At 48.1% G+C, this 141,715-nt stretch overlaps 1 protein-coding gene and 1 long non-coding RNA gene across 2 annotated transcripts; both read right to left on the bottom strand.

Moving 5' to 3' along the window:
• Nucleotides 1-6,076: 6,076 nt before the first annotated feature.
• On the bottom strand, nucleotides 6,077-16,628 carry LOC131481409 (uncharacterized). The gene is made up of 2 exons (XR_009246308.1): nucleotides 16,572-16,628; nucleotides 6,077-6,203 (listed from the first exon to the last, which is right to left on the bottom strand). It is a non-coding gene; the product is annotated as an uncharacterized LOC131481409 (long non-coding RNA).
• Nucleotides 16,629-28,096: 11,468 nt separating this feature from the next.
• SEL1L3 (SEL1L family member 3) lies at nucleotides 28,097-128,102 on the bottom strand. The gene is made up of 24 exons (XM_004579168.4): nucleotides 127,818-128,102; nucleotides 112,708-113,287; nucleotides 101,565-101,691; nucleotides 99,645-99,766; nucleotides 98,884-98,999; nucleotides 94,729-94,787; nucleotides 86,532-86,664; nucleotides 84,251-84,383; nucleotides 81,849-81,989; nucleotides 71,367-71,578; nucleotides 69,246-69,425; nucleotides 62,616-62,735; nucleotides 60,659-60,799; nucleotides 56,699-56,761; nucleotides 53,604-53,780; nucleotides 51,288-51,415; nucleotides 48,609-48,692; nucleotides 43,692-43,782; nucleotides 43,501-43,585; nucleotides 42,735-42,844; nucleotides 38,250-38,377; nucleotides 37,529-37,631; nucleotides 37,376-37,448; nucleotides 28,097-28,359 (listed from the first exon to the last, which is right to left on the bottom strand). The coding sequence occupies exons 1-24, from the start codon at nucleotides 127,980-127,982 to the stop codon at nucleotides 28,220-28,222; spliced, it is 3,411 nt and encodes a 1,136-aa protein (XP_004579225.2). The 5' UTR covers nucleotides 127,983-128,102; the 3' UTR covers nucleotides 28,097-28,219.
• Between the last annotated feature and the right edge of the window lie 13,613 nt (nucleotides 128,103-141,715).

The following is a 141,715-nucleotide window of genomic DNA, read 5'->3' as shown; positions in this document are numbered from 1 at the left end:
TTTCTAACGGAAAGTTCCCTTATAGCTACCAGAACAATAAACCTTTCTTTCCCTCCCTGGGGTCTCTCCTAAACTGTCATGATGACTTGCTATGGATTACTGGTCTAAGTAGAACATTTAAGATTCAAATTATTGGACCCAGCACTGTACCTAATGGCTAAAGTCTTTGCCTTGAATGCCCTGGGATCCGGTATTTTGTTCCAAAATTATCCTGAGACCAGAATGACTTTTTATCCATGCATCCAGAGCCCTGGTTTTTGGCAGATGGAATTTAGCCTTTCCTACCTTGTTTTTATCACATACTCATTCTCCAATCCAGGCAGTCAACATTTACATTTTTATTGCTAGGGAAATACGATAAATCACAAAACCAGCATTCTACACTGCTGTTATTTTCCTAAATCTTTGTGAGTGCTTTTGTACACACAATGATCTAATGGCTCCGAAGTGTTTTCCAACCTTTTGGATCCCTCCCCTCCCCTCCTCTCCCTTCCCTTCCCCTCCCCTCCCCTTCCCCCCTCCCCTCTCCTCCCCTCCCCTTCCTTTCCCTTGCTCTGCACCTGTCTCTTTCTCTGCACCAGTATCCACTGGTGGTTTTCTTAGCTTTTCAAGCAAATGTCATCTTGGGTTTTGCCACTCTTCTAAGCTTGATCAGCTGCTTTCTCAATTTCATATTGCTGGGTTTTAAAAACTTTCTGTATTCTCTAGTTTATCTTGACTATCCAAGAAAAGGTGCAAAGGAAATAAATTTTTGAGGATAGGTATATGAGGATATGTAATTTATCCTCAAACTTTTGATCATCACCTTGAAAACCACTACTTTGGTGTATGGCAGGTGTTACCATCTGTCTTCTGTAATCTTAGGAAGGTAAGATTTTGATGGGAAGAAGGCCCAGGGGACGAAATGATGACCAGACATGTGACTGAATCTGAATTCATTCAGCTCCTTTCTGCTGAGACCAGTGGAGCAGCATAGAACCTCCCATCCCGAGTGGCTAATCACAGAGCAAATAACAATGTGGTGATTATTGTTGAGCGCTAAGTTCTGGGGTCATTTGTTGCATAGCATGAGATAACTCATATAGAACTTGACTCTGCTAAGTGCATACTTTGGTTTAAGTCTGATATATTTCCATTACCTCTGTCCTTCTGAGGCTCTGTTGGCTTAATTTATTCAGACAATCAGCCTGCTAGCTCTGGCCTGGAGTGGCAGAGCAGATCCACAGATGCGCCAGGTTATATCATGTAATCATTAGCTTCAGCCTTAACGTCATTGATGTGTCATACTCGCTAAATAAATCACCCTCTGTTGGCATGGCTAATATTCAGACTATCAGTACAGCATATATTAGGCTGCCATAAAATAAAATTACGCCTTCTCGTTTGGCTCTGGGTAATTACAGAAGATCCAGAGGGGTTCCAACACCTGCCTGTTGGGGCTGAGGTTGTCATTTTGCATTCTCTAGCAGCGCCTCTGAAAGTCGGTCCAAAATGTTCCTTTTTTACTCTACACAACTTGGCATCAACAAAGAAGTAAGATATGGCAGAAGATGGGTGGTTGTAAGGAGCAGCTTTTAGATTTGTGCAAGGAGTGACAGGATGGTTTCTAATATTTTGCCCTTGGGTTTAACCATTTTTCTCACTGAAAACAAAGCTACAGGCTTCTTTCATGGGAGTGGAGTGTGCCCTGGCAGTTACACAAATGCCCTGCATAAATTATGTCCATGCATAAGCTGATTCCAAAGTTGAGTATACTCTTCTCTCAGTTGCAATCAGAGCCCAGGGAGGGCCAGCCTGAGGTCCCCTGTGGCATTCTACTTGGCATCGCCTCGGATTCCCCTAGCACGCAGCACAGCATTGACTTATCCTGCTGGGCAAGGCAAGGGTTATCACCACGGAACAGATAAAGCAATACCAGGTTCTGAAAATTGAGCTGACAGTTCTGGGGTAATGGAATTAGACTCCAGAACCCAATGATCTGATCACTGGATGTTGCTGCCTTGAGACTCATGGGCCTTGAGGCTTCCAAGGTTAGAGAGCAGGACAGAGGTCTGGGAGCTGCAGTGCTATGGCACCTGGACAGGAGGTAGCATGGGGAGAAGAGGCAGTGTAGTCCAATAGAGGCAAGAAGGGGCATGAGCCCCAGGTCTTACCCATCACAAACAATGCTTGCCAAACACCCCAACTCTTTGCAGCAGCTCCCAAGGCCAGCTTCCCAGACCCTGTGAGCAGGACCTGTGCTCTTCATTAGGTAGAATGCATCATGGGTGCGTGCAGGTGAGTCACTTGCCAAGTAGCTCAGCAGAGGGAACCAAGTGAGAACCAGGAGACTGGCTGTTGTAGAGGGAGCCATGGGAAGCCCAGGTGGCTAACTGGGCTTTGGTGGCACTATTTCAAACGTCCTTCTGTGAGGGCCTGGCATGGTAACCTAATGGCTAAATCCTTGCCTTGCATGCACCGGGGATCCTGTATAGGTGCTAGTTTGTATCCTGGTTGCTCCATTCCATTCCAGCTCCTGCTTGTGGCCTAGGAAAATAGTCAAGGGTTGTCCAAAGCGTTGATACCCTGCATCCGTGTAGGAGACCGCAAGAAGCTTCTGGCTCCTGACTTCAGATCAGCTTGGCTCTGGCCGTTGCGGCCGCTTTGGGAGTGAATCAGTGGACAGAAGATCTTTCTGTCTGTCTCTCCTCTTTGTATATCTGCCTTTCCATAAAAACTAAGCAAATCTTTAAAAATATATATTTATAAAACTTCCTCCTAAATAAGGCAGTTAGTCAGACTTAAATCCAACAATCTCTCTATATTCCACCCTACAGAAGTTCCCCTCATGCCCCTCTGGCAGAGCCCTGAGCCACTTCCGATTTGACAATGGCTAATTCATGAATTGTTGTTTGCCAAAATAATCTAATCCTTCTTTGATCTTTCTATTATGCTCCTCCTGCTCCCCAAGAAAGTAGGAAATATATTAAGAAATCTGGATGCAGGGGAGGGGAGGCGTTATTACCGGATGTTTTAGACAAAGCAGGATGATGGTAGGACAGAGCAGGCCTAGCTGCTGGTGGGGCAGGTGCCTCCACCTTCTCCCAAATCCAATGAGGCAGCTGCAGTGGCATCCTTGGAAAGCCAGGTAGGAGGTCTCTGTAGCTGGGAATTTACACCAGAGACACAGGTTGTGTCTGAGAAGTGCCCCAAGCCCCCTCTGACAGCCAAGGAATGCCAAGATGGCACCTTCACACTCATGGGATACTTGACTGGGACCTCCACTGGGGCATCAACCAGAGGACCTTTGTTCTCTGCTGCACGATCTACAGGTGGCTGGGACTTCACACCACATGGCCATTGGGTTCAAACAGCAGACGCTCCAAGAGCACAAAAGAAGTTTATGTGGCTCCTTAAAATCTAGATTTGGGAGTTCTACAGCAGTGCTGTTGCCGCATTCTACTGGGCAAAGCAAGGCCAGGCCCAACTGGAGAGGAAGAGAAATTGACTGCTCTCCTCCCCAGAGAGGATGGTGAAGAATTGCTGGCCACCTGTACTCCAACACACAGGGTGTCTGACTCTCAGTGGATCAAAATGCTTTTTAATCTAAGAGTAATCAGAAGAAAAGGTTTTCCACTGAAAAAATTTTAGGCTCTATGAATAGATGCAAGACTGTGTTGCTCAGGGAATAAGGACAAGAAAAGTTGTCGGCACATATTTAGCACAGAGGCACTGTTTTCTAGTATTTTCTACCTGCAGTTGGTTGGAATTATGAATGCAAAAACAACAGAGACAACATGCTGACTGCATTAAATTTTTTCGGCTCTGTTAAAAATTATAATGACAAAAAAGCCAAAATATTAAAAGCATGTAAAGCAAAATATAGGGTAAATCTGACAGAAAGCAATTCATATATGAAAAAAATCAATTTAATTTTCATTTTCACTTTTTATCTTTTGACTATGAAAAATTTCCAGCATATTTGAAAGTGAACAGAGCAGTATAATGAATTCCCACGAACTCTTCACTGAGTTTTTATTTATTTATTTTTTATTGGAAAGTCAGGATTAAACAGGAGAGACAGACAGAAAGATCTTCCATCCATTGATTCACTCCCCAAGTGGCCGCAACAGCCAGAGCTGAGCTGATCAGGAGCCAGGAGCTTGTTCTGGGTCTCCCACACAGGAGCAGGGTTCCAAGGCTTTGGACCATCCTCACTGCTTTCCCAGGTGCCAAGCAGGGAGCTGGAAGGGAAGTGGAGCAACCGGGACACGAGCCAGCACCCATATGGGATCTCTGTGCATACAAGGCAAGGACTTCGGCCACTAGGCTATTGTGCTGGGCCCTTGCTAAGTTTTACAAATTACTAATTCAGAGCCTGTGGGGTTTTAAAAAATTTCTGAATTTGTTTGAGGGATAGAGATTGAGAGAAAGAGCTCTGCCACCTGTTCCTGCATATCCTAAAGCCCTTGGTAGTCAGGGTCCGGCCAGGCCCAAACCAGGAGCCAAGAACTCAATTTCAAGCTCCTCAGTGCGTGGCAGGAACCCAATCACTTGTGCAATCTTTGTCTCCTGGGATCTACATTAACAGGAGGCTGGAGTCTGGAGCCGGGGTTGGGCATTCTGATCTGAGACCCAGGCAACTGAGCTGGAATCTTTACCACCGGGTTAATTGAGAGGCAGTGTCTTTTCAGCGATTTTTTCACTTTCTCCCTCCATCTCATGTTGTTTGGAAATCAATCTCAAAAATCAGAGAATTTCAGTGAAAAATACTTTATTCTTGTAAAGGGCAAGAATGCTTCAAAAATACAATATCATGATCACTTCTTCAAAAATGCATTGGTAATTTCTAAAAGCAGTTGAAAGGGGCTAACATGACAGCATAGCAGCATAATCCTCCAACTGTGGTGCTGCTTCATGTCCTGGCTGCTCCACTTCCAATCAGCTTCCTGCTATGGTCTGGGGAAACAGCTCAGAATGGTCTTTGTCCATTGCACCCATGTGGGAGACCAAGTGATAGCTCCTGGCTCCCAGATTCAGACTGACCCGACTCTGGTTGGGGAGTGAACCAGCAGGTGGGTGGCCTCTGTTTCTCCTTGTCTCTCTATAGTTGACTTTGAAGTAAAAGATAAATATACATATATACTTTTTAAGCAGCTGGAAATTTTAATATGTCTCTGTGGAACAAATCTAGAGCACAAGAACAAAGATGCAGAATTTATCTAGCACGTAGCACCCGTGGCTGCTGAGCACCTGAAGTGTGGCCCAAGTGAATGAGAAGTTGAATTTTTAATTTCATTTGCTTCCTGTCCATTTAAACATGATCTTTAAATGATGCTGGATTTGATATTGACACATTTCAAAGAATATTTAATACCACTTACTTTCTCCACTGTCAATTTTATGAAATCTAAATGAACATCAAATATTTCTAGTGACAATTTAGCATCTGAACTGAGATATGGTGCGACAGATGTTGAAGACCTCATGTGCAAAATCGAATGCAATATTTCATCAGTGTATTTTAGATTGGCTATGTGCAGAACAACGAATTTTTTGATATATTTGAATATATAAACTATATTAATTGTAATCAATTTTACCCATTTCCTTTCACTTCTCATTTATTTATTTGACTGGCAGAGTGACAGAGAGCCAGGAGGAGAGACAGTGAGAGAGAGGTCTTCCATCCTCGGGTTCATTGCAAATGGACACTGCAGCAGGAGCTAGTCTAGACTGAAGCTTGGAGTCAGGAACTCCGTGCAGTCCCCATGTGCATTTCAGGGGTCTAAGTTCTTCAGTTGTCATCCACTATTTTCCCAGTTGCATTAGCCGGGAGATGGATTGAAAGTAGAGGACTCAGGACTCAAATTGGTGCCAGCACTGCAGACAGCAGCTCAACCCACTGTCCCACAAAGCCAGTCCCTCCTTTAACTTTTAAAATGTGGTTCCTAGGAAGTTACATATGTGTCTCACAGTGAATTTCTACCATCGCTAATATAGGAGATCTGAATGACTGAATTAATAGGCCAACTTAATAGATATTGGCTGATCTCATCTTCTTTGAACGTAAAATCAGGCTTTTTTTTAAAAAAAGATTTATTTATTTTTATTGGAAAGGCAGATATACAGAGAGGAGAGACAGAGAGGAAGATCTTCCATCCGATGATTCACTCCCCAAGTGAGCGCAATGGCCAGTGCTGCGCTGATCCGAAGCCAGGAACCTGGAACCTCCTCCAGGTCTCCCACACGGGTGCAGGAACCCAATGCTTTGGGCCGTCCTCAACTGCTTTCCCAAAAATCAGGCTTTTCTAACGCAGATCACAACACAATTAATTAGATATGGTTCAACACAGAAATTTTTCTAACTGCTGTTAATATGACTAGCATCAACAAAAAGACCCAACCCTTAAAAATACAGGAATTCTCTCCTAAATAAAATAACTCTTTCATGAAGAATGGGGCCCATGGCAAGAGGTCTCAATAGACTGCGATACTATGAGACCCGAACACAGCTGTAATTGGAGTAAGTTCAAAGTAACCAATGCTTTTATTATCAAACAAGCAGGAATGAAAGAAACAAAGCAAAACATTAAAATTACAGATTTAGAAAATGAAGTAGTTTGAAGTGCTGGGGTCCGTGCGGTGGGTGTGGAGGACACGAAGGTGTGAAAGAAGTGTTCCTTTGCAGGCAGGGCCGCAAGGAATTTCCCACTGCATGGCAAGGCCCAGCAGATGTCGCTGCGTCCACCTGAAGGCAGTTCCACCTTCCTTTGCATGGACAAGAGACAGCCCCGCTGAGATTTCTGCAATCTACTGAGGCATTGTCTGCCACTGCAGAGTTGGTCTTCACTATCAGTGTGAGCTTGGAAGTTGATGCTGCTGATAACGTCTTAGCAAAAGGGCCTTTTACTATTCATGCTGTCCCTGCTGCCCCCATTGACCATATGCTAATCAAGGGTGTTAAGTCCCTAGGTGTGGTGGGAATCTCTTCTTTCCCTCTTTCCTTGATCTTTAGGTCCCTCCTTCTGTGATGCATTTCCTCCCTTCACTGATTAAAGACTAAGTTGTAGAATGAAGATTGTAGTAGGAATGTGTTACTGATTGCTACGTGCCTTCTATAGAGAACTTCCTGACCACAGGATTAGGACGACTGATATCCTGCCTCAAGGTGAAGCAAATGTCAGAGTTATCCTTGGAAACACCCACTTGACCATGATGTAAAAAGTCTGTGCCAGAGCTCGTAACTGCTTCTGTATAAATAAAGGGGACAGCTTTCTTGCATTGTCCATTATGATCATGAAACTGTAGTGGTCCATTTCTTTTCCATGCCTACTCCACGCATCTTTCTCGAGTTCCGATCTCAGCCGGAGCTGGACTCCGGCACTGAAGGAAATCATGAAAAAGAAAATACAAAAAAAATGAATTGGGAAAATAGGTGAAATATATGGTCTTGGATCAAAAACGAGAATCAAATAGCCAACGTTTCACTGTATAATAAAGAATAAAGTAGGGCGGCAGGGGGAGGTGAAATAATCTGTCTTAAATACAGAGAACCAGGCCACATTTAGAATGTCCTGTAGGCCAGGCACTGCGCTAAGCCACCTGCTCTGGTTCACCTCCCAGTGTCCTTAGGCTGCAGCCTGCTAGGGTCTGTGCGCTACCAGTAACTCGGTCCTACCTTTTCTGCAGTGCAGGAAGCAGGCTCCCGGAGAGCAGCTGAACTAAAGCCATGTGGCAGAAGATGCTAACACCACGACTTGGGCCCATATCCTTTGGACTTTAGATTTTGTCATATAAAATCTCTCCACTATATGGAGCCAGGGATAAGACTACAGATAAGGCAATTTTAAACGTCTGTGTGCAACTCAGTGCTAACACATTTGGAAATCCTTATGAAGGTTTTGATGCCCTCGTAAAATGTAAGTGGCCAAGCTTGATTCAAGAAAGGGGTAACCTAAGCAAAGTAACACCATGAAAGAAAGGCTGATTATTACCTCCATAAAAAAAATTCTGGACTCCATTATATATAACTCTTTCTTGTTTTATAAAAGATTTTTTTTTTTTTTTAATGTGAAAGGGTGTGAAACAGAGCTCTTCTATCTGTTGGCTCACTCCAAAATTCCTGAAATAGCCACATCTGGGCCAGACCAAAGTCAGGAGATCTATTCAAGTCTCTGAGGTGGGTGGCGGGAGCCCACGCATTTGGACCATCTGTGTTGCCTTCCCTCACTCATTTGCAGGAAGCAGAATTGGGAGCAAAGCAGCCAGATCTCTTGGTGCTCCACTATGGGATAGTGGCATCACAAGCAGTGACAACTCACTGTGTCACAATATTGGCCCCATGAAAACTTCCAATAAAGCCTTCCAAGAAGCAGAAAATTCCCATGATAAAGGAACTATTCAAAGATGAGGGACATAGGAAATTATGGGGCATATCATGATATATTTCCTGAAGTGCATACAAAATACAGTACAGGGTCCCCAAACAGAGACAGGTATCATGCTGCTGGGTTTCTTTTTTTTTTTTTTTTTAAAGATTTATTCATTTTTTATTACAGCCAGATATACACAGAGGAGGAGAGACAGAGAGGAAGATCTTCCGTCCGATGATTCACTCCCCAAGTGAGCCGCAATGGGCCGGTGCGTGACGATCCGATGCCGGGAACCTGGAACCTCTTCCGGGTCTCCCACGCGGGTGCAGGGCCCCAATGCATTGGGCTGTCCTCGACTGCTTTCCCAGGCCACAAGCAGGGAGCTGGATGGGAAGTGGAGCTGCCGGGACTAGAACCGGGGCCCATATGGGATCCCGGGGCTTTCAAGGTGAGGACTTTAGCCGCTAGGCCACGGCACCGGGCCCGTTGCTGGGTTTCTTTCCTCTGGAATCAGGCATCAGAATCGATCTTCAGGCTCCAGTGTTCTGCTGTGGCTATGCAAAAGGAAGAGTGCAATGTCATGTCATAATGGCAATTCTTTCCACATGCCACAAAAATCACTTCATCAATTTCCTTATCAGTTGCATTACAATGAACTGTCATAAGCTCTTTATGTTCATTTAAAGGCTTTGTGGTGCCTACAAACAGTTATGGTTTTATTGACATTTTCTGAGTGGTTTTGAGAACAGCTATGATACAAAATTGCAACCCTGAAAAAAAGATTGGCAAATATAGGATTCTGATAAATTTGCTGTCAAACTATTATGCTGGATCAAATTTTCCAAAACTCTCATGGAAAACTTATGAAGTCATGAAAGTATCAAGCAAAGCAAAAATGGATTACATGGAACTGAGTTAACTAATGAGAATAATTATAATTTTATGAATTTTTATTGGAGGCTGTGCTGTTTCTTTAATACCTTCTGGATTTCTGGGACCTTTCTTTCTTTTTTCTCTTAGGCTGTATGTAATTTATTGTAATTCGATAAACTGTAATTTCATGAACCCAAATGATTCTTTTCCTTCTCCTTTGTTACTTTAGAACTTGAAAATTCATACCAAGTATTCTTATATGTAAAATGGGTATTTGCATGGGTTCCATAGGATTAATTTTCCTTGCTATAGAATTGTGCAAAGCTTTGGCTCCTTGGCCTGAAGAGGTTTTTAGAAGTCTGATTTGAGGGCCTGTCATGATGGCTCAGTGGCTAAATCCTTGACTTGCAAGCTCCAAGATCCCATATGGGCGCTGCTTCATGTCCCAGCCGCTCCACTTCCCATCCAGCTCCCTGATTGTGGCCAGGGAAAGCAGTGAAATATGGCCCAAAGCTTTGGGATCCTGCACTAATGTGAGAAATCTGAAAAAAAAAACTCTTGGCTTCTGGCCTCTGGATCAACTCAGTTCTGGCCAATGCAGCCATTCTGGGAGTGAGCCAGTGCATGGAAGATCTTTCTGTCTCTCCTTCTCTTTGTAAATCTGCCTTTCCAATAAAAATAAATAAATGTTTTTTTTTTTTTATGTCTGATTTGCAATTTCTCATTATCAGGTAGCTTTGAAAAAGCTAAGTTTGGGCCTGGCGGCGTGGCCTAGTGGCTAAAGTCCTCGCCTTGAACACACCAGGATCCCAGATGGGCGCCAGTTCTAATCCCAGCAGCTCCGCTTCCCATCCAGCTCCCTGCTTGTGGCCTGGGAAAGCAGTTGAAGACGGCCCAGAGCCTTGGGACCCTGCACCCGCGTGGGACACCTGGAAGAGGTTCCTGGTTCCCAGCTTCGGATCGGCACAGCACCGGCCGTTGCGGCTCACTTGGGGAGTGAATCATTGGATGGAAGATCTTCCTCTCTGTCTCTCTTCCTCTCTGTATATCTGACTTTGTAACAAAAATAAATCTTAAAAAAAAGAATGTTTTATATATAATTATATGAAAGATTTACAATTCAAAAGTTATATTAAATATTTTTAAAACCAGGATTTACTTGTGAGTTCTCCTGTGTGTAACTACTATGACCCAGGACAAGTCTTTAAGCTTTATCCTCTATGGCTGGAAGACAAGGATGGTTATATAAGTCATTACCAACGGACAACAGGCCCATGATTTGTTAGGGTTTGAAAACACCCCTCTAGGGCTCATGCGATGGACACTTGCTTCCCCATTGTGGTGATTTTGAGATGCGCTGGGACCCCTCAGTTCACCGTGCTGCCACCCTGGCGAGGCGTTGATGCTGGTCCTGTGGCAGGAGCTAGCTCTCAGGAGAGTGGACTATGATTGGAAGCCATGAGCTTGCTCCTTCTGTTCTCTGAGAGCTCCCCCTCTTTTCCTTCACCCCTTTGTAACACAGCCAAGAGGACCCTCACCAGAAACCAGGTTGGGCAACCTAAATAAACTAAATAAAACTCTTTTTTTCTATTTTCCATCCAATGCCAGCTATTTTGTTATAGCAACAGAAAACGAATGACTACAAATGACTCCAGTTTTATGATGGCATAACAGCTATGCCCATTGAGTACAGCTGCACTTTGAACGTCTATCTTTTCCTGGGTTCTTGATAGGCAGGTGATACCGTCTGGAGGTGCTGGACAGTTGCACCAGTTACAACTCCCAATGGGCCAGGTGCCACGAGTCAGCCACATCACCAAGGTCGACCACTGACAGTCTTGTGTGTACTTAGTTGCCAAGGTGTTCAGTAAGCATACTTGCTTTAATAACTCAACGATGCCAATGGGGAGACAGAGCAAATACCAAAGAACTAAGATCTGAATAATAGGACTCAAAGTGTTTATTAATTACTTCATTGAGTGGTAGTTAATGAGCCAGGAGAATTCTGAAGAGGGGACTTCAAAGAGGGCTGCAGAAGAGCAGCTTTGGCTGTGGTGTGGGGACAAGGAAGTGAAAAACAAAGCCCCTCCCACCTCCCCGGGAGGCGCACACTTCTCACTCCTTGCCACTGACTTAGCCACGTGACTTTGTTACAGCCAATGGGATATTAATGGAAGTGATGTGAACAAAGGCTTCAAATGAGCTTGCCATTGTTGTGCTTTTGAGGCTTTGCCATGAGCTTGGAGTGGGAAGTATGTGTCAACATGCCCTAAATTTAGGGAGCAAAAAGGAGGGCAGAGAACTCTTTGACTGGCGTATTTTGGGGTGTATTTTGACTGGCGTATTTCATTTTTTATTATAGTTTTGATAATCGTTACATAGTTAAAAAGGTTCAAGGGCTACAGGAAAGTGGGTACGACTATCATTTCTACAATGTTTCCTTCATGTATCTGGGATAAAGGGGGATATTAAGGGAGAAGCCCCACCCAGTCTCCCACATTTAGGGGTGGTTTATCTTGATCCCACTCAACATGAGCACATCTTGTTGTCTGTTGATCCCAGAAGGAGAGAAGACATGTGGAGGATGACTGGGCCCACCTGACACACTGCAGCCAGGCCTAAGTCTACCCTAGGTCAGCTGAGCTCCAGGCATCCCCCCAGGTGCCTGAGTGAGAACCAAGCGCCAAGGCTCTGGGCAGCTGGGCTTCTGTGGCTGCTGGCTGCATAGTGTTAGGGTAACACTAGTTTGTTCATCTAGAAAAAGGGGGAAATGTGTATCTGAACTTGCAGTAGCATCATGAGAATCCAGTCAAAGATCCAAATGTCGGATTCAATATAACCAGGGTCACGTCACTGTTGCTCCCTGATTTGCAATAGTTCCTCCACTTACGGGGCAATTCGTTTCCCAAAGCAGGATACGTAGATACCTTAATGTTGCTCCATTATAGTGCCTGCCCCTCCCCATTCCACATTCACCGACCAGCAGCTGCTGATCCTCACAGCCCTGCCAGGCTACCACTCTAAGTCCAGGTTCAGCACCCATTGATGCACTTGGGCAGCTCCTCTGAAGGCACTGACATGGAGAATCATCAACAAACAGCAAACCACTGGAACCTCATGATGCAGGGTGACCTGTCTTATCGATTTCCTTAATGACTTACCCATCAGGTAAGCTGCAAGGGCTGCAGCAGAGCAGCATGCTTCATGTATACCAAGTAGCATTCAAGACTTGAAGTAATTGCTTGGCTAAGGCAGGTAAGGACAGAAAATGTCATCTGACTCATTTCTCTGCCATGGAGAACTCCATATCATGGTTAGACCCAGAGTCAGAAGTGAGTGAAGTGTCCCTGCCCATGGGGAAATGCTTTTGGAATGGCAGGCTTACGAAAGGACTGCTGATGGCCACAGCAGCAAAGTCAGCTCAGCCTTCCCCACTGGCCCAGGTCATCCCCACTGTGGCCCTCCCCACTGGCCCAGGACCAGCTGCTGAACCCAAGTGGCAGCTCCCCAGAGTCTTATTTCCTCCCAGCTGTTGTCCTCCGCTACCAGCGGCCACAGACCTGTCAGGTATGCCTGGGTACTTCCGATGCCAGCCGTTGGCAGCAGCCCTCACCAGCTTCAGAGTTCCCCTGCTTGTACTCCGGGCTGGCCTCTACTATCTATGCTGCTAGGCAACTTTACCAAAACCCTGTTCTTATAAATTTTTATGTACTTATTTATTTGTTTCTGGAAGTATCTCACTTGATGCTCTCAGTAAATGTAGATGTGTGGCCAAAAATAAACAAACAAAACCACCTCAGAAAGTTCTTTTCCAGAGGACAACCCAGTTTCCATGTAAATTCAAGCCAGCCAAGAGCTGGTGAGAGATACAGACCTGGGCTTGCTAGGAAACAAGGTGTGGGAAATCTCTGGCTGAGTGGCTGAGTGGCAGATGGCAGTGAAGAAACAGCTGCTCTTGTCTCTTCCTTGGAGGAGAGGACCCTTGCACCTGGGTTTTGGAGTATTCAGAATCAAAAAGGAAAGGACCTGGAGCCTTAGTGGCCATCTAGATCTTTTACTGTTTTTTGAAAGGATTGATTTATTTGAAAGGTAGAGAGTGAGGGAGAGTGGGCTTAGATATTTTCCATCCACTGGTTCATTCCCCAGATGGTCACAATGGCCAGGATCAAGCCAAGACCTCTACCTAGGTTCCCAGTGAGTAGCAAGGACCTGAGAACATAGGCCATTTTCTGTTGTCTTACAAGGTGTGTTAGCAGGGAGCTAAATCAGAGGCAGAGCAGAAGCACTTGAACAGGTGTTACACGGGACACCGGCCTGGCAGCTGCACCACAATGCTGGGCCCCATCACAACTCTGGAAGAAAGCCCGACTACTGTACTTCAGACCCTGGAAAGGGGCCAGTGAAGTGGGTGGGCTTGGGAGCGATGGCGGCTTGTACAGTGGCATAGTCTTTCCGCTCTGGGGGATTCCAGACTGGGCGTACCAAATGCCCTCTGTAGGAGTGGGCGACATCTAGCCCACGGGCTATAAAGGCCCATAAAATTATCTAGTCTGGCCCTGCCAAGGCAACTACAGTGGTATTCAAAATTCCACACATTTTTAAGTTGATCATTTTGTGTGGCTCATGATTAATATTGTAAATATCCCGATGGCCCTTGGCAGAATAGAGTTCCTTACACCTATGTGTGGTGCAATTATTATATAACTTCCCAGAATTCCTGTAAACATTTCCTAAGTCCTCAAAAACACTATTTTTCTTTCAGGTGTGAGTACATTAGATTGCTGGGCTTGCTATAACAAAGCATCAGTGAATGGGTGGGTGAAATGAGACCTTCACTTTCTCACGACCATGTAGGCTGCAAGTCCAGGATGGGGCTGTTGCCAGGCCTAAGTTCTTCTCTATAGTGTATGGGCAGGCACCTCTGTGCATCTGTCCACAGCCAGCCTTGGATACTTGGTGTCTGGGTCTGTATTTCCTCTGTTCACCAATTTCTCCTCATTAGGGACCACCCTGAGTGGTTTCCCATCTCCAAATTCAGTCATGTTTTGAGGCATCAGGAGGCAAGACTTCAGTATGTGCATCTAAAGGGGACCCAATGCAGCCCATAATGCTCGTCAAGACATTACTCGTTCACAGCGGTGACTCAGCCCCTGTTAGCTTTCTGTTACTTTGGTTTCTCTTTGGAGGTTAACGCAGGACCGTCCATGCTAATGCATTTGCAAACCACTCCACAGAACCCTGACCTTGTTGCCCCGGCCTTGTCTGGCTGACCCTGCTCTTCTAAGCACTGAACCCTATAATACTCAGTTTCTGTTTGTGCAGGGAACAGCAGCGGCGTGGCCTTCGTGATCCAAGGCACACTGTGCAGCCCCTGGTCGGAGGCAGGTAATGGACAAGGGATGCAGTTGGATGGTGGTGGGGCAGGCTGGGTTCAGGCATCAAACCCCCATTTGACCAATGCCCTTCCTTGTTTTGTGGCCTCCCAGCAGCATTTGCTGCACAAGAGGTAACATGACTCAGGCTGGTTCTTGAGGATCAACCCAGGTCATGTTTGTGAAATACACAGAAACTCGAAAAGAAGAGCTCTCCCTGCAGAGAGGCAGGCAACTTTTGTTCTGAGTCTCTGGTTTCCTTGTGTTGACATCCAAGGGCAACCACCATTGCCATGTCTAGTGGCTTACTTGTCATGACAATATAATCTCTGATAATCAGGTTTCTTATCGAAGGGTTGAGGCTCTTGGTACCCTGAGAGCACCAACAGCTACCAGACATCCACTTGCAACTTCCTGAGCCCTGGAGAGACCAGCTGGCCCTGCAGTTTCCAGAAGGCCTGCCACAGTCCCACCGGACTTGTGGAGAGCTGCTCTTCGCTGTTGCAGTCACAGAGTTCCTAGGCCACGTTCATTGTATAGGAAAGTGCTTGCCTTCCACGTCCGCAGAAACACCTGCTCAACCTTCTCCCTGCACCTGCAGAGACAGCCTGTACACATTCTCACCTGTGTTCCTGATGTGGACACAGTGCTGATGTGGGTAAGAAGGTGTTAATTTCACTCAAGGCTTCTGCCATGCAGAGACACACATTCTAGGTGCTGACACAGATTAGGTACACAAGGAGATAAAATGTATGGAAAAGAGAGCGCATGTACACACATGTGAACATGGGTTGCCCCACACGGAGAAGCACTTCCCATGAGTGGACAGTGGGCCAGAGATTGCCCAAAAGGAGGAGGAATGGAGGAAGGAAGATGGGGAGCACCTAGAAGCTTGTCCAGCAGTAGAAAATGAGAGAGTGAGAAAGCTTTTCCCCCAATGTTAGCCCCTTTAATGAAGTGTCAGGACCCCCACCTCTGGCAGTGGGCATCACATAGCAATGTGGAGGATAGGTGTCAGCTCAGGGCTCTTGTTCTTTTATTTATTTATTTATTTAGGATTTATTTATTTTTATTTTTATTTTTATTGGAAAGTCAGATTTACAGAGAGACGGAAAGATCTTCCATCTGCTGGCTTACTTCCCAAATGGCTGCAACGGTCATTGCTGAGCCAACCCGAAGCCAGGAGCCAAGAGCTTCTTCTAGGTCTCTCACACAGATGCAAGGATTTGGGACATCCTTTACTTCTTTCCTAGGCCACAAGTAGGTAGCTGGATGGAAAGTGGAGCAGCTGGGATAGGAACTGGAACCCATATGGGATCCTGGGCACAGGCAAGGCGAGGATTTAGCCACTAGGCTATGGTGCTGGGCCGGGCTCTTGCTCTTCTCACAAAGCTGTCTTAGGGATCCCACCTTCGGGACCTCAAGTAATCTGCGTCACCAAGAACACATGAATCACCCAGTTTCCAACACAGGACCTTTCCGGGTAACATCTGAGCTGAGCCGAACTCTCATAGGCCCTGGTGAGCCGCAGGAGCAGAGAGGCCCACCCAGGGCAGGAGAGTGAGCAAGACTGACAGCTGTCAATGGAAGGGGACTCAAGTCTGTGCCCTGGGGCTCCTCTGTGTTGAAGCAGGTCTCCTTCCCTGGATGGAGGGTGGGGGTGTTGAACACAAGCCAAACAGGGATGCCCTGGCCTCCATGTTCCTCCTCCAATGCTTTTTATTTTTCTTTCCTGCTATCCTTCAGATCGAAGATGTGAATTTTTTTCTGACTTTCCCTGCTTCTCTCTTTTTTAAAAAAAGATTTATGATTATTGTTATTGTTATCATTTTTTTTTAAGATTTATTATTATTGGAAAGCCGGATATACAGAGAGGAGGAGAGACAGAGGAAGATCTTCCATCCCTTGTTTCACTCCCCAAGTGAGCCACAACGGGCCGGTGCGTGCCGATCCGAAGCCGGGAACCTGGAACCTCTTCCAAGTCTCCCACGCGGGTGCAGGGTCCCAAAGCTTTGGGCCGTCCTTGACTGCCTTCCCAAGCCACAAGCAGGGAGCTGGATGGGAAGTGGAGCTGCCGGGATTAGAACTGGCGCCCACATGGGATCCTGGTGCTTTCAAGGCAAGGACCTTAGCCGCTAGGCCACGCTGCCGGGCCCTATTGTTATCATTTTATTTGAAAGGGAGATTTACAGAGAGAAGGAGAGACAGATCTTTCATCTGCTGGTTCACTCCTCAAATGGCCACAACAATCTGAACCAATCCAAATCTGAGAGCCATGAGCTTCTTCTGGGTCTCCATGTAGGATCAGGGTCCCAAGGACTTGGGCCATCCTCCACTGCTTTCCCAGACCATACGCAGGGAACTGGATGAGAAGTAGAATAGCCAAGACATGAATCAGCATCCATATGGGATGCCAGTGCTTGTAAGTGGAGGATTAGTCTGTTGAGCCACCGCACCAGTCTCATGTCCTTCTCTTTTGATCACAGTGCTGGTTGTCTCAACGTCCCAGTGCTGTCACCTTTACACCCGGGCCGAAAAATCTGTGATCTGATCCTCCCAGTTGGTCCCTTGATATACTACACTCTCCCTCCACCAAGCTTAGCTTGCAAATTTTTTTTTACCATGTTACTGATGTCGAATATCTGCTCCCTCCAGCTTTCTTATTATAAATTATAAATTCAGCGCTTTCTCCCAAAAGGATAGCAGGCAAAAGCCCATGAGTCATCAGGGAAATTAAAATACATTGCTCTAATATTTGTACACACTGCCCTCATTTGATCTTGCTTAACATTGGTGCTTTTATTTGACTTTATATATTTGTTGGTCATCACACACTTGGCTTTATTTGTCAGAAAATTTCATAAACTATTATATAGTCAGTGGCCTTATAAGAGAAAATTTGAAAAAATAAAATGTTATAGCTTTGTTGACAGAAAGATGACCTATAATAAACTGCATGTATTTGAAGAACACTCTCTGAGGAGTTTTGATGCTGGGATATGGCAACAAAGCTATCACCACAATCAAGATAAGGAATACACCTGCTGCCCCAGGAGACTGAAAAGCCTGTCGCCCCGCCTTGGCTCTTCCCTTCACACATACCTGGCCCAGAGACTCACTGGGCGCTTTCTGTATCTGTGGATTGGTTTGCCTTTTCCAGAATTGCATCAGAACAGTATCACATGTTCTCCCTTTTTTAGTTGTTTTGTTTTTTTTACTTGGTACAATTTCTTTTTTAAATTTTTTTTAAACTGAATTCTTTTTTTAAAAAAAGATTTATTTATTTTTTTTATTACAAAGTCAGATATACAAAGAGAAGGAGAGAGAGGAAGATCTTCCGTCCAATGATTCATTCCCCAAGTGAGCGCTGCGCCGACCTGATGCCAGGAACCTGGAACTTCCTTCCGGGTCTCCCACATGGGTGCAGGGTCTCAAGGCTTTGGGCCGTCCTCGACTGCTTTCCCAGGTCACAAGCAGGGAGCTGGATGGGAAGTGAAGCTGCCGGGATTAGAACCGACGCCCATATGAGATCCTGGTGCGTTCAAGGCGAGGACTTTAGCTGCTAGGCCACGCCACCGGGCCCACAATTTCTTACATTAGGTGTATATTAACAGTTCATTCTTTTTCATTACTAACTATGAATATGCCATCACTGGTTTTTCTAGTCCTTTGTTCACGAGTAATTTTCAGTGGAGGCCCCTGAAGGTTGGTGCATTTGGCGAGGGCACTGGAGGCTTCACGTCCCCTTCCTCATCCCTTCCCTTAGATCTCTCTCCTTTAAGAGTCTTTTGTAATACTCTTCCTAAGAAGTCAGCGAGTTCTGTGCACAGCCCAAGCCACTCACTGGAACCTGAAGAGAAGGTTGCAAGATCCCCACTTGTGCCTGATCAACCTAACATACATGTGAACACAGACTGGCATTAGGGGATGCAGGTGCAGGGGCTGAACATGTAAAGCTTCAATGTCAGTTCTGAATTAACTTAGAGGACATCCAGCCAATGTCCACCGCAAGGAGCTGTGTGTTGGGCTTGCGGTGGGGAGACGATTCTGCAGTAAGGACGGCATGTGACACTGCGTCTGGGATGCTTTCCTTCTGCGTCCTCAGATCAGCTCTCAAGTTACTTCTGTGGAAAGACTCTCTTTCCCTCAAAGGCATTTAAATGTTTTGCAACTTTGCTGAAAACCAATATATACCATATGTGTGGGTCTATTTCTGGAATTTCTATTCTGCCTCACTTATCTGTAACAACTACTCTATGCAAATTAATACTATGAACAACTGTAGCATTACAGGATATCTTGAGATCAGAGTGGATTCTCCAATTTTGTTGTTTCCCCACCGTTTCTTCAACTAGTCTAAATTCCTTGTATTTCTATATAAATTCTAGAGAAAGATTGGGAATTTCTAAGAACAGAACAAAACACGTGGTACTTTGATTAGGACTGCAGTGATTTCATGCAATCAATTTGGAATTTACATCTTGAAACTACTAATTCTTTCGGTTCATGTACACTGTGTATCTCTTTATTGTTCTTTAATATTTTGCAGTATTACTGTTAGTTTTCAAAATATGTATTTTATAGATATTTTGTTAAATTTATCTCCAAATGTTTTTTTTATTTTGTGATATCTTACCTAGAGTTTTATAATATTTATCTCAGTAGTTTATATTATATCAAAATATAATTGTAAAAATATTTTTATTGGGGAAAACAGAGAATGGGAGACAGAGAGAAAAATCTTTTATATGCTGGTTCACGCCCAAGTGGCCTCAACGGCCGGTGCTGCGCCAATTTGAACCAGGAGTCAGGAGCTTCTTCCAGATCTTCCATGCTGGTGCAGGGTCCCCAAGCTTTGGATCATCCTCAATTGCTTTCCCAGGCCACAAACAGGGAGCTGGATAGGAAGTAGAGCAGCCAGGATTAGAACTGGCATCTATATGGCATCTCATTGCATGCAAGGTGAGGACTTTAGCCACTAGTCTACCGTGCCAGGCCCTACCCCATTTTCTATCCAGTTCTCTGATAACAGCCTGGGAAATCAGCATGATACAAGCCCAAGTGCTTGGGCCCCTGCCACCACATGGGAAACCTAGATGAAGTCCGTGGCCTTTGCTTTGGCCTGGCTTATCACTGGCCATTGCTGCAGTCTGAGGAGTAACAAGTGGATGGAAGCACTCTCTCTCTCTTGCTTGCTCTTGCTGCTCTTCTACCTTTCAAATTAATAAAATAAATCTTTTAAGAATATGTGGAATGGGGGCCTGATGTGGTGGTCTAGCAGCTGAAGTCCTCACCTTAAATGTGTCAGGATCCCATATGAGCGCCAGTTCTAATCCTGGCAGCCCCACTTCCCATCCAGCTCCCTGCTTGTGGCCTGGAAGAGCAGTGGAGGACGTGAGAGATCTGGAAGAAGCTCTGGACTCCTGGCTTCAGATCAGCTCAGCTCTGGCTGTTGCAGTCACTTAGGGAGTGAATCACTGGACAGAAGTTCTTTCTCTCCTCTCTGTATGTCAGACTTTGCAATAAAAATAAATAACTCTTAAAAAAAAGAATATGTGGAATATTTTTAATAGTCCATTGTTAGCCTTGGAGTTCCACCTTTCACAGTTAAGTCTTAAATTCATTTGCAGGGTTTTTCTTACATGAAGGATGTGAGATATAGTTTCAATCTTATTTTTGTATGTAAGATTAGCTGGTTTTCCAACTTTGTGTGTGAAGTAGTCCCTTCTTAGCCTGATTTGTGATGTTCCTTGACTAGATGCAAAATTCTCATAGATCTGGGCTCTCTCTTCTTTTCCATTAAATTATTTGTCTCCTACAAGCTTCTGTTTCTGTGAATACGGCTTTGCACTGTAACAATACATATAAGGTTATTTCATTTATTCTTCTTTCCTCAAACTTTCCTTAGATATATATGGACTTCTAGCCTCCCAGAATTTACGTTTGAAAATTACTTTGTTACAACTCACAAAATCAGGTCTTGATGGCAGATCACTGAATTTATGGATTGGTTCTTAGAAAAATTAATAGGCTTTGCACTTGTTTTCCTAATGTCTGCAAACATGATATGCTTCTTTGTAGCTTCTTCTGTGTACTTTAGCGAGATTTTAAAATTTGTATTGCTACAGGTCAGAACCAAGATGGCAGAATAGGGTAAGGACATGTTTAAATAGTCGGAGAAACATTAGCCAGTGTGAAACAGAGGGGACACATTCCAGGAAATAGAAGAGGACAAAACAATAGCAGAGGGGCACCTGGCGACTGAGAGACACAGGAAAGTAGCAGACACAATGGTGTGGTGTTGCAGTGACTGATACGCCAGTGGCATTCAGTGAGTGGCATCTGAACTCCACCAGCAGCAAGGTGGGAAGGGGCATTCACCAGGAGGTCAGGAGGTGAGCCCAGACAAAGAACTGCTCGTCCTGATTTGATCAGGAGCAGAGACAGAGCAGCAGCTCCCAGGCCGGTAGTTCGGGAACAGGGTGGATTTCATGGCCCAGTCTGTCCCCTAGAACTGAATCGGGTGCTATTTTGTTTAAGGAGGCAAAGACTATGGGACAGAACTGCACCTTCACCGAGCTGTGAGTGGACTCCTTTCTGGCTCAGTGAACTGCAACAATATGGCATCCTACAGGTTCCACCCAAGACAGGTCTGGGTAGCCCTCAAACCTGACAGCCAGCAGATCAAGAACTCTAACAGTGGCACATCAATTGCCATTTTGTACATTGTGGCAAAGGCTTTAATACTGCAGGGACAACAGTGAGCTGCATATGTGCTGAGCTCGGCAAGAACTCACTGAGCTCAGTACATTACACTGGTCCCACAGGGAAAATAATATCAACTTTGGCATCATATGGGTCAAAATAGATCCGTGTGGCCTTCACACCTAACGGCCAACAGATTCCAGCAAAATCACCACCAACAACAACTTAGCTATATAGGACACCTGGTGTCTCCCCAGTTGTGGGACCTGCTCCAACCGGAAGTGGGAGAAAGGTTGTACAGACAACGGTGCAACCTCAGCACAGTATCACAGGATGTGGAGACTGGTGAGTCAGCAGCTGAAGCTACTGGCACCATTGTGGAAATCTAACATAAGAACCCAGACCTAGAATTCACTGGAGAAAGTGGCACAAGTGATTGCAAACAAAGAGCTGTGTACCAACTGCAATAAGCAAAACTGAACTGTATACCTGTGAGTAACACAACTTAGAAACCTGACCCAAGGAGAAGAATTATAACCAAAAGTACAATGACCAAGAGCAAAAGAAGAGACAAAGGCACAATGAGTACTACTGAAGACTGGAGCAAAAGCCTTTGCTAACCTCAGAATTAACTGTGGAAGACATCGAGTAAATGGGGAATACGGAATTCAAAACACTTGTAATAAAGCCTTTATCAACAATGAGAGGCACGTAATACAGGAGTTCAATGAATTTAAGGAATATGGCACATAGGAAATGAAGCAAATGAAAGCTGAATATCAGAAATTAGCAATACAGTGGAGCAAACTAAAAGCACAGTGGAGAGTTTCCAAAATTGAATGAACGAGGCAGAAGAAAGAATCTCAGAATTGGAAGATACTTCCTGTCACCATGGGGAAACAAACAAAAAGCTGGAAGTAGAGCTAGGTCAACCTAAAAAAAAAGTATTCAAGAATTAAAAGCAACTGAAAGGCCAAAAGTAAGAGTTATGGGAGGCCCAGAAGGTGCAGAAACAGTAGCTCTGTTTAAAAATGTATTTAATGAAATAATAAAGGAAAATTTCCTAATCTAGAGAAATAATTGGGAAACAATAGCCAGGAGGGACACAGAACTCCCAACAGGGTAGACCAAAGGCAATCTTCACCAAGACACATGATAATCAAGCTCTCTTCAATTGAACATAAGGAAAAGACCCTTAAACATGCGTGTTAAAAATCAATTGATGTATAAAGGAATGCCAATTAAATTCACAGGAGACCTCTCACAGGAAACTCTACAGGCCAGAAAAAAATGGAGTGACATATTCCAGATTCTTTTTTTTTTTTTTTAAAGATTTATTTTTATTACAAAGTCAGATATACAGAGAGGAGGATCTTCCGTCCGATGATTCACTCCCCAAGTGAGCTGCAACGGGCCAGTGCGCGCCGATCCGAAGCCAGGAGCCAGGAACCTCTTCCAGGTCTCCCACGCGGGTGCAGGGTCCCAAAGCTTTGGACCATCCTCAACTGCTTTCCCAGGCCACAAGCAGGGAGCTGGATGGGAAGTGGAGCTGCTGGGATTAGAACCGGTGCCTATATGGGATCCCGGGGCTTTCAAGGCGAGGACTTTAGCCGCTAGGCTATGCCGCCGGGCCCCCAGATTCTAAAAGAAAAAAATTGTCGACTCAGGATAATGCACCCAGCAAAGCTTTGTCTTTGAAAATGAAACAAATTTTTTCCCCAGTAAAGAGAAGTTAGAAGAATATGGCTCTTCCAAACCTGCCCTACAACAGATACTTCAAGATGTTCTCTTGACAGAGAACAGAAATTGTGCGCACCAAAACCAAAGGGAAATGTGAAGAACATCCCAGTAAAAGAACAACACAAGACTAAATAATGAACGGGCTTGGCGGCGTGGCCTGGTGGCTAAGGTCCTCGCCTTGATCCCATATGGCCGCTGGTTCTAATCCCGGCAGCTCCACTTCCTCTCTATCTCTCCTCCTCTCAGTATGTCTGACTTTGTAATGAAAATAAAATAACTCTTTAAAAAAAAAAAAAAGACTAAATAATGAACAACCCATTGCTAAAATAACAGGACTAAATTACCACCCGTTCATATTAACCCTGAATGTAAATGGCTTAAACTCATCAATCAAACGTCGTAGATAGGTAGACTGGATTAAAAAAAATACCATCTATTTGTTGCCTATGGGAGATATAGCTCACCAACAAAGATCAGTAGAAACTACAACTCATGAATTTTGATGTGTTTTTGTTTTGTTTTTAGTTTCATTTATTCAAAACACTTTCTCATTAAATTCTTCATTGACTCACAAATCACATAGTAGCATCATTTTCTTCAAGAAGTTTCTTGATTTTCATTTCTTGAACGACACATTAGTCATTCAGTAGCATGTTATTTAATTTCATGGTGCTGTTATTTTCTTTTTTTCTTCCTGTTGATTTTATTTTGTGGCTTTTCAATTATGGGGTTGTATAGTAACAGTGTAATGGAGACTATCATATTCAGTAGCATGTTATGCAACAACACGGTGTTGTAAATTTCTATTTTTCTTCTTGTTGATTTTGTATTGTGGCTTTTCAGTTAAGGGGATGTATGGTAGCTGTGTAATGGAGAGTATCATATCCAGATGTGAGGATACAATGCAGTACGCATCTCTACTTCCAGACGAAAAATGGACTCCCAATGAAACTGGTAACTGTATCTTGAGAATAGAATGCTGGATTTTCTGCCATTGCCATGCCCACAATCATGGACACATGATTGTTTATGAAGAACTATACTACGGTAATAATACAGAAGAACTCAGTGGGGGGAGCGGATTTGGGGAAGAGGTAAGGAAAATCCCAGGGCTTAAGGAACTGTATCATAAAATGACAATAAAAAAGAAATTTAAATATTTAAAAGGATTAAAAGACAAAGATTTAAAATTTTATCGGTACAGATTAATGAGTTCATTGTTAGATTAATTACTACACACTTTATTACAATGCTGATATTATAAAGAAAATCTTAGATTAACGCTACTTAATTTTTTAGTTATTGCTGGGGTAGGACAGCTATCAGTTTTTGTCTACAAGCTTGTGAACACTTTATCAATGCGACTGCCAACCACCTACAGCCTGGCTTCTCAGCCAAGAATTACAAAGGAAATCTGCTTTTGCCCCGGTTCCCACAGGCGCGGCAGTTACTGAGCAGTAATTGAATTTGGGGTTCAGTGGTATCTTTGGTACTCTTGACTTGCCACAATGCAGTTAGAGAATGAAGACAGAGGTCACCATGGACAAGCTAACCCTTCACCTGCAGTGCCAACATTCCATACGGGCGCATTCATGTTCTGGCCGCTCCATTTCCCATCCAGCTGTTTATGACCCGGGAAAGCAGTAGAGGATGGCCTAAAGCCTTGGCCCTCTGTAGCCCCAAGGGAAGCCTGGATGCAGCTTCTGGCTCCTGTCTTTAGGCCAGCTCACTCTAGCCATTTTGGCAATTTGGGGAATACACCAGTAGATGGAAAATCTCTCTCTGTAATTCTTTCAAGTAAAAGAAATAAATCTTTAATGGAGAACAAAAAAGAATGCAGACAGGAAAGTCCAAAAGCTCAATTGTAAACTTAAATGTCTCCATTTTAGAATAAGGGAGCTATGTGTAAAAGCATTAGGGAAAAGCATGGACTGGGGGTGTAACAACAACAGGTTTTCTCCAGAGACAGACTTATTCCACCTCAGCTAACTCATGCTACACAGCAATCAAAATCCAGTTCTGCCACATCTACATATTTTAGAAGTCTCAAATGCTTGACTTAAAGATATCAGGAGCCAATACAAATTGCAACAATCTATTTAAATATACAGAATCACAACTATGGATTTAGGTTTGTTTCACAGGCTGGTCTGCAACATCTGGTCTAAGAGAATCCCATATGGAAAAGAAGCAAGGGAGGCAACAGACCATCACCTTCAAAGCCCATCCTCTCCTCCTATGCAGCCTTGACTGTGCAGGGTTCTACTGCAGCCAGCCCAGGCACCACCCTGAGGGAATCAGTTTAGAACTTCAGGAGAGACGTGGGAGGTCAAGGTGTGGGTTGGATCTGGACTGTACAGCTGTGAGGCATCCAGGGAACAAACATCCAAAGGCCATGAAGGGACGGTGGACCTTCTGGGTTCACCTATCCCTCCAGTGTCCCCCAGCCTCATCTGGAGGTGCCTGGTATTTTGGACAATGGTCTCACATCAGGATGCTCCCACACATCCTCCTTGTAGCCCTGTGCCTGGCCTCTGTGTCCTAGGTTGGTGTTAGGATGGGATGGATTCTGTTGTTCCCCCCAAACTCATATTTTGAAGTCAATACCTGGAACCTCAGAGCATCATTGTTTTGGGGAATAGGCCCGTTAAAAAGGCAACAGATCTAAATCTATTGCACTAGCCTGGATGCATGGGTCCTGACCTAGTCTTTCTGATTTCCTTAGCTGAAGGAGAGATTAGGACCCAGGCATGCACAGAAGGAAGATGGGGGAAGGCACTGGAAGTAACCCATGTATAGGCTAAGCAGAGAGGGCTGGAAAGGATCCAGTGCTGCTGACACCTTGGATTTCAATCCTTTGCAGTGGTGAGGAAACCACTTTCTGTTGCGGAACCCGGATTGGGTTTTCTTATAGCAGCCCTAGGAAAAGAACATTCAGCTCTCCAGGGAGCTGTGGAACAGCGTGTCGTAGCACTTATGGGGACAGGTGTTAGGGAGAGGAGAGCCGAGCTGGGCAAAACAGGATGGTAGCACGGTGGAGTCCTGGAGCTGGTAACCCCGGCTGGGCTGCCAGAATCAAGGCAAGGGAGCTTTGTTTTCCCACATCAGTCAGAAAATGTTGCTCCAAGGGAAACATGTGCAATGGCTGGAGATAGTCGAGGACAAGGGAAGGTGTGCACCTCTGGCATCCAGCACGGAAGAGGTCTGGGATGCTGCTTAACACCTGACAGTGGCCAAACCCATGTTGCACAGTGAAGAAACCTGTCCAATCTCAGTAGGGCCGAGCCGGAAGAACTCCACCCCGGACAGCGAGTTGCTGGCTGCGCTGCTCCTGCACAGGCACCACCTTGGGCAGACACGCACAGCTGAGAGCTACTGCCAGGGACAAGTGCAGCTGAAAGCTCTCTGCAGTCTTTGTCCCAAGCAGCTGAGCACATCTGTGCTTGCCACGAACAGAGCATCCAGGCATAGCAGAGTCATCAGCTACCACAGTGGTTCAACTCTAATCCTCTGCCAGTGTTGGGATCCCATACAGGCGCTGGTTCATGTCCCAACTACTCCACTTCCCATGCAACCTCCTGTTTTTAAGCCAGGGAAAGTAGTGAAGGATGGCCCAAAGCCTTGGGACCCTGCACCCACATGAAAGACCTGGAAGAAACTCCTAGCTCCTGGCTAGTGGCTCTGGATTGGCTCAGCTCTGGCCATTGCGGCCATTTAGATGGAAGATCTTTCTCTCTTTTCTTCTCTCTTTCCAATAAAAAATAAAACAAATCTAAAAAAAGAACAACCCTACTAACCAAACATGTTTGGGGCACTAGTCTGCAGTCTTTGCCTATATGATATCGTTTACGCCACATGAGAAATCTGAGACAGATTTTGTCACCCCCCCAGGAACAGGAATCAAGACTCAGGGGTGTGTGGGTGAGGGGGTGTCATCATCCAGGCAAGACAGCTGGGCCAGGAACTTAGAGAGCCAGAATCTGCACCAGCACTTGACAGGACTTCAGAAAGCCTGGCTCTCTGACAAACAGGAACGACAATCTCCAACAACAGACGCTGGAGAAGAGCCTGGGTTCACCTTCATGTTCATGAACACCAATGGGATTTGGCAGGCAACCCCTTTTCTAATAAAGTATCTTTTTGTGCCTCCTGAACTAGTATGCATGGACTCTTTAGGATGTAGCTATGGCAAAGAAAAAAGTCACTTCCCGATAGTCAACTGTATAAAAATAATTTTATTTACTACTGTAAATAAAGTAGTGCAAAGTATAGTTTGGAGCCACCATATTGCATTACTGATTTATTTACTACCTTAACAGCACACAGACATTCTGCTTTTTCTCCCTCTCCATCTTCCTTTTACACATGCACGCGCGCACACACAGACACACTCCCTCTATGGACTCGGGCAAGCATAAGGATGGGGATGAACTTATGAGCTAAAGCCTCATTTGCTGCAAAGTCCATTGCTGCCAGTCTACTCTAAAGGGTAATGCATGGGGAAGACTACACTTAAATTCCAGAATTTTCTAGATGTCATTTTATGGATTGCGACTGAAATGTGAAAGACACCTAACAAGGTCAGTAAATCATTTGGAAGCACTATGATCCTAGAAAAATTCAGAGTGAGAAGTGTAAACCAATTTAGAAAGCCATTGCCTTCCCTGTATTTCCGGCCATCAGCTATTTACCTCAAGGTGCCTTCTAATCTCTGGGTTTAGGAAGCCCAAAGAAATTTGTCACCTGGATTTTGAGCAGGCCATAGCCTACACAGTTACCAAAATATTATCTACCTGGTAAGAAATGTCACAGTTTGCTGTTCTCTGCTAAAGGGAAATGAGCGGGAGGACCAAGTTCTAATGCAGATCTCGGTGTGTAAGAATCTAGCCATGCCACCAGGCAAACGATGACACTCAGTACACACAGTCACCAGGAATGCCCTCAACGTCAAGATGCTCCTCATAGTTGATAACCTTTGGTATAACCACCGATTGTTCTGGGTACTTCCTTATAATTTGATTTAAAAAACAAACCAAAGAAAAAGACGCCAAGTGCAAAATGCGCATCTGGTTGACGAGACATTTAGGAGTTTGTCAGCAGAATGCCCTGGCCCCAGCCTTCCAGCTGCAGCTGTGGGAAGGATGTTCTCAGCGGAAGAGGCCTGCAGTACACAGTTCACCCACGTGGCTCCAGATTGTTAGTGACCGAGGGCTCCTCCTGGTCAGAGGCATCTGCGGCTGGTGTCACAGCTGGGCTCGCAGTGGAGGTGGTGGGCTCTGGGGATGCCTGGACTGGCACCGTCAGGGAGCTGCTGGCTGCAAAGACACACGCACAACAGGGGTTCAACATCCAGTGTGTGAGGGCGCCCACCACTCCCAGACTCCGCTGAGCCAGGGAGGAGTCTGACTGATGAGAAAGGCAACTCCGGCCCCCTTGTCTCACTTCTTTGGATTTCAGTGTCATCTTCTGTCCAACAGATGTGCAATGGTCTCTGCTACTTCCTGACACCCTGGATGTATGTGTGCCGTGACCTCCAGGCCAAGACACCCTCTCTTCTATACTTCTTGCACTGTGCGTGTATCTTTTATTTCCATAGTGTTGGTGCAATGCAAGCCACCAAGTACACCAATCAGTTGGAAACGGGTGTTAGTTTATTCTAATTCCACTTGGGTGATGTGCCACGGTTGATCTAAATTTTATTTAATTATATGTGTTTATGGAGTGGAAAACATCATTTCTAGATTTAATTCTTTATCAACTTGTCTTTGGAAAGGAGATTAGGATCAACAAGATAGTTTTATATTTTATGTTGGCAGTTTCCAGACTGGGGACTTCTGCAGCCCTAGGGACAGCTGGCAAGATCTGAGGACACCTTGTGGTCATCACCATGGGGCTGGGGGGCAGGGGGTACTGCTGGCCCCTTAGTGGGCAGGAACCAGGGGTGCTGCTAAGCATTCTGCAATTGTCAGGACAGACCCTTCTAACAAGTGATCCAGTTCCAAAGGTTAATAGGGCTGCGAGCTGAAAGACCCTGCTATACACACCAGAACCAAGACATGTCCTGGTTAGCACCACGGAGTAAGTTACCCTTTCTCCTCTGCTTCCAACAAAATGGACAAGGTATTTATACCTCATTGAGTTGCTATGAAGGTTGAATTAGTAAATGCTGACAAAGTGTCAAGAATTGTCTCTAGCACTGCTAACGGTCACTACCAATGCCCAAGTTTCTGGTGGGAATGTTCAGTAACTCATTTCAAGGGGCTAGTTTACAAGACTGATGAAAGAGTCGGTGTCTTTGTCGCTGTGGTACCCCTGCTATAAGAAAACAGCGGAAACATCAGCAGTCAAAGAGTTCTGATGGAGGATCTTGAGCAGATTCCTTAATTTTTTTAGAGCCATAGTTTAAAAAAAAAATAAGGGAGGTGGAGTACTCTGCATGATTATGAGATGTGTGGTGGCCTGATTATGTCAGAATAACTGTGAGTCTGCCTTTACGCAGTAAAGGTCATTGTTCAGCAGTTTTTCAGTCTTACAAAGTTTTGTTATTAGAGGAGCCCTCCCCCTCCTTTTTTTCTCAGACTTCAAGTTCTTGCTAATAAATACCCTGGGATGGCTCATGTTCATGGATCCGCCACACTCACAGGGGAAACCTAGATGGACTTCCAAGCCCCTGACCCAGCCTCAGCTGTTGGGGAAATGAACCCACAGATAGAAGTTCTCTCTCCCTCTGCCTTTCATATACACAAACTAATTTTTTTTGAAGTACTGATACATGATATGACATGGATGAATACCAAAAACGTTGACCAAGTGGAAGGAGCCAACCACAAAAGGTTTCATATGGACCTACAACTGTCTGCGTGGTATCTACAGCAGGTGGATGCAGGTGCCAGTTCAGTGAATGGCTAGAGTGTTTGTCCATGAGATATGGGGTTGCATGACACTGGGTATTAAAGCTCATGGAACTGAATACTTCATAACTATTAACTCTATGTTCTATGAATTTCAATTTCATTTTAAAAAACCAATCTCTGTCTCTCCTCTCTGTAGTTCTGCCTTTCAAATAAATAAAAGTAAAATAAATCATTAAAAAAAGAGGTCCTTTTTTTAATTTTAAAGATTTCCAAATGTCCATCCTGAAATGTATGCTGACAACTGACTTCTGGACAGACCCCTTCAAGAGTTGCACCTTAAGCAACCCATGGGAAGATGAAGTTAAACAGTAAGAGATTTTGGTGCAAGAAAAAAAAGTGTGATAATGCATACGTAATATGCATTTTTCCTAGTATGTGCTTCCCACGAATTTAATACTCCATGTATGCATGAACTTGTTTCAAAATTTAGGGGCACAAAAATAAACTTAACTTCTAATTCTACTTTCCATAAACATTTCCTTCCTAAGATTTATTTTGTTTATTTGAAAGACAGTGGCACAGTGAGGGAGGGAGGGAAGATGGGAGGGAGGGAAAAGAGGGAGAATTTGCTGTTCACTCCTCAAATGGCTGCAACAGTTAGGGCTGGTCCAGGCTGAAGCCTAGAGCCAGGAACTTCATGTGAGTCTCCCACATGGGTAGCAGGAATGCAAGCACTGGGCCATCTCTCACTGCTTCCTCAGGCACATGAACAGGGAACTGGGTGGGAAATGAGGCAGCCAGGACTCAAAGCACTGCTCCAAAATGGAATGCAGGCACTGAAGCAATGGCTTAACTGCTGTGCCACATTGGCCCACTCATGAACTTTCCCAAGTGCCCTTATTATCCATGGTCATTTCCCCGGGCCCATCCTAGGAAGGTCAGGGATGGGTCCCGAAGCCATTGTCTGGATGACAGGACTTCTGGCTGCTGCTCCCTTACAAATCCCACAGCAGGTGTGGGACTAGAGACTGCTTACAAAGGATGGGATGGTGTGGGGAACCCAGAATATTGAATGATGTGACATCCCTAGGGTCATCAAAGTCATTGCTCTGGCCAATGATCTGGTCCGAAATCCAGCAATGACGTCCAAAGACCATGCAGCTGCAGCCAGGAGACCCAGGCTAAGTCTCATCTTTCTGCTACTGGCGAACTGTGGCCTTGGAATACTGTCAAACTGCAGCTAGTTGAGCCCTAAAACGTTTGGCTCCTACAGGCCTCCTCTTCCTCACCTGCAGCAGATGATGTCCAAGGGCTGTGCTCTTCCCATGAAGTCTGAGCAAGTTAACGAGGTACTAGGGCACATTTTGTCAAGCCTATGAAATGTTTCAGTCACCATGGAAACAAGATAAATCAGCAATCAGTTTTCCAATTAAACTAAGAGAGTGGGGAGGGGCGAGAGGTGGGGACTTGGGAGGCCAGCGTGCAAGTGCTGAAGAAATGCCTAATTAGTATCGCCACCATTTCAATCTTCCGCTAAGAACATAACAGGGGTCCTGGCTGTTTCTATAGTGGGCTTCTTATTATCCACACAAGAACTCTCCTCTTCTGTGGGGGTTACAATCAGCACACAAGCACCCCACAGCCACTAATTTATAAGTGGGCCCCTTGGTCCTGCTCACGTAGACTGTGTGTTCATTTTATTACTGGGCTAGAATCAAGGTAACCAGGAGAACGAGCATGCTGGTTATAAAATTACAGGGCAAACACCAGCACCAAGTGAAGCGATTTGTGGACGGCTTGCCGCCTGCCTGGGGGATGTTTTCTGCGCATTAGCGGACTCATCAGGGGCTGGCTCCAAGGCCAAGGCCAAAAGCAGCCATAGCCTGTTCTAGTGTAGCTCTGGACCCAAGGCTGGCTTTTGTGTTTTTAAACAGCTGGGCAACAATCAAAGGAAATGTGACATTTCATGGCAAGTGAAAAATGCTGAAATTGAAATCTGGGATGCATAGCAAAGTTCTCCCAGCAAGCCAGCCACAACGGCCAAAATGAGCAGAGTTGGGCCACTGCACTTGCCACAGCCCTGGAGACACAACTCGAACCACCATGGAAAAGCATCTGGGCACCTGATGGACACTAGGATGTGGGGCATTTCATTTCAATCCCGAGAGGCACAATGTTTGCAAAGAGGGGACATGAGGGAACTTTAAAGGCTCATGGGAAAAAGGAATAGGGACCAGCACCGTGGCACAGCTGCTGTCTGTGATGCCAGCATCCCACATGAATGCCAGTTCAAATCCTAGCTGTTGTGCGTCTGATCCAGCTCCCTGCTCATGTGCCTGGGAAAACAGAGGCAGATGGGCCAAGTTCTTGGGCTTCTGCCATTTGTATGGGAGACCTGGAGGGAGTTCTTGGCTCCTGGCTTCTGCCCAGACCTGGCTATCACAGCCATTTGAGGAGCGAGCTAGCAAATCTCTCTCTCTCTCTCTCTTGTTGTTCAACTAAATAAGTAAACTGACTTCTTAAAAATGGAACTGAAAGGAAAGTTTAGTGCAAAAATTGTTTTGAAGTCCATGCAAAGTTGTCCAAATGCTCACTCGAAGATGATCAGCCCCCAGCACGAGGGCCTCTCGGTGTCTCAGTGCCCAGGGCAGACCGCAGATTCCTGTCACTGAAACATCCTGAGAAGCAGAGGCACTGGGCACATGCCAAGGGTAATGAGACCGGATAAGAATACAGCCTCACCATTAAACCTCTCTGACTTTAAGGCTATTGTTCTTTCCTGAGCACCACTTTGTGACATTTTACTGTAATTTTAGCAGAAATCTCATTAACTGGAAAGGCAGAGGACAGAAAAAGAGTAGGAACAGGTTTAATTAATTTTGTTGCCATCATCTCAGTCTGTTAAAAAAAAAAAGAAAAAGAAAAAAAACACTAGACTAACCACTTCAGCAGAAAAGATGAGTTGGCTTAAATGGTGACTGCCTGGGACGGGCTGATGTTGGTTGACCAGTTGTCCCACAGATCTTGCCCTGTTCTCTTACATCTGGACTCAAAGTCTATCCTCACTTAAGGGTGGCAGGATTGTTGGGATTACTCCTTTTTATTTCTTCCCTCCTACAGCTGCCAGGCCCCATGCTCTTGTCTTCGGTTTGCAAGGAGGTTCGTGACAGGGCACATGTGGAGATAGTTTTAGACAGGCTTTCTTCGGTGATTTTTTTGTTTGTTTTGCAAAACCTTGGTTCATTAAGGTAGCTACACTTGGAGCCCTGCACAGGGAAGGGAGAGTGTGATCTGTTTTGTGCAAGGAGCCAGGCAGGGGAGCTTTCTGGAGCCTGCAAAGTGGCTGAGTGTCTGGGGGTGGAGTCCTCACCGTGTCTCTCAGCAATCCAAAACAGGTTTAGGGGAACAAGGCTCCCCTGGTGCCCAGCTCTGGCAAAGGTGTGAGCGGGGAGACTCCCAGACGATCCAGAGCTGCAATGCCACTGGATACATGGGGAGGGGGACCCAGGGCCCAGGGCAGTTCAGGTGGCCCTAGAGCCCAGGGACCTTCCACCGCCTGGGGGGCCTCAAGAAAGACTGAGCTAGCTGGTGGAATGTGATTTGGGAGTCCAAAACCAGTACCTCGGGCTAGCATTGTGGCACAGTGGGTGGCACAGTGGGCTGGCACCCGAGATGGCAGCATCCAGCAGGAACACTGGTTTGAGTTGCAGCTGCTCCATTTCGAGTCCAGCTCCCTGCTAATGTGTCTGGGAGGCAGTGGAGGATGGCCCAAGTGCATGGGCCCTCGGAACCACGTGGGAGACTTGGAGGTTGCTGCAGACTCCTGGCCCAACTCTGGGTGCTGTGGCCATTTGGGGAGTAAACCAGTGGATGGAAGACTTCTCCGTTTCTAACCCCTCTATCTCTGTTGTTCCACTGTTCAATAAAAGAGCTGTGCAATATTTTGTGTGTATCACCTCAGGGTTTTTGATATGGTAGCCTGTTTTAATGCAATTATGTGTTGCCTACTAGGGTAGATCCAGCTATTTCAGTGTTGGTGCTACCAGGTGTCCATGCGCTCTCCTTGCAAGTCAAGTGCCAGGAGGACACTACTGCTGGGCCATCAGCAGCTACTATTTGTAGAGTTCTGGAGTTCTAAGTGTTGTCTCACTTGCTTCTTTCAGCAACAATAGGCAGTAGGCGTTCTACTATACCTGCTGTTTCACAGAGCAAGGCCAGTTAGGAAACCTCCCGTACCCTGGCCACACAGCACTAACACTTGCTCTGTATTGCTGGCCTTCAGAATGCCAGTCACCCAAAGGTGGCTGAACCTGTGATGTGCTGCTAATGCAGGAGGGAAACAAGGGAAACTAATGGACAGTGTCACGGAAGGCTTGGTTCCGAATTATTCGTTTTGAGGAACAACTGACTAAAAAAGTGCCAATCACAAAAGCATCCTCAACTGGCAACAATTAGCCTCACCTAAAGCCCTAGGGGTACCCTTGTCATGGTCAAGTCCACATCCTTTTCCTACACTGCTCATCTGTACCCAGAGCTCCATTACTGGGTTCGCTTGGTAACAACTGGCTGTCTTCCCTCAGGGCCAGGTATGGGACTCTGAACACCAGCTATAGGAAACACCAGTGGTAGAAACTGTTGCCTCTGAGTGCCCTCTGGCTACCTCTCCCCACCTCTTCTATGCCTCTGCCATCCCACCCAGTCATCCCAGAAGGCACCTGTTACTGGTGGGATACATCCTGGGTGTGAGGAGATCTTCTGTTATTTGTAGGTCCTTATGACTCCAGGTAGGCCAAGGAGTTGGCCATGTGGGCACCACCTTGGGCACTTATTGGGAATGCTAACTCTCAGGACAGGTGCTGGGTACAATGGAGAAGTCACTGTCTGGGATGCCTGTATCATATCAGAGTGGCTGGTTCAAATCCCAGCATCCCCACTTCCACTCCAGCTTCCTGCTGATGTGCATGTTGGGAGGTAGCGGGTGATGGATGAAATACCTGGGTTCCTACCACCTATGTGGGAGACCTGGATCAAGTTCTGGGCTCCTGGCTTTGGCCTGGCCCAGTTCTGGCTGCTGGAACATTTGAAGAGTGTTCCAGTGGATAGAAGATCTCTCTCTCTCTCTGTCTCTCTGTTTCTGCTTTTAAAGCAGATGAATTAAAATAAACAAACAAAATCTTAAAAAGCTGAATCTCAGACCCTTTGCCAGACCTTCTGATTCTGCATGATTCTTAAGTGATTCACGTGCACATTAAAATGAAAATACGCCAGGCTCAGCTTTGCCAGTGGATACCACTGTACTGTCATTCGTCTTCTTTGCACAGCTAACAGGGCTGTCTGTTGACTTTGGACGTGTGTATGAAGGTCATTAACAATCCTGAATTTCACAGCAAAGCGTGAACACATGTGCTGGCCCATGTTTGCTGTGTGACGCAGCACTGGGTTGGCCAAGGGGAAGAGCCTGTCTTTGACAGGGCTGTGATGATGGGGCTTGAAGCTGCCCAGTTCTTCCATGTTTATGTTCTCCTCCGGGAAGGCCACATCACCTGTGTGGTCTCTGCTTGCTCCTCTGTAGGATGAAGGGCTTCAAACCAAATTACTTTAAAATTCAATTAGGATGGAGCCTGCTCTGGGTCAAGAAAGAAGGGAGTATGTGCTGGAAGAGGCAAGTAAGAAAGTCTGAAGAAAAAAAAAAAAGCAGAGACAATGTAAGAAAGAGCCAGGAGGACACAGAAGGGAAAAAGACATCGAAGGACAGAAGGGACAGGGAGACAAGAATGTGGAGAGACTGACAATGAAGACAGGAAGGAAAAAGAAAAGAACGGCTTCTGATAACAGCAATTCCACCCGCCCATGAATTTTCATGGCTACCAGCTGGCATAAAATCATAAAGACAATTTTCAGCTCCTCTAATGGAATTGCATTTGTAATAATCATAACAATATTTCTACAGAGTAAAAATGACAAAGATAATTTGAAATGGAAAACACCGACAAGATGCAAAATAAATGCGCTATCCTTGGCAACACATTTAGGGATGGGACGGAATGTGACTGAGGAAATGCATTACCGGGTCACCTGTAAGATCCCCAGGCTGGGAGGGCTTTGGCTCTCCCCGGGGGAACCTGCTCAGGTAAATCAGCGGGAGATGATGTCCCTTGAGCCTCTGTGAGCAAGGACTTCCTCCACCCTACAGAAGAGGGTGGAGATGGCTGTCCTTTTGCTTTTCAGCACCTGCTGAACCAACAACAGTGGCACTGGGAGACTCTGACACCATGTTGGGTCCATCATCTTCGCTTGTGAACACCCCTGTTAGTCTGTGTGAGTTACCCTGCCCCTCCGGAGCTGCCCTAGATGGTGGCAAACAGCAGAGAATGATGGCAGGGCCGGGGGTGGCTCTAGCATCTAATAAGTTATCAATGGCTGTGAAGGCCAGTCCCCAGTGCTTCCTTCAAAGCCAGCCCAGTGTGGAACTGGGCAGCTAAACACAATAGCCAGCACTCGCTGAAAAGGTTTTATGTGCCAGATACATGCCAGCCAGAGGTAACATTTAACTATAGGAGCCATTTTGGTGTCTTTTCTCACCTAACATATTTTCCCCTTTTCTATCCCTAGGAAATTATAGGTCATCTGATTTTATTGATAAGAAATTGGGAGACCAGCAAGGTGAAAAGAACTTGGCCGTGAGTCACAGCTAATATAATCCCCAATAGGAGTGACTAGCATGTTCTTCCTTTAACTGCTACCCAACCCAGCTCAGAAAACCACCAGGGCTAAGTTTGAAGCAGGCTGGACCCAGCGTCACTGCGCATGCCTGCTGGGTGCCCCACAAGTCCACAACATGGATGCTCCGGACTCACCGTGAGGTTTTAAACTGTTCCCTGTTTGAATGCTTGCAGCAAGGAGTGGGATAGCCAGCTTTCCACTAAGGGGCTTCAAAGGCGGGTTTTGAGGTACACGGGAGACTTACAAGACATATTTTCCTAAGCTTATTTTTCTTAAAAAAAAAAAAATCCTTACTTTGAAACATTTAATAATCTGGGGGCGGGGCTGGTGTTGTGCCTAAGACACTGACACATATGTTGGAGTGCAGGATCGAGTCCTGGCTATTTCACTTCTAATCCAGCTCCCTGATGCTGTGTCTGGGAAGGCAGTGGCAGATGCTCCAAGTGCTCTGTTTGGGGCCCGTGTGGGATTCTGTGTGGGCACAGAGCTCCTGGCTTGTGGCTTTGGCTTGGCCCGGCCCAGGATACTGTAGCCATTTGGGTAATGAATCAGAAGATGGAAAGTTCTCTTTCTCTGTCTTTCAAATCAGTAACATAAATGTTTACCAATAATTTTGTAGTTTCTCCTCACCCAACGATTATGACACCTGCCACCCCACAGGCAAGAGGACCTTGTACAAGAGCATCCCAGGACACAGCAAAACCGAGGGCTAAAGGAATCCTCCTTTTGATATTGGCTTTGCAGAGTTCCTTACCTGAGACGGGCTGGAAATATTGCACAGTCCAGGCGATCAATACCGATAGCACAAAGGTTCCCAGAAAATAGATCTGCAAACATCCAAAGTATGCATCAGCCTGCTGACGAAGGGCATGGACCACGCGGCTGGGGCTGGGGGACATGTACCTACCAGGGCAGAGTGCAGAACAGTGCCCCAGAGAAGCCGCAAGTGAAGGTAGAGCCAGGCCAGGGAGCAGGGGCTGAAGGACTCCTCACTACTGTGGTTCCAGCACCTGCAGACAAAGCATGGGACAGCTCGACACGCAGGCTCCCTCGGCCAGCACTACTCACAGCCTCAGAGCCACGTGCACCTGCTTGGGCATAGGCAGGCACACTTGGCTCTCTAACACCAGGGCTATGGGCTCTGGCCCACAGGCCAGAGGGGTCGTGGGGTCCTTACAAAGAGGTGACAGGTCAGGCAGGACTCTACTACTCCAGGTGGGGGGACTGGCATAACACTCTTCCTGTGTGTGTGTGTGGGGGGGGGGGCTGGCCAAAGTCTTGCTCTCTAGAAAAATCTCCCTATCTTCCAGAAAGGCAGAGGTTAATCTCTACATTATTTTTTCCACTTTTATGGAAAAACCTTGGTCAGCATTTGAACTTTAGAACAAGCACACTCTATATTTTCAGCCTCAAGATACTAGCACAGAAACTACATTTGGGTCTGGCTGAGGCTTCTCTAATAACCACAAATTTCAGCTCCCCCCCTTCTTTTTATAACAGCTCACATAAAAAAATACATAAAGACAAGGCCAACTTGAACCAAGAAATGCAAACTTAAGCCGAGAAGCCCTTCAACAGCCAGCTGGGTCTCTCCTGATTACTCAGTATTCAAGGGGCTCTAAGCTCACCTTTCGTACAGTTCCCGGAGAATAGAGATGTTACTGGAATGGAGAGCTGGGTCAATTTCCAAGAAATCCAAAATATGGTGTGGGATGATAGCACCTTCTTCAATTAGCAGGGCCAGGTTAAAAAATCCCTAAAAGTAAACCACCAAACAAACTCATCAACTTCTCATCATAAAACCCAGAACACGCCCTTCAGGAGAATACAAACTTTTATAACCTCTAAATTTTCTTTGCCGTCCCCAGAGCCAGATGGTTTTGTCATCCTCACTGATGAATTGTGTCTCTCCATCTATGCACTTGAGAAATTTATTGGCAGGAGAACCAGGAGGCTTTCTGAGGCTGCTGGGTCCCATCTGCTCCGAAGCCAGCCAACCAGGAGTTCTAGCCTCCCCTGTACACACCCGCAAAACAGAACTTGCTGGAAAATGTGCCCTTGGATCATCCATACACCAGACCACAGAGGTGAAAACAATGCCCATTGCTCGGGGTCTAGGCCCAGGGTGGCCATCTGCCTATCTCAACATCCTGAGGCTAGGGGCCCTGCCTGTGACTGACACCTTCCTGCCACGTGTCTTCCTTGTGGCCATTTGCTTCTCCTAGGCCAGTGTGGAGACCTCCAAGCTTCCCAGGTCTCCCTCTGAGGCCTTGCACTTGACAGGTGGAGGATGACCAATGTGATGATGCTGGGCAGGTGCAATAAAGTAAGAGCTGACAGCACACAGGAGGAGGCCAGCAAGGCACCCAAAGGAGACATATGCACCACTGGACGCTGAGCACATGGCCAGATCACGGAGCAGAAGGAACATGAAGCTCTTCCCACCACTGGGTCTCACACATTGCACTGGGTTATTGCCCTCCCAAGACTGCCTGACTGTGTTCTAATGGCTTCTCTTCTCCCTCCAATCCTGCTCTTCAGTGGCCACAGACAACAGTGGAAATGGAAGTCACCCTCCAAGTTCACACTGGGAATGGTATGCTAATTGCCACTCTATTTTCCATCTATCCACTCAATCCTCATAGCAATAAGCTGCGGTGGGTACTACTACCCTCCCTAGTTTACAAACAGAGTCAGTGAAGCACAGAGAATTTAAGGAAATTGCCCCAAGTTACACAGGCTGGAGGGTGTCAAAGCTGGGTTCCACCTGCGAGCAGACAAGATCCAGAGACTCAGCTATTAACTCCCTCCAGGATGCCCAAAATCCTCTACAGAGATCAAGGTGTTGCTGATCTTCAAGGTGCGCGCACACACACACACACAGCAGAAAATAGAATTCGTCTCTAGTTCTCAACAGGAAGGTGCTATTAAAACGTAAGGAAGTAGAAGAAAAGAGAAAACATTACAAAATTACAAAGTCTCTTATTGATGAAAAGAGAAGGTTAAAAGAAGTAGGGAACAGGGGCCAGTGTAATGTGAAGAAGGGTTGCCTCCCATGACTCCGGCATCCTATGTGGGCGCTGGTTCGAATCTTGGCTCCTCTACTTCAGCTCTAGCTCCCTGCTAAAGGCCTGGAAAAGCAGCAGGGGGTGGCACAGGTGCTTGGGCCCTGCCTCCATGTGGGAGATCAGGAAGAAGATCCTGGCTCCCGGCTCTGGCCTGGCCCACCTGCAGCCACTGAGGCCGTCGGGGGAATAGATGAGATATGGAAGATCTCTCTCTGTCTGTCTTTCCCTCTCTCTATCACTCTGTCTTTCAAATAAACAAAAAGATGCAGAAAATACATTAGGGAAATTGGAATGTAATTGCTTTAAGTCCATTATCTACTACGCAAATATATAAAAGGACTATTTATGATTTGAATAAAAAATATCAAAACTCCATTGGATAAACAGATAAAGGGAGAGAAGAGATACTTCCTATAAACAAGATTTATCAAATGTATGTAAAACTGTACATCCTCATTGCCAATTTAATAAATGTCATTTAAAACATTCACGAAACATCAACTTAGAGTTATTCAATTAGAAAACATGAATCAGGAAAGCGTCCGTGCCAACAAGGTTTCAGCCATCTCTCTGTAGTTAATCCTGGTTCCACGTGGGATATTAACTGGAAAACCCTTCCAGAAAGCAGAGAGGCAACATGTGATCAAGAAGTCATAAAACCGTTTTGACTGCTTGACTCGGTGCACTCTCTCTCCGATTCTAAGGCAGAACAGAAACGACAGAAAGACGGCTCAATGCAGCACCAGCTGCAGGCTCTCCTTGGTGGAGTGTAAATCCCACACACAGCAGAATAATGTTTAGTTTCTTCTTGTTTTTCTTCCCTTCGTAATAGATTTGCTTTATTTTTGAAGGTGTTTACATAGTTGAGAAGGACACATGCCATGTGGACCACCGGTGAGGATGGGAAGGGCCAAGAGATGAGGGAAAGCTTGGTAAGACTGGAGAAATATGAGGTCAGTCAATGGGTACGCTGGTGAACAGAGGCGTCAGCAGCCACCAATCAGACAAAGCTTCAGAGAGGACGGCTCACCAGCCTCTTCCCCACCCCAAAGATGAGGCGGCTGCAGAGCACTGATTAAAGAGGCCACGTAATAACGTGCACAGAGCCGTGCAATTAGTGACCCAAGAGATTCCAACAGTGGCAGGACCCTTACAGGCAACAGGTCAGGGACTGGAGGCAAGTAGGCAGTCCAGTCCCAGAGCCACAGGGGCAGTCTTTGATGTCCACACAGAGACCGAAACAGCCACGCCGCAGAAGAATCGACAGCCTGTGTCAAGGAAGGGCGCTTCTTTCCACAGTCAATCCCTACAGCAGTGACACCTGCTCGCTCTCTCGCAGGAAAAATAACAACAGAGCAGGCACATGATGGGGGCCGAGGGGAGGGGCGTGCTTGGATCTCCTCACCGAAGCCACATGACCAAGGAGGTAGATGCTGCTGTCAGCCCAGCTGGCAGTTGGGAAACGCAGCGCTGGATGTGGCGACATGCCACATGCAGACAGGGGCACTTCAAAAAATTCATGGAGAGGCAGAATGAAAACAGATTTAAGAGCTACATTTTTGAAGACTGTGCATAGTCTTTATTCAAAGAAAATACTACTACACGTTTCCTGTGGGCTTTGTGAAGACTCTGAAATGCGGGGACTCTGAATTTTCTTTTCACATCAAAGTAAGATTATCTTTAAATTCCATCTATCCAAGAACTTTTTGAGCTACGAAATAAGATGTGGACCTTTATCAGGTGTATGTGATGTTCCTTCAATTAAAAGCAAAGAAACACACGGAGTGGGGATAAGTTTCTAACTTCTACTCGGAGTCCACCAGACACCTGCCACTTTCAATGGTCACAACCGCTGCATCTGGACCATGCGATCTTCACAGAGGCGTTTCAAAGAGCACAGAGACCAAGATGGCATTACAGCGCTGTCATTGGGAGTCTGCAGCAGGAACTCCCGCAGGCAAGACTTGCAGAAGCATTATTAAAATTAGTGGGGGAAAAAAGTTTGAGGAGAAACAAGATCTTTGCAGAGTCTCAAACTATCACCCCAAGATATCTATGAATTAGAAATGGAAAATGTTAACTTGACGGTGGAGACATTTTAAGAAGCCGCCCTAGGTAAAGGATGGCACCCGAACTCAGAGCAGCCAAGTGGACGTGACGCACCTGTCAGATGGTACTTTGAGAAGCATATTTCGCCTCCAACCACACCCTCATTCTATTCATGGAAAAACAGAGGGTGGACCCACATTGAGGGATGTCCTATCTAAAGCCCAGCTAATTTGGGTTGTCTTCCACAGTATCAATGTCATCAAGATAGTGAAAACCTCAAGAACGGTGATAGATTGGAGCAGATTGCCAGAAGAAACAGGACAATTGTACATAAAACGGAGTCCTGCGTTGGTTCCCGGAACAGAGTGTGGTATTAACGGTAAAAACCAGTGAAATCTAAACGGAGTCTGAGTATAGTCAACGGCACCATCCCCACGGTAGGGTCTTGGTTTTCACTGTGGTTCTGTAACAAGTGAACGCTGTGGAAGGCTAAGTGACGCATGGACGGGAATTCTAAGATTACTTCAACATTAGGAAGAGAAAAGGAATCTCCACTTTGAGAAGCCCCATCACCGACATGCTGCGGCCACACTTTGATCGCCTGAGCTGCCACATGGCGACGTCGTTGGAGAGAATCCGGTTGGAACATGCTCGGGTTTGGAGCCGGAAATCTAAGGCCAGGCTCTGTTTCTTTGCTTCCTTCATGGCTGCTTGCCCTGGAGAAGTGTGCTCTCTTGCAGAACCAGGTCTCTTCAGCTATAAAATGGGTGGAATGACCTCCACCTGCCTGGGATCGCAGTGGCAACATTGTAGGGAACGCCACAGGTTCTCAAAAATAAGCTTACCTCAGTGATGTTTAGTGCCTTGTGCCCTCAGGACATGTGGCAAGAGGGATGCAGACATGGGTGAAAAGAGAGTGTGATGTATGTGGACAGAGAGAACGCTGGCAAGCCCACACATGCGCACTGCCAAGAGCTGGCTCTGTTGTCTGCTCACCTGGGAGTCTCCGTCTAGAGCTGCTTGGGCGTACATCTGCACAGACAGCTCGAGGTCCTGGGATTGGTTCTGGTGGCCATAGTAGTAAAGATCTCCCATCTTCAAGTACGCTGCAAGACACAAAGTGCAGACCTATTCATCTGTCCCACTCACACCACCCAGGGCTTCTCTTACTAGAATCTGTGCCTACGAGGTTACCGGAGCCCTCTGGGAGCTGGGACCAAAGGCTATGGAGTGGTCAGGCAGGGCCTGGCACCATGGAAAGGCAGTCACTGCCACAGACAAGGCCCAAAGCAGACGGAAGTGGAAAAATCCTGTTTTTTTTTTTTTACAGTCACCACCCTGCAACCTTCTGCTAGCGTTGGCCGAGACTCATGGGAAGGCTGCGCACTGAGAAGTCTGGGAACTGTAGTTTCTGGAACCAGACCCACCCACACAGAGCCCCGCTGAGGGACCTGGGAAGACACAGGAGAGCAAAAAGGCAAATGACTGACCCAGGGACCCCTCTGCCCTCGCCTGCTTTGTTGAGTTCTCACTGACTGAGAAGAGACGGTGAGTATGCGTGTAGCATGGGACAAGTGCCAGGAACTGGGCCCAGCAGGAGGCTGAAAGCTGAGCACAGCCACGGTCGACAGCAGAAATTGGGCCCCTCTTTCCTAATGTTTTAGAAGCATCACACATCACACAGGCTGTTGGCTGATTCCTGTTACCACGATGAACAACAGCCCGCAACGCTTCAATCAAGCACCCATTCCTCTACACATACCAAATGAAGGAGCATCGATTTGAAAAACAGAGAGATTATAGTATCTCCAAACACAATTAATACTCAGGTATCTCCCAGCCAGGTCCTATGAGGGAAAAGAGAGCAAAAGTTAATTCATGCCTCGTTTGGCCCCCTGACTAATCTTGCACGACGCGTAACCTTAGAGCAACTCTGCGGAGGCATCCACTCACCGGCCTCTCCTCACAGATGTGTGCTAAATTTGTCTGTGACACTTCAATTCCAGTTTCTGCTGCTAAAACATAATATAGCAGAGCTTCATGCCTAAAAATAGATGATTAATAATAAATTTCATACAGTGGTTCTAATAGTCACAGAGAGCTTGATATTCAAACAGAAGACGGCACAAAATAAGCAGGTTTTTTTTAAACCACAAAATCATGATTTTTTTAAAATAAGTACTGTTGTTAAAAATATTGCATGCACAGATTTATTTTCCATCTTAAAGGCTGAGCACTTCCAGATAAGGTTGGGAGCTAATTGGTGCAACAGCTACCTCTACTGGTCAGGGAGTGTTTTGCATGCAGGCTGGCAGGCGGCCGTTGGTCCCCGGTCTTTGAATCCTTCCATCCTCTCTTAGAGAAGATGAGTGGTATTAAGCAAAGCCCCATGTGCTTTGCAGTCCTCTGTTCGGTGAAAGGCTTTACAGGGCTTAGGTGTCTAAACAAGCTTAATTAAAGCTGAGCTTGTGTCGTGCAATAGAAGTTTGGCGATGAGAATGCAATTTTCAAGACGCTCATATCAATGGCCAACATGTGTATAGAAAATGCCTCTTGCTACTCAGTAACGGCAACTTACTGGATGGCGACAAAGAAAGAAGTGTCCACTTTTCGCCTACCGAGGACTGACGCTACAGTCCTACCAGAAGGCCTGGCCCAGGCTTGGGGAAGTGAACATCTTCCCACAGTCACTGCTGGGGGGACTGACACAGGGCGTCCGGAGGCCCGTGCTGGGGGGCGTCCTGAGGCTGCCTGGTCTTCCTGCTCTCCCTTGCGTGGGGGGGGGCGGTTACTCTACAGAAACAGTCCAAGGCACGAGCAAAGACTTCAGTGCCACGGAGCTTGCGGCACAGCTGTGTCCAGGAACCAAGCAGAGGGAAGCAACGCTGAGAACCAATCTCACTATCTAAAAATTGTGTGTATTTAAATAAGCCCAGATGTGGCCAAAGAGAGCTGTAGTGCAAGGATATCTGAAAGCATCGCAAAACGTTGCTGCAAAATTTTCATTCAATGAAAAACAAGAAAAGCTGTGCATAAAACAGCAGCTTCTATTTTTGCCAAACAAAAACGAGGTTGAACATGTACCTGCACACACACAAATGCACACATCCTTGTATATGCAGAAGGAAAAAACAGTCTAAAATCATCTACCAAAATGCAAACAGTATTAACTTCCTGGATGGTGAGAATGCAATTTTTTGTTTTCCTTTTTGTGCTTAACCTGACATCTTTCATTTCCTATGTGCTACCCGCTAGATATTTATTTCCACTCAGAGCAGCTGTTTCTAAAGCTGATTTTTCACTTCCAGTGGTGGTTATGAATCATGCCTCCGTGTTCTCTTTACCCAGGAACTGGTGTAGGAGAGGGTGCGGAAGCCCTGGGCCAGGGAGCAAAGGAGAAACAAACTCGGAAGTTGACTTTTCCCGAGCTGCTCCAAGCTGCTCAGGCAGAGCAGCTACGGAGACAGACACTGACAAACTACCGATCAGGTTAGGAATGGTCAGGCCTTCAGTCAGACCCGCTGCAGGCCACCAGCCCTGTGGCTGCAGAATGAGCCATCCCCAGCCTCTGAGAGACCCGGGCAGCAGACCAATGAGCCGTGACTCATGCAAATGGGCCAGCCCGGTAACTGCGGCTGTCAGAAGACGCCTGGGGATTCTCTGCTGCCATCCCTTGAGAGTACTGCTGGGTGCGCAGGGCTGCTCGGCAGAGGCAGAAGCTCCCAGCACTCCTCAGCAAAGAATCCGCCCCCAACGCCTTAGTCTCAGCTTCCTACAGACACTGGGGCTTGTTCTAGTACCTCCGTTTCCACCAGCTCAGAGAGGGTGCCGACCTGCAGCCTGACTCGCACACCCATCAGGCTACCAGAAGGGTCTCCGGCAGGGGGCTCATGTATGATGAGCTGGGGTGGGAGAGGAGGCTCTTGAGTTCCACACTTTCTAGAAAAGCACTCGCTGCAGCAAACTCGGGAGGCAACACCTTATCTCCAAAGCTGTCCTGGTGGTGGGAGAGTGGACTTCTATTGTCCAAATGCTGCACAGACCTGGAGGATCCATGGTGCAGAATTCTGAAGGATTCTGCATACATTTGCAAGTCTTTTATAGCAAGACCTCAGAGGACTCAAGCCTTTGGCTGCTCGCTGTAAACGGAGCACCCGGGCACCCCTGAGCGAGTCCTCAAACAACCATATGATTTTCTCTGTGTGCGCTTTCCTGCCAGTGCCTGGAGGAGCTCAGATGAGAAGGATAAAAAGTCCTGGGCTCTCAGTGGAGCTCGGGACCCCTAACCTAACGTAGAAAGAGGTGAGTCTCTTTCATCCTGAACTTTAGCCTGCCTGCTTGTCTTGCCTCTCGCCTCAAGCTCACTCTAATCTGGCTAACCTCCTGGGCTAAGTATTTGGGACGATGTATTTAAACAAGAAAACACAGAGCTTGCAGATGAAACACACATGGGGTAAGGCCGAGAGAAAGGCAACGTGACAGCTGGCCTCTCCTTTGCTAACTTCTTCCTGTGTCACCAGCAGCCTCAGGCGGGACAAGAGTCTGTTCTATGCCCACATTGCAAAGAACCTTTCTCCATTCCTACTACTGATTCTAAATCTTGGAAAAACACACCAGCGCTCCAGCGCATCAAACTGACACACGTAATTTGATATTAAAACCCAGAATAAATTCGCTCACACAAAAATGAAAAAAAAAAAAAGGTGGGCGATTGGCTCGGGAAATTGATGGATGGTTGAGTTCTATTATAGCAAAATAGATGGTGCCTCAAAAAGTCACACTGCAGGGTAAGGCCTGCACACATCTCTTCCTATTTAATCCCTAGCAAGGGCAAGGAGGCGTGAAGAGCAGGCAGCGATGAGAGTCTTCTGCCCCAAACAGATTCTGACAGAGATCTTCCCCATGTAATAGCTACTACATGCATTTTCCTGTGGACTCTGGGCTGCCTCAAACGTAGCCTGAGACTAATCTTCAGCATCAAGTAGCATCCATACCAACACTGGCGAGGACAGAGATCTAGACCCACATGGACATGTGGGCAGAGAGTCAGTTGGTAAAACCATTTTGGAAAGCAAGCGGCATTATCTTGTCCCGCTGCATGCGTGCCCACTGTGCCACTCAAGAGTAGTGGCATCGAAGTTTACATGGGAGAGCAGCTCTTCCAACGCATGCCAAGGGATACACAGAAAGATTCCACAGGGCCACAATGTTCTTACAAAACAAACAAACCAAAAAGGGAAGCAAGCCAAACAGCATTAACATGAGGACTGGTAAATAAGTTGTGATTGATTATAGTGAGCAGCGTGAGTGCCACAACAGGGACCTGCATCAAAATGCAGGAGCCTTGGAAACACACTGTTCCGTTGCAAAAGCAATGGAATGACCATAAAGAACATTCTTCTACTAACATAAAGGCTGGGAATGAGCCAAATGAGAAGCCATTGTTTATAGATTGACGCATAGCAAAACTATCAAGAAAGCAAGAGGCAGAGACATACACAAGATTTGGGATAAGGGCTGCTTGTGGGGTGGGACTGAAGCTGGCAGCCACCTGCCGGCATCTTCAGCAGGGCATGGGCACGTTCCTAAGTAGGACAGTAGCTTTACAGGTGTGGGTCTTACTGCAACGCTCTGGAACCTACACAGGAAAACCCCACACATAAACATTTTGACATTCGAACACTAATCTTGTCTGAAGAAGCCAGCGAGGAGTACAGAGTGGGAAGTTGGGAGGCAAGAAGTGGAGAACGAACTAAAGTCAGATTTGGCAGTCTGGGAAAGCGTAGTTCCCTTGAAAAACAGGATATAACATCACAAATGTTGGAAGGCTATAACACCATGGGGACAGCAGTTTCATTAAATTCTTTCTCTTTTTGATTTCGTAGAGAGAAGCTCAGGGAATACATGTTCACAGGACACTAAGAAGCATTCATATTCATATTCACTGTGCCCATTTCCCCTGCTCTAACTGAGGTTTCTCACTCCCTGTGTGTGATGCTGTCTGGTAGCTGCTGTGTGGATGTGGGTCAAAAGAGAAAGTGGCATATTTTGGACTTGTATCTTATTGTTAAACTGAGGTCCACATCAGACTGTGGGGGGCATTTGATTTGGTCTGGTGTCTCAGAGGTTGTGAGCGAGGTGAAAGTGCACATTTGCATAGGCTCTGTAGTTACTACCAAAAAGCAGCCAAGAAAGTGCGACCCAAGGGAGAGAGAAGACTGAATTCTAGAAAAGACTGAAGAAAATAAAATAAAAAAGGGGAAGTCTAACTGAGTTTGGGGAGTTTGGAGAGGTGTCCCTTATTTGCAACATCAATGAATGTTAATAACGGGACACTCATGAGACGCCATGGGTTTGTCTCAACCCATCCAGCAGAGGGTGGGAATTGCCAATTGCATCAGACTGTCAACGAGGCCAGGCTCCTGGTCAGCCACTTGCAATAAAAAAAAATACACGGAAGGACACAGTGTGAGCTTTACACACAGTGATCTCTCTTCTTCCCGTGCAAAAAAAAATCCTAGATTTTCCATGGCCTGACACCAAAGTCCACCTGTGCTGCCTCCAGACTCTAAAATTAGTGGGAACCTGCCTGAGGGAAAAAGATGTGAGTGCATCCATTGTCTGTCAACTTGATGACTGTGGACACTCTCTCGAGAACCAATTTCTGTGTATAATTAAACATGGAAATGCTGTGTTTTCCAATCAACAGCCAATCAGTCCATGAGACGCTGAATACCATTACAGGGAGGCTGTGATTTCCCTGCCAATTGCCTTATCAGTTGCCTCTTCCAGACTCCATCTCCTAAGCCCCTGTGACAGCCCGGAAGTTCAGGGCTGAGGAAGACAGCTCTAATGCGGGTGCCAGCTTACCAGGAGCCCTCCAGGTAGGCGTTGAGGCCTCTGCGAATGACATGGCCCAAGTAGCCATTTTTCTCAGCTACGTGTTTTGCCCATCTGAAAAGAGAAGGGAAAAGATGCAAATTGTGGTAAGTTAAATAACCACTTTTTTCTTTGTATGCTCTCAATAAATCCCTTTTGGGGAGTATTTTGCTTGTTAGAATTTTTATAAAGCAACAAACCAGAACTGAATGTTAAAGAGGTAAAGAATATGCATTTGGGGAGTTTTTCTTTTCACTCAGTGCCCTTTTTAATGAATGTTTAGGAGCTGTCTTTTGTGTACACAAGGTATGTAAGGCACGTAATAATACATATCTACCAATATGAGAAAAATGTTATCCTAATCAGGAGTTCTGGTCCTCTCTCCATTGAAACATGTTTATGGATTTATTATACAGTTTTTTCTGTTTTGCTTCTATCCCCTAATACATCCTAGGGGGTTTTCTTTTAATAATGAACTGGTCTAGTTATAATCTATGAGCTTATAGCCACTAAAACAGTAGCATACGAATGCATAACTAATAAGGCAACAGAAGGGAGAACAGGATAATTTTTAAGAGCACTTATTTAATATAGAGGAAAGACAAAGCAGGGGGAAGGTACCAAAAAAATCTCAGGAGAGAGAAATAGGAAATAAATAGTAAAATAGTTGATTTTAAACCAAGTATATTCATGGTTATGTTAAGTGTAAATGGACTAAATATGCCAATTAAAAACTAAATCTGTCAAACTGAATAAAAATTTGTAAAAACACAATTATTTGCTGTGTATAAGAGACAAACATTAAAATTATAGGACAGAAAAAGACAAAAAGAAAAAGAGTAAAAAGAGATATAAAAAATTTTGAAAATAAAATCTTGCATAGCTGCCAAAAAACGCAGACTCTAAAGCAAAGATATCAAAGAGATAAACATGACATTGCACAGTGATAAAGGGGTCAACTAGAAAGGCAAGTCATTCACAAGGCTTTACAACAGAAACCAGACACATCACATACAACTGACAGAAGCGCAGGGATCATCTCCACACGTGGTGGGAGACTTGGATGTACTTTCTTTAATAACTGATAAAATGAGCTAGTAAAAAAGTCAGAAGGATACAGAAGATCTGAACAGTGCAATTAACAAGCCTGATGTAATGACACACATGTAAACACTGTAACCTACCAGTTCAGAAAACACACTCTCCAAGGCCATAATGCAGTTACCAAGGTTGATCACAAACTGGTCAAAACAAAAGGCTCAACAAATATCAAGATACTGAAGCCATTCAGGGTATATCTCTGATCAGAGTGGATTTAAGCTCAATGTCAATAAAGGATAAAAAGGAAATCCATGAAACGTGAATATTCACACCACACCCTGTATGATTATCCTAAATAATGATTTTTTTTACAAAAGGCTCTATGTTAGTCTATGTCAAGTTTTTAATCACTCGGTTCAGCCCTGTTTGGATCTGGCCCCAAATGACTTCGACAAAATAACCTTTGGGGTGGCCAGGCTATGGTGTTAGGCGGCCTGAAGCAGAGGTCAAGGATGTGCTTTGCACCCATGACAAGACAGTAAGGGTTTTAAGCCGTGTCAGTCTCAAATGGTCTCTGTTTTGACAACTCAAATTCTTCCTTGTTTTGACAACTTTTAAAAAATATAAAAAGACATTCTTAGCTCTTGGAACTATGCAAAACAGGCGCCAGGCCACATTTACTCGGTGGGCTATACTTTGTCAACCCCTGTAACACGTTTGTAGATAACACAGGATCACAAACATGCGCCTGTGGCCCATCAGTCTCCAGGGAGCCACTGTAGGGAAGTGTTCTTCCAAGAAAGATCAAGAAAGGGGTCCAGGCAAAAAAGGAAGAGAACCTGACACAGACAGAGCGGGCAGAAAGACAGCCTGCCACCATGATGAGGAGTTAACCTCGGGATGACAGCACTGTCCTCAACAGACTTCAGGAGAGACACCACCAACGAAACACCATGAGCAGACTGCTCGAGGGAGCTGGGGACTTGGAGACGAGAGCTGAGCACCAAGAGGGAATGGGCAGGTCAAGCACTCGGCAAATGGCAAGTACCCAGAGAGCAAGCAAGAGAAAAGGATGACTTGGGAAAGAAGTGGAGAGTAACCACCATATATACATGGCTTTGTGTGGCCAGCACTCAGAGTGGCAGTAACGTAACCCCACAGCTGCTCCAAGAGAGCAGTTCTGACCCAAGAACAGAGTGGGCAGGAAATGTGGATGAGTGAGAGAGGGCAGGGTCCTTCACAGGTGATATAGCTAATATCTGCTATGAAATGGTCTCCCCATGCTACCATCTGGAGAGAGAGGCAATTTACAAAAGCAAAAATTAAAACACTGAAAGTGATTTGTTTTAGGGAGCAGGAAATAAAGAATGGGAGTGGGGAGTAGAGAGGGGTAGGCAGGGTTTTCCTGGTTTACCTTGTCAGATTATTATTTCTATTTTTAATTATGATTCTTTTTAATGTTTGGTCATCAAATTTCTGGTTTTTTAAACTGCATACGTGTGTAACAGATAACATTCAAACCTCAATTTTTAAAAAAGCAAGAAAAAAGAAGCAAGAATTGTGCTTTTCCAGGCAGCGTGAATGTAGAACATGGCTTTTCTTTGACAGGCACAAGTGGCAGATTCTTACACAACGGCTTTCTCGGGGTCTCGGGGGAACGTCTCCAGGTTGCCTGTAATGTAGTAGAGGGAGCACCACAAGGTCCCCTCGATGTGTCCACCTTGTGCGGCCTTGTGGAAATACTCTCCCGCCAATGTCTGTAAGAGATGAACACACATCCTGAGTGTCAGTGACTAGTCCTCCTGGCTGGGTGGGTTTCACCGGGACCATGGTCATGGGTACTTGAAGCTGGATAGTATCACAGCCCTACAACTTCAGCTGGCTCTCAGAGAACCAGGTCAAATCACGGCTCTAGGATGGCATCCCATACCAGAAGCTTGTGTCTGGGATGGAGGACCTAGCCTTGCCTCCTCTGTTGACCCCATACACAGGACACTGTGCAACCAGACAGCACTGTCGCCTCACTGACCTGCAGAGAGGCCCTGTGAGCTGGGTAGATGGCTGGGGGCAGAAGTTACGCCAGCTGCAAATGCAGGCATTTGCTTTCTGACCTTGCTTAATATCTTTCTGCAAACTCATGTACAAAAATAGCATTTCCAGTAGGAAGGTGAGAATTAGAATATGACAATAATAATAAAAAAAAAGCCTCAGATGTGTAGGATGTTCAGCAGACATTGGGAATGCATAAAAATACCCAGCCTTGAGTATAATCAGAGAGGGGGTGGGAGTGGCAGGCTAAAACAAACAAGCTGATTACTACTATTCTTCTAAAGCAGTTCCCTCGTGTTCTTTCAAAAGCATGGCAGGGAGTCAGACAAGCTGAAGTTCAAAGCGCCACTCTGTGCCTGGCTACCTGTGGGGCCTTGGCCATGTCAGTTCATCTCTCCAAACCTCTTCAATGACAAAACAAGGCTTCTGGTAGTTATGGGCTACATGAGATAACATATTCTTGAGGCTTTGCTACATGCTTCCTAAAAGATCATTTTCCAGCCCGCTCCCTCCCCTCAGCTGCTGCTGCCACAGGTCATGCCCATCCCAATAAATGCCACCTGCTTTGTGCTTCCACAAATGCCAAACTCCCTGGAACATGTCTTCTCCCGTCCTCTTGCACCCCGCACCTAAACCTTCAGCAATTCACCTTCAGAATAAACACAGGTGCCAATCCCACCTCAGCCCTTCCATCAATATTGCCCTCATCTAACCTATCTTCTCTCCCACTTGGATTCATCGTTAACCCCCAGCTCCCATCCTTGCCTCATTCCTGTAGAGTCTCCCAGGATCATTGCTGCGCATGCTAGACTCCCCAGGAGTTCCCAACAAACCCAGCAAAGCAGCCATGACTGTGACTTGGGCAGCTGCCTTGTCACCCACCCTTCCTTCTGTAGCTTCCTGCTCCTGCGTTCCCAGTCTCTCTGCTTTTTTTCTAGCACAATAAGCCTGCTTGCTTCTGGAAACCATTGTCCTGGCTGGTGCCTCCTTCTGGAATGTTCTGTTTCCAGATAGCCCCCAGATTCTTTGGGACTCTGTACAGTATCTCTGGTGCCCCAGTGTCTGTTGTCCTTACCCTGTTTGATTTCTCCCCATCATACTGACTTGTTTATGCTCTTTGTCCTCTACTGAAATGTGAGCCACACTAGAGCAGGCATCATGCTGTCTGCTGCTGTCTTCCCAGTGCCCAAAGAGTGTCTGGCAGAGGAGGGTTCAATCGATCGTGTGGGAGGTAACAGCGCCCATTTTTATATTAGCATCCGTATTAGGATTCCCAGAGAGGGTTCTCACGTCACATGGGGCCATTGAAGTGTGTGACTCTGAGTGATTTAGCTTCCCAGCGCCTCCACTGCCAACTCTAGATAATGGCTCTAACCACAGCAGCTATATCAGACGCTACTTAGGTTGCCCTGGGATTGTGCCTGCACTTGGCACAGGAAAGTGCTTGGTAAGCACCAGAGAGGGGCAGGGCGGTTGCCAAGCTTAGTAAACCAGGCAGCCCTGAGCTCACTCCTTCTTGCTCCTGTAGTAATATCAGCCTCTGCATCACCTCCTGGTTCATGTTCACTTTCTATCACCTCCTCACACCCCCAAATCCACATCCAAGCCTCCCTCCTCCGTGACACCTTCCTGACAACTTTGGTCTTCACTGATTCCCCTTTCCAGAATGTCTGGGTCATGCCACTTCTCATACACTTGGCTAAATGCTATCCTTTCCTCTTCATTGCCTGACTTCCCAAATGGGCTTCGGAGCTCTCTGAAGACAGGGTCTTGGTCTTGGATTCTCTCCTTCCCCTCTGCCTCTACATGATGGTGCCTAGTCTGCGTGGGGCCTTCAGCACAACTTCGCCAAACACTTGCCTGAGCAGGTGCCCAGCTCATCTCCAGTCTACGCACCTGATTCCTCCCAGGAACTCCCGGGAAAATTCCATCCAGATACAGGACCCCAAGGTTGTACGAAGCATCCGGGTTCCCCATTTCTTCTGCTCTGAGCCAGTACTTAGCTGCCTTGGCATAGTTTTTCTTGAATTTGTGGTAATACCACCCCAGGCCATTGACTGCTTGGTGCAACCCCTGTATTTCAGAACAAGAATAAAACTGGTTTTTTTTTGTTTTGTTTTCTTAAAAAAAAATGAAAGACAAAGAAATCTAAAGAGATTTGGAAGTAACTGTTGTGGAAGCCTTCCACCTAAGTCAGAGCGCAATCTTCCTTTTTTCTTTTTTTGGGGCAGATGGCATTAAAGAAATGCTAAGTGCTAGCAAACAGGAGGCCGCCTCAGAGTCCTCCCGTGTGGATCCCTTCCACCCCCTGCCCCGGCTGCTGCTGGGATTTCTGTCTGCCAGTGCAGCAGTGCTGCTGGCCCCCAAATCCTTGCTCTGTGCCTGTGGGTTCTTACGCAACACCACACCCTTGTCTACCAAGGGCAGCATTAACAGTGACCTTGAAATTCATGAGTGCTCTGCTGCGGCACCAGGCCAGAACTCTACTTTGGCTGTTGTTTTCTTGGCGATCCACCTGCCCTTCTGTTGTTTCTGCTGCCCTAAATGCTGACAAACCCTCCAAGGGATGTAACCACGACATCTTAGTCACAAGGCACAGGCACTTCATGTCTGCACAGCATCCCTAGTTCTAACAGGGACTACAGAATGGCTGAAGAAGAAAGGGAGGGCAGAGAAGTGGTGCTTCCAGAACTGAGTCTAAATGTGGAGCTGACAGCAGGAGGAGTCCGCTCATGTCCACTTAGCCTCAGCCTCTGTGTTCTCACTGATTGCATTCTAGCAGCTTCTGTTGTCTGCTTTGCCCACATGTTCCCACTGGGTTCCAGACAGCAGCCTCCAGCCGGGTGGCCGACAGCTCAAGGAGCCCTGCAAGGATGGGAGTGTCCCTGAGGCAGCCTCCTGCCCAGCCTGTTTTTACCTGGGCACAGAACACTCTCAACCCTCACTTCTGGCTACAAGCACAAGACCACGAGTACACAGCAGGGAGGGAAAGATTGAGGTGCCAACAGTGCCCGGACAGCAAATGTGTGAAGACCAAGGCTAAGCATGGAACCCCATCTCTCTGTCCTCCCCTGTCACCAGGGAATGGTGGATGATCCCAAAGGTCAAGTGCCAAGATTCCTGCCCACAGTCTCTCAAGCCTGCGCAGGCCCTGTGTCGTCCTGTCATACTCCATGTTCCAGGAAGGCGTGAGAACAGGAAACGGGCAATGCAATGGAAGCTCCTTCAGGGCCGGGACCTTGTGCCTCATTCCCAGCAGCTTGGGCACCCAACAAGCACTTGATGGGTGAGCCTAGGTCACTCTTGCAATGCTGAGACCAAACAAAACAGAACCCAAATCCTACACTTCCTGAGGCCCCTGAGGTATTTGACCTTCAACTTGCAGAACTGTCAGAGCCATGGGAAGGTCAATCTTGATTCAGGGGATGGGAGGCAGGCTTGTGTCTCCCAGGAAGTGCTGAAGAATTCCAGGAAGTGCTAGACTAGGTTGCACTGCAAGGGTCGAGCACCTGCTCCAGCGCAAGTCTGCAGTGAAGTGGCATCTGCAGTCCTCACCCAGGAAGGCCACAGCTCATTCAGATGTCCCTGTCGCACTCCAAGCAGTTTCAGCACTGCTCCTCCAGGAGTTGCCCAGGAAGCCGGTTCAGAGGCCCCACAAGAAAACCTCTCCTACTGCTGCATGCTGGTGTTTTGAACACCAGCCAGCTCAGGCCACAGATCTGCCCCTATTTGACTTTGGGCTGCTTCCAAAATCAAATGAAACACAACTCTCACCACAGTGTCTGACAGAGGATAGGGACTTAATGAATTCTTGCTGAGTGGCCAACTCGTAATACGGTTTAAGGGCATGATGACTGCAGACTGTAGGGGGCTACACTACCCTAATACAGACATAGGCTCTGCTACAAATCCACTCAAAATAAAACACATCAGACATCAGTTCTCACCAGGATGGTTGAAGAGACCTGAATTTCGTGCCTGCCAGCAAAACCTATCTCTACCCCACTGCAGAGGCTCTGGGCCCAACAAATTCTGTGAGCATCGTTAAGCTGCATTTCTACTTCTTCGCTATCCTTTGTGCAGGGCCAGGAACTGGCATGCACATTGGCAGAGTCCCTCTTCTGGGTCATGTAGAACTCTCAGTGCCATGAGAAGGTTAGTGCACCACTCAATGCACGTGCGCGCGCACATACACACACACACGGCAAAGAAGCCTGCTGAGTCTCTTCCTGCATGCTCCATCACCCTCTGCTGGGCAGGGATGCCCTAGGGTAACCTACTGGGTAAGACACCCTAGGGAACAGATGCACACTGGGAGCCAAGATGGTCATAAAGCACCCTGTCAAGGTGGAGAATCACAAATCTATACAGTCTTCAGGCATGCTTGTGTATGCACCAAGCACGTGTGTGTTTGCCCAACAAGAGGGGTGATGTGCATATGGGAGTGTGCCCATTCCCAAGTCACAAGCTTTCCTCCATTCTGTAGCACTTTGTAGAAAATAGCTGCGTGGAAGCACTACCAAAGAATAAAGCAGCACAGAGGCAAAAAAAAAATTATTCCTAAACCTGGTAACACACTTGGTCAACAGCTCCATTAACAGCATCAGCAAAGAAAAGGAAAAGGAACTGGACGTGGCAGGGTTAACTTTGCAAGGAATTAGGCTTTGGGTTTTCCTAACATGACAACATTCATTCCAAGTCAATTCCAGGGAGCCCTGCTGCTTATTATCAGGGCAGCTGTGATTATAATTTCAGCCTTCAAACAAAATCAGCCCCATTCTAGGAAACAGCAAGTGAATTCAGCTTTTGAATTTAGCTGTGTCCATTGTGGCAGGTTTCTGACCAATCACCGTGAAGCTGGGGACACCAGCCCTTCCCTCCCTGTCCCCTTCCACGCCCCCAGCCTTGGCTGTGTGGCCAGCATCCATGGGGGCAGACTCCCACTGTGACATGGGGGTTGGACCCTTCCTTTGGCCATACATGGCAGTTACCTTGGAGGCCGCTTTCTTCATCAGTTCCAAGGCAAGCTGTCGGTTCTTTTTCACTCCTTGCCCCTACGCATTGATAAACAGCAATGATTACGGAGGAGATAAAAACCCAGAGCGCACTCAAACACATCACGCAGACTCTTCGGAGATCAATACAAAATACTTAACCATCCAACCCTGCTTAATTGAAAACCTCATCTTAGACATTTCTCCATGCAGCACTCTCACTTATCATTACCATCACCGCCAGCAGGGTTTTGCTTGGATCCACGGAGCAGGGCACAGCCCTGACCCCCCAGCCTAGCAACCCTAGCAGAGCCCCTGTGTCCTGGTGGGGACTGCATTCCTGTCAATCTGCAGGGTCTGCAGGGAGAAGCCGTGAATCAGGGCAAATGAGTTCCGTCATCCTGGATGTTCTCCTCGGGGGATTCTCTCATTTGCCAGCCAGATAAAGCTCTTTATCTGTGTAGGACGAACAAGAGTTATTAGACTGTGGCTTGCAGTATCCTTGGTGCTGGCGGAAGTCCCCAGGGCAGAGCACCGCAGCCTCAGGATGGGTGGGACAGGCGATGGGATGCCTCTGGGTCACCTGAAAACAACCTGCAAAGTCATGAGAGATGGGCAGTCCTCCAGACATGGAGGACAGTCCTCCAGACACAGAGGACAGTCACAGACTCCGGGGTTCCTGCCACAGGACAGGAGCTTGTGAGCCACCCAGAGGTGTCTGGGTGCATCCCTGGGGGAGGAGTTACCAACACAATCTGACCATGAGGATGCCAGGCCTGGGGAGTCTGAACCCGTGCTGCTGCGTCTACATGCATTTAGAATCGCCGATACCCTCCCCTGCCCACAGGTCACGTGGGAAGCTCCTGGACCCAGAGGCAGTGGCTCACAGTGGTGCAGGCATGGGTGTGCTTACCTTAGCCCAGGGTCTGACGTGTGTGAGACACACAAAGTGATACAAAGTCCACTCAAAGGTGAGCACATGAGCAACCATCTGCGTCTGAACAGGGGTTGTCCCACCCATTTTGAGGGACCAGAGCATTGCCCAAAGGGAGGAGAGTGGGAGAAGGGAGAGTGCACCAGGCTCGGCTCAGCCCACAGCAAATGACAGTTCCCCAAGTGTTAGCTTCTTGTAGGAGGTTGGGGCGTTGCTCCATGGGTGAAGCCACCTGGGAATTTAAGGCACCTCCATGAATTCCACATGAATCATATCCATATTTTCATGGCATCCCCATTTAGGGCCTGGATGAAGGAAGTGCATCTTGGGACAGGTAGAGAGACAGCAGCATCTCAGTAGGAAGCTTGCAGAGATTTTCAGCTCACGTAGACCTATCCAGCTGCCTAGTTACACCCCACCCTCAGGATCGCACATGGCCCTGCTCTGCCAAGAGAGCAGCTATCAATGGTCGTCACGCTTAGCCCTGAAGACAGCACCAGCCAATGTTCGTGCTCTAAGTTACTAAGCACTGCCCACTCCGTTCTCACATTCACAGTGTGAATGAGAAGCAGAGGCAGGACTGGAACCCAGGCAGCTGGATTCCTGAGTCCAAGCTGATAGCCAGTGCAGACTACTTTCCCCCTGGGCGTCTCTAATGCTACATGGAGCAAGTGCAACAGCTCAGAACCTCTTTGCAGGATTCTGCAAACTCACAGGGGATGCCTGACTCCACATTTTTCAGGACCCAAAAATAAAACTGAATTTAACCAGAGGCGCTGAGTTTCGACTTGCCTTAAGCTACCTACTTCATGCAATCGATGAGCTGAGGCCAACGGGAGGATGAAACACTCTTTAGAAGTGCACCCTGACTTCATTTCATGAGAAGGAGAGGGAAGAGGAAAGGGCAAGGGAGGAACTTGCAGCAACCGGATGGGGAACAAGAAGAATCAGTCTGGACTTCTGGAAAAGTGTCAGAAAGACCAGAATCACAGATATTAAACTGAGCCCCACATTAACCTCTGGCTTCTTTCTGGCAGGCTTATTCAAAGCCTTGCAACTCAGACAGTCGGATCCTTAGGGCAGGGATGTCTCCCTGACGCTCGCTATTTAACCAGAAGTGGGATAACTTCTTGCACAAAGAACAGACATAACACAAGGATGTGGGCAGTGCAGGAAGCTGTTGGGAGACAGAAATGTCAGGTCCTGGGAGGTGAAGTGTTCAATAACTACCCTCTAAAGCCATTGGCAGAGGACAGCTGCTACTGTTGATGGTGAAACCTTGTCCTTCTGTGGACATGAGATGGATGCACTTAGCCACCTTGGACAAAGCCCAGCCACCAGCCTGGTGCCATCTTGGCCTACATCATCTAGGTGCCCCCTAATGTAACCAAATGTGCTTCCCTCTCTTTACTCTTGGAAAGTCTGTTTTCTGCATGAGGTTCTTTGACAGGAAATACACTTGAAGTAAATTCCTTGCCAGACATACAATTCTACCGTGAGATGACCAAGGGGTTTCTTTCATCACACCTAGAGACAGCTCAGCTAAAATGCAGGAAAACAAACAACAACAACAAAAAAAACCATACTAACACTTGGAAAGTCCGATGGCAGCCAGCTCCGTCTCCTGCATCGTTTATTTACGCATTTGCCTCTCCCTCTAGCTTATGAGCTCCTGATGGGTGCCACCTGCCTGATCTGTGCCTCCTGCTTCTCCATACTTTGAACAAAGACCAGTCTCAGATGAGCAGCCTGTACCATCTCGGTCCTCCCGCAATCCCTGCAGCATGTGAGTCAGGAACATGACCCACACATTTATATGTCCCTCCATGTAGCAGAGGGGGGCATCCGTCAGTTCTGAATGATGCCTATTGCATAAACACATGAATGCCTTGACAGATGGCAGCGATTCAAATCATTTCAATGTTGATTTGAAGCTGGAAAGTGAAGAGCTGGGCTCTCAATTTGGAAAACATCGCAAGCAGGAGGTTTTTGGGGTTGATAGGGTTTAGGGGGTTAGGAATGTAGCAGAAGTCCTGGTTGGTAACCAGGGAGCAGCCACAGCTGTGGCTCTGGAGGGGGCCTTGTTGTGGAAGTACACGCCCCAGTTCCAAGGCACAGCCTCTAGGAAACAGCTGCATTTGTTGGGCACCAAGAACTGGCTGACCTGAAACAAAGCATTTTACTTCCCTGAGCTTGATGAGTGTGTATTCTGCATTGGAGGCGCAGCCAGACTGCCTGGGTCCCCATCTCAGGTCTGAGAAGCATCAACTGGGAAACCCCGAGCAACTTACAAAACCTTTCTGTGCCTCTGACGCCAAGTCTACAGAGAGATCCCAACACACACTAAGTTCCTATCCTGTAAGCTCGTTGTGAGCATTAAACACATTTCTCCATGCAAAGCAGGAAACAGGCATTCAATCCATCAATGTGAATGATGACTGGTTTGTGTAATACATGCAGCATGCCACAGTTCTCAAAGTCCATTGGTGTTTCATGGCCATTAGGCCTTACAACTCCAAGGACACACAGGACAGTGCCAGGAGTGGTGGCCTCACTCCCTCCTCTGTCTCCTGGGATGTTTCTACTCCTCCTTCCCTCCATTCTGTTGGCTTCAAACCAAGATCTTTGTTTGCATCAACAGGACTGTTGGGATCCAGCCCAAAAGTGCACTTTGTTAAAGCCATAATTCAATGAGTTCTCTGCCTGGTGGCAAATTCGTAGCACCTGTGGGGGCTGGTAGCTGGATACTAACCCATAAAACACAGTGTCTCCGTCAGAAGCCACAGTCTTTGCAAAAGTAGAGAACTCAGACGCCAGACACAGGACAGCTGATCATAAACAAGACCCGGGAACTGTATCTGATTCTGCCTGTTGAGCCAATATCCCTGCCCACGGAAAGCACCAGGAGTCTGCCCTGAGTTTCTGCAATTAGAGTCCTTGTTTGCTTGCACACCCACAGGAAACCGCTCAGGAAGTCTCTTATCAGAATTGCACAATTTCAGCAGGCATCAAGTGATGCGTACCTTGAATAGCACAATGGCATAGTCATATATCAGCGCCGGGTCCTCAGTCTCCAGGGCTCCCTTGGCGTACCACTCGATAGCGGCTTCTGGATTCTTGGCCACACCTTGCTGTCCCCAGAAGAGCATCTGGGCCAGTCGTTGCTTCAAGACAGTAGCAAAGAGTAGTGACTTCCCTGTGCAAAGCTTAATGCAAGACTTTGAAGGTGACAGGGCAAACCTTGTTTAAAATGTTTTGGATGAAGACTCAAGAATGGGCTAGTCATTTTTATCTTCCAGCTAGGTGCTGAGTCCTGAGCTTATAAATATAAACTATTGGGGCTGGTGTTGGGGTATAGCACACTAAGCTGCACTTGCAACTCCAGCATTTCATATCAGAGCTCCAGGTGGAATCCTGGCTGCTCCACTTCCCTGACCGCTGCGTGCCAACATGCCAGGGAAAGCAGCAGGAGATGGCTCAAGCACTTGGGCTCCTGCCACCTACACAAGAGACTCAGATGGAGTTCTGGGCTTCTGACTTCAGCCAGGTCCAGCCAAGATCGGTGCGGCCACTGAGGGAAAGATCCCTTTCCCTCTGTCTCTTCCTCGCTATTACTTTGACTTGCAAATAAATAAATAAAACAACCCACAAGCCTTGAACACAAGCCGGAAATGGTGTGTGTCATGCACGGTGTGCACGCAGTGCCCCCAGGGCCGGAAATGGATGCTATTGGCTGGACTCCGGTCCACAGCTCCCAAGTGTCTCCTTTTGCCAAGTGCCCTACGCCTGGGGAGCGGAGGCCTGGCTTTCTGGCCTTGTGAGTACAGAAAATGCCTCTTCACACTCGCATCACTGTAGGCATCCCTCTACAGTGCTCATCCCTATTATGTCCTTGGTCTACCTGGCTGGCTTTACCATCAGACTTGACCCTGCCCCCGACCCTCATCCTGCAGAGCCCAGCACACATCCATGGAAGCTGCTGTACAGACACTGAGTGCATGAGGGCAGCAGGAGCTGTCATCACTTGGGAGGCTCATGCAAGCTCTGGGGCCTCGACACACAGGCTCTGGAACTGCTCTTCCAGAATGAGGCACCAGAATTCCTTTTGACTGGGAAAGATATTGGCAGAGAACAGGTGCCTAAGAATGGGGAATGGCGTCAACCATTTTTGGCATCCTTGCCCTGTGTGGGACCTCTTTGTCTTTCTTTCTTCCTACTTCTCCTCTCCTCCCAAAAACTTGTACCTCCTTGAATGCTTGGAAGGTTTTTTTTTTTTTTTAATACATTTTATTGGAAGGTCTTTACAGAGGAAAACCTGTTACACAAAAACCCCTCAACTACTGACTTGGTTGGTGCCTTTGATTCCTGTCCTGGTTCCTGCCCTTCCTGGATTTTGGTCTTCTGCCTGCGTAGTGGCCCCAGGGGCCACTTGCTGGGAGCACTAAGCCCACGTTAAATGCAGCCTCTGGGAGAAAGACTTTCCTCCCAAAGCAGTCAGCCTTCGGTTCCCATCAAGGTCTGTGCTTCATAATGAAATCATCTGGAGCCACCAGAGGGGACGTTTGCCCAGTCTTCTGCCTCCCTGTGCTAAGAGGCAAGGCTGATCCCCTTGCCCCAACACATCAGGTCCTGTTGTTCTCCCAGCTGACTTCACGGCCTTCTCAGTACCCGTCTAATTTCTCCTACACTCCAAGGTGTTCCCTGTTTTCCTCTCTGACGCACACAGCACAATGTCTGGCAGGAGGCTTCAGGGCTGCTCACAAATACTGTGGCACCTTGTCCATCTGGGTGAGTGATGGGATTACACCTGCTGCACTTGAAGTCGACAGGGGCTGTGGGAATTGCTTGGTTCAGTGAGACAGCAGAGACTCTGTCAATCCCCGTCACACACGTAACAAGACAAGAAATGGTTTGTTTGGGAGGAGCTGGTTTGGTCTACTGCAGCAGATGGAATTCCCAGGACAGGGGCTGAGTCCTCACCTGCGCGGCTGCGTTGCCACGGGTGGCTTCATGCTTCAGCCACATAAAGACGTCGCCATCCTCCTTGGTCTGCACCTTGAGTATTTCATCATCTTTCAGTCGAATGGTTTCAACATATGCCTGCAAAGAAGGGAAAGAGAGAGTGGGGGGAGAAAAGGTGGCAGGACAGGAAGGGATCAGTCGGATGCCACAGGCATGCAAAAGACACGACATTAGTACGAACCCAGCAACTGCTCGAGCAGACACTAACTGATTGAAATACATGGCAGACCTACAATGTCGCAAGATCAAATTTTTCTTAAATGCCTGCATTGTGTCACATATATCTAAATAAGCACCCCGTTCTTATCACATCATTTGCCTTATGAATAGTCATTTTTCCTACTTCCTAGTGCCTAAGCTTGCTTAGAATTCCACCCAAGCCATTGGTTCCAATTACATACACACACACACACACACACACACACACACACACACACACACACACAGATGCACACGCTGTCCCAAAGTTAAATCAATACGTTCTAACTATTACAGCCTGATTTTTCACCCCCACGTATCGACCATTCACCCGCAAGGCCAACCCATTTTATTTCACAGGTTCAACTTACACTATCTCTTGATTATTTTGAAAGTTGTTTTGTTTGTTCTCTTGTTTTAACATCTATCCTGAAAAGAAGTGGGCCTGTTAACTCTGCAGATGGGAGAGAGAATGTTCTGGAAGCACTCACTCGTGGAAGAACCCAAAGGGAATACTGACAAGAGGTTTGGTGCACACTGTCCTCCTGGGTGGCTGACTCCTTGGAAGAAAATGACACATTTGAAGGCAGACTTTCGGGTTGTTGGTTACAAATCTGGCGCTGCTGCTTCACAGTCTCCCCTTCCGTGGGGTGAAGTCTCCCAGCACTGACAGCGGATCCCGGAAGGACCTTGGAGAGGCTGCTGCCAAACGGGATCTGGGCTGGCTTGGGAAAGACGTCTCGGTGACAAGGAATCAGACTTGATTTCTCTTCAGACTACCTTGGTTACTTAGCTAGCAAAAGGGCTTAAAAGTCACAAGCTCCGGGTTCCAGCGCCACCCCCTGGGACATGGTTCAGCTGCCTTCCATACTATGCCCTGCAGAGGCGGGGGTCCCTCCAATGGAATGTAGGGAGCTGAGACTTAGGTCCCTGCCTGCTGACTGCCTCACCGGCACAGGCCTTCAAGCCGAGTGTGGAAATCAACTCCAGCCGGTGCTGAACAAGAGCTTTCATTTCATCTCGTAACACAATTGCTGAGACATGGGGATCACTGCCCCGATTTACACACCAAGACACAGGCTGCGATGAGGAAAACGGGAATGCGAAGGGGCTTCCCAGTGTCGCCCTCTAGCAAGGAGTCCTGGAATGCAGCCTGCACACAACACGCCTCCTGCCATCCAGTGCACTCCTTGTCCTGGGGTGGGTGCCTGGCGAGCATGCGCTGCAGCTCAAGTCCCAGGACACGGGCAGTCTTCCTGGATCAGCCCAGAATTGGGCTCCGAATGGAATTCTCAGCAGGAGGGTCTCCATTCAGCAGGAAAGTTTGGGCTTCTTGATTCTGCTCATCTTTCTCTTTTCTCAGAGGCTTTGAGTGAAGACATGTCAAGATGACAGGTGTCCCTCAGCAGGGATGCACACTCCAGGCTTCTGTGCCTCCCTGAGAGTGACGCTACATCTCTGTAAGCATCCTGTGTGCCAGGCCCTGGTCCAGCCACTCTACCAGATGGTCACCATCAGGATCCCACGCCACACATAGAGAAGCTGCAGCCCAGGAGCCTGGCACAATGCCTGCAGCATCAATATCATTCAACCCAATGGTGGCGCAAACAAAACAGACCTGGTTTCCAATTTAGACTCCACTAAGCATTACTCTGTGACACTGAACATGTTCTTTGGCTTCTCTGGGTCTGTAGAAATAGAAACAGTCCTTTTGCTGCCCTCTTGGGTTGCATGGGAATTCAGTGAGGTGATTTATGAAAGAGCTGAGCCATAGGCCTGGCACACGGCATGCTCTCAGTCAATGATTTTGTTTTAGAGTGCTAGTTTATTCTATAGTATAAAAAGCTAATAGAAGTTATGGATACTAGCCTTTCTTGGGAGTGGTGCCGTGGTTCAACAAACTAATCCTCCACCTTCAACTGCCAGTATCCGGTATGGGCACTAGTTCTAGTCTTGATTGCTCCACTTTCCTTCCAGCTCCCTGCTTCTGGCCTGGGAAAGCAACAGAGGGTGGTCCAAGCCTTTGGGACTCTGTACCCACATAGAAGACCTGGAAGAGGCTCCTGGTTCTTGGCTTTGGATTGGCTTAGCTCTGACCATTGTGGCCATTTAGGGAGGGAATCAGCTGATGGAAGATATCTCCCCCTCTATGTCTCTCCTTCTCCTTATAAATCTGACTTTCAAATAAAAATAAATAAATCTAAACACACACACACAAACCCACTAACCCTCTTGTTGATATTGTAACTTTGTATGGCCCAAAGTGTTATGGTGTAGGGATGAAGATCTCCTAAGGGTTGTCTGCTTTAGAAAATAGGAGTGATGGTTCTGGGGAGACAGCATGGGGGAGAGAAACATTTCAGAGTTCACACTGTGTGTCTGACTCCATGCAGGGCACTGCTTATAGCACACAGCTTAATACACTCGTGCTGTAACAGAGTGTGAGCTGCACACCGTCACGGTGCCCATTCTACAAGTGAGAAACTGAGGCAGACAGGGGAGCGGGAGTCCTCCAAGCTTTCTCACTCAGTGGACGGCAGGTCTAGACATGACACACATGCCCAGCGAGGCTCCAGAAAGAGGAAAGGGTGTCTGAGAAGCAGTTAAATAGAAAGAATCGAGGCAAACCTGCGTGCGCAAGCAAGGCCCAGGTGACCAGGCAAGGCCAGGAGGGGTGACTAGCGTCTTGTAGACACTGGGGGAGTTGGCAGGCCAAGCTAGGGCCATTTGAAGTAGAGATAGCAGAAAACTGTGTCAAGGACTGTCTCGTATGCCCACTCCCAGATGGAGCTAGTTCACCTGGGCAGCACTGTCAATGCTGGTTGCACAGTACTGGGGAAGGCATCCGCCAAGGCATAGCCCCAGTGACCTCGAGGGGACTGATTCTAAGGCCCCTAGGAACGCTTGAATCATGGACACCCAAGTCTTCATATCAAACAGCACAGCATGTGCATCTCATCTAGCCACTCCTCCCATAGATTTCAGGATCTCTCAAGGCTACCTAGGAGACCTACTACAATAGCAATGTGAAGTCAACAGTTGTGATTCCATATTATTTGGGGAATAACAATAAGAAAAAGTCTGTACATGTTCTGTACAGAGGTCATCTCTGCAAATATTTTTGAGCCACAGCTGGTGGGATCCCTGCCTATATAAAAAATCCTCTGTGCCTCAACTCCAGCTACCTGCCTCTTCTCCTAAAGACATCAGTCCTGTTGGACTGCAGCTCCAAGGGATGAGAGAGGCCAGAGCTTGGCAGTGGCAGGAGGGATGGAATGAGACGGAAGGAGGAAGGACACCAGCTGGTGGGGCCCTGCACGCTGCTGATGAGAGGATGGGGGGGGGACCAAAGATGCCCTCTCAGTTTCCAGCAAGGAAAATGGTGCCAACAGGTGCAGGAAAGGGTGAGATGATCAACTGTGCTTCCGCATGGTGGATGGTATGACAGAGAGGAGAGTGGAAAGGCGAGCCTGGCCCGGGTTAAAGAGCTGATGTGAGCAGCATGGGAGCGCAGGAGAAAATTGGGCCTGTGCGTGATGTCCCATCTCTCTAACCGGAAGTAGAGAGAGGACTTGGAAGGCAGCAATGGGACCGTGAGGACCAGCTCAGGAGGCACTCATTTGCAATTCAACCCCCGGAAGAAACAGACATTCCCTACCCCCTTCTTTCTGATGATCCCAGAGCGAAAGGACCGTCCGCCTTCATGGTAACACATGGCGAGACACGAGCTTGCTAATGAAGAGGATGTAATGATGCCGATGGCGTGCTTCATAAAAGAGAATGAGCGACAAGAACTACACAAGGAGCCATTGACAGATCCTTGCTCCGTTAATTAGGGACTGGCTCTCAGTCTCCTCATTTGCTACATGACGCTGGCGAATTAATAGATGTCGCAACAAAAGGACATTTAAATCAATGTATGACACCTGCTTCGAGTCTCAAGAAGCCATTAATTACCCTTGCATAGGAAAATGAGCAGTGGCACTCCTCTCCTAACTGCGTAATTCCTATCTGTGGTTCTTCATCACCCGACTTTCCAGCTGCAAGATGTGTCTTCGCTATTCATCTCCACTGGTCCTGACCAATTAAACCTTTTCTTTCATAATCACAACACTTCATATGGCAACTCTTCAAAAGCAAAGGAGCCTGAGAACAGCATATGGCTCCTCGCTGCTAATTTATGCTGAATTAGAATTCTTATAAGTATCATATAGACATAGAGGACATGATTAACCCATCAGGGTTAGAGCAGAAACAGAACTGTATTCTGACTTTGTGCCTTGATTTTTGCAGAAATTGTCTATAAAAATACGTATGCATTTTAAATTTTAACAACTGATCAACTAGTTGCTATCAAACTGTGGTCAAATGCTGCACATAGCTGGTGACACTGAGGGAATACTAATGCAGATGATGGCGCGATGATGGTTATTCAGAAAGGAGTATCATTTAGAGGCAGCCAAATTCTCACAGACAGCCGTGTGATGCTTTACACCCTGACTCATGTTTAACACTCACGGGCTGCATTTATCTTGAATCATTTATTTCCTAACGGCAGAGACCACTGTTGAGTTCCTTTCCAGAAACCATCTATTCCCACACATCAGAGCATACGTTTTCCTGCACTGTGGATTTAGGAGCACATGCCAGGAGCTGAGCTGGGGACAGGCTGCACAGCTTACTGCTCAACAACCCTGCCCTGGTCAGGTCTCTCCCTCAGGCCTGCTCACCAGACACAAGAAAATCAAAAGTTTTATGGCACAGAGCAGCTCCAAAGTCAGCCATGCAGATACCCACTGCTTATGGCTGTCTAGAAACTGCAGTCACTCCATTGGTTCTTATAGCCAGGGCTAGGGGATTGTACAGGCATATTCTATCATTTGCTAGCTGACTCTTTCGTGATTAAGCAAAAAAAAAAAAAAAACAAACAAACTACCAACTTCAGGTAGACACCATGTGCGCTTTTCAACTTGACCACTTCCAGGGCTGTGACTGGGGAGGCAGCTGCAACACTGCCCACTCACAGTGGATACAAACTGGTGGCGTCAGTGCGCTGCCAGCTTTAGGCAGGATCTTTTATTCCCATCCAAAAAGAAGTCTGGAAAAAGCCACATGTGCCTTTAATGTAGCAGGACATGATTTTTTTTTTAAAGCAGGCATGAGCCACTGGTTTCTTTGCCTGGCAAGTCACTAACATTTGGGAATCAGCAAAAACTATGGGCTGGGGTCAATGCCCCTCACCCTGTCCCTAATCGTGATTGAATGGAATCCTCAAGCATTGCATGCTGTGGTCGCCTGGGAGCCCTGGGCTAGCAAAGCTCATGTGACAGGAACATTTCTGCAGAGCCCAGCATTCCCAAGCAGGGAATGTAGCTTGCTTCTTCTGTCGTGGCCTGTGCTTTCTGGGTTACATACTGATAGGAGCCTTCCACACCTAGGCCTCCATTCAACTTGCCTCTACTCACACAAGGACAAGATTTGGGGGCAGAGGGTTGGTAAGCGGTTAGGATAGCATGTGTGATGTCCCAACCCCATACTAGAGTGCCTGAGTTTGGTTGCCACTCCCCTCCTGATGGCAGCTTCCTGCTGAGGCACGCTTTGGGAGAGAGTCAGGATGGTTCAAGGACTTGGTCCTTGCCATCCAAGTGGGAGACCCATACTGAGATCCTGGCTCCTAGCTTCAGCCTGGCCCAGCCTTAGCTGTGGCATAAATTTGGAAAGTAAATCAGAGTTCTCCTTTTGTCTCTCAAATATTTATTTTAAACATTTATTTATTTGATTTGCAGAGTTATATATATAGAGAGAGACAGAGATTAGAGAGAGATCTTCCATCTGCTTGTTCCCTCTCCAATGTCCACAATAGCTGAGACTGGATCAAGTTGAAGCCAGGAGCCAGGAGCTTCATCTGAGACTCCTGTGCAGGTAGCAGGAGCCCTATTACTTAGATCAACTTTTGCTGCTTTCCCAAGCACATGAGTAGGGAACTGGATCAAAAGTGGAATAGCTGGGACTTGATTTGGCACCTATATAGAATGCCAGCACTGTAAAGTAGTGGTTTAGCCCGCTGCACCACAATCCTGGCCTGACGAATAATTTTTTAAAAGAGGTACCTGTTCCTGGTAGATGTTTCCTGCAAAATACAGAATGTCTAAGATCCAGCGTACCCTTCTCATACCAGTGCTCCCCCTCGAGGAAACTCCATGCCTGAACACATAGATGTATACACGAGACACAGGACAAGAAAGGCATTCTTTCCATTCAGTTCCATTCATGCTCTGAAGGCAAACAAATATACCAGCCACAAGAGCAGGCAGACACTCCACGCATACCTGCTCTCAAAGCCACCGTCCCAGGGCCACCACCATTCCCAACAGGTTCTCCTGCACGTACCTGATCCCCTTGTAGCGTGTGCTGGTCCAGAGGTGTCTTGGTGGCGATGTTGCTATAATAGGCGTAGGACAGCTCCCAGTCCAAGGGGTACCCATCTACACCCTGGTAGTGTTTGTACCCAAGGTTCATTGACGAAAGTCTTTCACTGCCTTGGCCTCCAACCAAACTATACAGCATGCCCTGTTGAGAAGACACCGGCAACGTGTTCAGAAGGTTCCAAAAGATAAAAGCCACAAAATCCTAAAACTACAAAGTCATCCATCCCAGTTCCTGTGTAATCCTTGCTGTTCCAGAAATATGCTAGCTTGCTTTTAAGCCAGAAATAAGAAGGCCAAGCCAGCTTGTCACTGACTCACAAATTCCCCGCCAGTTATCCTTCCTAATGGCTGCAAACTTCAAATATCCGGACTTCTGCCTTCTCTGGGTGAAATTTCTGATGTGTCTCCCAGCACCCTTTGCTGTGGCACCCAGTGTTCTGAGGATTCCCCCTTGTGCTTCTGCTGCATCGTTGATGGACTTGTGATCTGAAGAGTGGGTCCCAAAACTTGGGACTCTCACAGTGTCGCTGGCCAGTCCTTGGAGATTGGCTGGTCCAGATACTTCATTTCATACTTGGGCAAACTGAGGCCTGGGAAGGAGAAGTCATTTGTTCACGATCAGTTAGTCCTGACAGAGACAGAACTATAATTTTCTTTGCTGCTCCATAGTGGTGGGGAATGCTTTGGGGAGTTAGCCTATCATGCCAGCCACCAGGGCCACCTAAAAACCAGTGACATCACAAACCCTGGAGAGGGACACAGAGTCACTGGGCGGGTCTTGACAATGCTGAGTTTCCCCACAGGAGAAGCAACGCTCAAAGTGATCAGCAACACTGAGCAACCGGGCTAGGCGTGTCATCACGATTGGGCATCAGGTGCCCAGGTTCAACCGAACTTCCGAGTGTGTGTGGGCAGGTGTGTTTGGAAGACGTCAATGTCTGAAATGCAGTGAGAACACCACGCAGCCCTCCCCAAGGTGGACAGGCTGAAGCAGAACACAGTGGCAGAGAAAACAGCAACGTGGCCCTTGATGTCCCCTGCCAACCTGTTTGAGCCAAAACATTGGCCTTTTCCTGCCTGTGGACTGGGACTCACACCATAGGCCTCCCCTGGTTCTCAGGTCTTTGAACTTGGACTAGAGTGAAACCACTGGCTTTCTCCAGTGCACACACGCACAGCATGGTATAGCTGGCAGAGCTTCCCAAACCATTTTCATGGAAAAATGAAAGATAACAGCACCTCCATCAACTTTGGAAACTCCTCCTATAGAATCTTCAGATAGAGGTAGCTACTGCATCTAGATAGGTGGGCAGAGAGTTAGTATTTCTATATGTGTATACAGATAGATTTACATAGACAGGCAGGTATGTCCAGATAGACACTGTATATAAATATTCTATCAACACATACAGGTATTACACTTAGTTGATAAATATTTTAGATAGCTATTGTACTTACAGAGATACTATATTTACATGGATATTAATATAGACAGATATTAGATCTATATAAATAGACAAGATATTTTAGATAGGCAAGATAGATCGATAAATGTTTCCACTGGCTCTGCAGTTGTGCAGAACTCTGCCTAACACACTCAGGAAAATGGGATTCTAAAGGTTAGGCACATTGCCTCATAAAGGTGGATTCCAACTGAAACATCACTTCATAGCCTGGCTTTTAGCTGACAGCAGGAGGCTGGGTGTGACCACCCTCCACTTAGAGTACCAAACGCCTCCTCTAAACTAAGTCACAGGCGGTCCCACAGGCATGACTCCGGCCAGAGGTGCGTGCCCTGGAAGCGTGGGGACCCAGGTAGGTTCCACCCACTCTGTTCCTTAGGGGAGACCCCAGGCAGACGCCCCAGACTATGTCCAGAAGCAAATCAACTGCCCTTCTGCATTCCCTGGAAAATGTATAAGCTAGCCTATACTTAACCCAACTCTGGATCATTTTTCTTGAGGGTAGATTTTTCAAGGGCTCCAAGGAGCTGCAGCACATTCAGGCATGGCAGGTGCAGCGAGTGCTCCTCTGGGAGCAGACCACAAGTGACCGATGGCCCAGGGCTCCATTGAAAACCTACCTGCAGCGGGTCCCGAGGCATGTTTAAGCCGGTTTCATAAAAGACCGTGAGGTAGTAGGAGGCTTTATGATATCCACAGCAGCTGGAATCCATCAGAAGGGGGACGACAGACCTAACATGCTGAAGACCATCGGCGCTGGACAGTCTCTTCACAGCCTTTTCAAATATCCTCCCACCGACTTCTAACACACATCCATCCCGGCTCCTTGGCACTGCAAGCAACACAATTCACAACGCCCTCCATGAATCACCGGCATTGACGTGGCATGTGGGAGGCGTGGGAGAAGCAAAGTAAATCAGCTGAGTTATTGATAACGGTAGGGTCCCTGGTAGATGGAAACATGCCACCTTCCAGGCAGGTCAATGAAAACCTTTTGGGGATGCCACCGTATCATTCTCTAAATAGCTTTTTCTTGGGCACTAAATGACAGTCTGGGCTGCTGGGAAAAGGGATGCGCCTTTTAGAGCTGAGTGTCTGTCTCCAGAGAGTAACTGACTAGGTGTAATTCACTACCGAGTCAGAAGCACGGGGAGGCCGCAGAGATGCCGCTGGCATCTCATGTACTCTAAGGGAGAAAGTTTCAGTCTCATAAAATAGTTCACAGGTGTTGCCCTAAAAAGTTGGACCAGAAACAAAACCAAAACGAAAAACACCCCTTTCCTCGACATGCTTTCTGATTACCCTTAGCCTATAGTGCTTCCCTAAATAGTTACAAAAGAAACAAGCTGACTTCAACCGAGGACCGACCACAGTGTCTCCTGCAAATGGGGCCATTTGATCTGCACCTTCTTCTGACGCGGGTATGTTTATTAATACTCCCAGTTTTCAGACAAGGAAACTGGGGCCAGCAGAAGGCTAAACTGTGTCCAATTACAAAGCCAAGCTACAGACTGAGTGAAGCTTGCAAGTCAGCATTGCAGGTCACCTATCTGACCCCAGAGACTGGGGCATCCATCGGTGTACAAGGAACTCACAAGACTGCTTTAAACTAAGGTGTGCTTCTTGTGACACAAATGCCCATGATCTTAGGAACCCAGCAGCAGTTAGGCCCAGGCCCTGGGGTGTAACTGCCAGCCTTCTGAAGCTCATCGTCCACATTCAACTCTGGCTTATCAGTCAGCGGAGAGGCCCAGCTCTGCTTCTGGCTCATGTCCTGCTAACGAGCGTCTGTGCAGGCATCAGGTTATACATCTCTCTCTCTTTCCTCACCTCTTTGCCTTTCAAAGAAGTGAAAATAAAATTATTTTAAAAAGTGAAGGTTAAAAACTGTTAACAGTTTGGTGTGTCAGCTTTCCAGACTTTTCCTTTGCCCACAGAAATATACTAGCCGCACGGGGTCAGTGTTGCGGTATAGCAACTGAAGCTGCTGCCTGCAACACCGAGTCCCATACAGGTGCCCGTGTTTATCCTAGCTGCTCCACTTCCTACCCAGTTCCCTTCTAATATGCCGGGGAAAACAGCAGAAGATGACCCAAATATGTGGGCCCCTGCCACCCACGTGGAAGACCCGAATGGATTTTCTGGGTCACTCTCTCTCTAACTCTGCCATTCAAATAAAGAGATTTAAAAAAAGATAAATAATAGAAATATTAACTTCGTATATTCGCTGCATTTTCTTTCCCCAAATGGCATAACATGCTACTGCAATTCAGACCATCAATTTTCTTTTGGAAATTCCTTTTATCTTACGAGTACCCTTGGGGGCACAGAGGCTCTGCCTTCCCAGTGCTTCAAGGCCCCTCTGTCGCTTCCAGTCTTCCATGCTAGCATTCGAAGCTCAAAATGAGGCTCCATTGCACCACTGGAAATTTTCTAAACTCTTTAGACTGAGAGACAGGGGCACTCTCAGTAACCCTCCACCAGGGTTCTGTTAGCACCAGGTATTCACATTTTAAGTCTAGCAGGCCAGTAGGCATGGTGAGACTGATCAGCGAAGTAAGAGATTTCTCAGTGTAGTTGGAGAATTCTTTGGTGGATTGAAACGCAGCATTAAAGAGAGAGAGAGGAAGGACAGAGCCCACTCCCCTATGTCCCCACACCAGCTCCGCTATGTCCCCACACCAGCTCCCCTATGTCCCCACACCAGCTCCGCTATGTCCCCACACCAGCTCCCCTATGTCCCCACACCAGCTCCGCTATGTCCCCACACCAGCTCCCCGTGTCCCCACACCAGCTCCGCTATGTCCCCACACCAGCTCCCCTATGTCCCCACACCAGCTCCCCTATGTCCCCACACCAGCTCTGCTATGTCTCCACACCGGCCCCCCGTGTCCCCAGACCAGCTCCCCGTGTCCCCACACCACCTCCAGTCCCTATTTCTAAAACTTGCTTATTTGAGAGGCACATGGGTGCCTAAAGAAAAACACAGAGATAGAGAAGGAGAGCTCCTATCCTCATCACTTCCCAACTGATCAAGGCTGGGCCAGTCTGAAGCTGGGAACCAGAAACACAACACAGATATCCTTCATGAGTAACAGAAATTCACGTCGCTGCCTTCCAGGGTCTGCATTAGCAGAAAGCTGGAGTCAGGAACGGGGTCTGGGACACAGGCACCCGGATGCGGAATACAGGCCTCTCAACAGCCGAACGCCTGTTCCCAGCTCCCTTTTTGTAGACTTGAGCTGTCTTGATTGATTTTGCTCTAACCATCACAGGGCAATGAGCAGCCTGAACACTTCCCCTGCTCAGCTGCTGGGATCTGGCTGAACACTAACCCACTTTCACACGAGGAGCCTGGGGATCTCATTTTGGATTTTCTCTTCACAGAACTGAAAGTGGCCTCCACTCTGTTCAACTATTAGCCACAGCAAGAACCTTGTCCTCTGGATTCCATTCAGACCAAACTGCACAATAAATCTACTGCTACTTATGCATAGGTTCTTTTAAAGATGTGCTCATCTTGTATGACCCTCTTCACACGTTCTCAGCTAAGCAACCTTAGCCTTTGTTAAGGATGCAGCCCAGCCTTCCCTGCTCTGCCAAATACCTGACCAAGATGATGAGCTCTGCTGAGAACCCACATCCCCCAGCTTCGCCTGGCTCAGAGGAGGAAAAAGGCTCCCAGCCGAATGAAGCTCCGGGGGAGACACCTGCCCTGACGACCCCTGGCATGGGACCCAGAAATCATTAGCGGGCAGTGCCCAGGGAGCAGGGCCTGCTGGTGGAGCTGCCATCTGTATCACCAACGCTTCACAGGCTGAAAGGCAGACAAGTGGAGAGGATGCCACTATAGGTGCTATATGTATTTGTAAATGTTTATTTGTAAATGCTCACTTCTTGATGCGAAAGCAGAGCAACATGGAGAAGAAGAGATGGAGACAGAGATAGACATAGAAACACACTTGCCCTCTGCTAGTTCACTCGCCAAGTGCCCACAACAGCCAGGGCGGGGCCTACATGAAGCCAGAGTAATCATCCGGGGCTCTCATACAGCTGTCAGGGACACTTGGGCCATCATCTGACGATGCCCCAGGCACACTGACAGGGGGCTGCATGAGAACACAGGCAGGACTCGAACCAGGCATTCTGGTACATGATCCAGATTTCCCAAGCTGTGGCTTAACTTGCTGTGCCACAATGCCTATGTCTATTTTGTATATCACATAGCTCCAAATATTACCCATTCCTTCATTCTCTGTAAAACAATCTATACAATTTTCTGTACTGGTGGATATAATTAAAAAATAGTAAAGTTTTAAGGTAAAATTGCACATTTGTTCAAATTTGAATTCCAACTGTTGCCTAAAAAGTGATGAAATTGTGGCGATTTAAAATCAGTTTAATGAAACTGTTAATTTCACCCATCTGGTTTAGCATATGCATTTTTTTTCTAGTAGATCTGTAACTAAAAGCATGGCTTGTTTATGGAGATTAATGATGCGACGAAGAAACAAACAAATAAAACAAGAGGGAGCCATTTTTCCCATTTCCTTCCTTCTGAATCGGAAGTCATGGAACAAAAGCTGTGACTTCCCTGTGAGTCCTCCCTCTTCTCCACGCAGTGCCACGTCATTTATTTTGCTCTTTTCTCTTTGTTACAATAATCCTACAAGTCTGGTCGTTAGAAGAGGCAGAGGGCGGAACAGGAGGAGGTTGCCCTTGCCAAGGCCCCGGAGCTGCAGCCGGCGTCTGGAGGAGAATTCCGAAGGAGACAGACAGCTTCCCTCACTCCCTCCGAGAATACGCGACATCGACAGGAAAGACATGTGCAGTGCCAAGCTCCCAGAGGGTGTAGTGCATCCAACGTTTGGAAGGGGGAAGAGAAGGCAAAGGAGAAAATCCATGTTAACTATTAAAAGGAATGATCTTGGTCAAGTTTACTGGTTTAAAAAAAATGCATTTCTCATTTGCATTCTGATCTGGTCAGCCCTACTGGGTCCCAGAGGCTTACTTCTCTCTCAAAAGTAGGCAGTGTACTTTTCCGTACTGTGCGCGTTTTCTGACATCATTCTCTACTCTCTCATTCCCGTCATCCTCTCTCTCTCCCTCTCACCCTCCCTTGCTCTCCCTCTTCTCTCTTCCTCCACCTCTGTTCTTCTCTGGGTAGAAAAATCAGATCCCCCTCTTTTTGCCTTGTCTTCTTTCAGGCTCTTGTGCATCTTCTAAAACTACAAGACACATCCCAAGAGATGATGGTTCTTCAAGGAACCCTGGTGCGAAGCTCCAGAAACCCCAGAGCATCCGCTCTTGTTGGGCAGCGTGCTTGCGTTCCCACCATTTCGCCCTCTGCATTGCCAGGTCTCCAAATAAACACTGCAGTCACTGTCCAAAATAAAATGGCAAATCGCCGATGGCCACTGCAGTCCCGCCAGCAGCGCCACTTCCCTGGCTCTCAGCTCTGCAAAGCCTGGGGCCAGAGGCAGGCAGTGGCCCTGAAAAACAAGGCAGATGGTGCCGGCCCTGGCCTCAACCCAGGCAGCCACTTGCCTGGCAGATCTCTGGACTTGTTCTAGCCACGGATTCCGCCGCCTGTGGGCTCAGAGGAGTATAGTGCAGGATGAAGGAGGGATGTGCGTGAAGAGTTCTGGCCTTGGGGGCCGGATGTCCCAAGCACTGAGCTGGCAGCTCACCTGTCTCACTCACCTGCTGGTACCCGGGCCATGTGTCCTCTCTCCCTGCCATCACAAGCTCTCAGGACTTTAGCTTTGACAAGGAAGGTGTGACAGGAGAGTTAAAGGAACAGCACAGCTCCTAAGGAGTGAAGACAGGTGCGTACGAAAGCATCATGACAGCAAAGGCCAGACACTAACAGGGCAATTTCCAGGCTGTGCCCAGAGCCATTTTTTGAGAGAATTTGAGGTTCCCCAGGAAACCACACAGAGGCTGGTTGATGCCGAGGCCCCCCCAAGGTCCTGAATGTGGTCATGCATGTTGAATGCTATCCCAGAGCCTGCATAGTGAACCTAGAGAGTACAGCAGAAGAAACAATTCCTTGGTCTCTCGGTCACACGTACAGGCACAGCGTCCGGGAACTCAAGGACCACCATAATCTTTACTTCACACTGGGGGGGGGGGGTGAGGGGCAAGTCCTGTTATGGAGCAGACTGGCAGGCGCCAGAGGGCACAGCTGCCCCTGACATCAGCTTGGCGCATCAGCAGTTAACACTTCACAAGCCGTCCTGCTCTGGTGACCCCTGGCACTTGGCAGAGTGCTGTACAAGGGCTCATCCGTGTGCATCACTGCAGCTGTCCTAAGGCCTACCTGGCACCGGGTCCACAAGCCCGGATTTGGGCTTGCAAGGGTAGAACGTCAGGTCTGCAAGGTGATTCCCGGAGATATGCCACCCACAGTTTGAACACTACTGAGCTATACACTTAATGATGGTCAGGACGGGAGTGAGTGGACACTTAGCTCAGCAATTAACAAGTCCACATCTCACATGGCCAGGTCAGGGTTCGACTCCCAGTTCTGGCTTCTGACCCCAGCTTCCTGCTACCTGTTACCCTGGGAGGCAGTGGTGATGGTTCATTCAGCTGAGTTCCTGATTCCCACATGGGAAATCCGGGTTGAGTTCTCAGCTTCTGGTCCAGCCCTGACGTTTGCTGGCATTTGGGGAGTAAATCAAAGGTCTGTGTCTCTCTCTACCCATCTCCTGCTGTCCTCTTTTATCTGTCCTGCCTCTCCAAAAAAATATTTTTTTTGTAGTGATTAAGGTGGCAAATTTATCGTATGTGTATCCTACAACGAGAAATGGAAAATTACAGTCTTTAAAGAGTAAAGGTCAATGTTCTCTTTTTGTATCAGAAAATGGCAGTGCAGCTGTGCGGGAAACAGGTGAGAGGGGTGACCGCTGCCAACCTCACTTGGCGGGGAAGGCAGGAGACACTCCCTTCGGGCTTCCTTCTTGTTGATCATGAGCCTGGGGCTCCCCACCCCCTCGTCTTGCACCCCTACAACGCTCTCACCACCTCTGAGCTGTGTGCCTGGCGCAGCTCGAGATCGCACAATCCAGCTCAAACCACACAGTGCGAGGACAGCAAGGTGGGGTGGGGAGCACGCTCCCATAGGAAATGCGCAGAAGTCAGGCTTGTATAGAATCGGTCACATAAGCAAAGCGATGCCACCAAGGAAGACGATGACTCTCCCAGAAAGAACCAGAATCACAGGCCATTGGCTCACACTACCATAGCTGTTAACAATTCCAGGGGAAAATAATTCCACAAATTAACTCCCTGGGGGAAATTATAGGAGCTCAAACCACAGCCCCATTTCTGTTCCATCCTGGCTTGGTGAGCACACTCAGTCAATGTCTGTTGAAGGAATGAATGAAGGGATGAATGAATGGTAGGTTGGAAGTGACTTAACACACTTAGCTAAATTTGTCACTGCAGCCATTCAGTTCCTACAGCAACTAACTGCAAGCAAGGGCAGGTGGCTGGCTCAGTGCTAGGATGCTGCCTGAGACGCCTGCATCCTCCATCCACCCAGGATGTCCAGGTTCAAGTGTTGGTCTGCTCCTGACTCAAGCTGCCTGCTAATGTGCACACTGGGATGTAACAGGTGATGGTTCAAGCATTTGAGTCCCTTCCACTCACTGGAGAGAACTGGATAGAGTCTCCCAGTCCTATCATCAGTCTGGTTCAACCCCAAGCTGTTGGGGACATTCAGGGAATGAATCTCAGGCAGATCTCTGCTTCTGTCTTTCAAAGCGAACATAAATAAATAAAACTTAAAAGTAAATATAGTTTCCTCTTTACAAACAAATGCCTAGTATCCAACATCTGATATTTGAGTCTTGTCTCAGGAAAAGTTATAATGCAATGAGGCTGTTCTAATAAAAACCCACGAATCCTCACAACAGAGCAGGGCAGGGCAGAGCAGAGAATGCAACATAATTCCTACTAACTGGAGCTGTCCACAGCATGCCAGGGTCACCTGCACACCAAGGGCAGGAGGCTATTAGAGGAACCAGCCATGGAGATCCAGTCCCACCAGTCTAAGTTCCTAATAGGGGACAGAGTAAAGACGTGCACGAATGTAAACTCAGCTTTCACCTTCAATTTACAAAATTAAAATTCTTGCATATGGCATAGCCTTGTGAAGGGGTGATATGTGATGCCAATCTTTCTCTCTCGGGCTGGCTGAACAATGAAATGACCTTTGCCTAGCAAAGACAAGGAGCCAGATGGAGAATGAACTTGAACGCATGCGAGCCCTACCTCTACCAGTGCTCCCAAGACAACCTAGGAAAGTAGTGCAAAGGCAGAATGGGGATTTCATTCTGGAGCTTCACCCGCCCATGCACTCTCCCTCCCATCTCCAGAGAAAGGAAGGCAGGGAGAGGTACAAGGCCAGAGGCCATGTGCCTGAGTGATCTCGGCCTCAGCGGCAGGGGCAAGGGCACAGGTGTACCCCCCGGTGAGGTACTCCTTAGCACCAGAAGTGCCTGAGTGGCAGGTATGCCAAGAACAGTGGGTCTATAAATGATAAATCCTTATTTGGGGGATAGGATCCTGAAAATTCTAAGACAGATTAGCAGAACTTGCTGGAATCCAGCAGTATTGCAGCACCTTCGTTGAAGAGGCTTCAGGAACTCATCATTGGTACTTGTTTCAAACTTTGGTTTATTTCTTTAACACACAGAAAGAAAAATCTTCACTGTCTGGTTCACTCTCCAAAGCCCTCATAGCTGGAGGGATGAGTCAAGCGGAAGCCAGGAACCTGAACTCTATCTACCCTCATCTCCCAGGTGAGTGGTAAGGTCCGAAGCACTGGAGGCACCACCTGTTGCCTCCCCGGAAGACACATGAGCTGAAGCAGAAGCAGAGGCAAGATTTGAAACCCAGCACTCTGAAACGGCAATGCGGTGTCCCAGGCAGTAGCTCGACCCTCTGCACCACAACACCCACCCACGATGAGCAATTTCACTTAAGTTCTGTTTCTAGGTTTTCACGCAGAATAAGACAATCCGCAGACCATCTCGACAAAACTGTACAGACAGCATGGAAACATTCTTATTGACAGTATTGGCTTCAAAAAAGAATGCACTGTGAAAAAAATTCATTCCATTTACAATCAGCAACACCATATTTAAGTATGATCAGAAATCTCATGGAATCAATCCTGATATGGATGAGATCTTAGGCCTTGGAACCCAACCTGTTCCCCAGGCACCTCCCTGCCCCATTTGCCTGTCCTGAGAGGGTCTGGGGTGTAGCTCCACCTGCTCCCAGATGACCTCTGCAGTCACACAGCAGTGGCCAGCTGCAGCCACTGGGCAACGTTTGGGGATGGTTTTGGAGAGGAGAAAGTGGGCATATACATACACTCTTCATGAGTAGAAGCCACAAGCGCAGCTAAGCATCCTGCAATGCCCAAGGCAATCCCAACCAGAAGCCTCCTCCAATCCAACACACCCAAGCCCAAGGCCAAGAACACCTCGTATGCCACAGCTGTCAATCCAGAAACTCCGACGCAAGCAAAGAGAAACGTTATCATCCTCACTTTGCACACTGAAACTCCAAGACATGAAGTCACATGCATAAGATCACGGAACTGTGAATGCCCAGTTCAAGCTGGCACCAGGCCTCCTGACTCCAGAGGCTGCACTGTCACCTGATATGACTTGGCCTCTGGCTCCTGTGCCCCTTGTTCGGGTTCAGGCAGTGACCGAGTCCCGCAGGGCCCTCTCTTATGCCCCTCGGCTCTGTCTGCTTCAACCTACCCGCCCAGGGCCCACAGCCTCCTCAGCCGCTCCACACCCCAGTTCATCCCAATTGCTGTCAAGAGTGATCGCCAGTTGGGCACACCTCTCTCTGCTGCCTGCATGCCCTCCCCTGAATCCCTACCACTCACAAGTTCTAAAAGCTCCCCCCCACAGAGCCACCTCTCTCCAGGGCTTCTCCCTGGCACCTCAGCACACTGTGCTCGCTGTTCCTCCCTGCCAGGTGCCCCTTCCTGCCTCACTTAGCCTGCGATCTCCAACCCAACCTTGCTGGTCCCACAACAACTACAGCCCATCATGGATGAGTGCCCCAGGTCACCCACTCCACAAAGCCTGCCCAGCACATCCCAACCCTCCATGGAGGATTCTCCCTTCTTTGTGCCTCCATCATTTGATCCCACCGCCTTCACCCAAATGTTCTCCAATTTTTCCTTGTTTTCAAGTTCAACTCTCAAGATCACACTCCTCATGCTACATTGTTTATTAAGTCCAGCCAAGTCACTGAGTAGTCGCTTACAAAGCACTGAAAGATGGCGTATCCTGCACAACACAAACTCACTCTTCCTGAACATGACAGGGAATGTATGCCCACTGCATGCCATGCCCAGGGGTCCAAATCCACTTCCTACATTGCCTGCTCCCAAGGGTCTGGTTCTGTTCCCAGGAATTCCATGGGCTGCCCTCTCCATGAGGCAGTTAGCACTGCCCAGGGCTGAACACCTGCAGCTTCTCCTCTTCCTGCCAGGCCTCATAGTCCTATAGGGTGCACTGTGCTATGAAGCAAACTCAGTTGGTGGCAATGGGGTTGGGGAGAGATGCCTTACTTGGGAAGTCAGCATGTTCAAATCAGGGCCAGGCAAATCACACCCATGAATGCAGTGAGCAGGGGGTGAGGCAGACAGAGTGAAGGGTATAGATGCACACAGTGTGACTACCTGGACCTGGGGCCCAGTTGCAGGTCACTGCCTGTAGGTCCTTTGTTGGCTGAGTTTTGCGAATATTCAACCAAAGTTGGAAATCTGCATGTTCATATCCATTTTTAGATATTAACAGGTTTTTCTTCAGTATACCAACTATTTCCCAAACCTACTGCATCTGCAGACAGGCCACTGCTGGCCTTGGTCTCGGACAATTCCTAGATTTTGTGGCTCCATCTTGGGAACATGTGCAGCTATATCAAGTGTTGTGTAGATCCAAGTTGAAATTCAGCTGGAACTTTAGGGTTCAGAATAACTTCAGAGGCCTTAATCATGAAACACACCAACGGGGAGCTTCCCCAGCCAGTGCACAAAGCCAGGAGCAGGAAAGCACTATTACCGGTCAGCAGGTCCATCTCCAGCAAGGCCTGGAACAAGCTGGGATGCTTATCTTTCAGCTCCTTCTCCCACGGGAAGGCTCTGCATGTTGAAAGTCTTCCATACCTGTGCTTGAGGTCGAGGTAGGCATTGCGGGGGTCGCCTGCACAGAAGGGAAAATGCAAGGTGTCAGGAGAGGAAGCCCCATCCCTCTGAGCTCCTCTTCCTAAGAGGAACTAGAAAGAAGAGGCCACCACACTCAGCATTACTGGCTTTTGGCTTGGGTTCTGCAGGAATCTGAAACTGGCTACGATGCCTTCGCCATGAGGTCACAAATCCAGCGCCAAGGCCAAGGGCAAGGTGCCAGTGCTGCTGAAGGCTGCTGAATAATTCTGCAGAATGAGCAGCTGGCCTCTGACTGGTCCCCAGGTGGCCCATATCTAGGCCATTTTGTTGGCATGTGAGTTGAGGAGCACAACCCAGAGATCCCCAGGGAAGCAAGGCAGTCAAAGACGTTAGGAAAATCTGCCTAATGCCACCAAGCCGATCAGCCTGCAAGGCTGGCCTGCCGACGCGGGGAACCTCTCCTGCTATTATGTAAGTTCCCCAAATCAGTTTCTTTCCTATTTGGCTATTCCTATTCCTATCTGTTTTCTCCCTCTTCTGACAGCATCCTATTTTTCTGGATGATTCAGCAGGGAGAGCAGCAGTTAAAGACCAGGACAGCCTAGTTTTAAGTAGAAACTCAGAAGCACTGCCTATCTACACCGGTCTGTTACCATCTCCTGACCCCCACTCAGATCGCTTTATGTAAACCCCATCAGGCCTGGGTACACACAAAATGTGTCCCCTTCCTCTACAGCTCGGAATGAAAAGTTCCATTCAGCAGATGGTGAGCAAGAAGACATCTACAGCTTGACCTAAGATGGAACACTGGGAGATCAAACAGGACCAAATTTTGTGTATGTGCTCTGGCTGAGAGGCCAAAGATGCCTGTGCAAATACCAGTGGGTAGCCCAGCAGTCTGTCTGAAATACATTCCCTCTGCTGAGAACTGCCCATGTCTTCCCAAAAGAGTCAATTTCAGAGATTCAAAAAGAAACGCAAGCCTCAAACAACAAAGTCATTGTTCAACGTTTCTGAAAGCTAATATTCAGATATTAATGGCCCAAGACAAAAGTGCGCTGAGGGGGAAACATTTCTAATAATTAATTTATTTTCCAATTCATTTTTCTTCTCTTAGGCCTTATGGATGAGAACTACAGCACGCAAAGCTCAAACACACACACATACATAAACACATACATGCACACACACACGCTCTCTCATTTGTATTCCCCCTTCAAAATCCTTATTCATGTATTACTTTTATTTATTTGAAAAGCAGGAGACAAGAGATGGAGAGAGGGACCTCCCGTCCCCTGATTCATTCCCCAGATGTACACAACAGCCGGGACTGAGCCAGGACAAAACCAGGAGCAAAGAACTCAATCCAAGTTACCTAGGTGGTAGGGGATGAACTGCTGGAGCCAACACCTGCTGCCTCCCAGGGTGCACTTGAGCAGGATGCTGAGAGCAGAGCCAAGGCCCAAACTCAGGCACTCTGATATGGGATACAGGCACCCCAAGCAGCCTTTTAACTGCTCTGCTGAACACCTGCTCTTCTCATTTGCTGTCTTCAGCTAGCTTAGGTGTGGGGAAGGCTGAGAGATATGTGTTGGATCTTCTTGACATTTTGAAGGCCAGGTGACACTAGTTACACTCTCCATAGCATCCACTTGTGGAGGGTTTGGGGGTCACTCTTCTCCCCATTGGTATCTGAGCTGAATCACACTTGTTCCATCTTAGTTCCATTCAGAAGACACACCTGTGCAGCTACCAACGCTCAGAGCCAGAGCTGGTGTGCTGATGCAGTAGGTTAAGCCACAGCTTGGAGATCTGGCATCTCATTATCAAAGTGTCCATTAAGGGTCCCAGCTGCTCCACTTCCAATGCTACTGCCTGTTAGCATGCCTAGGAAAGCAGAGGATGATGGCCCAAGAATTTAGGTTCCTGTCACTCACGTGGGAATCCCAGTCAGAATTCCTGGCTCCTGGCTTTGGCCTGGTCCAGCCTCACCTGCTGTGGGCACCTGGCGAGTGAGCCAGGAGATGAAGGATCTCTACCTCTCCATCACTCTTTTTTTTTTTTTTAAAGATTTATTTTATTTTTATTACAAAGTCAGATATACTGAGAGGAGGAGAGACAGAGAGGAAGTGGAGCTGCCGGGATTAGAACCAGCAGCCATATGGGATCAAGGTGAGGACCTTAGCCACTAGGCCACGCTGCCAAGCCCATCACTCTGTCTTTTGAATAAATAGATAAATGAGTGTTTTTCTGAATGCACTCAAAGCTTAGCAAGGCTATTGAGTGCCCCATACTTACATGCTTCCTGGTTCTGGCTCCCGAGCTGGACAGTGGACGCGTATGCAGATACTAGGTCCTGGACCTCAGCACAGCGCTCATGGTACAGCGCAATTTGTTCCGCGAGCTGCTTCTCAAGCAGAGGATTGAAGATCTACAGGAGGGTAAGCAAAACCAAGCACGGTCGTCATGCGTCCCATCAGAGGGCTTCAACTTGCTTCACTCACTCATGACCACCACCAGGAGCCTTCTTGGTTGGCGTCTCTGTCGTCACTGGTTGGTAGTGCTAACTCCAGGAGACACCAGCCCCATCTGCTTCCCTCTGGTGCGTGTGTGTGTGTGAACATCATCTTCTTTGCAGAGCTTCCTAAATGTCAGCCTGCCAGACTTTCCTCTCCAACTCCCCCACCACATTCCTCAAAGCCAAGCAGCCACCCTCTTTTCCTTTTCCCTGCTGTGTACACATTCTAGAAAAAAAATCACAACTCTACCCATGGCTCCCATCAAGGGACTTGGTGTGTGCCCTGCAGGGCCTGCTGTCCTGAAGTCCTGCCCATCTCCCAGGGTAGGAGGCCAGGCAGGTGGTTCCCTGTGAATCCACACCTCTCCCGCAGCACTCACCCCCATGGTGGAACATGCTATCACATCTCAACGCTGGAACATCCCACGAGGGGAGCCGTTGAGTGAGGGACTGAACTCAGGTCCACTAGGGGGACACAGAGTGACTGTGACCCTCAGGGGTGACATGGTGTCTATCAGGCAAATGCAAAATAGCAACATTCTTTGCACATTACAAGGTACATGTCCTTGGTAAATCACTGATCCAGTTTTGTGTGTTAACACACTCAGGTTTGCCAAAAACACATGTATTCATATTTTCTCTGTGACTTGTGCTTTTTTTTTAACCTTTCCAATGGTGGCTTCTGTTAATTTTTTATCTTTATTAAGACACAGAAATGATATATATATATATATGAGCAGGTTTCAAAAAAAGTTCATGGACTGTGGCGGGTGTGTGGCCGTAAGACACCCAAGTCCCACAGTGGAAGGCCTGGGTTGGATCCCAGCCTCCATCCAGCTCCCTGGTAACGTGCGCCAGAGAGGTGACAGAGATGAGCCAAGCATTTGGGCTCCTACCATCCGCAGGGGACACCTGGGTTCAGTTCTTGACTCCTGACCTCTTAGAGCCAGTGGTTAGAAGCTACCTCTCCTGCACTTACCAACTCTCACCTTTCTCAGCTACATATTTTTTAAATTTATGGAAAAAACAGATTTTAAAATGTGTTTATTTTGGTGCCACCATCCCCCACCACACACATACATTGAAATCCTGTCCCAGGAGATGTACTTCCTTTTGAAGACTCCATTAAGTACACCTATGTGTTTATACTCATGAGAGTGCATAGATTTCTCACTGTGATCCAACTTCCAAAAACTGATTTTGAGCTACCGTCCTGCTGGCCTCAGCAAGTAACAGGAAGCCTGCACACAGTAGGCCCTCAATAAACATTTGTTGCAAAAATGCATAAAGGCATATCCTTGTTTTTGCTTCTTCCTAGTAGGGGCTGGGGAGAGGGGCACATGACTCCTCATGACAACTTTGTTTTTCCTAAAACAAATCGCACATGTCCAAGGTAAGGAAAAACTGTCTTTCAGGGACCAGATGTGCTTCCAGAACTCCTTACCACCAGTCCCCAAGTCCCATGCTGGGATGGTTCCTCTGGGGGAAGTCCCCAGGCCAGGCAGGGTGGACCCTTCCATTGGTGGGTGGGGCCCAGGGCTGAGCAGCTGTAGGAGACTCAGCCCTGAGTTTGCAGCCCTCCAGGAGCTGTCCAAGCCCAGCCTGCCACCCCAGCAGGAGCCCAGGGCTGTGTCTCTGCAGAGAGCAGCGAACCAAATCAGGACTGCAATTTGCTGGAGAACTCCCCTCTTCTGATACTTTAAATAATCGCATACCCCAGAAGCTTCACCAAATAAGTAAGATTCTCTCCTTTCATTAGCTTAATCACTGGATAGGCAACAGCCTGATAAAAATCTACTCTATAATTAAGCTGGTAGTTATTAAAACAGAGGAAGTAAATGGTTTCCATTTTATGAGTACTAAATGAACCGAGCGGTAACAGAAATCTATTATCGTATTTGCGGGAGGGAGTGGGGAGAAGCGACCATATTCATTATGTGTGATGGCAGAGCCGAGACACCGCCTGGCTTGGGTCAATCTTTGGTTTACTCTGAGCTCCAGGCCCTGCACCACACATGCCTAGCCCCCAGAGCGTAACCAACTGCATCCTCTAGGACTCACCTGTTCTGGGGGCAGACTGCGCAGACGATAGTACTTCAGGGGTCCGAAAAACCCCTCCACGCCAGCCACATACCTGCTCCCTCCGATAATGAAGTACCCAGCTGTGTCATTATAATGGAAATCCTCCCGGAAGCTAGGCAAAAACACAAAGGATTAAGCGTGCTCTGGGATGCAACCAGATTACTGGCTTTTTTTTGTTTGTTTTGTTTTTTTTAAACTCTGCTTAAATCAAATCACCAGTCTTTCTGGGGCATCAGATGGCCTAAGACTAGCATCTGTACTCTGCCACCAAGCAGCTCTGGGCCCTGGGTCCATCATCGGGAAGGCTCCTGGCGCTTTCTCAAGACAGCTGCTCACTCCGGGGATGGTGAAGAGGGTGAGCTAAGACATCCAGCATCTGGCCCAGCCCTCAGTCAATACACAGTGGGTTGCGTATTTGTGATCAGCTTTGGAATCCATGAAACTATCCAGACTGTGTGGGCGATAATTGGAAATGATTTGCTCTGAAAGAGGAAAAACTCTCAAAAGAATAAAAGATGGTTGTTGGGGGAGAGCGGTGGACTAAACAGGTGGACTCTCAGTTAAGGACAGATCAAACTGAGTTGCGATGAGGAGGCCACAGCAAGGTGGAAGGACTTGGCAAGAAGGCAGCAGCTGAAATGCTGACCTTGATGCTCGGGGAAGAAGCAGAGGATGTACAAGCTGGCCTGTCTGAAATGTCCCATCATGCTCCAATAGCCACCCAAGAACGGGAGGCCCCACTAGGCCTTTAGGAGGCAGTGTCTCCAGGACACACACAAGCTCAGGACACAAGCTCTTCCACTATGCTGCTTGAAAGAGGAATACTATTCAGCCAAGAAAAGAGGTAAAACCCATCACTGGTAGCAACATGGATGAACCTGGAGATCATGCTGTGTGAACCAGACTGAGCACAGAAAGACAAACACCATCGGAGATCACTCTTAGGTACAAGCTAAAGGAGTTGAACTCATGAAAGCTGGGAGTGGGGTGGTGGGGAGCAGAGGCTGGAGAGAGTTGCGGAGTAGGGGACGGGAGAGGAGGCGGGTGGCAGTTGCAGCCAGGAGAAACAAGTTCTGGTATTCTTCTAGTACAGTAGGATGCATAAGTTTAACAACATCACATGAAATAGTGGGGCCACCATTGTGGCATTACCAGGTTAAGCCTCCACCTGCGATGCCAGCATCTCACAGGCAATGCTTTGAGTCTGGGCTGCTCCATTTCCAATCCTGCATCTGGGGAAGCAGTGGAGGAACAGCCCAAGTCCTTGGGCCGTTGTACCCGCCTGGGAGACCTGGAAGAAGCTCCTGGTTCAGCCGTGGCTGTTGCAGCATTTTGGAGAGTGAACCAAAAGGTGGAAGATCTTTCACTCTTTCATCCACACCTGCCCCTCTTTAACTCTGCCTTTCAAATAAATAAACGCATTTTTTTTAAAAGATTTTATTATTATTATTGGAAAGCCGGATATACAGAGAGGAGGAGAGACAGAGAGGAAGATCTTCCGTCCGATGTTTCACTCCCCAAGTGAGCCGCAACGGGCCGGTACGCGCCGATCCGAAGCCGGGACCAGGAACCTCTTCTGGGTCTCCCACGCGGGTGCAGGGTCCCAAAGCTTTGGGCCGTCCTCAACTGCTTTCCCAGGCCACAAGCAGGGAGCTGGATGGGAAGTGGAGCTGCCGGGATTAGAACCAGCGCCCATATGGGATCCCGGGGCTTTCAAGGTGAGGACTTTAGCCGCTAGGCCACGCCGCCGGGCCCTAAATAAGCGCATTTTTTAAGATTTATCTATTTTTCATTACAAAGTCAGATATACAGAGAGGAGGAGAGACAGAGAGGAAGATCTTCCATCCGATGTTTCACTCCCCAAGTGAGCGCAACAGCCAGTGCTGTGCCGATCCGAAGCCGGGAACCAGGAACCTCCTTCAGGTCTCCCACACGGGTGCAGGGCCCCAAAGCTTTGGGCCATCCTTGACTGCTTTCCCAGGCCACAAGCAGGGAGCTGGATGGGAAGCAGGGTCGTCCAGCAGGGATTAGAACCGGCGCCCATATGGGATCCCGGGGCGTTCAAGGCGAGGACTTTAGCCGCTAGGCCACGCTGCCGGACCCAATAAATACATATTTTTAAAAGCAATATTACATTGAGTATGTTAAGTAACTCCAAGAGAAGATTTTAAATGGTGTCACCCCACAGAAATAACAAATGAGTGAGGCGACAGATACACCAAATATCTGGACTTTGCTATTACACACTGAGCCTCACAGGCATATACAAACATGTATCCATTAAAAATATTCCTTGAGATTTATTTATTTGAAAGGCAGAATTATAGAGAGAGGGAGAGACAAACAACTTGCATCCATTGGTTCAGTCCCCAAACGACTACAATAGACAGGGCTGGGCTAGACACAAACTGGGAGCTTCTTCGTGAGCCCAGTGACATGGGCCATCATCTGCTGCTTTCCCAGGAGTGCTAGCAGAGAGCTGGATCAGAAGAGGAGCAGCTGGAATTCCAACTTTCAACCCTATACGACAGATGCCAGCCTAACTTGCTGTGCCACGGAGCCATCCCCAATTTAAAAACAGATTTGAAAGATATCTGAAGATATACTCCGAGATATATTGCTAATTGAAAAAATAAAGGTACAGCACACAGGGTATATTTTTATTCTAACAGGAGATGCTGTGTGTGTGTCTACATTAAAAAAAAAAACTTAATTAGAGGTATACATAAAATTTAAAAAACAATCCATCTGTTTCCCCAGAGGTGAGAGTAAAGGATGTTACATATAGGGAAGCAAAGTAACAAATTGCATTTTCCTATAGTTCTGATCTTTTAAAACCAGGGTCTTTAAAAGCTTAAACAAGAATGGATGAACAAGAAATGACACCACATATGTGAACAGCAAGGAGGAGTTAAGCAAGGTCTCAAGAAAGAAGCCCAGCCATGAGGAATGAGCCAGATAGCACAGAGGGCAGATGGAAGCAGAAGGGAGGAAAGGAAAATGCCAGGCAGTCGCCAGGAGTCCAGGGAGCCATGTGACAGGGATGAGGACAGAAAACACCAAGGGCCAGGTGACGTGGATGCGGACATAGCAAGCCTCCCACAGTCGGGTCAGGGAAACCAGGTGACCCAAGTTTATTCCAGGAGAGAGCATAGATTGTCCTTTAGCAAAGAACTCAATGCCTAGCAGGTGCAACTGGCAGGGCAGGAAACACAAAAAGGCGAAGAAATGGGTACAGTCTGACATCCACCGACGGCAGCAAGCTTGAACACTAAAGAACTAGCTTTGCCCAAGGGCAACTCGGAAGGAAAGCAAGGGCTTCAGCTCAGTTCTTGTTGCAGGCCGACAGCCTTGGCGGGCTCATCCCTTTTCTCCAGGATGGATTACCTGTGAGAGTGGGTCTGGAGGATTGGTCCTCCAGATCTCGCACAGATGAGACATGGCAACAACCGCATGAGACAGCAGCTGGCACCAGATGACTCCTATGCCACGACTCTGCACAGAAGCTCTCCCAACAACTTCTACTCAACCATCACCAGTGCACCTGCCAGCCCCAACGGCTCTGCAACATCTACCGCTGAAGCCTACACTATGCCATAGGTGAACTGGACACAGTGCTTGGGAACCTCCCCCTCCCCATTTTAGAAATGGAAACAGAAGGCTGGCCACTTGTCCCAGCAGTCCCAATTAAAATAACCATGTCCCACCTGCGACGGTATGAGTTCACTGCCCACCTCTGCCTCTTCCTCCAGCCTCCTGCTCACTCAGACCTGGGGAGGAGCTGTGATGGATCAAGAACCTGGGTTCCTGAGAGACCCAGACTGAGTTCTCGGCTCCTGGCTTTGTCCCGGGGATACTGTGAGCATGTGGGGAATTAACCCACAGCTGGAAAGGCCAGCTCTCCCTCTGCCTCTCCAATAGATAAGTTATGTTCAAAGTATCATGTTCAACACGACAGCTTGGTTAAAAACAAAACAAAGACAGTAATAATGCCCACCTCTATGGTAGCTGTGAGGATTAAGTGAGCTACACTGGGGTGTCCCTTGTTGGAAATACATGCCACTATAAGTGTTGCAGACTTCAGAATTTTCTGAACCTGGGCGTACTTACTTAGACTTTACCAACTGACCATCCCTAATTAGAAAACTCAACATCTGGAAATGCTGCAATATTCAAACATTTTCGAGCCAACTGGGACAGCATCAGGCCCATAGCAGGCCCAGAGACTTAACAGCCACAGCTTTTCTTATTACAAGCTTAGCACAACATTGGACTTTTACTTCTGAGTCTCATCTTGGTAAGAGTGAAGTACATTTATTCTCAAGCTAGTTACTACCAATTGTATGGTCTTTATAATCAGGCCTTCCACTGAAAAATAAACTCCAATAAAATATAAGTAGGGGCTCTTTCTATAAAAACGATGTTAATTCTTTTGGATAGACTCAGTAAAAAGCTGTGGAGGAATTAATACAATATTAAAAGGCTGGGGAAATAAACTTGAGGCAACTCCACGACTTGTGAGCTTTGGTGGTTTCACAGGTGGTGTTGTTCCCTTTGCTTTCTGGCAGAAACAGACACTGGAGTTGTCCACGCAAGAAAGCCCACGGGGAACAGTAATCTGAAAATCCATACTCAAAGAAAAGGCCCCTCTAGAAAGACAGGTTGGTGAATGTACATTTCTATTTTTTAAACGCAATTAAATGCTTCAAGTGTCTTTCCTATGGATTCTTGCCCTGAATTGTCTAACTGATAGTAAATCACTTGGTCCCTATGGCACCGAGCGGTAATTTTTCAATTGTCATTAATGGCCATCAACCAGCAGGGGATCTATCCAGCCTGGTCTCCATCTACTTTGGTATTTCCACATTTTTATTCCCTACAGTTCTCAGACTGCCTAAAGACTGCAGGAGATTCCTTGCCCTGTGTGTTGCTTGATGGCTGTCAATTTGGCCACCCTAAACCTGCGCCAGGCTATTCCAAGCCCAAGTCAGGCACTTTTGAAAGCCTCAGACCCAACGGCAAACTCCTCTCTGATTTGCATTGGAGAGAGAATCAGGGGGCTCTAAAACTCCCTGACGCTGCCAGCTCAAAGTTTCTTAGGGAGGAAAGCTTCAGATTTCCAATGAGCCATGCCTCACCCCCTTATAGTAATTCTCCCCTTCAGTGCCACTTCCTTAGCAGCCACAGTGTGATTGCAAATGCATTTGTTTAATAATAACTTTTCTCTCTCTCTGTTTCTCCCGGCAGATTGTTTTAGCCAGGGGCTGTATTCTTTTGTTTCATCATTTCATTCCCACACCTGTGCACGGTGTGTGGCATGTGATTGGCCCTCAATAAGTACGTGTTGATTGTGTGAATGAATGAGTGACTGGCGGAGGGAATTTAACACTACAGAATCCAGCCGTCAGCAGTCATCAAGGGCTCCTGACAGCCTCCCATCAATGCCCTGGACTTCAGCATTTAAATGCTTCCCGGGATACCTTTGTGGGATTACAGCCATTACAACATCACAATGCTCGCATTACAGAAACAGGGAGGGGGTGGGGCGAGAGGGAGGAGGGCGAGGCTTTCTCTGGAACAGGTGGGCTGGAAACAGTTGACGTTCAGTTCCCTGGCTTGGCCCATTCTGAAAGCAGGGCTGTGACTGGACTAAGTCCAAACCACCTCCTCACAGGTGCCCTAGGTGGGTTCTGGAAGCCATCTGCTGGGCCTGGCTTGAAGTCTAGTTGCCCCAGGAACACAAGGAGGGCAGCTGATCTAGAATGTGGGTTTTTGTTTAATAATAAGACCAAATGTCAGCCCTTGGTATGACCTCCGGAAGTGTCATATTGAAAATGTTAGATATGACAACTTCTCTCGAGGTAAGCTGTGCCCCGTCCCCATTCGTATGTTGAAGACCAAAGCCCTAGAATGGCCTTCATTGGCAAAAGGGTTACTGCAAACATCAGTGAAGATGATGTCATACTGGTTAGGCAGGTCCCCAACCCAACAGGACTGGTATCTTTATCAAAAGGAGAGTTCCGGACAGAAAACACACACAGGCAGCACATCCTGTGGACACTGGAGCTGTGCTGCCGCGTGCCGGGAGCACAGCAACCCACGGGCAATGACCTTGGACCTGTGACCATTACAGCTGAGACACTGAGTTCCTGGGCTGAAGTCACTCCACTCTATGACTTGGTCTTGACAGCCCCTTGTCTGGCCTTTGTCCACAATGCACTGATGTCTACTTCCAATATTCTGGAATGTGGGAGACAAGTCCTTCTGTTAAAAAATGAAGTGTATGCAACTCTACCTGATATCCCAAATACCCTGGGGTCACAACTGTATGCCAGGGAGAAGAAATGACAGTTCTAGAATGCGTGTCCCAAAACGAGCATCCCTCATTTCTGGAGCTCACTTCACACAGATTGCCAGAGGACATTCCTGAAGGTGTTGTGGATCTGCTGTTGGCCATAGAGAGCTCACACACTCTCCCACTGCTGAGCTTTTCAGAGGCAAGCCACCTGTCACGTGACAAGGACCTTCTCTGCAACACGACCCTGCCGACCAAGCCCACCAAGTGCCTTTCAAGGCATTCAATTCACTCTGTTCTAGAGCGCAGTCTTTGTGCCTCCCCACACCTATGTGCTACCCTCCCCCAATCTCTTTCTCGCAGGCTCAAGAGGTAAGCACTTTCTAAGCTTTCCTATAAAACACTAATCCTTTAATCCAGCCATGAAAATAGGCATTGTTCTATGGGCCTGACTTCAAGGTCAACAAAAATGGGTGAAAAAAAAAAAAATAAACCAAATGCCCTCCAGTCCCATCTTGGGCATTTTTGCTACTGATTATATTGCTCTTAAAACTTATAAACACAGGGATTAGAAAATGGGCATTTGGCCCGGCGGCGTGGCCTAGCGGCTAAAGTCCTCACCTTGAACGCACCAGGATCCCATATGGACGCCGGTTCTAATCCCGGCAGCTCCACTTCCCATCCAGCTCCCTGCTTGTGGCCTGGGAAAGCAGTCGAGGACAGCCCAATGCATTGGGACACTCACTGCACCCGTGTGGGAGACCTGGAAGAGGTTCCAGGTTCCCGGCTTCGGATCGGCGCGCACCGGCCCGTTGCGGCTCACTTGGGGAGTGAATCATCGGACGGAAGATCTTCCTCTCTGTCTCTCCTCCTCTCTGTATATCTGACTTTGTAATAAAACAAATAAATCTGTAAAAAAAAAAAAGAAAATGGGCATTTCTCAAGTCCCAGCTGTTCCACTTCTAATTCAGCTCGCTGCCAATGTGCCTGAAAAAGCAGCAAAGAATGGCCCAATCCCTGGGCCCTGCGTCCTGGTGGGAGATCTGTGAGAAGCTCCTGGCTTCTGGCTTTAGGTTCTGCTTTTCAAATAAAAATAAACAAATCTTTGGGGGAAAAAAAACTAGTTAAAAAAAAATCTCAAAAACCCTTAAACACAAAGCCGGTGATTTTTGTCTCCGATCCTTACAATTCTTCTTCTTCACTGTGTTATGCATAAGTCATCTGGCTACTACGGGATACCCCAAATGCCTAAGCAAGGCTGTCCTAAGGTTCTGACACTACCCCACTTGGTCTTAACCAAGAGGCCGTCAAGGGATAATGACAATGACACCATCCAACTCACTCTTCTACATGGATGCAGAAGCAAATTAAAAAATTATGAAACCCAAGGCAAAGGACCGCATTCTCAGTTTGTGTAACTCTCGCACAGGATGGTTACATAAGGATGAAAAGTTACACCAATATCAGTAGCTGCATACATTGCAAATCTAGATTATAAACATAAATATCACGACTGTCTGCTTTTATGTTTTATATGAGGCCAAAGTTACCAGCTATTCTTAATAAGCAGTATTAATACTTTGATTTCTTCCTGGATCCTTCATAGAAGACAATTTTCAAAGAAAATAAATTAAGAAGTGCCATCAGAACGAGAATTTGCAATGAGATCTGGAGAGAGAAAAAATAGTATCTCTTGCTTAGGGGGGAAAAAAGGTTGCAGGGAAGATGGGGAAGTACAAAGACTTGCTCTATGGGCAGAGAACAACCAATGCTTGCAAAAACTGAATGAGGAGGTGTGGAGAGGTGTTAAGCTAAGGGCTGAAGTGCAAAGATTCCTTAACTCTCTAGCAGCAAACTGGAAATAGGAAAGATCACACATACCTAATGGTCTGGTTATGGTAGCTCTTCAAGTCCCGGCCAGTGCTGGTGGTGACTACTATCTGTTGGGAGAGACACATTTAGGTCAGTGACCAGTGGACCTCAGCACGCCAAAGTATGTACCCAGTCCCCGTCCAAACAACCTCGCAAAGGAGCCACCAAATGCGCCGCACGTTCCATTTCTGCCATAATAAAGGCTTTAGCAGTCCTGTGCATACGCTAAGGCTTTACTAAATCCAGTGTCTCCAAGTGATCTGATGCGGTTAAAAATATCCCCCACCAGTTTCTGCCAGGGCATCTCAGCCACTCCTGAGCACCACGCCACAGGTTCATTTGATGTATTTAGGCTGACAAGCTTGTTGCATGCAAAAACAAGGACGTGTGTGTGATACTACAAGGTTTGGAAATTTTACTGTGATTTCATGAGAGCCTGCGGGAGAAAAACAAGATTGGCGCAGCATGTTCTTCACGCACGGCTGTTCCCCCCTCCCATCGCTCAGCACTCTCCACTCTTCATTTCAAGGGAGGGCGACGGTTTGTCTAAAGTGTTGCTGGCTCTTCTCAAGTCTCTGACCACCATGTGAGCTCCAGGACCTTAAGGGTCCTACCGCTTCTTCCAAATACTTCCACAGAGCACATGCCTGAGCAAGTGTACTGGTCTCCCTCCATCACACACAGGGTCTGTGAAAGTTAGACCGACCCATCCCAAACCAAGTCACTTCAGCTACCCAACATGGCGGTGAAAAAAAGGAAAATGGATCTAATCAGCTGTTGTCCAAAACCAATCATTTCCCTTAAGTCACTGTCCCTTGTCGTGGCACCCAGTGCAGGGAACCATCACAGAGGTGGATTTTGTATGGGGGAGCATTAAAGGTTGTTTGGGACCAATGCCTATTATCAGAAAAAGCAAAGGGAAAAAGAAAAAATGGGTCAAAGCCTGCAAGCAGTCCCCAATATACTCCTTTCCCCTTTTCTGATCTTTGCATTTTCTTTCCAGCCTTTTCTTTCTTTTCTTTCTTTTAAATTATTTCATCAGGCTCAGCGCGATGGCTCAGGGACTAGATCCTCGCCTTGCACATGCCAATATCTCATATGGGTGCCAGTTCATGTCCTGGCTGTTCCACTTCCCATCCAGCTCCCTGCCTGTGGCCTGGGAAAGTCCAACGCCTTGGGGAACTGTACCTGAGGACAGCCCAAAGCCTTGGGGCACTATACCTGCTTGGGAGACCAGGAAGAAGCCCCTGGCTCCTGCCTTCGGATCAGCTCAGCTCTGGCCATTGTGGCCACTTGGGGAGTGAATCAGTGGATGAAAAATCTTTCTCTCTGTCTCTCCTTCTCTGTTTAAATCTGTTTCCAATAAATGTAAGTAAGTCTTTTAAAACTTAGTTCATATTTATTTTAAAGACAGGGTGACATACAGAGTGACAGAGATATTCAATTTGCTGGTTTATGCCACAAACAGCTTCAGTGAACGGGGTCAAAAGCCAGGATCCAAATTTCATCCATGTCTTGCACTGTGTTGCAGGGGTCCAAGGAGCTAGACTATCATCACTGCCTTCCTAGGTGAATTAGCACACAGCTGGGTCACAATCTAGGCAGTAAGGACTCGGAGCAGCAATCAGATATGAGATACTGGCATGACAGGCAGCAGCTTACCCAGCTATACCACAATGCCAGTCGCTTTGCACCTGCTTTAACTTACCATGTTGTCGGCCACTCGACCCATGTCTAATTAAACAACTCCTTCTATTCTTGTGCTGCACGGAAACCTTCTACGGTGCCCTACTGCCTTGCAAGGTGAAGTTGAGATTCCTGACAGCAAAGATCCTCCACATGCTAGCCCTCAAGGGCAGCTTTTCTTATTTCTGTCCCCTATACTCCACAAATTTCTACTCCAGCTTATATGGTTCCCCAAATTTCATGGGTTGAAAACTTAATCTTCGTGTTCCTATGTGGATGGTATCTATAGGTACAGAGTTTGGGAGTTGGCAAGGTCAGATGAGGTCATGTGAGTGGAGCGATGGTATAAAGTAATGGTTTACAAGAGGAAAGAAGGGAGGAGGCCAGTGTCATGGGTCAAGCCATTGTCTGTGATTTCAGCATCCCATATGTGAGCGGATTAGAGTCCGGCTGCTCCACTTCCAATCCTGCTACCTGCTAACGCAGGTGAGAAAGCAGCCGACGATTACTCAGCTCCTTGAGCCCCTGCAGCCCACTTGAGACCCAGAGCAAGCTCCTGGCTCCTGACTTCGGCCTGGCCGAGTCGTGGCTGTTGTGACCTTTGGAGACTGAACCAGTGGATGCAAGCTCTCTTCCTTTCTGTCTATAATTTTCTTTCAAATAAATAAACACACCTTTTTATTGTTTATTTTTTTAATAAAGAGAGGCAGAGAGACACGGCTCCTGTGCCTGCTCTTTCTCACCACGTGTCACCCTGACCGTGAAACGACACAGCAAGACCCTCACCAGACGGCTGCAACTTGACATTGGACTTCCCAGCCTAGAGAATCATGAACGACACACACTTTACCTTTATGAATTGCCCAATCTGGGGCACTCCATGGCAACAACACAGAACAAAGATACCATCAGCCTGGTTTCTGCACTGCCCCTGGTCAGATGCTGAGCCATTCCCCACCTCCAAACCATGCCCCACCCCAAACCCATCTGAATTCTGCCCAGACGTAGCAGCCTACCCCGTAAAACCTGCCCTCAGCATCTTGGCATGAAACACTGTCTCCCCTCGCAAAATCGATATGAATCATTTGGCAATTAAACTTGCCTTATGACAGCTCTTCACATGCTTAATGCTACTTCCATAAATAGTCTATAAGCAATTGCTGTCTAGTGCCTTGCATACAGCAGGTGCAAAATAAGATCTGTGAATCTGCTCGGATGATTTGATACCTGTCCCCATAACAAGGAGCACTTAGCTGATCTCCTCCTCCAAAGAAGGCCACAGCCAAGCTTTAATGTCATCAGAGCTCCCACGTGCATGGACATGAAAATGTGGACTTCAGCTACGTGACCCGCTAGTTTTAAGGGAACCGACACTGAAGAGATATCTCAGCTAATGTTTTACAGACTCTCCTCAGGAAGGCAACAAGGATTGATCTGATTTCTTTTCTTTTCAGAGAAGGAAATGCGATCAAGCTAAACACCCAGGGCAGACTGCCTACCGAGCCACGCACAGGACAAACACAGCCGTCTCTTCCAGCTTTGGAACAGCAAAGTTACAAATCAGTCCCAAGAAGCTGGTGAAAGCATGCAGCAACCAGCAAAAGGTATAAGGTTAACTTCCTGAATGACTGCAAAAGCCAGCCCTGGGCTGAGAACTTCAAAGACGGACCCAGGTACTGCAGCCATCACCTACTGCCTCGCAGGGTGCACATCAACAGGAAACTAGAACTGGAAGGAAGCCGGGACTACACCCCAAACAGCATCGAGCTTCCCCTGCAGGTTTCCCACATGCACTGTGGATGAGCCTTGGAAGAATTTCATATGCATGGATTGTAAAGATCGTGGGGGTTTTTTTTGGCGCCAAAATATACCGTTTTTGTAATTCCATTTTCCATGAACTTTTTGAAGTGCTTTCATATATCAAAAAATGGAACTGTTTTCAACTGTGACAACGGATGAGTTGGTATTCATTAACTCAGGGTCAGGAGCATGGGGAACAGATACCACGTGACAGCACAAAGTAAGTCAAGCCAAGCAGATTTACACTAATGTGCAGGTATACAGGATCCTGAACTAAACCAATACATTTTCTTTTTCTTTTTAATATAAAAAAGGTTGTAGATCTGATAGCACTACACAAAACATGGCAAGTGCTGTTCTAACATTTATCACCACAAAGCCTATCTTCCCAGGGGAGAGAGACTGAATCGCTCAGATAATTGTGGCTCTACAGCCAGCTGTATTATTTACTCATTCACAACAGAGTTGAAGGAAGCACTTTCAAAGTTAATTAAATGGGATGGGATTCTTATGATTTAAACTTCCATCCATGAAAGTTTGCAAAGGAGGCTGTCGTTTGCCACAAATCTGCTTTTGTAACCTTTGTTGCACCCTGGTGTTACCGCCAGGCTTAGCTTTTGGTGGGAATGCTACCAGGACTAATAGGCCCATACGGACTAAGCCTCTGCACACAGGTACCTGGCCTCCGCTGAAAGAGATATCCAGCCGAAACCATTCCTTCAAAGGTAGGGTGAATTTCGTTTTCACAGCAAGGTCTTCTCCTCTGATAAGATGCATTTGAATATGCAAATAGCCTAAAAGGAGAAATAAAGTTTGTGAACTGGGCAAAAACTGCCTCAGGGTGAAGAATCTCGCTACACCTTTTCAACAATTGTTCAGAGAAAGTACTAGACTGAATCAGTCCTTCATTTTTATCAAAAACACAGCGAGAGAAAAAAAAATGCAAGCATTCCATTTTAAATAAAACATTTCTTTTAAGCTTCCAGAAAAAAAAGTTTAATTCGATGCCCGTATTTAGTTCCCTATAGTCTGGCTCGCATAAACAACACTCAATTTCTGTTTCCTCCAAACGGAAGAAAAACAAAGACACTTGAGAAGTAATCAGAGTCCAAAAACCCATAAACCCATCTTGATTCCTTCCAATTATTTCTCCAATCTTTTACAGTTGTCTTAATTCCACAACAATTTCTTCAGTAACCTCTCTTTACCGAGTCTGCCCAAAATAATCAACTTAAGTGTTTATAGAAAGAACAGCACTTTTTTTCTCCACTCCCATCTTACGGAATGACAGATTTCGGTAAATGCAGGATTACAGTGAGTGGACGATTCCGGCCGAGCTGCGGCTCCGACGGTAACTTCTACATTCTAGACGGCTGTCACTGCAGACAGAGCCCAGGAACATCACAGCCTTGGTATCAAGGTTCTGTTTTTCCACTCACCCTCTTCAGTGAGGAATACTGAAGGTGTGCCGTACATCTCATTAGAATCCACAAAGTACAGAATCCCACAGAGATTGGACTTGCAATAATGGAGTAAATAAAGCCACACTGAAACAGTAAACCTGCAAGGGAGAGGAGGGGGAGAAAGCTGCAGATTGCTATCATCCAAGAACAGGTAATTACAGCTAACAATGACCAAGTAAATTGCTTTCTTTCTAAAGAAGGGCTGAATCTGCCTTCGTGTTCATCACGGGAGATCAGCTTGCAGAGCTTGATTTTTGAGACAAAGGAGCAGCAAAAGACAGGAGTTAAGCTTCATTGTACAGAACTCACAGGCGTTCCACCTTGCACAGGAAACTGTCTGCCTGGGCCCCTTTACAAATCTCCCATGCCTGCCATCTGAATCCTTGATTAAGGCTTCTAAAGTCAGACATGGAATAAAAATCTGGAAATTAATAAGAGGCTACTTGATAAAAAGCTATTCCAATTCCTGTGATTAAAAGGAGGGTTCTGGGTTTTTTTTTTTTTTTAGCAATTTTGTTTCTACCAATGATAAAAGTCCCAAGGTACCAAAAAAAATGTAATAATCTGCAAATGGCATCACTCTGGGATAACTGGGACACATATACACGAGGAGTCTTTAATGTTCACATTTAGGTTGTTCAGAGCTCTGACTCTGGCCAACCAACACACACCAGCTGATCTAACCATCCCTTTCCTGGATGGGCACTATTTTCACGTAAAAAAAATAGACTGTACATTAGCAATCTGTGGAGGGAGAATAAAATAACAATCAACTTAAACTAGGATACATTTAGCCAAGATAGGTGATCCGTCAGTCATTTAGGAAATATTTGCTGAATGTCTGCTTACTGCCAAGCACCGTGATGGTGATGAGAAGTTCAAGTATGAGAAGCTGGGAGCCATCATATACTGCGTTAGAAACATGGATCGAGGTCAGACCCGATGCCTAAGAGTCTCTCCATTTACACCAGCAACCAGATGGCGGTCTGGGTTAAAGCCATAGCGGTACCTGGTTCTTTGGGCACACACCCAGACATGTCCTTTAGAACATGCTGGGCTTTATAATAGGGCCTCGAAATCAGTGGGATGATAGGCAAGCATACGGTTTCACACAACTCCCTCGTGACCCGCCCAGCGGAGCCAGCTTGTGAAGATAAGTTATTACAACGAAGCTGAGCAGGAACGTAAGCTCTGAAAAGTAACTCAAAATCTTTCTGCAGGCAGGCACCATGCTCCGTGTCTTTAATCCAACAAAAGGAAAAAAAAAAAAAAAAGAATACATTTGTGTGGGTTTTGCGGAAATCAGTGGGGGAGATCAGGCACCTGACAGTCCTGCACAATAGCAAAGGCGAAGTCAGAGCTGCCCTCCAGGCTGGCTGCACCAGCTGTGCAGCGTGTCTCGCAAGATCTCAGGCATCTCACCCATCTCACCCCGTCGCTGTCCGCTCCAGTAATCCCTCAGACAACTAACGCAGGCTAAGATTTGTTTATTTTTATTGGAAAGTCAGATTTACAGAGGGAAGGAGAGACAAAGAGAAAGATCTTTCATCTGCTGGTTCACTCCCCAAGTGCATGCAACTGCCGAAGCTCAGTTGAGCTGATCCAAAGCCAGGAGCCTCTTCCCACGCAGGTGCAGCATCCCAAGGCTTTGGACTGTCCTCTACTGCCTTCCCAGATCAAAAGCAGGGAGCTTGATGAGAAGTGGAGCAGCCAGGACATGAACTGGTGCCCATAGGGGATCCCGGCACTCAAGGTGAGGACTTTGGCTACTAGGCTACCATGCCAGGCCCTCTAGGCCCGCAAGTTGAAAGCCGTGCAGAGCTGAACATTTCTGCAAAGAACCCCACATGCCACAGCACTCCCCACCCCAGCCCCACACCCATCCCCCATGCTTACACAGGGTAATCCAGTCGCTGGCGTCGGGTGGCCTCCAGCTCCCGGTTCTGAAACTTTGGCAGCTTCTTCACAATTCCCGTGTTCTCTCCACTGGAGGCATAGGGAAAGTCCAGGAGGGTGACCACGTCTGCAAACAGCAAAACGGTCACCTTCAGTTACTCCCGAAAAGGACATCTCCCCAAATCCACTCTTCCCAGCACTTTCGTACAGGCTCCAGTCAAGCCTTGGAACCTGAGAGCTGAGAATACCAGCTAGCCTTCACTGCACGCTGTCTCCAGGCCAGGCAGCCCTGCTGGACCCTGCACAGTCCTAACATGCCCTGTGCTGAATCCCACTCCACAGACCAGAAGCCAGAGGCCGACACCACTGTAAGTGGCAGGTTCAAGGTCCAGGCTTTCTTCTAAGTCACAGTGCAAACTGCCTTCTCAATGCCCACACAAGAATTCTGAGCTTGTATCAGTTAACACTTCCACAGCACGTGCACCGGTTAGGAACACAGTGCTCCACTTGTTCCCTATTGCTATTCCCTGTCCACAGAGGAGGAAATGGAGGCCCTGATAAGTAGCATAGGCCAGGCAATATGCTGGATGCAACTCTGAAATAACCTCACAGTAAAGTACAGAGTAGGTTTCTTTACTAAATACAGTAAACAAACAGATTAAAAACAAAAACAAGACCCGGTGTGGTAGCCTAGTGGCTAAAGTTCTTGCCTTGCAGGCTCCAGGATCTGTACAGGTACCGGTTCTAATCCTGGTGGTACTGTTTCCCATCCAGCTCCCGCTTGTGGCCTGGGAAAGCAGTTAAGGATGGCCCAAACCCTTGGGACCCTGCACCCATGTGGGAGGCCAGGAAAGAAGCTCCTGGCTTCGGATCGTCACAGCTCCGGTCAGTGCAGTCACTTGGGGAGTGAATCAGCAGGCGGAAGATTTTCCTCTCTGTCCTCCTCTCTGTATATTTGACTTTGCCATAAAAATAAATAAATAAATCTTAAAAAAAAAAACAACACTCAGCCTTAGAAAGGGTGAAGTAATAAGAAACAGAGCTGGATTCAAACTCAGACAATTTGGTTTCAGACTGCATGCTGCTAAAGTGGCATTGTTTAGGTTTTATTTCCATATTAACTCAACATGTTATTTGAGCCCCAAGACCACTAACCACACCTCTTAAACCGGGAGCCTTCCATTCCCTTTTGCAAATGTAAGAGAATTCTGTGGCTCTGGAAAATATTATTGATGTCTATCACATTTTATTCTTTAAGTTATTTTTATTTTATTTCTAAGGCCGAGACAAACAGAGAGATCTTCCATTTGTTGGTTCACAACTGGCCTCACCAGCACGCCAGGCCCAAGTCAGGAACTCAACATCCCTTCCAGGTCTCCCATGTGAGCGAAGGCTGTCGCCATGGGACCTGTCCCAGGAAGCCTCCCAGGGTGCACTTCAGCAGCACGGGCCCACCACCCAGGATCTGGGGCGAGAAGCAGGCGCCGCCCTGTGAGATGTGTACATCCCAGGAGCATCTTAACCCCTGCCCCCCGTGCCAGGCCCCAGAACCAGCTGCAACTGAGAATGGTTCCACATATATTTCACATATGCGGCTTTAGGCAAGGCAAAGTCTGCATCTTCTGTTTTTTTTTTTTTAATATTCTCCACCATGAAAGAAAAAAGCATTCACTCAACAGAGGAATAAGGATGCTTTCCTCTTTCTTTAAATGCTCTTCAGTTTAAATGCCCTTGACCAGATGTCAGAAAGTCCACTTTTCCAGGCTTGTTGGAGATGGAAAAGCTGGCTTTTGGACAGACCACCAAATTCCAGTATTGGCACAAACTATGGGCCCTCCAGCCTGGGATAGCACACACCCCTGTTCCCCTAAGTGGAAATGATGCTTTCTCATACAGAGAGGGACCTCTGGCCATCAGGTCAAGTTTCATGTAGAAATCCTAAGAGCAGGTTTGAACCGATCAGGATGCTGAGCATACACCTAACCTTTTATGTATGTATGTATGTACGTATGTGTGCAGTCTGAACTTGGGCCGTGTGCACTGGATGTGCCAACCTGCTACGGGAAGGCAGAAAGGGACAGGAGCACTCCGGGAATATCTCTGGAACCTGGGGAAAATTCTACAAGTCTGATAGCCGCTCAACCTTGGTTTGTCTTCTACTGTGCTGAGTGGAGCAGAGGAGACCAGATGGCCATGCCGGGCCCAGGAAGCTTTTTGCTGGTGACTGCTGTCAAGTTACCACGCGTGGGTGCAAACATTAGGCAGGACTCCACTCAACCTGACTCTGGTAGAAAGAGGCTCCGTGAAGGTTTGCGAACTGGAATGAATTTAAGACCAATGCAGAACAGGCTCTTCCTTATCCAAGGAGCAAAGCACATGAGGTCAAACCAGCTTCGTGGCATGAGGAGAGAAGTCTCAGACCAAAGAGGTTAAATTATTTCACATATCTGTTGAACCCACAAAACCAAATAGTAATTTGCTTGTCAAATTCATAGTTTCAACAGTCCTATAATTTGAAACTTTATTATAGTTTCCCCCTTGGTGCATTACTGTCTCCCAATTTTTCAAAAAGTTATTTATTTTTATTTTAAAAATCAGACTTATAGAGACAGAAGAAGTGGCACAGAGAGAAAATTCCTATGCACTGGTTTGCTCCCCAAATGGCCACAAGAACCCAAGCTGGTCCTGTCTGAAGCCAGGAGCCTGGAGCTCCTTCTGGGTCTCCCATGTGGATTTAGGAGCCCACGGACTTGGGCACCTCACTGCTGCCTTCCAAGGCAGGAAGCTGGATGGGAACTGGAGCTCCAGGACTTGAACCGCAGCCCAAATGGGACACTTGCACCATAAGTGGAGGCTTAACCTACTAAGCCATGGGATGGTCCCTATTGCCTCCCCACTATTAACTAGAAATTATTAAGAACAAAATTTTGGGCCAGGCATGATGGCCTAGCAGCTAGAATCCTCGCCTTGAATGCACCAGGATACCATACGGGTGCCGGTTCTAATCCCGACAGCCCCATTTCCCATCCAGCTCCCTGACTGTGGCCTGGGAAAGCAATGGAGGATAGTCTAAGTCCTTGGGACCCTGTACTCATGTGCAAGACCCAGAGAAGGCTCCTGGCTCCTGGCTTTGGGTTGGCTCAGATTCGGCCATTGCAGTCACTTGGGGAGTGAATCAGCAGATGGAAGATCTTCCTCTCTGTCCTCCTCTCTATATGTCTGACTTTGCAATAAAAATAAATAAATCTTTTTTAAAAAAAGAATGTGGCTGCTCGGTCTTTTGGCTAAGATCAAGTATAGTAAAAAAAAAAAAAAAAAAAAGAATAAAATTTCGGAGTAGGAAAGGACTTCAAAATCCATCCAGCCCAGGCTAACATGTAGATTTATTTTTCAAGTAATTGATTGTGGCTGCCTGGAGTACAAAGATTGATTACTGATGTCTATCTCAGCCAGTGGAATAGGAGGAACAGAAGCAACACCATTCACTTTTAAAGAATCTACAGGTAGGAAAACTTAGATCAAGGGAGGGCTGGTTGCTTGCTCAGTTGCCTATAGGATGTAAGCTGCATGAGACCAGGGCCATATTCCTTCCTTAGGCCCTGTGATAGCGCCTAGTACTTGACAGGGATTTTATAAACACTGGTGAATGAATGATGAGCATAGCTGTGACAGGTCAAGATTTGAATGCATCTCCCTTTTTTGGCAGCACCTTCCACACTTCTTCAATGTGTTCCACACTGCCCAAGGCAAACACCTTCTTTCAAACCCTTCCCCCAAATCAATTTTTTTACTTATCTTGAAGAGATTAGATCTTTTCTCTCTCTTTTTTTTTAAAGAAAAAATCTTTCGAATATGAATACAAAAACCCACAGTTCACACTGGAAACATCTCCCCTCCTGACTCTTTGGCTTATCTCTGCAAGAAGAGGCATTAAACATAGTTTAGCACAAGCTCCTTCACTTTGAGAAGTGTTCATATCTTGCAGACGGTTGCTAGCTGATAAGAAACATAGCTACAAACCACTGGCCTTTTTATGATCTACCTTGCAACTCGAAGACCTTCCAGAGAGATCAGGGGGAGAGGTCCACCTGTCATGCTTCTGTGTGGCTATCCTGGCGGCTAAAACACTGACATGTCTCTCGGTTGGAGGATCTAAAGGTCCCACAACTCATACTGGTCCCTCAGTTCAGCAGGGACCCCCAGCACCACCCTGCTTCAGTACCAAGGCCAGCGCCAGGGAAGCTGATTCAGCGAGGGACCTGAGAAAGGCTGCTGAAGATTGATTCATTTTGAGAGAGACACACATATACAGAGAGCTTCTATCTGTTGATTCACTTTCCCAATGTCTGTAACAGCCAGGGCTGGGCCAGGGCTGGATCAAGGAGACAGAAACTCAATCCAAGTCTCCAGCAGCAACCCAACTACTTGAGCCATGATTGTTGCCTACCAGGTCTGCAATGCCTGAAAGCAGGTGTCAGGAACCCCAATGTGGGATACAGACAACTTACGCCTCAAGTCAAACACCCTCGGCTAGACAAATATTTTGAAGAACACTCCAGGTGGCGTGGCGTTGGAGCATGATGTAGCCCCCTCACTAGGTTAGCAGAGAGATTGGAGTACTAACGCACAGACCATGCTCTGGGGAGACTTCTGTCTCTATGCAACAAAGCCCCACTCGGGACATGCTGTAACTGCAGCTTGTGGATATGGATGAGAGTTCAGCCCACTGGTGCAGCAGATACAGGCGGCCAGTGTAAGGAGTCGCTCTAACTAAAACTGCACAGCCAAGGCGGCATGTGGTAATGCAGCATGCTATGCAAGCGCAGGACACAACCACGGCAATGGCGGGTGGGTGTTTTATTTTCTGTAAAGCCAAAGCCTGTGAAGAAAAACTATTTTCTCGCAGAGATGATTTAGGTCAGAACTTCCCCTAAAAAAGATCTGAGGCAGCAAGGAGAGTTATGAAGGCAGTCTGTGGAATATTCAATGCTGGCAATTTTGAGAAGAAAATGCATGGTGCTCCCAGTAATGTGCTCTCTGGACACACTTCCCAGTGTGCACAAAGACCCCTGTGGAATGCTGTCCAGGGAAGTGACCTGTGGAACATGCTCAGTCAATGCCAGACTGCTGAGCACTGGGGTGTAGGGGCTGAAAAGCAAGCAGTGGTGCGAAGTGCACCCATTAGAAGAATCTCGGCCCGGTTGTATGAGAGCACAGAGCGGTTGCCAGGCTCCTCGCAACTGTACACCAAGAGAAAGGGCTAGGCTGAATGCTTCCCTGTGCAGAGAAGGTTCTGGAAGGAGATTCAGGAAACTCTCACTGAGCTTGCTTCTGGGAATAGACTCAGAGGCCTGGGGTGGGTGGCAACCTATCCTTCCCCTTATACCTTCTGAAAATATTTGCATTTTTTTTTTTCTACCAGGTACATGCATTACTTTCCCGGATTTTTGAAAAAAAAAAAGAAAGAAAGAAAAAAAGAAGAAAGACCAGAACAAAGGCGCCAAAGCTGTGCAGGCAGGCTCCATCTTCCTTCCAGGCCTCTGCACCCTGGGCCTCAGAGGCTGTGCAGTGCAGCCCAATCGGCTTCAAAGAGACAAAGTCCAGTGGGTGAAGGAAACAGGATGATTCACATCGATAAAAATTCAGCTTTAAAAAAAGGCTTCCTCCTAATATAGAAGCTGGGTTAGGACAGTATTAGCATATTTCAGAGGCGGCACAGGCAGAGTCGACGGGAACCCAGAAGTTCGGAAGCCAGTTAAACAAACTGCCCGAGTCCTCCTCTGCCTCTTCATCAGGGCAGGAAGAGAAGCAGCCCGTCTTTCTCACGGGACTATTAGGAGGATTAAACGAGACAATGTGCATGGAAAGAGTGTTCTGAAAATCTGAAAAGGGTAATGCAGACACCAGGCATTAATTAGTGTTATTACTGAAAAATCGAGACTGCCATGATTAACTGTGAAAAAAAGAAGCCGGGACTGTTTTTTTTTTTTAGGTTCTAAATATACAGCTTATAATTACAGAAAGTATCATCCTGTTCCTGACTTGAACAGTCCTGTGGCATAATTTTTATTTTTATTTTGGAATGGGAAGTTAAGCTGAGCTCCACCCTAAGCTTCACTCTCAATCACCTACTTGCAATGGAATTTTGTTCTAAAAGACCATCCCACCAATCCCACTGGATGTGAAGAGAAGAGTGAAGTTCCAGCGTAAGGGAATGGGAGTGGGAAGGCAGCAGCTGATGCTCCCCACTCCCCACAAGCTCCTCATCTGATAAGGGGGCTTAGAGAGCTGTCAGAGAAGGTGGGCCCTGGGGAAGGCACTGGCAGTCAGGGACTCTGCAGTGTGGTGCTGGCCCCTTCCCAGCTTTGATTCCTGAACAGCTCCTCTGACACCGACTTCCACAGCAACACACCCCACTGACGGGTGCACACGGTGACCATCAGCTCACATAGCACCCCTTCCCACAAAGGGTGGGTCCAGCCTAGGAATCCTTCTCAACACTGTGCTCCAGGACAACCTTTTCTGTCCACCCAAGCTGGTCTCCACGTAGAGGTCTTTGGCATAGTGAGTGACTTCAAATAGCTAAACAGAGAACTCTGTGACTTCACCCAGTAGAGTAGCCTCATGGGCAGGTGTGGATTTGCTCCATCTTTAATAGTTGTGTGACCTGCCCTTCTCAGGTCAGCCTCCTGCCCTGTAAATCCAAGCAGAGGGTTGGGCAGATACCCACATGTGACACTCAGCGAGGGATTGGGAGTGGGAAATGGCCACAACCACTGTCAGCTGTTCACCTCCCACAGGCCAGCCTTTAAGCAAAGGCCCTTGCTGTGGCTTATCATGTTAAGCCACTGCCTGCGACCCCCCAGCCTCCCACATTTGAGCACTGCATCGGTTCTAGTCCTGGCTGTTCCACTTCCAATCCAGGTGCCTGCTAATGCACTGGGGAAAGAGGCGGAACATGGGTCAGATGCTGGGAGCCCTGCCACCTGTGTGGGAGACCCACATGGACTTGGGCTTGGACCAGCCCTGGCTTTTGTGCCAATATGGGAAGCGAACCAGTGGATGGTTCTCTCTGTATCTATCACGCTGCCTCTCAAAGAGGCAAGTCTTCAAAAAGGGGGAGGTGTGACTTCACCCTGAGCTCGCAGAGCTGTCAGACAACCATCCACAGCAGCTGCTCCATTTCAGTACAACCGCTCTCAACCAGACGCACATCCCACAGGGACCCACGAGGAAGGCAGCAGTAAGACAGTTCATTTCCCATTATAAGAATCCAAGGCAAGGGAGGAAGAAGTGTGGACACTGGAGCCAGCTACAGCACTGAGGGTATCGCTTCTCCAGGAAGACCTGGAAGGAGGTGCTGGGCAAGGCAGGGTAGCAGAGATGGCAGCGGCTGGAGATGAAAGGGACAGCACAGATGGGCACTACAGACTTCCTCCCCAAAGACTGCGCCCTGGAGAGTGCAAAGGCCAGTCCACTGACGAGGTCCACAAATGAAGTTGAGGCACGAGGGCAGAGGTTCTCGGGACGAGGGATGGTCACCCTTCCCTGGGCACAGTCCCTACAGTGCGAGGATGCCAACACAGGATGCCACTGTCACAGAGATTCCATTCCCTTGGTTAACTCCAAGGACAGCAACTGCACGCCTTTTGGATGTGGGAACCATGCCAGGGCATCCAAACCCAACAAGGATCCTGAGTCAGAAGGCAGACCAGTAATTTAGCACCTGTTCATTACAATGCCCAGGAGTGGTTAGGCCCTAAAGGCAAATAAACCTGGAGCAAGCCGGGCTGGCAGGGGCAGGGCAGTCACTGCCCACAGAGGCGGATTCAGAGCAGGATGTGAGTGAGGGCCACAAGAGGTGCCATCTGCCAGGGGACAGCCTGGGGAGTGTGGGGAGGGCGGAATAAGCAGGAAGTGAGGTGACTGGCTTGCATTGGCTGCTAGGGTGGGGAAGTCAAGGCCAAACAGGGCGGCCCCTGCAGGCAGCGGGTTAGACCTCAGCAGGCCGTGACTCAGGTCTGAGCAACAGTGCCAGGCGTGGTGGGGATGATCGACTTGGGATAAATCCACCAGGCAGCAGCACTGACTGAGCTCACTGCAGGGTCCTGCAGAGATGGGCCCCTACTCCCGGGACCCTGGTATAGGTAACTGGTTTCTTGCTTTCACCCAGTTCACACTTGAGTCAGGCACAACAGATAAGGCCCCTGCCCTCCCCCAAGGGAACAGCTGAGCGCAGCCACAGGCATTGGCCGTCTAACGGCCATTGGCCTGCACGCCCAGATCGCAGCAGGAACAGGTGCATGGGGGTGCACGTGGTCTGGCCTTGGCACACACATGCTCGGCAAAGCTGCCCACCCCAGATTCAGGTCAGGTTTACTCAGCAAGGCGGGAGAGAAGGCAGCTGTGTCTCCCTCAGATTTTGGGGCCAGAGATCTGACTAAGCCCCTGGAAGGACCTGGTAGAGGAGATAAGGCAACAAGCAATGTGGCAGGCACACGCAGTCCCTGCCCTAGAGGTGAAACGAGTCTGGGTGGTATGGGGTGGGAGGTTGGAGGGTTTTCCAGGCACAGTCTAGGTGCGGCAGCCCTTGATGTTCTCAATAAACAGAAAGGAAAAAGGAGAAGCCTGTCGCAGGCTACCAGGCTACCAGACACGCAGCACAGAAATGGCCCAAACGGCCCTCCACACTGGCAGCAGGCTGCCGGCACAGGCAGAGCAGGTGGCCGGCTCGGCACGGCAGCACCTCACTCAGAAGCCAAATAAAGAAACCAGAGGCTGGTCCCCTTCTGCCCTGCCCTCTCCAGGCAGCAGCTCCTGGGATGACCCTCACCCCTTCTTCCCACTCCCTTCCCTCCCAACACACACACACACACACACACACACACACACACACACACACAGCCCTATTGGTAAGTTAATCACAACTGTCAGAATGAGGCTGGGTTTGAGGGTGCTGGGAGCACTCTCCCATTTACAGCCAACGTCAACTGCAGCGAAAGGTTCTCCTCGGCTGTCAGCTTGATTGGAACGCTTTGCTTCTCACCCCAAACACGATGCCCTGAAGAGACTGGCGAGGAAAAACGGGCCATGTCGCCATTCCCAAGCCTGGCGAAGGCAGGGACAAACAGTGAGGGGAAAAGAGGTTTCACACTGAAAGGGCATGTGCAGGTGCCCTCAGAGCTGAGCCAGTTCTGAAACAATTTCATTTGGGGACTTCCAACTTGCCACTCTGTCCACCTTCACTTGATGCGCCAAACACGGAAAGCAATCATTGAGCTCCAAACATGAAAAGCGATCATGAAGCCCCCACAAACAAAAGCAGTGGCCCCCTCTGTGTCTCAGGCGTCCTCCCCCTAACAAGTTGGTGGGGGGCTGTGGCAAGTGCTCCAGACAGATGCCAGCAAGGGGCTCAGCCTAAAAGATGGCTGCACGGTGCTAAGAAGAATGTATGCCCTCCCCCTTTAATCACCCACCCCAGGGGCCAGCAGCCATCGCCCCCGTGAGTACCCACTCCAGGCTCCAGTCCCAGCTGCTCTGGTTCCTATCCAGTTCCCTCCTAATGTATCCAGGAAGACAGTGGAACATGGATCAGGAGCTTGGGCTCCTGCTGCTGTGTGAGAGTAATGGATGGAGTTTCTGGCTCCTGGCTTCAGCTAGGTATAGCCCAGACTACTGCAGTCTCTGAAGGGTGAACCAGCAGAGAACTCTTTCTGTCATTCTCTCCGAATAAATAAATACCTTTAAAAATCCAACCCCCAAGTGTACACACACACACACACACAGGGGTGCATATAAAGGCTGTGGACATCAGAATGGAGCCATACCCATCTGCACTAGAGTAATGCTGGCTTTGACATCACACCTTAGTGCTGGGAGACTGCACCTGCGGGGGCAGCTTGCAGGAGGCAGCACAGGACTCTGGACTTTTTTTGTGACTTCCTTTGTCTCTTTAAATATGATAGTGCATGGAAATGTCAGGCAGCACCCAGAAATAACCACAGCCACTCTTTCCCCAACGACAGCCTGGTAGAAAGAACGTCCCAGAGGTGACAAGATGTTGGTCCCCAGAAGAATTCAGAGCCATTATGTCCTTCAGTTATTTCATGGCAAAGACCACGAGGTGTCGGTCACCTCCATGACATGAGTCTGCTGCCCCTAGCCCAGGGAGCTCCTCCACCTGCCAAGCCTGCCCATAATCCAGACTACTGCCCTGGTCTGGAAGTTCAATATTTAAAATGCAGTAGAGTGATGAGGAGTAGGTTTAAAGTGCTATTCCTAGACCCTGCCTCCAGCAAGCGTTGACTGAGGTAAGGGATTTTGCAACACTTCCAATACACTGGCTGAGAACAGAGCCGCCCCCTAGGGCCTTGTCAGATCCCAGGTGGGTCTTTAGGAGTAGATCTGGCGCGGGCTGCCCCCAGCAGAAAGTGGAGGGAGAGCCAGCAGATGCTCAGTACCCCTCAGCAAGGTGCCCCTTGAACCTGCAGAGAGCTCTGCTTCTAAGTACAAGGCAGGATGTCTCCAGGCCCATTCCTCCAGGAAGGCTACAGGAGAGTCCAGGGGAGTGCAGAGAGGAGCCACCAGAGATAGCCCTATGGAAGTCTCCCACCTTTACAACTACTTTTTAGTGAGCGTGGACGACACACTGGGCAAGCCTCACACCATGCTTACCACACTGCACAGGGAAGGTCTGGTTATCCCTATGCTAGGGAATTGAGGTTCAGAAAGCTCCAGAATACACAAGCAGATTGCAACAGAGCAGTAGGTGAACTCAGCCAACCAGCAGTTACGATTCTGGCTGCCTATAGGCACTTCCGCCCCAGCTGCTGGTTCTTACCAGCATGGATGATGCATTCTGCTTCAGAAAGCGCAGGTGTTTGGGAAGGCTGTGGATGTGGGGCCTATTTCTTCCGGTGTTTCTACTCAGTGGCATTGCCAAGCCTTTCCCCTTTGTAGCAGGCCTAATCCTTTCAAAAGCTCCCTTGCCCGACCCCTTTCTCCCTCCCTTCTTGTCATCCTCTCCTCTCTTCCCTTTGTTCCTGAGGTCCCATGCATATCCTTCTATGTCCCCTGCCACCCGACTATGGCTCAGGCTCTCATGCCAATGAGGACTCAGCTTCTAGCCGGGTCACTGACCTACCGTCTTCCAGGGGACACTGTGGAATCCTGTTGGCTTGCAGGTTCCAGATATAACCCATGTTCCACTCCAGGCACACCTGGTGGTCTTTGAAAGGACGTTCGAAGGGTGGGATGGCCTTGAGCAGAGTGTAATTCTTGGCTACGGCGTGCAGCAAGTCAGCTTCCCATTTCACATTCAAGTCCCTGCCACCGCTGCGGCCGCCGCCGTAGGTGTGAGTAATCCAGGCTCGGAGGATCACCGCGGATACGGAGATGGAGTGTCGGATGAAGTAGTCGTCTCTGTAAACCATGATGCTTGGGAATTTCACGTGCACTATCTGTGTCCTGCTGGTGTGCAGGTGCTTCTCGTTCTTCCACCTCTTCTTATACACAGGGATGCTACTCCGGAATTCGGACGACACAATGGCCTCCAGATTCACCACACATGGCTGAGAGCACAAGTACTCGACCGACACTGCCGAAACGTTGCGGACGCTGCCTTCGAAGACGGTAAAATAAATAAAGTCTGTGTAAGTCTGCTCAGCCTTGGGTACCACGGACGTTGTCAGAGAAGTTTGCCTCCCCAAAGATGGTGCAAAATTCTGAAAAATCCCAGGGGAAAGAAACATAGTGTGACACATAGAGAATTAAACGAACAAAAAAAAATCATCATAACAGTTATGTGGATCATGATTTTCCTGGGATTAAAAAAAAATATCAATCTGAATAAAGGCATCGGGGAGGAAGATACAAAGGTGTTGAAACTACTACTGAACGATTGGAAGGAACCCAACAGACACACACACACAAATGAAAATTAGGCTACATTACACTCATTCCCCAGCCTCAGCAGCATCTGCTGATCAAAATGTGACTTTCAAAGCTGCGTGGCAATGATTCTGGGGTTGGCTTCCACACGCAGGAGCGGCTTCCCAACAGAATCAGAGGCAGCAGTGCCGGCCTTCCAATGAACACAAGACAACCCTGGCTTCAGAAATCTTCCACCTATTGTCCTGACTTCAAATGGCGGTCAGACGCCACCAAATCAAAGGCTAGGAGCCGAGTTCAAAGTGCACCCGCGAGGGAACATAGCAGGGATGCCAACCTGGCCCCTTCTGCTTCTGTTAAGCTTGGAGCCAGGACAAGCCGGCGTGACGGCTGGAGCAGCAGGAGGTTTCTATCACTCCAAATCACACAAACAAGCCCAGAACACGGTCGGCTTTGTCTGATTTTTTCCCCAGCATACATGGATGGTCAGATAGGTGCCAACGAAGATTTCAGCGGTGCGCTGACTTTGCAAGTTCTATTAGTGATGGACATTTCCCTCACAAGAGACCAGGGCAGCTTGGTTGCAAACTCGAGGCAAGCTCTTGCATTTAAACTACTAAAATGCAGATACTCAGACCTCTTCTAGATAAGACTTTGTAACTCAGGTAGCTGCCACACAGCAGTGCAATGGTCACACCAGACCACTGCACACTGCCTAGGGTGTCTAAGGTACAAATACAAGACAGATAGCAGGAGGGAAAGAGAATAAAAGTTGGTGAGATGGGGAAGCCCTTATAGATTGTAGGTAGGGATGCAAAATGGTGCAACTGTTCTAGGAACCAAATTCGCAGTTCCTCAAAACATTAAAGTGAAAATTACCATAGAACCTAATCTGATTTCTGGGTATCTAACCAAAAAAAGCTGAAAGCAAGGACAGGAAGAGATGCTTGCTAAAAGCAGCTCAACTGTACACCGACACAAGCAAACTTCACAATGTTGGTGGGGCTGGATACACAGAAGCAGTGGGTGTAACATGGAAGGTTCTTACGCAGGACTCAACAGGGACGAAACTCTGACATACGCCATCGCGAGGCTGACCTCGCGGATGCCAGGTGAAACAAGTCGGACACAGAGGGACAAGGACTATATGAGCTTGGAGCTGTGACATTCTTGGAGACAGAAAAGGGAGCAGGGACCATGAGGGTCAGGAGGCACGGGGGCAGCTGGTGTCTGACAGCCAGAGCTCCAGCGTGGGGTAATGAAGGGTGCAGGTGGGGCCCGGCGCCGTGGCTACCGGCTAAAGTCCTCGCCTTGAATGCGCTGGGATTCCATATGCGCACTGGTTCTAATCCCAGCAGCTCCACTTCCCATCCAGCTCCCTGCTTGTGGCCTGGGAAAGCAGTTGAGGACGGCCCAAGGCTTTGGGACCCTGCATCAGCGTGGGAGACCTGGAGGAGGTTCCTGGTTCCCGGCTTCGGATTGGCACAGCACCGGCCGTTGCGGCTCACTTGGGGAGTGAATCATCGGAAGGAAAATCTTCCCCTCTGTCTCTCCTCCTTTCTGTATATCTGACTTTGTAATGAAAAAAAGATAAATCTTTAAAGAAAAAAAAAAGAGTGCAGGTGGTGGAAAGCAGCACGAGTCACAGAGCACTGAACTGCACGCACTTAACCCTGGGCTGCACTTGGCATAGCAGGTGGTCCTATATTCCACTGTTGATACAGCTCCCTGCTAATGTGTCTGGGAAGGCACGGGAAGATGGCCTAAGTGCAGAGGCTCTGTACCCACAGGGGAGATCTGGAAGAAAGTCCTGGCTTCTGGCTTTAGGCCTGCCCAGTTCTAACTGCTGTGGCCATGTAGGGAGTAAGCCAGTGGATAGAAGATCTCTCTTTCTCTGTGTGTATTTTCTTCTCTCTCTGTAATTCTTGCAAGTAAACAAATACGTCTTTAAAAAGAGAGAGAAATGATTTTAAGATAGTTATATTGTAGACACAGCGGAAGAAGCCACTTTGGTCTCTTCCAAGGAACAAGAGCTGGGAATGTCTGTCTTCTGGCAGCGCTGGAGGGAGGCTCCAGCTGGCAGCCAGGACCCCATGTAAGCATGGCGAAGGCAGACCATGGTCAGGGCTCCACTGACACAACCTGGGAGCCCAGCACCCGGTCAGTAACGCAGCAGAACGGGACCTAGGGTGGGCTTCCTGGAAGAAAGGAAAGGCAGGATCTGGGTCCTAGAGAGCACAAAATTCCCACCCCAGGACTACGGTCCTGTATCCTACTGACAGCAGAATACAGTCAGGGGCGGGGGATCTCCTTGAAACAAACTGCCACTCATCCTAAGAGAAATGCAGATCAAAACAACATGGAGGTAACATTTTTTGTCTTGTTAAAATCACCAAGATCAAAGAGTCAGGTAATCCAGGACATGGTCAGGGCTCTGCTTGGTAATGCAGGTGGCAGCCACCTCTTGAAGGCCAATCAGCCGTTATCTGTATGTAAGTAGACATGCACCTGCCCTCTGGCCCAGGAATTCCATTTGTACAAGTTTATTCTATAAACACACACAAAGCTTTGCAAAATGATAGACACACACACACAATTTTTTTTAAAGATTCGTTTAATTTTATTTGAAAGATATATTTACACAGAGAAGGTGAGAGAAAATCTTTCACCTGCTGGTTGAGTTGAGCTTATCTGATACAAAGCCAGGAGCCAGGAGCTTCTTCCAGGTCTCCCACGTGGGAGCAGGGTCCCAAGGCTTTGGGCTGTCCTCCTCTGGTTTTCCAGGCCACAAGCAGGAAGCTGGACGGGAAGCAGAGCAGGCAGGACATGATCAAGTGCCCACATGGGATACCGACACTTGCAGGGGAAAGATTAACCAAATGAACCATCGTGTCAGGCCCCCACACACACATTTTGACTGTAGAACTGTTCATAGTGTTAGAAGTTGGTACACCTAAACGCCCGTCAAGATGACTATTTACGTTACAGTGTATCTTCTTGAGGAATACTATACAGTCGTTAAAGGGCGCAGATTTCCCTGTGTACACAGGGGCCCACTCTGATACAAGATCTTTTTTTTTTTAAATTTCATTTATTTTTATTGGAAAGTCAGATTTACAGAGAGAAAGATCTTTCTTCCTCTGGTTCACTCCCCAAGTAGCTGCAATAGCCGGAGCTGAGCTGATCCGAAGCCAGGAGTCAGGAGCTTCCTTCAGGTCTTCCATGCGGGTGCAGGGTCCCAAGGCTTCGGGCCATCCTCTACTGTTTTCCCATACTACATGCAGGGAGCTGCAAAGGAAGTGGAGCTTCTGGGATACGAACCGGCACCCACATGGGATCCTTGCATGGAAGGCGAGGACTTTAGCCACTAGGCTATGGCGCCGGACTCTCTACAGGATTTTTAAGCAGACACAGAAATATCATTCCTACATATGTGTGCATAGTTACTTGAAGGCACCCAGCATTGGTTGTCCCCTTATAAGGAAGAGGAGGAGGAGGCAAGGAGACAGGTAAGAAGAAGACAGGCAATCTATATGTGATCTCTCTTTCCCTAGCTTTTGAATTTTGCGTCCCTTAAGTATTAAAAAGAGTCGGGGGAGCAGCCAGCCTATCAGGTGGCAATGTCAATGGGGCTTCCCCCAAGGGCAGAGGGACAGGGAGGGGAAGGGCTGGCCATGTGTGCCTTCCAATTAGTCATGGGAAACCTGTGGGAAGACATGCATGAAGGGGGCTGGGTAAAGTCCACACCATTCCCCGCAGGAGGCTTCATTGCTCTCTGTCCCTGCTGCTATTTCCAAATTACAGGGAGACAACAAATATAAAAGTAATCTCATAATTAGCAGGGGTGAACGTTAGAGAGGTCGGTTCTTTCGTCCACAGCCACTTCTTCATTGTGCCAACAAGGAAGTGACAGCCCAGGGGCGACATTCCGTGATGTGACCAAAGCCCAGAAGCTCAGAGCTCCTGTCCTCCCCTCCCCACTGCCACCCAGAAACACCTGTCAGGAAGATCAAAGACGTGCCACTTGCTGTCTGCTTGGAGACTCCATGCCGAACTCTGCCTGCCCGTCCATAGGCGTGCCCAGCGCTTGTCTCTAAGTGACAGCTCATTCCTTCAATCGGTCAGCAGCACCAGCGTGCCATCCTGCAGCTCGCTGTTGAGCCCACAGCAGAGAACCCCTCACCCCCACCTTAGCCATCCCCAGGGCTGGAGCTGAGCAAAGCTGGGCCAGGACCCAAGCACACACAGGACTCAAAGCCAGGCTCCCATGGCTTCCACTGCTGGGCTCCCCAGGACACACACTTTGCTCGCTGCACCAGACACTCCACCACAGGGCCCAGGACATGCCGTGACACGTTAAATACAGTATCTCATTCTTTTCAAAAGGACATGCACCTCTTCCTGAGGGTGCTTGGCATGGCACTGGGACCCCCGCATCCTGTTCCCCAGTGCCTAGGCTCTGTCCCCACAACTGCTTCTGATTCCTGCTTCCTAGTGCACATCCTGGCATCCACTAGTGTTGGCTCAAGTAGCTGGTCCCTTGCCACCTGTGTGGGAGACCCAGATAGAGTTCCAAGACCCTGCCTTTGCCCTTGTGCAGCCTCAGCTATATTTGGAGTATGAACTTACAGATACAAGCTCTGTCCCTCTCTCTAACTCAGATAAGTAGAAATATTTTTTTTTGAAAAGTCATCTCATGCTTATTCTTATCATCTATACCATAACATCTTACCCAGGCCCTGGGTCCCATTTGGCCACATCTTAGATGCTGATGGCACAAACTGCAGTAAAAAAAAAAAAAAAACCTTTTTACATGCAATGCTGATGAAAGGCCATTTAGTTGCACTCTATTTCATTGCAAAGTGCACTTAATAAGGACTGTGTTCATTATTTTACATCTGATGGTAAAACAGCCCGCTCCGCTTTCCCGCATTCAGAGGTGCGGCACGCAGAGGATGGTTCAGTTTGTCGGAGAGCCTCGCACCACGGCGCTGTGGACAAAGGAGGACATATGCCTCCTGCCATGCACTCCCAGGGCCTTCCTTCCATTCAGAGCCAAAAAAAGATCTCTGCAGCTTAGGATGGAGATTACTTTCTTTTCACCTGCTTCCAAGCCTCAAGAGTCGTAAAAGCCAAACCCAGGGGATGGCAGCTCTGGGTTTATGCTAGCCACCTGACAGGCACACGTCACGTGGTGCACCTGTAATGTGGCTCCCGCCTGTGATGTGAGCAGAACATGTGCACTGGATTCCAAGGCTATTATATTTTAACAAAAGGACTGTGACACAGCTCATCAATAACTTTCATAAGGATTGCATATTGAAGTGTATTTGGATACATCAAGTTCAGTAAAATAAAACATTAAAATTAGCCACATGTATTATTTACTTTTTCAGTGTGACAAGGAGAAAATTTCTTAACCTATTTGTTGATTTTGATTTGAGAAGCTCAGACAGCAAGCTCCCCAAATATCTGAGACTGAGCCGAGGCGGAAGCTGCTAGCAGGGAACTCAATGCAGGAAACCCAATTACCTGGGCTGACACTGCTGCCTCCCAGGTCAGCCCTGGCAGGAACCTGGAGTCAGGAGCCAGAACTGGGTACTGAACCCACGTATCCCGATGCAGACATCCAACGAGGCCAAACACCTGCTCTGAGAAACTTAAATCTAGGTCTGTATTTTCCACCGCATGGCATAACTCTAGATGAGATCTGCAGACGTTTCTCACCAAATGAGTGGCCAGAAGGCAAACATGGAATTTGTGGGCCACTCTACACCTGTTGTCGCCGCTCAACTCTGCTGGGCTAAAAGCAGCCATGGAGAGACAACAGCCAGTCAGAAGGAGAAGTCCAGGTTCCCACACAACTCTGTTTATAAGGCAGACAGCGGGCCATGGCCAGGACAGGCTGAAGGCGGAAGTCTGGAGGCCCCTCCTTGTCTCTCACGCAGTGGCAGGTACCGAAGGACATGCACCATCATCTGTCCCAGCACAGGAGATGGGGCAGGAGTAAAACCCAACCACTCTGCCATGGCATGTGAGCACCTACGCTCCCAATCAACAGCTTAACCCACTGTACCACCGCACCACAGTTTTGGAACAACTGTTATCAGTAGGAGAAACAGGAAAGATAACTAGGTGCAGTCGCATATATCTACTGTTAACGGCACCTGACTCTATAGATCTTCTTTTAAGATTTATTTATGTGAAAAAGCATAGTTAGAGAGAGAGAGGAAGAGACAGAAAGAGAGACAGAGAAATCTCCCATTCATTGCTTCACTTCCCAAATAGCCAAAATGACCAGCTCTGAACTGGTCTGGAACCAGGAACCAAGAACTTCCTAGGCTCCCACCCAACTGCCTGGGTGCAAATAATTTGGGCCATCCTCTGTTGCTTTTCCAGGTTCATTAGCAAGGAACTAGATTGAAAGTGGGGCAGCCGGGACTTGAACCGGTGCCCACATAAGATACTGTTCTCCATATGGGATGCCAGAACCACAGTTGGCAGCTTTACATGCTGCACCACAAGACCGGCCCCTCCCTAAACTTCTAAAGCTTCCTGGCTGTTGGCGTTGACTTACTGATTGTTTCAGGGAACACAGAAGTTGGGGGGGAACCTGAAGCTGGGTTGGTTGGAGAGATAATTTCACTGACTGAAATGAATCATTGGAGCTACAAGACAAGCCTGGGCGACAGTGAGCACAAGAGGCGTGTGTGTGGGGGGGAGGTCAATGTTTTCCTAGTATAGGGCAACGTGCTGAGTCCAGACAGGGTCTCAGAGCCCCTGTGGCGGCACGTGCAAATCTGATATGACCGTTTCCAGGAGGCGTCAGCACCTGCAGTCTCTGGGCCCCTCAGCGGTGCAGGAAGCTGGCGTCCTGCTGGCTGGAGCTGACCCAGCGGGCGGCTGCTTCAGCGGGAACCATGGGCCATGGCCACCTCTGCTATGTACAAAACCAACAGCGATTAGCAACACATCACACTCTAAATATTGATTAAGCCGAAGCTGATTTCCTGGCTCAAGTCATGTGTATGGTTCTAAGCTGTTTGCTGCCAGGAAACTAAGGCCATTAACTTGGAGAGTCTCGGCTACAGGCGTGACACGTGTCCCGCTTCCATAGGCGTTTCCGTTTGGCAAGCTGCATTCACACAGCTCCAGTATTATCCACGCATTCCTCTGGTGAGAAGCAAAGAGGCCAGAGTCCACATCCCCATGACGACTCTAGCTTGCAGGACAGAGTGCGGCACACAGTGAGTGTTCTTATGACATGAAGCACTGGGCGTGGGAACGCCTGCCCTCTGCCTCAGTGGCCCATGCCAACCCACTGTGCTACAGCCTGGGGCACTTGTTCAGAAGCCCGAAGACTGGATCCCATCTGGAACCCCCACTGCCCTTTTAACGGTCGTGCGTTCAGCCACATCACCTCTTGCAAGCAGCCCTCGGCTCTTGACAGCCCAGGGGTCTTCTGTGAGGGGGGACTTGGAGACAGTGAGATCAGGGAAGGTGACCACCCTCCCTCCCCAGCACGCTTATTTTATCCCTTTAGACCTTTCACAATAACCTGCAACCTTCTAGAAATTTTCCACTGCTCCACATCAAAAATACCAGCAAAAATATCTACATTTCCCATCCCTCTGCTGTCTGTCTCTGCTGGATTTCTGTTCATCTGGCAGGTTCATCCATGTTAATGTGATAATGCAAAAAAATATGGAGGTAATGTCATACATCTGCATTTCTATGCCAGTTTGGTGAAGATAATGCATCATAAACAGCCCAAAAGTACCACAGCTCTAAGCAAGATATGTGGGGGGTGGGGAGGTATTTCGTGGCCCCCTGAATGATGTCATTTAACAGCCACACAGTCATCCCACCCTTCCAGAAGTTACCAATCTGCTCTGCACTCAGCTGTGCCGGGAAAGGTGCATGGGGCCTCATGGATGCGGTCATGCCCCAACTGAGCACTGGCCAGAGTGAGATGTGACCCAAGACACTGACTTCCTCACCTCGGTCTAACTGTGTGCACGCTGCCATTTCTTTCTTTCTTTCTTTCTTTTTTTTTTTTTTTTTTTGATTTTTATTATTATTGGAAAGCCAGATATACAGAGAGGAGAAGAGACAGAGGAAGATCTTCCATCCGATGTTTCACTCCCCAAGTGAGCCGCAACGGGCTGATGCGCGCCGATCCGATGCCGGGAACCAGGGACCTCTTCCGGGTCTCCCACGTGGGTGCAGGGTCCCAAAGCTTTGGGCCGTCCTCGACTGCTTTCCCAGGCCACAAGCAGGGAGCTGGATGGGAAGTGGAGCTGCCGGGATTAGAACTGGCGCCCATATGGGATCCCGGGGCATTCAAGGCGAGGACTTTAGCTGCTAGGCCACGCCGCCGGGCCTGCTGCCATTTCTTTTTAAAGGAGAGGAATAACTGCTTCGTGTGTGTTCGTGATAGAAGACTCAGAACTAGAGATCTAAATGCATTGGATTCGGCCTGGGAAGCAAGAATCAGATGAATTTATGTATTTTCTGGATGAAGGGAAAAAAAAAACCCACAACTGCCCAAATTCCTCTTAGGATGACTGCATTTGATTCCTTTAAACAAAATCAATAAGAGACTATTCAAATAGGCAGCCTTTGCTCTGAAGAACAGAAGAAACCTGGCTGTTTTCTCTATGTGGTCCACGTGGTGTTGTTGAAGGAAGAGACAGAGAGATTGAAAAACCTTAAATTAATTTAAGTCGCAGTTCGTGAAGTTCATTTCCTCCTTTGAGTCCGTGAGCAGCTCTGATAGGCGGCTGATCACAGCGTGTCTGCCTCTCCCGTCCCTGCCCATTGCACCCCATCAGTCACCTCAGAGAATCCTGGCTCCTGAGCACTCTGTCTCCACACTGGCTGGATGCAGCTTGCACAGGTCGAAGAAGGTCACTGTATTAGCTTAGAAGGCCTACTTCTCTCATTTCTGCTGACTAGAGAGAAGCAAAAATTCTGTGTATGTCAACAAAGCAAGCAATTAAGAACGGGTGGTGATGTCAATACAGACTTCAAAACAACGTACCTCGAGAATCATTTCCCAGAACAGCACCATTGCTTCCCACAGACCTAAACATCACAGTGTGCAAGTTCTCCTCTGCACCACACCACCATGATGGATACACCTGTCGTGGCACATCTCCCCCATACGATTGAACACACTCTCCTTTTTTAGTGGGTTTCACAGTATTTCAGCAGGTGCCTGCTGTGTGGGAGACTTCTTCGCCACTCACTTCCAACCTCATACTCTCCTACAGAACTTCGCAAAACTTGTCACTTTTAACCTTCCCAACAACCCTGTAAAGGAGACAGCATTGCAGTAAAGCTGCAGAGAGAATTCAGAGAGGTCAAGGTCAACCAGCAAATTCCCAGAAGCTGATTCCAACCGGCCTTTATACTTGCCACTGCTTTCCGCATCCAGGTGAGGGAATGTGGGAACTTCCATAGGTCATCTCAGTGTGCCATAAGTCCTTGAAAGAATACGCACTACCATGCACACATACACTGGGCCAAGACAACACACACACACACACCCCACACCACACACACACACACACACACACACACACCCTGGGCCGAGACAACACACACCACATCTCTCTCTCTCTCTCTCTCTCTCTCTCTCACACACACACACACACACACACACACACAGGCCCAAGACAACTCCCAGCATCAGGAGCCCCTCCTCGAGGTCACATAGCGAAGGCAGTCTGCTCAGCCCACTCACAGGGCACAAGGTCCTTTCCCAGGGGAACCCGGTAAGTCAATCAACTGTAGAAGTGAATTCACCGGAGGCTATTTATGGGCTCCTAGTGACTTGTCGGGGATGTTTCTTCCTTCTGTTCTGCTTTTCCTCCTACTCCTGCAGAAGCCCACAGCCAGCCTGAGGCAGAAGGCAGAGGCCAATGCTGTGGCTTAGCATGAGCTACCAGCAGGATGATGGTGTGCTATGGCTTGGGTGTCAGAATATGACAGGGCCCTCCAAGACCATGTGCAGGAGACTGGCATCCTCGAGGGCTAACATTAGTAGTACTGGAAAGGTGGAGACAATGTAACTCCAGGGTGTTGGAGGCAGTTACCTCAGAAGACTAGATGGATTTGGGGCAGCCGTGTGGAGCCCTAGAGGCTTCATAAAAGACCCCAAGGACAGACAAACAGGCTCCGCCTCTTGCCATGTTACGGATACACACCACCCCGCCACTCCGCCAGCAAGAGCACCTTCCCCAGGAGCGGAAGCAACACCCTGCCCCCATCAAATCTTAGACTATGACCGTTCACAACCTTGAGCCAACATGACCCTGCTCCTTTCTGCACTAGTCTGGCTCGGGCATTTCCTTACAATGACAACAAGCTAACGCAACGTGGAGGCCACTGGCTGTCCTGTGACGTTGCGGGATCCTGTCTGTATTTCTAATGCGTTGACCACTCTTCCTGGAGCTGAGTGACTCGGGATCCTAGGTGGATAACCAGTGGGAGGCAGCCACTTATAAAGAAGCCCATCCAAGACTCACATCTGGCCCAGAGCAATGGCTCAATGCTAAATCCTCACCTTACAAGCACCGCGATCCCTTATGCACACCAGTTCATATCCTGGCTACTCCACTTTCTATCCAGTTACCTGTTGTTGGCCTGGGAAAGCAGAAGATAACCCAAAGCCTTGGGACCCTGCACCCATGTGGGAAACTCGGAGAAGGCTCCTAGCTCCTGGCTTCTGGCTTCAGATTGGCTCAACTGCATTGTTGCAGCCATCTGGGGAGTGAACCAGTAGATGGAAGATCTGTCTCTCCTCTCTGTAAATCTGCCATTCCAATAAAAATAAATAAATCCCTAAAAAAAGAAAAGACTGTCATATCCTATCTGCCAACAGCCCCCACCTGGGCTGCTAACATCCTTTGATTTCCTCCTCCAGTTGTCCAATAGTTACACATGTCCACTCCGAATATTTCAGCTCTACAGCTGACATCAATAGTGGCCACTGTGAGATTTATTTTCTCATTTAAGAAAGAATTACACATTGGAGACCGGAGTTCAGACTGGACAAAATTGCCTACCAGAAGCTCCATTGCCGCAGGTTGGCTATAGCCAGGTGTGTGGAGGAAAAGGACAAGCTAACAGGGTTTACAAAACGGCCAGGGGGTCCTGCCTCAGCAGAGCAGTCCCGGGGCACCAGCCACCTCAGGGGAGCCACACGGTGGCCCTTGGCTTTCCAGGCACTGGCCCTCTCGGAGGAGGCTCTTTGCGTCTTGACCTCTGGTGACCTCAGAATTTTCTGGCAGTTGCCGGACCTGGGATCATCTTTTCAGAAATCTGCTTGGCATCGTTCCGTGACTTATCTTTCAGTGCTCATCACAATTATTCATGCTTTGGCAGTATCCTAGCTACAGTCACAGTGTCTTCCCTGGGAGAATACTGAAGGTGACCCTGTCCCCTCCAGTGAAGGAGGACAGCACCCACCAGCACCGCCATGCTCAGGACCCTGGTTCCAGGACACATGCCCCCAGCCATCCACCATGAGCCGGGATTGCAAGAAAAGAGAAGGGCACAAACGGGCACCTGGCTCCCATTCCAAGCTACATTCAAGCAAAGCTAAGTGCCCGACCCTGCCAGCCACTTCCAGACCGCAGGGCGCTCCAAGCCTTTATCTTTCCATTACCGACAGCAAATATTTTCTGGTTTTACCCGTTCTCTCTTCAACATCCTGCTTCTAGTCTGTGGCCTGTGCTTCCTGCTTTGTGTATTTCAGGTTGCTTTCAGTATGACCTCACATCCTGGCCACTGGCATGGTGGCAGCTAATTGCTCGAGCTTTGCTAAGAGTCGCAATTTATGCACGAGGATGGGTTACCGGCGGCAAAATGCAGAAGGGCCTACACCAGCATGGGGAAGGGCACAGGCTTCGGGTGTAGACAGACCTGGTTTAATCTCAGACTACTTGTGGCCTTGGGCAACTTACTTAACCTCTCTGAGCCTGAAATCTCATGTGAGTGAAGATCCAAAGGGCTCCTGCCTCAGAGTTCCTACTAATGTCAACATTGAATCACGTTTTTAAACAAGTTGGTCCAGGGCAAGCTATGATGACATGGACTTCCAAGCTGCCCCACAGCATCGCCGCTCTACTTCCAAGCTGTTCTGGGCCTCTTGCCTTCCCATTCGGCTCTACTGCTAGTCTCCAGTACGCACACCTAGTCCCCTGACCCATCACTTCCTCCAGAGGCAGAATCCACACAGCTACGCATCTATATTGTGTCTCTGTCCTTTCAAGCAGTGGCTTTTGGGGACCCACACACACCCAACTTCCAAGGGATCAAGAAGTCTTTACGAACAACCCCCCACCAGGAACCATGGCGCCCACCCTCTAAGCAAGGGTTCTGCTTGACCCTCTCTTTCCTTGGCAAAGCGGCTCCCTCTTTTCCCGCGGCAGGCACACATCAGAAGCCTGTGAGAGGGAAGCACAGGCAGGGAGCCCCGACAGTCCCCGTCCACACCGTTCCCTTCGCTTGCTGCCAAGACATTCATCCATGCTCTAGTTATTTTCCACATCACGGTATTTCCTAGTCTCTCCTTCCTGAGCCCTATCTCACTCTTGCACCATCTCTGGCCAGCCTGCTATGCTGGCACCCCCACTCTCTTGCAAGGCCCTGGCTCCCCACACAACTTCCTTGGGCATTTGCTCCCTCACCTGTCCCCACTCCCCACCCGACAGACCTCCACTCAGGTTTCACTCAGGCCACTCTGATTTCTTGAGATGACCCTCCTGGGCAGGTCCTGAGACTCCCTTGTGGATTTCCAGACACCCTGGACTTGATCGTTTCGCGTGCCCCCACTATGTCCTTTCTGTGTCTGAGTGGCCACCAGCGTCTTGTGTATAGGGATCATCTTTTTGAACTGAAACCCTGACGTTTGATAGGGTAGTTTTATTTATGAGCCTGCATCCCATAACCCTGCGGCATAGATTAAATAATAATATCCCTTGAGCAGGGAATAAAATCATTCATGCTAACTGACAACTTCTTATGAAACTGGGAAGTAAATCCAACCACAAAATTGGTATTGGCTGATTTTGGAATGTGAATACCACCACGGCTTACTCAACAGGTAGATGTAAAGGCAGAACTATAACCTGCGCGTTTTTACAAGCTCTTGCATCAAGAAACGAAACAGCCAAGAAGTTAAAAGCATTCAGAGGAACTTGGACTGGGTGGCAAATTTCTTTGGAATCAAATTCTAATTCCTGACACTAGCTCCTCAGTAGTGTTCAGCTTCTGAAGCAAGGACTCCACATAATGACAATGGCACAGAAATGGAAAGAATTCTGGACAATGACACTGCTCATTTTTTTTTAGCATTCTTTGAATTTCCTATTACATCAGTTTCATGATTCAGCATTTTCCATTTCATTTATTTACAGTAATATATGGCGAGATAACCCCGGGTTTCTCCAGGATCCTGGAACATAAGGTAGGCTGGACAGGAAGGGTGTCGCCTTCTGTCAATTTACTATTGTTTCAGAGAATTCAAAACCAGAAGCCAGCAGCCCTCAGTGGAACTCAGAAAACAATCCCCCCACCACCTCCCCGGATTCCGAGGGTCTCCATGGTTCAGGGGATTTCAAATGAGCTGGTCTGGAAAAAATAGGTTACAGCCGTTCAGTCGATGACTGCAACAGAAACGTGTAAATGGCAAACTGACAACGCATAAGCCAAACAGTGTCTGAAATGACAATGTTCGAGACGCAGCTAAAGTCACCACTCTGGCGGTAAGCGTGCTTCCAAAAACTCGATTTCTTTTTGGCATCCACAACTTGGCTGGAGTGACCAAGGCGGAGCTGGAGAGCGCTGGAGACGCGAGGTGCGGAGGCACAAAACCGTCCCGGCTACGAGCAGCCGCGGAACTCAGAAAAGGGTCGGGGCGAGGGGTAGGGTGCGGAGAGAGACCAAGTTGGGCAGGGGAAGGAAAGCAGTCGCGAGGAGCCCGACAGGAGAACCAGGGAAGGAGGGGAGGGAGCTGGAGAGGTGTGCGTCGCGGGTCGGGGAGCAGACGTGAGGGCACTGAGGCTCCCGGGTGCACCAGAGGACTAGAAAGGATCTCCAGGGGAACCTGGCGACTAGAGGAGCGGACGGGCGACCAGAGCCGCGCGGCAAGTGCGGTGCAAGCGCCCCGCTCCGCTCCCGCGATACCCATCCCAGGTGCCGGGAGCGCCCGAGGCGCAGTGGCGAGGAGGAGCGAAAACTAGCGTTGCTGTCCCCGCCGCGCGTGGCGGGGGTTCCCCCCAACCCCGGCCATCCCCACCTATGTCCCCGGGGCCCCGCGCGCAAGGGAGAACCCGAGCAGGGTCCGGCGCTCACCAGGTAGCAGAGCAGGAGTAGCGCACAGGCAGGGCGGCCGCCGAGGCCCGGGGGGACGCCGCCGCTCGGGGGGACCATGGCTGCGGCCCGAGCGCCGACCGCGGGCGGCAGGGGTTGCTGCTGCTGCCGCCGCGGCCACCGGCTCCCCACGCCGCGCCGCTGCATGGCGAGGCCGCCGGATCCGGGCCGGAACAGGTCACCTGGTAGCAGGGACCGGCCCCCGCCCGAGGCACCTCCTTCCCGCCCGCCCCCGGCCGGCCGGGCCGCCGCGCGCGGGGCCACCTGCCGCCACCGCCGGACCCGCCACCGCCGCCTCCGCCCCCGCAGCCCCAGCCGCTCGCCGGCTCCTCCCCGCCTCGCACTCCCCGTCCCCTCCCTGCTTCCCTCCCTCCCCCTGCCTTCCTGCCCGGCCCGCCTCCCGGCCGCTCCCGCCGGCCCCGGCTCCCCCCTCGGGGCAGCGCACGCCCACGCAGGTGGGGACCCGGCGAGTCTCGCCCCTTGGCCGCCCCGGGTCGAGTCCCTTCCTTCCCGCTCCTCGGCCGTCCCCTTCGGCGCCCTGGCGCTGGGGCGACCCCGCACCTCCCCCTCCGCTTCCCTGTCGGCCTCTGCGCTCCTCTCCCACCGGCCCCTCCTCCCCACCCCTCTTTTCCCCCCCACTTCTTGCTCCCAGCCTTCCTCCCGCGCGCTCTCCTTCTCCCACCCGCCCCCTTTGCCAGCCGCGCCGCCCAGTTCCTGCCAGGGCAATGGGTTTTTGTTTGGTTGCTTTTTTTTTTCTTTTTGACTGGGGGAGCCATTCCCGGAGTGCGCGGGGCGGGTGTGCCCCCTGGAGTTGTGCCTGGTCGCGGCCCAGCCGCTGCTGCTCCCCAGGGTGGATTTTGACCCCTGACACCCAGCACCTGGCCACCTGCGGGACCGGGGCCGCCTTGCCGCTGGCGTGTTTGCAGCCGGGCTGCGCCCCACCCTGCCAGCTAGTTCATGGCACGTTCTGGATGTTTCCCTAGGGTTTTGTGCGGTGCCGCCGCTGCCGCCGCGCTCTTTGTCTTAATTGTCCAGAGTCTCAGCGCCCAGAGCGGGTTTGTATTCGATCTGCATCCCCGTACTCCGCTTCCACTTTGGACGGAAAAGAAAATGCATTCATTAGACCACTACCATGAGCCTGGAGCCTCAAAAACAGCGAGGGGGGAGGCCCTTGAAATGCGCTCACAGCATTGTTAAAAACCAGGACACATCCTGGGCCTGGAAGACGCAGGTTGGGACCAGCTGCTCACTGACCCAGGTCTGTGGCTCGGCTAGGGAAGGGCCTGCTGCCATCAGAAGACCACCACTGGAGCAGTCGTGGCCGTGTGTGGCCACCCAGACAGCTGCTTGGAAACAGTTAAGCCACCTTGGAAAGTTCGCAGAAGCCTCCCTTTGGCACAGGGTGGATTTGTGGGGATTGGAACTAATAATAGATTGGGAACCTGAGAGGCCGCCTGGCCTGTCCCCATGGAAGTGCCACCAGCGAAGGTCAAGTCACTGCAGGCTTCTGGGAGACTGCAGGTGATGTGGGCCGCCCAAGCTGGTTTAGAGCTGCAGACCCGCTGGGAATTCCTCGTGCCTGGACATGCCCTTGGTGCCAAGATCCAGACCCCACCCAGCTGGGGATGTCACATCCCAGCTGAGTCATCCCTGGCTTCTGATTAGGTCATCTAGGACCTGTGACCCCACGCGAGGTCCCCAGCCTCCTCTCCAGGGTAACACCTTACAACCTTGAGCATGTGGGTCATCAGGAGGGGATGAAAACCCACGTGTCTGCAGTCTGCTTCAGTCAATCTCCATGGGGTTTGGCGTCTGCATGGTTAATAGGATCCCCTGTTCCCTGCCAGAGAACCCACTTTCAGGCCATTGGCTGCTTAAGAATGGGTCACCAGGGCTCCCTCCACAGCCAGCTGCCCAAAACACGGGTGTTAGGGATGGATGTCCCTCCTATCTCTTCCCACTGCCACACAAAGCACTTTAAATTCTCCCTTGTGATGTGTAGCCCATTTGTTCAAGCCCATGTTCAAAGACACGAAAGATGGGGTGACTTTGCCCCAGTTCCTGTGTGTGTTTCTTTCTGTCAGGTCAACCCATCCTTTTCATGTACGTGGAAGGGAAAGGGTGGCCAGGTTAAGAGCAGGGCAGAATGCATGCCTTCCTCTTCCCCTTCCTGGAGTTCCTCCTCCTGCCTTGCACACAAATCGCCATGGTCCGTGGGGAACTGAATGGCTCCCGTGGGTTGTTTGTAATGGAGATTCATGGCATCAGAGTTCTAAAAGCTTTGAGAGCCATAAGGATTTGCGTTCACCTAAGTGGAATCTGTACAGAGGTGTCCCTTGGTGGGGACTGGGCTATTTTTAAGCCGGTGCACGCAATTGCTTGCTTATTCAGTGTCTACTGTTGCGTTCCGGGTATCTCTGAGCTGGGGTGTGGAGGTGGGTGAGCGCAGAGCTGTCCGCTTCTGCCACAAGCCTGTGGACACGTGGCCAGACCGCACGTAAGAACCCTTGTGTTGGGGGACAGGGTTGATTGATGAATCCTGTCCAAGAGATGGACAGAAAAGAGATCAGATTTCCTTTTTGTTTTAACAGTAAGGATTTAAAAAAAAATTGTTTTTAATTCTTTTATGTTTTTGAAAGGCAGAGAGGGGCAGAAATGGATCTTGCATCTACAGGTTCACTCCTCAAATGCCTGCAACAGCCAGAGCTAGGCCGTACCAAACCCAGAAGCCTGTGGTGCTGCCAGGGTCTCCCATGTGGGTAGCAGGGGCTGGTGCACCTGCGCCGTCTCCTGCTGCCTCCCAGGGTGCACACTGGCAGAAAACTGGCGTCAAGGGCTAGAACTGGCCTGAATACAGACGGCCTTCCGATGTGGGAGGGAAGCGTCCCCGGTGGCGCCATGGCCATGGCACACCATGGTCTGGATTCCCCTTCTCAGCAGAGAGTGGTGTTTTAATCCGGAAGACAAAGTGGTTATTCCCTGTGCCTATCTCTGGCAGTTTGCATCAGTAACTGGAAGGGTCTAATCTGATTTCCAACGAAGGCCCTTTATTTAAAGATAAATACGTTTTCTCCATTGTCCTGTGAAAGGGCTTGAAATTCCACTGCTACAATTCATTGATTTGAATTAAGCTTTAATACTCCACTAAAATTCAGAGGGCCCCAGGGGAGACTGTGTGAGTCGGGCCTCCCTCATGGCTGCCTCATCAGGAAAGGGGAACAGCTGCACAACTCACCCCAGGAAAAGACAGGATGGAGTCTGGGCTTGTCCATGAGGAGCAGCCAGGCACCGGAAAGGGTAGGGGCTGGGATCAGAAGGCAGCACCTCTCTTACTACGTGGGCCCCAGAGGGCACCACATGGCCCCCTAGGCCAGTTGTTCCCAGACTCTGAAATGTTTTTAAATTGGTTAAAAAAAAAAGAAAAAAAAATCAGGACCCATTGCAGCTGGCCAATTATTGAGCTACTGGGTTAGAATATATGTGTAGATAAAGTATAGCTATATCCCAAATGTATACCGTGTATGTGTGTATGTGTATCCCAAATATGCCATCTTTGATTAGCATCATTTCATCTAAAAGACAAGGCTTTTTTTTATCATAAGGAAATTAGGACTGACTTCACATCCTCAGGGAAAACAGACCTTGCGGAACAGCTCCCATCTCCCGTCTCCTGCGGAAATCACAGTTCTTGGGACTGAGGAGGTCTAAGCACTGTGCCTGCAGGGTCAGTTAAACAACCTCTGGGTTCCAGGAGGCTGTGTGTGTGTGTGTGTGTGTATACAATGCTCCTGGCATTCAGTCCTCCCCTGGGGACATCACTGGGGACCAGGCATATGCAGGAAGCCCACCCTAATGACCTCAGGCCAAATGCAGCATTGCCTCTAGCTCCATTGGCTGTGCTTGCCTTCTGCTGTATGGAACACCGGAAGCTCCTAGGGCTTGTGTTTGAACCTGTATCTTCTGCTGCCTCATGCCAAGTTCCCAGACATGCCCATCTCATTGCAGGGAAGCCAGGTGCTTCTTCTCTCATTGCTCCGTCCCTTCGTTCTCTGCTCTGTTAGCACCAACCTTCTTCCTAGGAGAACACAGCTATTTCGTACTCTGGCCTCTGTCTCCCAGCTTCCTGCCCCCTCCACTCTCCTGTAATTTCAGTTACTCAGAATGAAGATGAATGAACTGTGACATTTGCCTTTTATATCAAAATAGAAAAGCGAGCAAAAATAGAAGAGTAGATTGCTGTCAGTCAGCACACTGCCCGTGCCAGTGGGAGAAGCAGATTCGGCGCGTCTGCTCAAGACGACCTCTGGTCTCCAGCTCAATCCTTACATGCCTTTTTATTTTGTTTGTTTTGTAGGTTGGGTATTTCTGTGTTTTGCCATGACCTCTGGGCTTCCCCTGCCCTAAATCCCCTTTCTGTCTCTGTTCCTCCTTGCTTCACAGCCTCCATATTTGCCAGTTACCTCTTGCTTCTTCCTTCATCTTCAGAACATTCGCTCCTATTCTTGGCCCTTATCCTCAGACCCCACAATTCGGGCCCCCAGTCCTTCGCTTTGGCTTGGAGAAGTGATGCTGGAGGAGGGGCTGGGAGCGCATGTGACATCGAGAGCTCTTCTGTGTGTGTTCATGGGAATGCTAAGGTCTGTAGCCCAACATGCTCCAAGATGAGTTGTATTTCTGAGTCCGTCAGATGAAACACTGCTCCCGGTTATTTTTGGCTCCATGCCCTTCTGAATAGGTGTATATTCTGCTCAGCCCCCTATGACTACCACCTTGAGCTGCCAAAAAAGCAGGCAACATCCCCTAGCCACACTCTCTCCGTGTCAGGACCACTGAGCCCATAGGCAGCCACTAATGGCAGAAGCCGACTGGATTGCCCATGGCTTGTGAATGCAATGCATGCTTGGTGGCAGAAAAATCCTGCCTCTGATTCCCCTCGGACCATGGATGAGGAGCTGTGTGAGCCGCAGCCAGGTACCCGGGGCCCCTTCTCTCCTGTACAGCCCTGCTTCTTGCCCTGCCAGACATAGTTGCATGAACCTACCATGCTCATTGGCAACTTGGTTGTGGAGGCAAGTATTTGGGGCTCAGAAAGTGAAGAAATATATGAGGAAAGAAGGAACATGGGATGTGGAAGGTCAAGGGTATGTGTGTGTAGGTGGAAGAATGTCTTGGGCAGAGTGTGTTGAGGGACTGTGTGTGAAGAAAACAGTGGAGCAAGGTAAAACTGGCCTTAAGACTGCAGCCATTCTTGGGACAGGGTGAGAGGAGAGAGAGGCTGCACATGGAGGGATAGAACATTAATATAAATAATTGAAAAGAGAGTGCACCTGAGAGCTTGGGCAAAGTGGACTTAGCCCACAAGTCATCACCATATTTTATAACTGCATCAGCAGCTGGAATCATGCTACTCAAGCAGGCATTACCATTGACTTAGGGCTTTCAGTCTCACTAGTAATAAACAATATTGAGCCAAATGAAATGTCCTGACTGGCTGGGGCCCTTGGAGAGGGTCCTCTGCAGGCTGAATGAGAGGCAGGCAGATGCTGCACAGCAGGGCTGGGGATCACACCTGGGTTTTAAACTCCACCAGCACTGTCATAGGTGCTTGTCAATTGCACTTACACCGGGCCGAGTCCACCACTTGCTAGCTTTCGTTAGCTTGGACAGGTCATAATCTTTATTGAACCATGGGCTCTACACTTTATAACGTGAGATGAAATTGTTGATCCACCAGCATACGCAGGGTTGTCGAGGCCGCATACAGTAGCATATTGAGGGTGCTCTGTAAGCTGTTGAATCCCAGATGTGAATCCGAGCATCCTTTGTGTGTTGTTCATCCTTGCCAACCTCCAAAGAGAACACATCGAGAAAGATGTAGCTCTTCTAAGAGCCAAAAAACAGAAAAGGATTTCTAAATATGTGTGGTAGCATTTCCCGAAAGAAGAGGGCAACTACATCTCCTTTTATAATCCCAGGATGGGGAGTCTTTCTCCCAGTATTCCCTGGAGGGAAGTCAGCTCTTGGGTCTGAACTGTGGCTATCAACTTGCTTTGAGAAAGCATCACTGTGGAGGCAGACAGATGCTCAACCAGCCTCTGTCATGGTGGCTCACCCAGGCCACATGGCGGACAAGTGAGTGAGCAACAGTCGTGAGAACCCAGCCGAGCTCAGCTCTGAGATGACTTCAGCCCTAGCCACCATCCCACTGACAGCTAAGTCCTGAAAAGGTGCAAGTAGATTGTGTTGAGCCACTGGGTTTGATGCTTGTTTGTTCACGGCACCAGGTAGAGCTTTGGGAGGATATTAGTGCTTTACCTGACCAGTAGAGTTAGCCCTGTGTTTCCTAACATTCATAGCAAAAAAAAAAAAAAAAATGGGAACAGGCTGCACTCTGTACCCTTGTTACCTAGTGCTGCTGGATGGAGAGTGGAGCTGTCTCTTTGCAGTCAAATCAGAGTGAAAATTAAACAGTCTTCCGTACATGAGAACCTCTGCTGTCGTTACTAAAATTACAGACATGCAACTTTTAAAGTTTGACCTGCTAGAGCAAGCCAAAGACTGCTTGCTATTGCCAAGAAGAGAACGGCCCTCGGACCTGGTCCAATCTTTCTGACGGGAGGCTCAAGCCCATTTTCTCCCATTTGGTTCTCCAGGCATCCTCTGCCTTCCGCCTCACTTCCCTCCCAAATTAAATCACAAACAGGATCGGAGACTTCAGGGTCCTAGGCAGGCACAGTTGATGACTAAAATAGAAATGCTGAAAATAGTGGAACCTGGAGCAGATTGGATGATTTATTCAAAACTTCAGGAAAAATTATGATGCAGCCCAGAATTAAATTTTAGACCCGAGGTTCCTAATCAACTAGAGTGCAACTTTTCCCAGATGCTAGCCCACCTCCTTGGCCCCTGCTAAAGAAAGAGGGAAACACATGAAATCTACCAATGGCTGTTCCTGTGTCCTTCCCAGCTCATGCCCTGGGAGCACTGTATCTCACTGTCTTTCAAGACACACAACACACATTAAAGCCTTGTTTGTAAAGTCCTCATCCCAGTCCACAATCAGAACGGTCTGTCTATGTTTTCCATCTGCGTTTTCTCTGTGAGACCATTGCTCTCACTCTTGGAAGTCTAAGTGACCAGAGCAGAGACGATATTTGAAGTAAACTCATTAGCCTGGGATCTGAACAGGGCCTAAGCCATCCTTCCAAGGAAGTGAAATTTGTCCTTTTGTGCTTTGACCTTGTTTTTGAAATCCTTCCCCCTCCTTCATCTTTGCACTCCTGAATTGGCCTTCCAAGGTCTTGTACTAGAACAGCTAGTGTGTGTAGGATCCTGATTGTTGGGAGAAAGGTCCAGACTGAGATCCCAAAAACCGTTCTTTTTGGTTTTCTTTTTAAAGATTTTTAAAATTATTATTTGAAAGGCAGAGTTACAGAGAGAGAGAGAGAGAGAGAAGGAGACAGAGACAGGGATTTTCCATCTGCTCGTTCACTCCTCAAATGGCTACAATGGCCAGAGCTGGGCTCGTCTGAAGCTTCTTCCAGATCTGCCATGTGGGTGCAGAGGCCCAAGGACTTGAGCTATCTTCCATTGATATTTCTCAGACCATTAGCTGAGAGCTAGATCAGAAGTGGAGCAACAGGGACTCAAACCAACATTCCTATGGCATGCTGGAGCCATAGGCAGAGGCTTAACTTACCATAACACAGCACCAGTTCCACCCTGCAGGCCCATTCTTTATCCTACATTTGCAAAAATTACTTTCCAGTCACCAAGACATTTCACATTATGCTTCCATTCATTCTCAACAATCCTGTCAACTGAGTTGCTATATCGATTGAACTGTGTCTCCTGAGATGATATGTTGGAGCCTGAGTCCTTGGCCTGTGAGTGTGATATTTCTTTGCAAATAGGGTCTGTGGGATGGAATTAACTGATGGGGAGGTCTTGGGGAAAACTTTAGTGCACCATGACCACAATGTCCCTGTGCAAAGCTGGAAATTGGAGCCAGACATGCCCTGAGCGATGGCAATGAAAAGACACAGAGGCAGGATGGCCATGGAAAGATGAGGAAGAATGGGAGTTGTGATGACACAGCCAAGGTATGCCTGGAGCTACCAGAGTCTGAGAAAAGCAAAAAAATGGGCTCCCTATAGATATTTCCAGAGAACTGCAGCTTGGCTACTACCTGGGCTTCAGACTTCCACCTTCTGGTACTATGCTGATTGGTTTCTTTTGCTTCATGCCACCCAGTCAGTGATCCTTTGTTCTGGGAAACTAGAAAATGAGTCCCCAGATAGATGTGCACTGACAACGCTTCCTCACTGATACTCTCAAGTACTTAGTGTGTGCCAGGATCCATGCTGAGCTCCAGAATGCACACTCACAGGTTGTTACAAAGCAAGGCTAAGTCCCTGAGCCTTCTGCTAAGTTTCCATGCCCTAACGTTGTGTCCAAGGTCTGCCCCACCTGACTACCCTCACACCTCAGCATCCCTCAAATCACATCTTATATATCCCACAACCTCGGTGTATGCCCATTTTCCCTGGTGTCTTAGAGATTCCTGAAGCTGGTTCAGAGAGTGACTACAGCCCCTTACGTGCTGATGCCTGTGTGTGCCCACTGTGGTGCAGAGAGCTCATGCTACCTGCCCTGAACTACAACACATCTGCTCACTCATTGACGCTGCTTAAGCCATGGTCTGAATACATTCACCACACAACAAATATTTGTTGGCTACATACTGAATTATAAATAACTGGTAAAGACAATATGTTATACCTACCAGTGGTGTTTGAAAGGGAGCCAGGTCTTAACTTAGAGAAGTGAATTTCTTGTGGTGGAATGTGGTACTGGGGAGCAGGGTAGGCCAGGCAGGCCAGGGAGATCTAGGAGTTGGGCAGGGTCTTAGGTTCAGCATACCCTGTGAGCAGCTTCTGGGTTGGCTTGGTGTAGGACTGGCTGCCTGGGAGAATCCCCAAGGTGTGCCAAGGAGAAGCTGGTCCTCCTCTGTATTGGGGAGGCCATACAGGCTGTGACCACTGTCCCCCTGGCTGCAGAAGCAGCATTGGCCTCATTACATGCATGTGGCACGACTACTGTTTTAAACTCCAATACTGCTGAACAATTCAGAAATAGAGCCATTATAGGTCTGCTTTAGCCCCAGGGCTTTAGCACAGGTCACTAGAAAATCCAACACTGCACAGTAATTCAAACGCCTAAGAAGGAAGGGGAAAAAATATCCCTTCTGCATTTCCTCCTTCCTAGCATTATAGGGAGCGCCCCTTCATTGCTCTAGTGCTTTGGAATAAATAGCTCTTACACTGAACTTGAAATCTAAATTTTTCTTCAGCTATTAATTGATAAGAGGAGCTCATTTTACCTCTTGTGCTCTGAAGTGAGATTACAGTGTAAATAAACTGGGTCAGGTTTAGCAGGATGGGCAAGAACTGTCCTTTAATTCTTCTTAATCTCCGGTAAAGGAATAACTAGGATTTGGACATCAACATTTAGTAAGCAATTACGTCCTCCTTCATCCGCCATCTAAATTAGTCCATTGTTGCTTCAAAGAGAAGCCAACGAGTCTGCAACCCCATACAACCTCCTTGGATTATTGCAGCTGACAACAATCAGCTTGGTTGAGTTTATATAAGTTTTCAGGCAATCGGGGAATCTCTTGTTTGATATGACACAGATCAGGGAAAACGGGATTGATAAGCAAGGTGTCCCTCCACTAGGATGGCTACGCTGTGCTCAGCATTTCAGGAGCCTCTTGGTTTCACAGCGTGCTAGAATAGGTATCTAATTATTACTCTCACCCTAGAGTTTGGCTGGCTTATGATGCCTGTTGACACTAATGAAAGCTGTTACCTATAGATCTGGCATTAAATCATAGTGATTGACTGAGCGCTCACGATATGGTGGGCACTGACAGAGCTGACAGACGGGCGCAAGGATGAAACAGAAGGAAGTGAAGAGGAAGAAGACAGAGAAGGTGCCAGAGAGGAGGAGGGAGAGAAACCCAAACCCGATGGTGACTTCAAAACACCTCATTAGGAAAATGGGCCAGTGAAGGAAGAACTCACCACGTAATCTGCTTAAACTTTAATTAATTATTCATTTATATATATTTATGTGGCACACTTTCTCCAGGGAGCCCAGTGGGCTTTGTAAACATATTAAATAATTAACTCTATCAAAATGGAGTGAAGTGGAGAGGCAGCAAAATGACTTCAGCACTGGCTGAATGACAAGCAGACGTCTCCCTCGGGAGAGGCACTTCATGCGTGCCAAGTGTCTGACCTCCGTGGTGATGGGCAGGGCGAGGAATGTCTGGCCCATGGGTGATGTGAGGTCCTCAAAAGCATGTGGTCTCTCCCTGCCAAAGCAACCGTGGATGGGACTTGAAATTCTGTAAATCTATAGCAGGCTAATTAAAAAGAAGATTTAAAATTTTCTTATTTGAAATGCAGATTACAGAGGAAAGGAGAGATAGAATGAGAGATAGAGAAAGATCCTCCATCCACTGGTTCAACCCTCATATGGCCACAATGGCCAGACCAGAGCTGAGCCAGTCTGAAGTCAGCAGCCAGGAGCTTCTTCCTGGCTTGCATCATGGGTACAGGTGCCCAAAACTTGAGCCATCCTCTGCTGCTTTCCCAAGCTATAAGCATGGAGCAGGATTGAAAGTGGAGCAGCCAGTACTGGAACTAGCACCATAAAGGGATGTTGGTGCTAGCAGGTGGAGGATTAGCCTGTTGAGTAACCATGTTGGTCCCTAGAAGGCTAATTTTTATGTTGAAAATTTTGTGTACCCATGAATGATATAATAGATATCCAAATGGCCCTTAGCAGGAAAAATGTTCCCTACTGCAAGATGCTAATGACAAAGAAAGATAGAAATAGCTTGGTAACATGCGCATGAATGTTTGTGCTTGCTGTAGATATCAAGTATACTTTGAGGGGGGATGCTATTAAAATAAGCTCAAACAGTACATGTTAAAAAAAAAATACTCCAGGGCTCAGTGTTGTAACCTGGTGGCTAAAGTCCTATATGGCACCAGTTCATATCCGGCTGCTCCATTTCCTTTCCAGCTCCCTGCTTGTGGCCTGGGAAACCAGAGGAGGACAGTCCTAAGCCTTGGGACCCTGCACCTGTGTCAGATCCAGAAGAAGCTGCTGGCTCCTGACTTCAGATCGGCTCAGCTCCGGCCGTTGCAGGCATTGGGGAACGAACCAGCAGATGGAAGATCTTTCTCTCTGTTTCCTCTTCTCTGCGTGAATCTGACTTTCCAATAAACATAAAACGATTCTTTTTTAAAAAATGCACTCCATGACAAAAGTAAGAGGAAATATTTTAAATCGGGGCGATGGATTGTAACATTAAATGAGATGAAATCCCAGGGTGAGATGCCAAAAAATGAGCACTGGCATTTAATGTTGTTAACAGAACACCATTATTTTAATGCCTTTAGCTCAAAAGTAGACATATATCTGATAGGGCTGTGGAGGGGGAAAACACAACAAAGCATAATTTAGAAGTTAAAAAAGAGAGAGAGAGAAAGGAGAAGTGAAAGAGACAGCTGCTTGAGTCAGGTGGCCTTACACCAGAAGACACCTACCTTCAGGGGCCTCTGGGGCAATTACAGGAACAGAGCTCTGTTCACACCAGTGTAGAAGGAGGAATTAGGAATTCACACCCAGAGGAGGATGGCCGGAGTCCTTAGTGAGAGATGGTGCTGATGAAGACCACGACGTGTGCGTGTCCAAACCCAGTCAATGTGAGGTCTGGCTGGATGCTCTGTAGGATGTTTCTGGGTGGGAGAAAGACAGTGATTTCTGGGGAGACAGTATTCTGACCTCTGTAAATGAGCGGTGACCTCATTGCAAAACCACTGTCAAGGAAGGAGCACAGAATATGGGGAAGAAGGTGAATGGGAAGGAAGGAATAAAAAAGCATGTTAAAGAGCAAACTGCTCAGTTGCAGCTTTGCTGAGAATCCTGACTGCTTTTAGGTTTTCTTTTATTTTAAGAAGCTTCTCTTCCCACCCCCTCCCCACCATCTTTTTTTTCATTTTGAGATAACTGGGTGTCTAGGTGTAGGTAGGAAGTCGATTGGTTCCAGCCGGGACTGGCTAGCATCAAAGGCCTGGGAGCCATCCCCTTGACCTGCATCATTGACTGGGCAACAGCAGCTGTCAGGATTGTTCTGGGGACCGTGTGAACAGGGACCTGGGAACCGCTCTGCAAATGACACACACTTGTGGGGTATTGGCATCCTTTTTGGACACAATTAGAAGACTTAGTTGTCAGGTATATATTTCAGACATCCGTCCTGTGGCCACTGGGATGTTCTAGAATCATGCTCCAATTCACAAGCTATTGGTCTTAGTTTGTGACTTACATTGCCCTTTGTACTAACGCAAGGGTAGCTGGCTGATTTCAATACAGGGATCAGTCTTTGGTCTTAATACAAGACGGCCAGTATTATCCTTCCTAATCCTTCTGCCTCAAGCAGCACGGCATCACAACATAAAACAAAACCCAGCTCTCCTGTTTCCCTTCAGGTCCTGCAGCTAAATTTCCCTTTCCCAAGATCCGCATGCAAGCTAAAACCTTGGGGTGACGGGGTCATAGGGCAGAGCCTCCATGGATGCCGTTAGTGTCCTGAGAGATCCAGTGAGCCTCCTGTGCACTTCCACAGTGTGAGGACTCAGTGAGAAGCGCCAGCTACCAGCCAGGGGTGGACCAACCCTCATCTGCACCGCTGTGCCAGTACCATGATCCCAGCCTCTCCAGCCTCAGGACTCGGAAGGAGATTCCTATGGCTTGTCTGTTCCCCACTCTCTGGATTCTGTGGCAGCAACACAAGGTGACCAGTGCTGGTGCCACAGCTTGTACTTTCCAATCACAAATATCAAGTGCTTTGTCTTAATCGCGTAAGCCAGGGTGTTTTTGATGCTTGTGGATGATATCTTCTTATTTAATGATGTTTGCTGTGGCTGTTCGTGTATTTTCTACATAGCTTAGCAAGCTACTCACCTGTCCTCTGATGGATACAAGCTCCTCTAAATCCTATCTAAACTCACAGACATAAATAAACAGTGATAAACAGGGTTTCTGTGATGCTCCCACATCCTGCATCTCCACGTTTGTCAAAGCAACATCTGCCCACTTGATGAAAGACAAAGAGGTAAAATACAGAGCCAGACGCCGCAACCTCATGAGAGAAAAGTAACACTCCTCTAATTCTAACTCTGTATCCCCAGCTGGATTCAACCACTGCTTTTAGTTTTATTTAGAAAAAAAAAAAAAAAAAGACAGCAGTGATCCAAGGAGACTTAGCCACTTCTCAAGGTCGCACACATACGGCATGGTAAGAAGGCAGGAGGCCGAGCCCGTTAGGCACCAGCTTGCTGCAGCCCCAGCTGGACGATGGTTTCTATCAGGGTGGGCAATACTTGGGCAGCTGACCTCTGTCAGGTTGCTTCACTCTCCTGGGAAATTTTCCAGAGCTTTTCCAATTCCTCTGGACTACAGTTAAGCATCCAGATGATTCTATTACAGTCCGTAACGCCCTCCCATCTCCCACCAAAACTGAAGCAGGAGAGAGATTTAAAGTCTCAGGGGCCCAGAGAAAGACCCATCATTTCCTTTTTTATTTCTCCACAAATGAAGAAATAGCAATTCCAATTTTGCACTTCAAACTTTCAATGCAAAAGTTGATTTGTGGGAAATTTTGCTGGCCTCAACCCTCCTCGATGAATAGAAAGCGACTGGCCCTCTGCTGTGGGGAGTGGGGAGAAGGTAGAGTGAGACTATGGTGGGGTCCTGTTCACTGACACACTAAACATATCTCAGTGGTCGGAAAAGCAATGCAG

The sequence above is a fragment of the Ochotona princeps genome, chromosome 11 (assembly GCF_030435755.1).
Source record: "Ochotona princeps isolate mOchPri1 chromosome 11, mOchPri1.hap1, whole genome shotgun sequence".
Lineage (NCBI taxonomy): Eukaryota > Metazoa > Chordata > Mammalia > Lagomorpha > Ochotonidae > Ochotona > Ochotona princeps.
Note: the sequence above shows the minus strand (reverse complement) of the source record. Positions and strands in the feature narration are given on the sequence as shown.

What these genes read in the sequence shown, in the direction of transcription:
- SEL1L3 (XM_004579168.4), bottom strand. Translation starts at nt 127,982, where the DNA reads ATGCAGCGGCGCGGCGTGGGGAGCCGGTGGCCGCGGCGGCAGCAGCAG. An exon ending in GTGGCAACGCAGCCGCGCAG is followed by an intron (nt 60,800 to 62,615) that starts GTGAGGACTCAG and finishes ACTGTCTTGAAG; the next exon opens with CAACGACTGGCCCAGATGCT. An exon ending in CTCTAGACGGAGACTCCCAG is followed by an intron (nt 38,378 to 42,734) that starts GTGAGCAGACAA and finishes GTTTACTTTTAG; the next exon opens with GGATTTTTTAACCTGGCCCT.